Raw genomic sequence first — 144,179 nt, 5'->3', positions numbered from 1 at the left:
TTTGCCCGCGATATTTATTACGGCTTCTACTTTTAACATTATGTGCTTTGGCACCCTCATTGCCCCAATATGTCTCTGTCAAAAAAGAGAAAGTGGACGCAGAGTGCAGAGTGTTCCAAGAAAAATTGTCATCCTTCTATTTATTCACGGAATTGAATGGGAAAGCTGTATGTTTGGTGTGTTCACAGCATGTTGCAGTGCTGAAAGAATATAACCTTCGTCGCCACTATGTGAGTCTTCATACCGACAAATATGACAACTTTCAAGGACAGCGGAGAAGAGAGAAGGTGAATGAACTGTTGGCGGGTCTGAAGAAACAGCAGTCTGTGTTTACTCACAGCCGAGACATCAGTGACACTGCAGTGAAAGCTAGCTACCTCATTGCTAATGAAATCGCAGTGGCTTCAAAACCATTTAGTGAGGGTGAATTTGTAAAAACATGCATGATGAAGGCAGCGGAGATTGTGTGCCCTGAAAAGCACCAGGCTTTTGCAAATATCAGCCTGACAAGAAACACAGTTGCAGACAGGATTTCCGATCTTTCAGTGGATTTGGACAGCCAGTTGAAGCAAAAAGTAAAGTAATTTATTGCGTTTTCGGTTGCAATTGATGAAAGCACGGACATTACAGATGTTGCACAACTGGCCATTTTCATCCGCAGAGTTGATGACACATTGACCGTCACCGAGGAGTTCGTGGAGTTGGTGCCGGTGACAGATACAACGACAGCAGCTGATATTTTCACTGCACTCGTCAGCCCGCGCTGGACAGGGTCGGAGTGGACTGGTCCCGCGCTGTCAGCCTGGCTACAGATGGTGCGCCCTCAATGATGGGGAAAAAAAGCAGGCGTTGTGACAAAGTTCAGAGAGAAAGTGCAATCTGCAAATGGAGGACGTGATTTTTGGACTTTTCACTGTATTTTGCACCAGGAGGCTTTGTGTTGCAAGTCATTAAAGATGGATAACGTCATGAAGGTGGTTATTATTTTTATTATTATATTATTATATTATTATATTATTATATTATTATTATATTATCCAAACTGTTAATTTCATCCGATCCAGAAGCCTGAATCAACGTCAGTTTGACAGCCTTCTCAGAGAGAAAGACCACATCTATGGCCTGCCATACCACACTGAGGTAAGATGGTTAAGCCGAGGTGCTGTGCTGAGGCGTTTCTTTGATTTACGAGAAGAAATTGAACAGTTCATGGAAGAAAAGGGCAAACCAGTGTTAGAATTTCACTCCGCAGAATGGATGCAGGACCTTGCATTTATGGTGGATGTTACAGAGCACCTGAATAACTTGAACAAACAGCTGCAAGGGTGCAACAAAGTTGCCACGCAGTATTATGACAGCATACGTTCTTTCAAGTTGAAGCTGTCATTGTGGGAGACCCAACTCGCCGGTGGTGATGCAGCTCACTTCCTCTGTCTGAAAAATGTGTGCGCGACCCAACATGTGGCAGACATGAAGCGGTTCAAAGATAAAATAACGGGACTGTTAAGGGAGTTTGAGCAACGCTTTCAGATTTTTGGTGAACTGGAGAAAGACTTCAAAGTTTTTTGTTCGCCATTAACCGTGAATCCCTCTGATCTGCCCGTCAGCATCCAACTTGAAATAATATACTTGCAGTGTGACTCGGATTTGAAGGGCAAATTTGCCGCAGCTGGCTTGGACACATTTGATCAGAATCTCTTGCCAGGTTACCCCAACTTGACAGCCCTCGCTGCAAAACTGTTGTGCATGTTTGGAACCACATATCTTTGTGAGCAAGTTCTCTGTAATGAGCATAAATAAAACAAAGCTGCGCTCAAGGCTCACGCACAAGCACTTGAATCACATCCTGAAGTTGGCTGCCACTCAGGATGTGACGCCTGATATTGATGCGCTGGTGAAAGCTAAAAGATGCCAGGTATCAGGAGTCAAATAAACTATGCAACCCCACTTAAAGTGCTGCATGAGACACCCTGATATAGTTCTGTGATCTGTGATATACTTATGTGAATCACTGAGGCATTGTGTGTTTGTGTGTTGTTTGTCCTCAGAATTTCAAATAGCTTGAGGTGTTTTATGATTAATAGTGATGTTGTGCTTTTGGACACACTGTCCTCAGGCTCCAGCTTTATGTTTATATGTTTTTATGTTGATGTGCTATTGTTTTTAATTGATTTTATTGTATTTGTATATTTAACCTATTCTTGACTCTGTGGTTCTTGCACTTGTTTGGGGAACAGGATTTCATTATTTGTATCTACATTTCTGCCTGAGAAATGACACCCTGATATAGTTCTGTGATCTGTGAAACAGTTCTGTGAATCACTGAGGCATTGTGTGTTTGTGTGTTCTTTTTCTTTAGAATTTTCAAATAAACTTGAGGTGTTTTATGATTAATAGTGATGTTGTGCTTGTACTATTTTGGACACACTGTCCTCAGGCTCCAGCTTTATGTTTTATGTTGATAGTATTAAAACAAAGAAAACAATCTGAAGTTGTTGTTTTTAAGTTATATATACCATGATTTTACCGTGTAGATTTTCCTCCATGTGGCCCCTGAGCTAAAATGAGTTTGACACCCCTGGTCTAGATGCTTTTTATAGTGGAGATCAAGTGGATAACTTGCCTGGCTGGGCTGGTGAGACAGTGGATTGCGCAGTCAGATGGAACAGAGTAAATAGGCATTTTAACGTCATAGATTTAGCCGGTGGTAACTTGTGGAATAGACACTGGCTGGAATGCGCTTTTAACCAGCATTCAGCATTCAGGATTAGACCCACCCGTTGTACAAATAGACAGATTGCACTTTAGGTTCTGTTGATATTGAAATATGAATAATGATATTTAAGTTAACCCACCTGAAGGACAAATGCTCCGCAGTCGCTGTCATTGTTCTGCCTGCCCACGTTCTGGGAAGCACATGGGACAACAACAACAATCACAAAAACATGGTATCAACTCACAAATAAACATTGCCCACCAAAAATCCAAAAGCCCTCTTACCATTTTGAAGAAACCCTTCCACCCTGTGATAAAATCCTTCTGCTCTTTCTTGATTGCCTCAGCCTGTAAGTATTTTGCAATGTGCTAAAAAAATCAAGAGAAATAGATGGGTGAATATGAATCCACTGTGGGATAAAATATATACAAGTATGTCCACTGAGAGGAGCAGATGTGCTCCCTACAGATCAGTGGCATTCAAAGTCGGGGTCGCGGGGGAACAAAACATTTTATTAACAAAAAAATCAAGAGTACAGATTATTGTATGGGACAGTATACAAACGTTTTTGAGAAAGATCATGTGAGAAACTTTTATTGAGTAAATGTATTTATTGGTTTCTTTTCATTTGTCATTAGTTTTGGGGTGGGGTCGTGAGAAATTATTGGGGAACAAATAGGGTCCTCAGAAATTCTGGCTGAAAAAATGGGGTTCCCGCTGAAAAAGTTTCAATACCACTGCTATAGATCCAAATGAGCAGACTGACTGATGGAGTGTTTGTACTGGCATAAAGGCAGATTTATACTTTCCACATCCGTATGACTGCACAGGTCCGACCGCACAGATAGGCTTTAAGCACAGGGAGGTACACTACACAGACCTTTGGGCAGCGGCGGTTGAGGGTGCGCTGGGAGTCGAAGTATGTGATGGCGCGCTGTGGGACATCCACACACACCAGAGACCAGTGCACCTCCAGATGGATAGGGATCAACAGTAGCCTCTTCTGGAAAATGTTCACCTGGAGAAAAGGGTATGGGTGGAAACTTAATTTGATTTTTTACAAACATTTTCTCTCTTCTTTTATTTTCTCTCCAGGGACTACAGTGATATATTTACAGAAATGCTGATCAGTGTGCATTGTTGATGTAAAAAAAATATAAAATAATCTTCTGACGTGCTGATACAAAACAAAACAAAAAAAATATACAAACAAACACACTTGACAACATGACTAAACTATAGAACACATGCTAAATGAAATTCCGCCAGGGATAACTCACATTTTTTGTCCACCGTTTGACCCCGTCATAGCCCTTTGTCCTCAACTTGTCGTAAAAAAAGCTGTTGAAAAAATGAACCTGAAAGAAAGAGGAGAGGACAGTAGCCACGGTGTGAATGGGAACACATAATACACAAGGTGAGTTTGTGCACACACACAATAGTGGGGCTTTCCTGTGTTGGCGGGAAAAATACTTGCAAATGAGGAATGGGGCATAACATGACCGATGAGGTAAGAGGATGCCAGCACCTAAATGTCATCAAAATTTCTCTCTCCAAAACATATAACAAGGCATGTTATTTTTCTCACCTCTTCTGGGACTGTGTCCATAACCAAATCCCCATACATGTTCATGATCTGTGGTTCGAAGACAAGATATCATTAAAGACAAAACTTTAACATAATTTTTGAAAAACACAAATATTTATATTATTTAGTCACAATGTTTACATAAATCTCACACTGAAAAAGAAATGAAAATCGCACACTCTATTCTATACTGAATCATAACTCAGTATCTATGAAATATTTCATAAACTGCTAAAGTAAAACCATTTTTTCTCACAAAATGTCCAAAACGTGAGGTGATTTGGCAAGACAAACCAACTGAAATGTGCTACTACTGTGGCTCAGAAAATACACAGTGTTCTTTTCAAATGTTAAAGAGTAGAAGTACCTGGTCATTGAGCCAGTTCTGTCCATACAACGTGCTGAGGTCATCCATTGTGAGGGCATGTCGCTTGTAGTTGACACAGAACCCCCTCACCATGGCAGTCCCAGACAGACGCTGGTAAGACTGGATGAGGTGCTGCACAACCACTTTCCTTTGGAAGGGACACAACAACAATGAATGAGACACTTTTCAACATGAAAATACAACACACGTTCATTAGGCACCAAATATTCCGAACCGCAGATGGGGAGGGACTACTTGGACTTGTACAATAAGAAACGCTCGTTTTCATTTCCCATTGCAAAACGTTTAAAAGTATATCCCATTGTGTGCCTAACGAAAATGACCCAGGATGCTGATATGCAATGAGCATGATGAGGTTAAAGGCCAATTATCGTGACAAACCTGTGTGGATCGGAGAAGCTCTTGCTGGGGAAGATGTCCTGTAGCTTGTCCACCACCTCATCCACATGGATAGGGATCATGCTCCCGTACTGCTGCAGGAATTCATTCAACATACCTGGGAGAGAGCGGGGACAGTCACAAAGCCACACAAATTAAATAGAACACCTTTTATTATAGAATCACCAAATTAATGTTTTTATCACATTGTGTTATATTAGATCTCTATGGTCAAAGCTTCAGTCTGGAGATAGAGCTCAATCAATGCATAAATTCTGGTATAAATAGTAATTTTCGCCCAGTCAACGTTGACCCTAACCCATTAATGGACCATTTAGGCATCTTTCTTCATTAGCCTACCACATCTGGAGTGAATTAATAATTCTATATCTATAGTAGGCAATGAGGGCTGTCCCCGACTAAAATAAATCTTGGTCGACCGAGAGTCGTCCTGTTCTTTCGACCAATCGAAATGTTTAAACTTATTTTTCCATATATAGACACACACACCCTATGTGTTTGAATAAAATCATCTGCATAAGCACTGAGCTTGTCTGATGCTTTAAGCACACTGTTTGATGAAATAATTAAGACACACAAATGACTCGCACTGTGTTTTAAAAAATGACAGCGAGTGCCTGTGTGATTGGCGCACGTTGTCTCACTCTCCTCCCTACTGCAGCCAAAAGGCACCACAGCACAGCAAGTGTTTATTGCGCTGTCCGTGCTGAAGCTGCAACATCATTTCAGCCATTTAGTTTCTTACTTGTTTCAGACTGAAAAGTTCTGTTACCGAAATCCCAAATTTGTTTAGGAAAAACAATCCCTATTCCCTCAACCCTTGCGCTCTTTGCGTGAAACATGTAAGCATCGCATGCATGTGACCAATAGGGCCTGACCTATAACCTATCATAATCACATCAATAAATTGGTAATAAGAAAACTACAAACGCAGTAACACGTGACAACAAAATGGATCGGAGGACGTGAAAAATAAACTTGAAATGGCCGAATGTTTACTGGTTGCTCAGGAGGGAAAGGGGAAGTCAGATCTATGGAAGACATTTGACTTAGTTGTGGAAACTACTTGAGAACAAGAAAAAGGAGGGTATAGGAGCAAGCGTTGCGTGAGTATTGTGTGTGCCAAACAATCTGTTAGATTACAATATTATATTTTTTTCTGACCATTTGGAACAGTGTAAACACTAAATAAGTGTACCAGACTCTGTTTAAAAAATTTGTTTAAAGTATATATATATATATATATATAAAGCCTTTATTACAGCAGACTAAAATCAGTTGCATGCATTTGTGAATTGCGGTTTATTTATTGTTTAGGCTAATTATTCAAAGCTCCCTTTATTTAATTTTAAAACTAAAATGTTTGATTGCATTTCAAAGCACGAATGTCTCGTACGCTGTGTGATGGCATGAACAAATTAATGATTGATTGATACAGTAGCCTATATATTGAAATATAGGCCTAAGTAAGTTACGGTATTAAGACTAAACAGGACGCGCCCTTAGGCCTACAGCTCAATGGTGGTTATACAAGGCTACTATACAAAGCCTACTAATGATAACGACATTCCTTATTATTATAATGATGATCATAATAATAATTTGAATAATAAAAATAAGGAGATGAAGAAAAAGGAGGGTATTGGAGCGAGAGCTGTGTGCATATTATGTGTGACAAGCAGGTGCAGTTAAATTACAATTATATTTTTCTGCCTGTTTGGAACAGTGTAAATAAGTAGTAATACCAGTCTGTTCTAACGCGAAAAAATTGTAAAGCCTTTATTACAGCATAGCAAAGATTAAAAACAGAAACATCTGTGAAATTGCTTTATTCAACATTTTGCCGTTGCATGAGGCTTGGTGCTCACAGAATCAGTAGGCTATTAAACAAACACTCAAACAGGCAACAGAAGCAGGATCGGTCTTATTTCTGTAGATATATTTGGATGATTTATAAAGCCAGGCACATTTAACAGTTAGGCTGTTGATTATAGACCTAATTAAATTGGGGTTTCCTCTCTCCTCAATTTTCTTAGACAATTAGGCTAAAGCAAGGGCTGTTTCCTCGTCTCTACTGCTGCTGCCTCCGCCGCATTGTTCTCAATCCTAATATGCTGGTTCATTTTGCTATTATGCACATAACAACATAGGGAAAGGCGCCAATTCTACGGCGCACTGAAGATTATGTTTCATAACCGCGGACAGCGACTGTATTCAACGCGGCAGAAAGCCCATGTTATAAAATAATATTTGATTTATTAGTGTTGCACCATTATTTGTACATAATATAACCATATACAATTTCAGTATCACATGTCTTAGAGTGATGGACTGTGCAATCCCAGTGGCCTCCGCAATGGATTAGTCCACTGAGACAGGAGCGAATCAGACGGGTGTCTTGTGCACCATGAAACAAAAAATTATAATTGCGACTGCTCAACTAAAGAAATCTCGGTCGACCAACAGCCTATCGACCAAACAATCGACCAGTCGGCTAAATGGGTTCAGCCCTACCTAGTGTGGTTTTCCATAGGTTTTTATCAGAAAAGTAGACTAGTACTCAAAGCTGTTTTACCTTGTACACAGGAGATGTGTTCACTGCTGAGTTGCTGCTGAGGAGGAGGTTTATCCTTGTGGATGGTTGGCAGGCCTATAGGTGATTCATGGAAGCCCAGCCCGTCCCTGTCCCCAACCTTGGCTGCATTGCTCGCCACCTCATTCCCTATGAGTCCATTAGTCCCACATGCCCAAGAGTCTGAGGAAAAACAGGAGATGGGTGCAGGTCGTGTAAAAGATATTAACCTTTATTAACCATTTCAGCTCTACAGAACAGTCTGTGATCATTCTTTCTTTCATGAAATGCTACTGCTCATTTTTGAAGACAAATTAAGGAAAGGGGGTGGAGGGAAACAAGTAATTCTGATACAACTTCCAGTTTACATATATTAATGTTCCATATTTCATGACACATCCAACATTAAATTTGGTCCAAAAACAACAACATTATACATACCATCTCCCGCCTCTATATCTTCCCTTTCCTGAAAGCAGCCTTGAGATCCCCCATTCAGACGGGATCTTCCTGGCTTCAGTCTGCTGTGGAGATGTCTGTTCCTGCGGTGCCACATCCTAGTCCTAGCTCGCCTGTACCCCAGGCCCAAAGTCCCAGCCCATTTAGCCCGCTGGCACCATGTCCTCCAATGCAGGGCCAAGCGAGTGCGGCGGTTCACAGTCCTGCTGAGTCCATGCCAGCGCAGCAGCCTCCGCATCCTGAACCCATTGGGCTGTGTTTTTATTTGTGAGGGGCTAGCAGAGTTACTGGCTGTGGGTCTACTCTGATGATGTGATGGTGATAGAAGTGGTGCAGTCCAATCATCCTCTCCTGGTTCTTCCCAACTGAAACCCTCCTCCTCTTCCTTATCCTCTTTATCGTGGTCCATATCCATACGTTATTCCATGCCCCACATGCTAGCTTCCTCCTCAGGCTACCCTAGATTGAAATGCATGGAACTACTATGGGCATGGTGAGGCGTTCTGGAGTCCACTAGATGTCCTGGTCCGGTGGCCTCCTGTCTGCCTGTCTCAGGGCTCCCTGCCAGTGTCAGCTCATTGGTCCAGTGGTTCTGTGCCAAGCTGTCTCCACTGTCTCATCTCTCTCTCCACGGGCACCCCACCTACACCACCTGCTTATAGCCTCTGCCTGGAAAACACAACAAGTGAAGTGGACATAGTAGTTAAGGAACAGGTGATAGTAACTACTGTAACAATAGTAATGGTAGTAGTAAACCAGGTAATACTCATAAACCATTCACTCCCACATTTTTGCCAGACATGCCACTATGCAAATCTTATGCGATTAGTAACCCTAACGTGTAATCCGTAATGCTTTTTAGAGAGAGAGAGAGAGAGAGCGAGCAAGAGCGAGAGAAAAAGAGAGCGAGCGAGCGAGAGAAAAATACAATGCTCTGCCTATATTAAAATTAACCAACATTTACCCCTAATCCTTAGCCCCAATACAGTGCATTCGTAGAGACTCCTGAGTGGCGCAGTGGTCTAAGGCACTGCATCGCAGTGCTAACTGTGCCACTAGAGATCCTGGTTCGAATCCAGGCTCTGTCGCAGCCGGCCAGTATAAAAAAATATGTATTCACTAACTGTAAGTCGCTCTGGATAAGAGCGTCTGCTAAATTACTAAAATGTCAAATTCAGTTTATGGGTCTATATATGGCCAATTCCCGTGAAATAACAAAATATGAAGTTTTAGTCAGAATCACTGATTTAAACATATGTAAAGGCTAATGGATAATGGTAAAATCATTTGTAAGATCATATTGGTCAAGTATATGTATAAAAATGTATATCCATAACCCAACTCAACTTAAATCCACGGAAAAGATAAATACACCTGCTATGATTAAATATTTACAATAAATTGCAGCAAATGTGACCGCTAAGATATTTTCATATACACTATATATAGAAAAATATGTGGACGCCCCTTCAAATCAGTAGATTCGGCTATTTCAGCCACACCCGTTGCTGAGAGGTGTATAAAATCGAGCACACAGCCATGCAATCTCCATAGACAAACATTGGCAGTAGAATGGCCCGTACTGAAGAACTCAGTGACTTTCAACGTGGCACCATCATAGGGTGCCACCTTTCCAACAAGTCATTTCGTAAAATTTCTGCCCTGGTCAACTGTAAGTGCTGTTGTTGTGAAGTGGAAACATCTAGGAGCAACAACGGCTCAGCCACAAAGTGGTAGGCCACACAAGCTCACAGAACGGTACCGGCGAGTTCCAAACTGCCTCTGGAAGCAACATCAGCACAATAACTGTTTTGGTCGGGAGGTACATGAAATGGGTGTCCATGGCCGAGCTGCCACACACAAGTCTAAGATCACCATGCACAATGTCAAGCATCGGTTGGAGTGGTGTAAAGCTCGCCGCTATTGGACTCAGTGGAAACGTGTTCTCTAGAGTGATGAATCATCTTCACCATCTGGCAGTCCGACGGATGAATCTGGGTTTGGCGGATGCCAGGACAAAGCTACCTGCCCCAATGCATAGTGCCAACTGTAAAGTTTGGTGGAGGAGGAATAATGGTCTGGGCTGTTTTTCATGGTTCGAGCTAGGCCCCTTAGTTCCAGTGAAGGGAAATCTTAATGCTACATCATACAATGACATTCTAGACAATTCTGACCATCCAACTTTGTGGCAACAGTTTGGAAGGCCCTTTCCTGTTTCAGCATGACAATGCCCCCGTGCACAAAGTAAGGTCCATACTGAAATGGTTTGTCGAGATCGGTGTGGAAGAACTTGACTGGCCTGCACAAAGCCCTAAACTCAATGAATTGGAACGCCTACTGCGAGCCAGGCCTAATCGCCCAATATCAGTGCCCGACCTCACTAATGCTCTTGTGGCTGAATGGAAGCAAGTGCCCGCAGCAATGTTCCAACATCTAGTGGAAAGCCTTCCCAGAAGAGTGGATGCTGTTATAGCAGCAAAGGGGGGACCAACTATTAATGGCCATGATTTTTGAATGAGATGTTCGACATGCAGGCGTCCACATACTCTTGGTCATGGATTCAATGTATTGAAAATGAAGGCACATATGTAAACTAGACCCTTTAAACATTATATTTACAAAGAAAATATGTAAAAATGTCAATAATGTATTTGTTTTTTAAGCAGTTGAATACAGACTTCTGGTGCAAAATTCGTCTATAAAAGTACACATTGGAGATTTATACTTACGGGTCTTTTGACCATTTTGAGAAATCATATGAAACTTCTCTGAATCATACTAGACACCTTAATAATGAATAATATATTACTTATTTGTTGATAAGCACAACTTAAACTTCTCTAGAGTCTGTAAAGTACAAATGTTTATTTTAACACTATTGTGACCGATGACATTAAATTGGTTAAGTGTTTACTTATCACGGGAGGCCATGGCATGGATTACTGAAATATTAGTGTTTAGTTTCGGCAAATGTATCTAACAAACTGGGATTCGCTAAATGTATGTCGTGAATAAGAACCTTCGTTGTGATAAGTGAAAATAAAATGAAACACACGATCCTTTATCCAACCGGATAGGAGATCAGAGCAGAATTATCTTGCTGGCCAAGTTGTTTTTCATATGAAGCGCGCGCAGAGCACATGAAATCGGATTCTCAACACGGCGAGGTGTTGGTAGGATGGGGATGGTGAGTGGGGGAGAAAACAACTACTTACCGTTTAGATATAGCGTTTCTCCGAAAGAGATACCTGTCAATGGTCCGTTTGGTTTGTATTTTCCATTATTTGAATTGAATACACCGAATAAACGATAAATGCTTTCCCATTCAATGAAAACTGGCGCTTGTTTACGCCACTGTGAAACAGACAACAATAACTAAGTACTTCCGGGTCACAGATTTTTTAAATCCTTCAGATTAAGTGTCCCATGCTGTATACTGTAAATTAATAATTAGAACAGAAATGTAGGTACATGTGAACAATTATCGATACATTTTATACTAGTTCTCAAACAAAGAATAATTTCAAGTATTTCTATAAGATATGTGAATTTATTTATTTATTTTCAAGCCTAAATGGTCAATGTTTTTTTTTTTTGTGTACTCCTATCATTTATTGCGCCATACACATTTTTCTGTACGTGTTGCTGTAAGGGGGGGATTCTACTCAGGAGCACTTCTAGTTTCAAATCTACAGAGTTTACACCCAGAGGAGCTTCACTCAAGTAAGTGAAAGTCACCCAATAAAATACTACTTGAGTAAAGGTCTAAAAGTATTTGGTTTTAAATATACTTAAGAATGTAATTGCTAAAATATACTTAAGTTTCAAAAGTAAAAGTACAAGTATAAATAGTTTAAAATTCCTTATATTAAGCAAACCAAATGGGACATTTTTTTACAGCTAGCTAGGGGCACACTCCAACATCATTTACAAATGAAGCATTTGTGTTTAGTGCGTCTGCCAAATAAGAGGCAGTAGGGATGAACAGGGATGTTCTCTTGAGTGTGTGAATTGGACAATTTTCCTGGCCTGCTAAGCATTCAAAATGTAACAAGTACTTTTGGGTGTCAGGGGAAATGTATGGAGTAAAAAGTATATAATTTTCTTTAGGAATGTAGTGAAGTAAAAGTTGTCAAAAATATTAAATAGTAAAGTACAGACACCAACATAAAAACTATCAACATACAGATAACATCTGAGCCCTTGACAAAAACACCTGATTCAACTTGTCAAGGGCTTGATGATTAGTTGACAAGTAGAATCAGATGTGCTTGTCCGGGGCGAATAAAAAACGAATAAAAATCAAATCTGAATGTACATTTTTGGAATTACAGTAACACTGCAATGCTATCTAACTATGTGTTGGGGGTACTCAAGGACTGGAGTTTGGAAACACTGGGCACAGATTTTTTTCCCACATCGATTTGTTCATCAAAGTAATTTGCGTCCCAGAAAAAGGCCAGTTATTTGAAAATGTATTCAGTGCCTTGAGAAAGTATTCAGACCCCAGGTGGACTCCAATCACATTGTAGTGCGGCATTTCCCAAACTCAGTCCTGGGACCCCAAGGGGTGCACGTTTTGGTTTTGGCCCTAGCACTACACAGTTGATTGAAGTAATCAAAGCTTGATGATGAGTTCATTATTTGAATCAGCTGTGTAGTGCTAGGGCAAAAACCAAAACGTGCACCCCTTGGGGTCCCCAGGACCAAGTTTGGGAAACTCTGTGTAGTTACATCTCAAGGATGATCAAAGGAAATTGGATGCACCTGAGCTCAATATGGAGTGTCATAGCAAAGGGGTGTGAATACTTACAGTAAGTACACTGAACAAAAATATAAACGCAACATGTAAAGTGTTGGTCCCATGTTTCATGAGCTGAAATAAAAGATCCCAGAAATGTTCCATATGCACAAAAAGCTTATTTCTCTCAAATGTTGTGCCCTGTTAGTGAGCATTTCTCCTTTGTCAAGATAATGCATCCACCTGTAGGCGACATATTGAACTTCAATTGTCTCAGGCCAGAGGCACAACATATTAATTTATGGTTAGATCAGAATCGGCGTCATAATCATTGGCCTGTACAGAGAATTAAGTCAAAACCACAAGTCCAAATTCCCATCTCCATCCATGGCTTAGGAAAGGGCCGATTTAGCAAGCTAGCTACTGCCGGACTTCAACACAAGCAGACCAAAAACAGACAGATTTTTCTGAAAATTATATTTTGCAAAGGAAGTGATTTGATTGTTCTGAAGTCAAATCCAAACTGGCCTCACTTGGGGGGGTTGCTGCACTGGGTCAACCCACAGTTGAACTTAGCTCAACACTAACTGGTTAATTCTTTAAAAAATATATATATATCAAGGGAGTTCAAATGCTTGCTGGCATCAATCAATCAAATGCTATGGCTGTATCATGTTATACTCTTTTTGTCCCGACAGCTTCAGGTACATGGGTTACACATACTGAGACGGAGGGGCACTGTTTCCCTCGCTCTGATGATTTCTCCGGTGAGATTCAGCTACTTGTGAATTGACGGAAAATTATGAAAACACAGAAAGAGACGAAAGATACATTATTTTATATATTTATTTATTTTTCTTGGTCAAATATTTGGGGAAGCCTGGCTTCCCTTGGCATCCATGAATACACGGCACTGTGGTATGGGCAGGCATAAGCTACGGACAACAAACACAATTGCATTTTATCGATGTCCATTTGAATGCACAGAGATACCGTGACGAGATCCTGAGGCCCATTCCTGTGCCATTCATCCGCCGCCATCACCTCATGTTTCAGAATGATAATACACAGCCCCATGTCGCAAGGATCTGTACACAATTCCTGGAAGCTGAAAATCTCCCAGTTCTTCCATGGCCTGCATACTCACCAGACATGTTACCCATTGAGCATGTTTGGGATGCTCTGGATTGACGCGTACGACAGCGTGTTCCAGTTCCCGACAATATCCAGCAACTTTGCACAGCCATTGAAGAGGAGTGGGACAACATTCCACAGGCCACAATCAACAGCCTGATCAACTCTATGCAAAGGAGATGTGTTGTACTGCTGCTGCGTGAGGCAAATGGTGGTCACACCATATACTGAATGGTTTTCTGATCCACGCCACTACCTAAAAAATATATATATATATCTGACCAACAGATGCATATCTGTCTTCCCAGTCATGTGAAATCCATAGATTAGGGCCTCATGAATTTATTTCAATTGACTGATTTCCTTATCTGAACTGTAACTCTTTGAAATTGTTGCATGTGTTTATATTTTTGTTCAGTATAAATGAACTATTTCAGTATTTAATTTTCTTTTAATCAAACATTTCTAACAACATGTTTTCACTTTGTCATTATGGGGTCTTGTGTGTAGATGGGAGAGAACAAAATATATTGAATCCATTTTGAATTCAGGCTGTAATACAACAAAATGTGGAATAAGTCAAGGGGTATGAATCCTTTCTAAAGGCACTGTAGGTCCATTATAATTTCTACATATTTTATATCTAGTTTTAGATGTTCAAGAGTGACCTGAAGTGTTTGTTTTTTACCCACAAAACCTCCCGCAGCTGTTTATTGCAATATGAATGTCCAATACATACAATAGACAATAGAAGGTGATTTCCCAAAGTTAAAGTCCCGCAATAAGTCCTACGAGGCTAATATTTGTGTAAACTCTTCAAAGTTGTGTTCTGTGGGTGTCACTGAGTAGGCTGATACCCCATGTCATGGACCTAAGATCCATAGGTAAGGCTGTACCTTGAAATATGAATCCAATACACGCAATAGACTTACTGGGAAGGTGATTTGACACAGTTAAAGTTCCACAATAAGAGTAATGAAGCTAATAGTTGTGTAAACTCTTCACAGTTGTGTTCTGTTGGTGTCACGGAGTAGGCTGATACCCCGAGAGCCATAGGTAAGGCTGTACAGCACATATAAGTATGTCCCCAGGGCTATTCTGAAGTCTACTCCATTCACAGCGCGATTTCAACTAATGTAACTTTTTTTAAATTAACTAATTATTGTCTTTTGTATTTATATAACAACATTCCAATATATAACAACATTCCAAACTTGTTTAGCATTATCTAGTCCCAATTGACCATTTGCTAAGCCCCCCTTGGTTACTGTTGCAACCTCAGTCAACATTTTCCCAGGAAGCCCATTTCCCCATACGAACCCATAACGAAATCCCCTCACAATGATCTCAAACTGTGTTTTTAATACACAATGAAATTAAACACAGACTACACCTTGCTAATCAGGAGACTCTTGGGTATGTTGTGGTGGACTGTCATTCCAATTGCTTCATGGGAACCTAGTAAAATGAAGGTTGTAGTGTGGCTAGCCACTGGATGGCACTGGCTAGCCACTGGATAGCTCTGAATGCACTCTCACAGCATGCAGCCAAAGATGAAAGTTATATTCATAACATGGCAAACTTAGCTAGATAACATGTTTTTCGAAAAAAAACTAGTTATATTATTAACTGTCTAGCTAGCGTTAGCAATGTTGGGTGGTCAATAAGACTGAGAGCTAGCTAACTAGCTGAGCTAGCAAACAATAACAAAAGTATAATTTCGGTTTCGAAAAACACTATTAACAGCTCTGCATTTCACGAATCACAGTAGCAAGTAACTGTCATGCTCTGTTCATTTATCTAGTCATTTAAACAATTTGGTTTTGGATGAAAACTCTCAGTTATTTGCAATGCCCTCAATTGCTTCCATGTGTTTCAAATGTGAGCTTGTACGAGGTCTCGGACCCAACAAAAGTTGAAATCCATTGGAGCGCTGCGATTGGTTGCCCCAAATTCTGGTGTGGGGCTTAGTCAATTGGGTCATGAATAGTGGAGCAGGTCGAGAGCTTCAAGTACCTCAGTGTCCACATCACTAAGGACCTATCATGGTCCACACACACCAACACAGTTGTGAAGAGGGCATGACAATGCCTCTTCCCCCTCAGAAGGCTGAAAAGATTTGGCATGGGCCCTCAGATCCTCAAAAAGTTATACAGCTGCATCATTGAGATAATCTTGACTGGCTGATTGTCAAAGACTCCAGCCACCCAAGTTATATACTTTTCTCTCTGCTACCGCATGGCAAGCGGTACCGGAGCGCCAATTCTGGGACCAAAAGACTCCTGAACAGCTTCTACCACCAAGCCATAAGACTGCTGAACAGTTCATCAAATGGCTACACAGACTATTTGCATTGACCCCTTTTTTTTACACTGACTCTCTTGCACTGGCTCTATGCACACACTCACACAAACTACACTGACACTCCAACTCATACACACTCACATACTACATAAGCTCACTCACACAAAACACACACACACACACACACACAAAACACACACACACACACACACATGCATATTGACACTACACACATACACACTTTCACACGCTTTCACACAGTTCACATATGCTGCTGCTACTCTGTTTATTATCTATCCTGATTGCCTAGTCACTTTTAGCCCTACCTACATGTACATATTAAGTAAATTACTTCAACTACCGCGTACCCCTGCACATTGACTCAATACTGGTGCTGTATATCGCCTCGTTATTGTTATTTTACTGTGTTACTATTTCCTTTTTTTATTAGCACATTTTTCATACTTTTTAACGCTGCATTGTTGCGAAAGTGTTCGTAAGTAAGCATTTCACGGTAAAGTCTACACCTGTTGTATTTGGCGCATGTGACAAAATATATTTGATTTGATTTGATTCCACCATTTTTAACCATTTGCATCAGTTTCCAAGGGGAACTTTTATTTTGAAGGTGAACCCCCGATTCCACTATTGCTGCTCATGCCAATGTTGTTCATCAGTCATGACACATGGATACTCTGATCTGGGTTATGCCACTTTCAAGTGCTAGTTGGAACTAGGAAACTCTGACATTTCAGACTTGCTAACTGCTTGTACACTTAACAAAAATATAAACACAACATGAAACAATTTCAAAGATTTTACTGAGTTACACTTCATATAAGGAAATCAGTCAATTAAAATAAATTAATTAGGCCCTAATCTTTGGATTGCACATGACTGGGAAGACAGATATGCATCCATTGGTCACAGATATTTATTTATTTTTAGGTAGGGGCGTGGATCAGAAAACCATTCAGTATCTGGTGTGACCACCATTTGCCTCATGCAGCGCAACACATCTCCTTCGCATAGAGTTGATCAGGCTGTTGATTTTGGCCTGTGGAATGTTGTCCCACTCCTCTTCAATGGCTGTGCAAAGTTGCTGGATATTGTCGGGAACTGGAACAAACTGTCGTACATGTCGATCCAGAGCATCCCAAACATGCTCAATGGGTGACATATCTGGTGAGTATGCAGGCCATGGAAGAACTGGGACAATTTCAACTTCCAGGAATTGTGTACAGATACTTGCGACCTTGCATTATCATGCTAATAGGTAAGGGTAGGTAACAACACATCTGCCACGCTGATCCTCAACACGGGGCCCCTCAAGGGTGCGTGCTCAGTCCCCTCCTGTACTCCCTGTTCACCCATGACTGCATGGCCAGGCACAATTCCAACACCATCATTGTTTGCCGACGACACAACAGTGGTAGGCCTGATCACCGACAACGATGAGACAGCCTATAGGGAGGAGGTCAGAGATCTGGCCGTGTGGTGCCAGGATAACAACCTTTCCCTCAACGTGATCAAGACAAAGGAGATGATTGTGGACTACAGGGGAAAAAAAGAGGACTGAGCACGCCCCCATTCTCATCGACGGGGCTGTAGTGGAACAGGTTGAGAGCTTCAAGTTCCTTGATGTCCACATCACCAACAAACTATCATGGTCCAAACACACCATGGCAGTCGTGAAGAGGGCATGACAAAACCCCCCTCAGGAGACTGAAAAGATTTGGTATGGGTCCTCAGATCCTCAAAAAGTTCTACAGCTGCACCATCGAAAGCATCCTGACTGGTTGCATCACTGCCTGGTATGGTAACTGCTGAGCCTCCGACTGCAAGGCACTACAGAGGGTAGTGCGTACGGCCCAGTACATTGCTGGGGCCAAGCTTCCTGCCATCCAGGACCTCTATACCAGGCAGTGTCAGAGGAAGGCCATAAAAATAGTCAAAGACTCCAGCCACCTGGATAGGTTTTCTCTGCTACCACATGGCAAGCGGTACCGGAGCGCCAAGTTTAGGTACAAAAAGCTTCTTAACAGCTTCTACCCCCAAGCCATAAGACTCCTGAACAGCTAATCATGGCTACCCAGACTATTTGCGCTGATCTATTAACTAAAATACCTTTGAGTAGCAGCCAGGTACACAATGAGTCTCACTTTTTATTAATAGAGCACTTTCTGCCTGAGGGGTGCATTACTTACCTGGTTTCGCCTTGTTGGATTAGTTAGTGACCACTGCTTTGATTGGTGTAACGTTATCTAGAAAGCACAGGTGTCTGTCCAGATAATGAAAAGGCACCCGCAAAAGAAAATTCAAGGAACTTATTTACATTTTCGGCCTGCATGATCATGAGTCATTTATGGAAGATACCAAAACTTTGGAGATAACAATAGATGGTGAAGTCAAAGATAGGCCAGTGGTTTCCATCTGTGGCGAAGTTTTCCCTAAATCAATGCTTATGACAAATCCAGAACCAGCCATAGAGCCATCTGGCTAATCTTTTGAATATGGTGTAGTAAAAAAAAAGCAACAGCAGATAACATTAGCTAGCTAGATACAGTGCCTTCAGAAAGTATTCACACCCCTTGACCTTTTCCACATTTTGTTGTTACAAAGTGGGATTAAAATAGTTTTAATTGTCATTTTTTGTCAAAGCTCTACACAAAATAATCTTTAATGTCAAAGTGGGAGAAAAATTCTAACATTTGTAAAAAATATATATGGAAAATAAAACACTATATCTTCATTAGATAAGTATTCAACCCCCTGAGTCAATACATGTTAGAATCACCTTTGGCAGGGATTACAGCTGTGAGTCTTTCTGGGTAAGTCTCTAAAAGCTTTCCACACCTGGATTGTGCAACATTTGCCCATTATTATTTAAAAAATTCTTCAAGCTCTGTCAAATTGGTTGTTGATAATCTTAACCTGCTATGTAAACATTAAGCTAACCTGTGTGCACCTGGCTATGGCCGGTCTAATCAATAACGGAGCGCTGATACACCCATCGCTGTTGATCCACCCACTTCTTTTGCAATGCCCACTTTCAGACACGCTCCCAGTATGCAGTTACCAATACTTGGCAATGAGTCCTACGGCAGGATTAATACATGTTTCTCCGGCTCAGCGGCTCCAGAGACCAGCTCCGACCACCAACTGTGTGTCATTATGCGCGCAGAACAAAGTATGCAATTGAGATTATCCCACTGTGTACCGGTGTCCCCTAGCTACAGTGAGGGAAAAAAGTATTTGATCCCCTGCTGATTTTGTACGTTTGCTCACTGACAAAGACATGATCAGTCTATCATTTTTATGGTAGGTTTATTTGAACAGTGAGAGACAGAATAAAAACAAAAAAATCCAGAAAAACGCATGTCAAAAATGTTATAAATTGATTTGCATTTTATTGAGGGAAATAAGTATTTGACCCCTCTGCAAAACATGACTTAGTACTTGGTGGAAAACCCTTGTTGGCAATCACAGAGGTCATACGTTTCTTGTAGTTGGCCACCAGGTTTGCACACATCTCAGGAGGGATTTTGTCCCACTCCTCTTTGCAGATCTTCTCCAAGTCATTAAGGTTTCGAGGCTGACGTTTGGCAACTCGAACCTTCAGCTCCCTCCACAGATTTTCTATGGGATTAAGGTCTGGAGACTGGCTAGGTGTCACGCCCTGATCTAGAGAACTCTTGTTGGTTGTGTCAGGGTGTGAGTTTCAGTTGAGATCTATGTATTGTATATCTATGTTTAGATCTAGTTTTGTATTTCTATGTTTGGCCGGGTGTGATTCCCAACCAGAGGCAGCTGTCGCTCATTGTCTCTGATTGGGGATCATACTTAGGTAGCCTGGTTGCCTACCTTAGTTGTGGGATCTTGTTTGTGTTTCCTGTTAGGCTTGTTGTGTGTATAGCCCATAGGACTTCACGTTTTTGTTGTTGTGTTATTTTGTCAAGAGTTTATTCGTATTAATAAATATGTACGCATATCACGCTGCACCTTGGTCTGACCGGTCTCTCAACGATCGTGACACTAGGCCACTCCAGGACCTTAATGTGCTTCTTCTTGAGCCACTCCATTGTTGCCTTGGCCGTGTGTTTTGGGTCATTGTCATGCTGGAATACCCATCCACGACCCATTTTCAATGCCCTGGCTGAGGGAAGGAGGTTCTCACCCAAGATTTGACGGTACATGGCCCCGTCCATCATCCCTTTGATGTGGTGAAGTTGTCCTGTCCGCTTAGCAGAAAAACACCCCCAAAGCATAATGTTTCCACCTCCATGTTTGACGGTGGGGATGGTGTTCTGAGTTGATGGCAAAGAGATCGGTTTTGGTCTCATCTGACCACAACACTTTCACCCAGTTCTCCTCTGAATCATTCAGATGTTCATTGGCAAACTTCAGACGGGAATGTATATGTGCTTTCTTGAATAGGGGGACATTGCGGGCGCTGCAGGATTTCAGTCCTTCACGGCGTAGTGTGTTACCAATTGTTTTCTTGGTGACTATGGTCCCAGCTGCCTTGAGATCATTGACAAGATCCTCCCGTGTAGTTCTGGGCTGATTCCTCACCGTTCTCATGATCATTGCAACTCCATGAGGTGAGAACTTGCATGGAGCCCCAGGCCGAGGGAGAGTGACAGTTCTTTTCTGTTTCTTCCATTTGCGAATAATTGCACCAACTGTTGTCACCTTCTCACCAAGCTGCTTGGCGATGGTCTTGTAGCCCATTCCAGCCTTGTGTAGGTCTACAATCTTGTCCCTGACATCATTGGAGAGCTCTTTGGTCTTGGCCATGGTGGAGAGTTTGGAATCTGATTGATTGATTGCTTCTGTGGACAGGTGTCTTTTATACAGGTAACAAGCTGAGATTAGGAGCACTCCCTTTAAGAGTGTGCTCCTAATCTCAGCCCGTCACCTGGATAAAAGACACCTGGGAGCCAGACATCTTTCTGATTGAGAGGGGATCAAATACTTATTTCCCTCATTAAAATGCAAATCAATTTATAACATTTTTGACATGCGTTTTTCTGGATTTTGTTGTTGTTATTCTGTCTCTCACTGTTAAAATAAACCTACCATTAAAATTATAGACTGATCATTTCGTTGTCAGTGGGCAAACGTACAAAATCAGCAGGGGATCAAATACTTTTTTCCCTCACTGTAGCTACAGTTGAAGTCGGAAGTTTACATACACCTTAGCCAAATACATTTAAACTCAGTTTTTCACAATTCCTGACATTTAATCCTAGTAAAAATGCTCTGTCTTTGGTCAGTTAGGATCACCAGTTTATTTTAAGAATGTGAAATGTCAGAATAATAGTAACGAGAATGATTTATTTCAGCTTTTATTTCTTTCATCACATTCCCAGTGGGTCAGAAGTTTACATAAACTCAATTAGTATTTGGTAGCATTGCCTTTAAATTGTTTAACTTGGGTCAAACGTTTCAGGTAGCCTTCCACAAACTTCCCACAATAAGTTGCGTGAATTTTGGCCCATTCCTCCTGACAGAGCTGGTGTAACTGAGTCAGGTTTGTAGGCCTCCTTGCTCGCACACGCTTTTTCAGTTCACATTTTCTATAGGATTGAGGTCAGGGCTTTGTGATGGCCACTACAATACCTTGACTTTGTTGTCCTTAAGCCATTTTGCCACAACTTTGGAAGTATGCTTGGGGTCATTGTCCATTTGGAAGACCCATTTGAGACCAAGCTTTAACTTCCTGACTGATGTCTTGAGATGTTGCTTCAATATATCCACATAATTTTCCTTCCTCATGATGCCATCTATTTTGTGAAGTGCACCAGTCCCTCCTGCAGCAAAGCACACCCACAGCATGATGCTGCCACCCCCGTGCTTCACGGTTGGGATGGTGTTCTTCGGCTTGCAAGCCCCTCCTTATTATCCTTAACGATGGTCATTATGGTCAAACAGTTCTATTTTAGTTTCATCAGACCCCATGTGCAGTTGCAAACCGTAGTCTGGCTTTTTTATGGCGCTTTTGGAGCAGTGGCTTCTTCCTTGCTGAGCGGCCTTTCAGGTTATGTCGATATAGGTCTCGTTTTACTGTGGATATAGATACTTTTGTACCTGTTTTCTCCAGCATCTTGACAAGGTCCTTTGCTGTTGTTCTGGGATTAATTTGTACTTTTCGCACCAAAGTACGTTCATCTCTAGGAGACAGAACGCGTCTCCTTCCTGAGCGGTATGACGGCTGCGTGGTCCCATGCTGTTTATACTTGCGTACTATTGTTTGTACAGATGAACGTGGTACCTTTTTTTCTGAGGTCTTGGCTGATTTCTTTTGATTTTCCCATGATGTCAAGCAAAGAGGCACTGAGTTTGAATGTAGGCCTTGAAATACATCCACGGGTACACCTCCAATTGACTCAAATGATGTCAATTAGCCTATCAGAAGCTTCTAAAGCCATGACATCATTTTCTGGATTTTTCCAAGCTGTTTAAAGGCACAGTCAACTTAGTGTATGTAAACGTTGACCCACTGGAATTGTGATACAGTGAATTATAAGTGAAATAATCTGTCTGTAAACAATTGTTGGAAAAATTACTTGTGTCATGCACAAAGTAGATGTCCTAACCGACTTGCCAAAACTATAGTATGTTAACAAGACATGTTTGGAGTGGTTGAAAAACAAGTTTTAATGACTCCAACCTAAGTGTATGTAAACATCCAACTTCAACTGTAGCTAGCAGCATCCTTCTTCTTAGGTGGGGTTTTTCGGATATTGGCATCCAACGTTATTGGCGCAATACCGCTCTGCTGGATTGCTCATTATACTAATAAAGTCCGATTTAATCAACAAATATGATAGTCAGTTTCAAAAGGTTAAGGGGTACAAGAGTGTGTGCATATCTCACTGCCCGTTGTCACTGTTCCAAGACCAGTCAGACACGTCCAGTTAACCCTACACCAATGACGCCGGTGGATCTCAAAACTGAACTTGAATCCGTGTTAAGTAGCAATGATATCCTTCGCCACCATTGTCTTACGCAAGAACAGATAGCTCGAACCAGTCATGACTATTCAACAAAACAATAAATACTTTTCAAGTTACTTTCCAGCGAATGTATTAGTTACACGATTGAATAAATAGCAAAGGAGTTTTGAAGTTGAAGGTTAGCAGTATTTAAGAAGTTTGACCACAGATAGACCAATGAGCTATTTATTACTAATTGCGCTGTTTAGAAGGAGGGCAAGGGCGAATTGAGTTATTGCACACTCGCACTTCACAGAGTGGACTTTCCCTAATGGAAATATGCAAATGCATGCTAGAACGCGCTAATAGGATCTCTCTAGCTCGTGCTTGGCTCTGCCCACCTCCTTGCTTGTTCTGCCCACTATGATTAATTTGCTCCCATTGGAAGCAAAAGGCTGTGGTCTATCTTGGGTTAGTTATAAAAATCGTTGGTTTGGCAATGAGGATGAAAACTAACATAGTTCAGCTAGCCAGCTAGTTCAGCCAGGGAAAACCAGCGAAAACTTGGGACAGGATATAGCTGGGCGCACATGCGCACTAGGCTAATTCAGGACACAGATTGTAGTTTTTATGCCCTGATATCAGGAGCTGGTGGAGAAAAGTTTGACTAAACAATTCAGAGACTGAAATGAATTCATCAGATGACAAATATTTAAGGACAGCGAAATGATATACAATCCCGAAATCAGCTGTAACTGTAAATAATAAAACAACGTTTAAAACAATGTTTGAGTTAACCTGAATCCAGAAAATGTATGGTGAAGTCACTTCCAGACACGGTTGACTTCTCTATGGTAGTGTGCGTGGCAGGTAGTCCAGTCAGTCCAATAATGTAGTAACCGGAGAGTAGCTCGCGTTTTGCGAGCATGGAGAGGCCAGAGATAGCCAGACTAGTAACTTGGGCTAAGGAACAGAAGTTGGGTATTGGAGAAAGGCCATCAGTGCGTGTTCTGTAAACAATATAGTGGATGAAAGCGTGGCATGAGCGTGGTGGATATACCTGGATATGGACAGCGAGGAAAAAAGTAGAAGAGCTGAGTGCATCGGAAAGATGTTTGTTGAGGAAGAATGGCGCCAAGTACAAACTGTACTCTGCTGTCTCTGATGGCTCAGAAATGGAACCTGATGAGTGTGAGGATGAATTACCTGCGGGGCAGGTGTGGTGAAGTCCTTCGAGTGGATCCCTGCCTTTTGACTGACCCATATGTAGTCTCAGGCTGGGTAAAACATTATTTGGGTACTGTTAAATCGGTGAAGGTAGCTCGAAGTGGACTTGTGAGGATTTTCTGTGTTTCTTCCGCCCAGAGGGAGTGGGAGCTCTACTGTACACGCGCCTTGGGACAAGACCTGTGACTTGCTTTGGTCTCTGGAGCAGGGCACCTTTGAAAGGAGTGGTTACTGGAGTGGCGTTAAGTGTTGAGGTGGAGCAACTGAAATTGAAGATTCCCTGTGTCTGTGATGCCCGCTGTTTGGTGCTACGCAGACCCGGTGGCGAGCGTGGTCAAACTGAGAAGACACTGTCTGTCCTTTTGAGTTTTGAAGTAGAGTCTTTACCTGACAAAGTCATGTTAGGACATGTCAGTTATCCCGTGAGAGCTTTTGTGCCAAACCCACTAAGGCGTTTCAGATGCCAAGCTTATGGTCATGTTGCAGCAGTGTGTAGGAAGGAGGTTCCGAGATGTGAGAAGTGTGCAGGAGTGCATGGGACAAAGGAATGTGTAGTATCGGTGTAAAAACTGTCAATCGAATGTATTTATAAAGCCCTTATTACATCAGCAGATGTCACAAAGTGCTTATACAGAAACCCAGCCTAAAACCCCAAAGAGCAAGCAATGCAGATGTAGAAGCACGGTGGCTAGGAAAAACTCCATAGAAAGGCAGGAACCTAGGAAGAAACCTATAGAAGAACCAGGCTCTGAGGGGTGGCCAGTCCTCTTCTGGCTGTGCCCGGTGGAGATTATAAGAGTACATGTCCATTAAGGCCAGATCGTTCTTCAAGATGTTCAAATGTTCATAGATGACCAGCAGGGTCAAACAATAATCACAGTGTTTATAGCGGGAGCAACAGGTCAGCACCTCAGGAGTAAATATCAGTTGGCTGTCAATTGTGGGGGTGCCGATGTTGCTGGGGATCAGAAGTGCCCGGTGCGAGAGTGACAGGTTGCCAGGTTCAGGCAGTGAAGAGAGTAGAGGATGATGGGTCAAGGGTGAGTAGTAGGCCTAGGCCAATACAGAGTGATACAAATTTGTGCTTCAGTAAGTTTGGCTTCTTAACATTCATTGCCATGGTTATCAACTGTACCGCAGAAATGGAATGAAAGAACAGAAAATATATGTTGCGGTGGCAGCTGCAGAGAAGTACTTAGGTGTACAAGGTTTTACTGCAGAAGAGTTACAAGGTGTGTTGAACGAAAGATTCCCGTCCTCCCAGGCCGTTGGCCTAGTGTAGGATCAGTAAGGGTCAAAAACTGGAATGGGGTGGTGTTTTTTAAATGGATTTATTAGTGTATTTTTTTAATGAAATAGTGATCTATCGGTGTAGGGTTATTTGGCGGTGCAATCTTTTCCTTTCCCCCTTCCTTTTTATTTTTGTATCTTAAAATGTAACGTGATCGACTACACACTCCCACATATTAGGTGACGGCAAGCACAAAGAAAATGTGTGAACGCCATGATACCAAAGATGAAGTTATTGTAGTTCAAATGTTCTGTTGGTTTATTTTGTAGGTTGGACTACTTTGAATATCATCGCTGCCAGTTTTAAAGTTTAAAAAAAGCTAACATAAGTGCATGTGACAGATGGGAGCAATAATAAATATTCTGTTGCAATCTTCAGTTGGCTCCTCTTTCCTATATTATTGTGGTATAATGCTTACTTTATTGAGAATGAATGTGAAGTTGAAATTTGTCCATAAAATCAACGTCCATAAAATACGTATTTTCAAAGTCTATATAAGATGTATTTTCAACGTCCGTATAAGATGTCTCTTCGACATCTGGAAAATTAATTATTTTATACTTTCAGTCGCAAAGAGGAGGGGACAAAATCCCTCCTGAGATGTGTGCAAACCTGGTGGCCAACTACAAGAAACGTCTGACCTCTGTGATTGCCAACAAGGGTTTTGCCACCAAGTACTAAGGCATGTTTTGCAGAGGGGTCAAATACTTATTTCTCTCATTAAAATGCAAATCATTTTATAACATTTTTGACATGCGTTTTTCTGGATTTTTTTGTTGTTATTCTGTCCCTCACTGTTCAAATAAACCTACCATTAAAATTATAGACTGATCATGTCTTTGTCAGTGGGCAAACGTACAAAATCAGCAGGGGATCAAATACTTTTTTCCCTCATGTGACGTCACGAGAGGCTACACGGCTTTCAGCGGGATTGCTCAAGTAGTGCAAGGAGACAAGGTTCAAACAAAACAAGGATTTTATTAAAGGTCTTGGGAAATTAACGAAAATATAACAAAATTATGTTCTCTTGTGGCTCTTTAAGGGTTAACAGTTCAGGGATGTCTCTTCCACATCCAAAATCATAATTCTCACTCGCTCAGATAACTTTTCCCCAGCCTTACTGTAGTCCACGTTGCAGCTAGTGGCCAACCCAGCAAAAAGTCCTTCCAAATGTCTCTCACGTATTTCCACAGGTGCATATATCCAAAGGTGAGTATTTCCCAAAGGTAAGTATCTCCAAATCCTTATATTCCTCATGGAAGTGGACGTGCAGCACTCTTGTCCTCCAGAGAGCCCAGGTTGGAGACTGTGTGTCTTCCCTTCCCAAACCTTCAGCTCATCAGCTCCTCATTTGTCTCAGCTGCGTGGGAAGATTGGCCATAGAGGGGTGGAGTTCCCGACCATACCAGCAGATGGAGCCATAGCTGTCTGGGTTTGCAGCCATCTCAGGGGGATGTAACGTCCCTCCAGGACACAGCCTCTCGTGACATCACACATCCCCCTCCTCGGGACCGACGTCCTCGTCGGGGTAAAGGCAGCGAAGAAGGCATCACGCCGGGAGAGGGTGTCCGCATTGCCGTGGTGCTTGCCAGACTGCTCTCTCTTCAACTCCTCCAACTCTAGGACCAGGGACTCAGCCTCCTGTTGTCGCTCCTTGAGTTTCTTACTGAACGCATCAGCCTTGGTTTTAGCAGAGTTTAGCTTCTGTTGAGCAGCTTTCAGTTCCTTCTCTCTCTCTGCCTCCGCATTCTTCATCTTGTTCTCCAACACCTTGTACTTCTCCTCTGCCTTCTTCTGGACCTCCTTACTACTGCGCAGGGTCTCCTCACACTCCTCGATGGTCCTGCGCAGCCTCTCCAGCTCCTCCTGTTGCTTAGGAAGGAGCTCTGTTGGAGTTTAGCCTGGAGGATATCTAACTCTTCTGTCTTCATGTCTAACTGTTGCTTTAACAAACGATACCTCTCAGCGGTCCCCTTCAGACCAGACAGTTCTTTGTCCAGATTCTGTAGCTCCGTCTCTGTGTCGGTCTGGGCACCTGCCATCCCTATCAGAGCCCGGGCGGGAGTGAGTAATTCGGAGGATTGCACCGGAGCCTTCCCAGGATGAGTTTTGCCTCTCCGTTTCCGAGGTACTCGGGTTATCCTCTCCTGAGACTCTCTCCAGAGTGGGTAAAAGGCTGGGCAGTCTCGTCCAATTAGGACAGGGACGGGGAGGGAATCAACCACCCCGCCGTCGTGTATGGTTCCCCGTGTGCTGGTCATTGTAAGTTCAGTAATGGGGTATTCTCTGGTGTCCCCATGGACACAGGAAACTGGGAGGACCTTCCCCGGGGTCAGACACGTTGGGCCCACCAAATCCTTACGCACCAGGGTGGCCCGGCTACCAGAATCCAGTAAGGCCTCCACATCATGGTGATTCACAGTTACCGGGCAGGTGGGGGGTCGATCTGGGCCGCCATCTACGACTCCCAAGAGCGAGGCAAAACGGTGTGTGGGTGCTGAGCTGGAGGACTCCGCAGTGGGCATAGGTTCATCGGCTGGTTTCCCACACTGCCAGGAGATATGTCCCATCTCCCCACACCGGTAACACTGTCGAGTTTCCCCCCTCCTGGTGTACTCTTCTTGGACCCGCCTGGTTTCTGGCTCCCCCTGGAGCCGGGATAAGTCCTGACGTGGCTGGGTTCGAGACCTTGGGGGTCCTTTGGACGGGTTCTTCCCATTTGTGGTGGGGCCGCACTCCTGGGGTCTTTTCGGGAAGCATTCAGCATCTCCGCTGTGGCCTGGTACTTTTCCACAGCTTCCACGGTCAGATCAGCCGTGGTCAAGGCCTGTTGACTGATGAACCGTTTTGCCTCATAAGGCAGGGCGCGTAGGTAACGATCCACCACAACGGCCTCCACCACCGCCGCTGCTGTATTCCTCTGCGGATCCAGCCATTTCCTTGCGATTCGGACAAGTTCATGCATCTGCGCCCGAGGAGGTTGGTCTGGTTGGAAGGTCCAGCTGTGAAAGCGCTGGGCCATACCAAACTTTGTGAGTCCATATCTGCTGAGGATCTCAGACTTCAGGGCATCATAGTCAGTAACCTGGTCAGGGCCCAGGTCCCGGACAGCATTCAGCGATTCCCCGGTTAGAAAGGGGGGCTAACAGACCAACCCACTGTTGCTTGGGCCAGGCTTCCCTAGTGGCCGTGGCCTCAAATGCATGCAGGTATGCCTCAATGTCATCGGTAGCTCCCATCTTAGATATAAAGTCACTTGCCTTTATTGGACGGGTATTTTGGACAACCCTCTGTCTCTGCAACTGCAATTCCTCTGCCTTCAGAAGGTTGGCTTTCTTTTGCTCCTCCAAGAGAGCCACGTTTGCTTGCATCTGGGCTTGCTGGCCAGCAACAAGGGCTTTCAATATGTCCTCCATTTCCGTCGGCGGGGAGCCTACGGCCAACTTGGAAAACTGGGTGATCAAACCTTCGGTATCCTCCTCTGACATGCACTATTAACGCTTGAGCTTGCCCGTATTCTCCACCATCTGTGACGTCACGAGAGGCTACACGGCTTTCAGCGGGATTGCTCAAGTAGTGCAAGGAGACAAGGTTCAAACAAAACAAGGATTTTATTAAAGGTCTTGGGAAATTAACGAAAATATAACAAAATTATGTTCTCTTGTGGCTCTTTAAGGGTTAACAGTTCAGGGATGTCTCTTCCACATCCAAAATCATAATTCTCACTCGCTCAGATAACTTTTCCCCAGCCTTACTGTAGTCCACGTTGCAGCTAGTGGCCAACCCAGCAAAAAGTCCTTCCAAATGTCTCTCACGTATTTCCACAGGTGCATATATCCAAAGGTGAGTATTTCCCAAAGGTAAGTATCTCCAAATCCTTATATTCCTCATGGAAGTGGACGTGCAGCACTCTTGTCCTCCAGAGAGCCCAGGTTGGAGACTGTGTGTCTTCCCTTCCCAAACCTTCAGCTCATCAGCTCCTCATTTGTCTCAGCTGCGTGGGAAGATTGGCCATAGAGGGGTGGAGTTCCCGACCATACCAGCAGATGGAGCCATAGCTGTCTGGGTTTGCAGCCATCTCAGGGGGATGTAACGTCCCTCCAGGACACAGCCTCTCGTGACATCACACTCACTATATATGTTTTTATTTTTATTTTCCCAAAAAATTGTTGTTGCCTGTTTTGCATGTTATTTTGTTATGAATACGTGTCACATATCCGTTTTGCAAACAATGTAAAAAAATAAACAATTGAGTTAATAAAGCCGCATACAAATATGGTCTGCCCCACCTGTCCTGAATGACTGGTCGTCACTGCATCCACCTGACAGGTGTGACATATCAAGAAGCTGATTAAACAGCATGATCATTACACAGGTGCACCTTGTGCTGGCAGCAAAAAAATGTTTTGTCCAACAACACAGTTTTGTCCAACAACACAATGCCACAGATGTCTCAAGTGCAATTGGCATGCTGACTGCATGAATGTCCACCAGAGCTGTTGCCAGAGAATGTAATGTTCATTTCTCTACCACGTTGTTTTATAGAATTTGGCAGTATGTCCAACCTGCCTCACAATCGCAGACTACGTGTAACCACGCCAGCCCAGGACCTCCACATCCGGCCTATGCCCTCCCAAGCCCACCCACGGCTGCGCCCCTGCCTAGTCATGTGAAATCCATAGATTAGGGCCTGATGAATTTATTTAAATTGACTGGTTTCCTTATATCAACTGTAACTCAGTAAAATTGTTGAAATTGTTGCATGTTTATACAGGCTTTATATAAATGTTCTGTATAAATAGCCTCTCAAATATATTTAAACAGACCATAAATGTCTCAGATTGTGTTTTCTTGGAAAGCTGTGAGTGCTATTATATGATAATATATGAGTACTTGTTACATTTACAATTTGTAAGCCAGTAGACATTCAGGTATTATACAACGGGTGGGTCTAATCCTGAATGCTGATTGGTTAAAACTGCATTCCAGCTGGTGTCTATTCCACAAGTTACCACCGGCTAAATCTATGACGTTAAAATGCCTATTTACTCTGTTCCATCTGACGGCGCAATCCACTGTCTCATCAGCCCAGCTAGGAAATGCTTAAACTTGAACTCCACTATAAAAAGCATCTAGACATTATCTCCCATTTCTTTTAGACTAGCATTTGGTTTTCAACAGAAGAGATTTGTAAACCTTGCTGTCTGTCTCTCCGACCTATGTTTGAATATTGAATTGCAATCTCCACCGTACCATTTAAAGTGAATGTGTCCGAATGATACAGACAGCAAAATGAGCTGGTTGTCATAGCAACATACAAAATGTTTTTTTTCTTCAGTTGACTGGCTAAATCTATACTTTGTTGCAAAAACTAAACTGGATGAGTGGAACATTTATTTATGATCTTTTCGGCGGCATGACTATGGATGAATGGGAAAAAGAGATGGCAATAATAACCAGGCATGCCCGATTTGGGGGATACTGCATTGAATGACCTAGAGAAAAGCCGCAACGAAAGAAACACAGTTAAAAATACAAACTGGGCTGCTTCGAGGGCTGGCTAGCAGAAGAAAAAAGTTGTTGACTTCAAAACTGTCACTAAGGAAGAGTTTAACATCCTTCTCCGACAGTTTTATGGAAATGTACGAAATGGGAAGGGGGAGCAGTACATCATATGTAGCTACCTGGCAGTCCAGAGTGGGCTCAACCGATTTCTAAATGACCCACCCATCGGTCGCAGCTGGTGCCTTATGAAGGACACTGAATTTACCACCTCGAATCATGTATTTCTGGTCAACATCAAACAGCTAAGGCAAGGAAAATATATCACAAACAGCCACCCTCCCATCACCGATAAGGACATGGCCCAGTTCCAAAACTCCCAGGCTCTGAATCCCGGTACACCAACGGGTCTGGTCCAGAAAGTGTGGTTCCACCTCCAGTTACATCTGGGTCGAAGAGGAAAAGAGGGGAACAGACAACTAAAGCCCAACTCATTCCTCGTAAAAACAGACGAGAACGGTCTAAGGTATGTTGTTCATAGCCTGTTTGTGTTATTTCTAAGTTGCACTCATAATTAGGCTTCTGGAAAACAATATTATAGCAACGCATTCTCTCTCTCAGATACGCCACTCTTGCATATAACGAGGCCACAAAGAATAATCTGGACCCAAGGGAGAGAGGCAGGGTCCAAGAAGGGATTAATGTTCGAGCAGCCAGGGAACCCACTATGCCCGGTGGCATCACTGGAGATAAATATCTATCGAAATGCCCGGAGAACGACCTTGCATTTAATCTCCACCCAAGGAGAGGAGAGTGTATCGGGGACTCGACCTGGTACACGTTAGAGCCGATGGGCGTGAATTATCTGGCAGCACTTCTACCCAAGATCTGCAGGGCAGCGGGAACAACTACAGTCGTGGTCAAAAGTTTTGAGAATGACACAAATACTAATTTTCACAAAGTCTGCTGCCTCAGTTTTGATGATGGCAATTTGCATATACTCCAGAATGAAATTGCAATTAATTGCAAAGTCCCTCTTTGCCATGAAAATGAACTTAATCCCCAAAAAAACTTTTCCACTGCATTTCAGCCCTGCCACAAAAGGACCAGCTGACATCATGTCAGTGATTCTCTCGTTAACACAGGTGAGAGTATTGACGAGGACAAGGCTGGAGATCATGCTGTCATGCTGATTGAGTTAGAATAACAGACTGGAAGCTTTAAAAGGCTTTACATCATTGTTCTTCCTCTGTTAATCATGGTTACCTGCAAGGAAACACATGCCGTCATCATTGCTTTGCACAAAAAGGGCTTCATAGGCAAGGATATTGCTGCTAGTAAGATTGCACCTAAATCAACCATTTATGGGATCATCAAGAATTTCAAGGAGAGAGGTTCAATTGTTGTGAAGAAGGCGTCAGGGCGCCCAAGAAAGTCCAGCAAGCGCCGGGACCGTCTCCTAAAGTTGATTCAGCTGCGGGATCGGGGCACCACCAGTGCAGAGCTTGCTCAGGAATGGCAGCAGGCAGGTGTGAGTGCATCTGCACGCACAGTTAAGCGAATACTTTTGGAGGATGGCCTGGTGTCAAGAAGGGCAGCAAAGAAGCCACTTCTCTCCAGGAAAAACATCAGGGACAGACTGATATTCTGCAAAAGGTACAGGGATTGGACTGCTGAGGACTGGGGTAAAGTCATTTTCTCTGCTGAATCCCCTTTCCGATTGTTTGGGGCATCCGGAATACACTTTGTCCGGAGAAGACAAGGTGAGCGCTACCATCAGTCCTGTGTCACGCCAACAGTAAAGCATCCTGAGACCATTCATGTGTGGGGTTGCTTCTCAGCCAAGGGAGTGGGCTCACTCACAATTTTGCCTAAGAACACAGCCATGAATAAAGAATGGTACCAACACATCCTCCGAGAGCAACTTCTCCCAACCATCCAAGAACAATTTGGTGACGACCAATGCCTTTTTCCAGCATGATGGAGCACCTTGCCATAAGGCAAAAGTGATAACTAAGTGGCTCGGAAAACAAAACATCGAAATTTTGGGTCCATTGCCAGGAAACTCCCCAGACCTTAATCCCATTGAGAACTTGTGGTCGATCCTCAAGAGGCGGGTGGACAAACAAAAACCCACAAATTCTGACAAACTCCAAGCATTGATTATGCAAGAATGGGCTGCATAATCAGTCAGGATGTGGCCCAGAAGTTAATTGACAGTATGCCAGGGCGGATTGCAGAGGTCTTGAAAAAGAAGGGTCAACACTGCAAATATTGACTCTTTGCATAAACTTAATGTAATTGTCAATAAAAGCCTTTGACACTTATGGAATGCTTGAAATTATACTTCAGTATACCATAGTAACATCTGACAAAAATATCTCATAACACTGAAGCAGCGAACTTTGTGAAGACCAATACCTGTGTCATTCTCAAAACGTTTGACCACGACTGTACATACACAAATCACAGCATCAGGACCACGACAGTCCAGAAACTGGCCAATGCTGGTTTAGAAGCGAGGGAGATTATATCAGTGAGTGGGCATTGGTGCAAAGGTTCGCTCCATAGCTACTGGCTTCCCTCACTGACAGACAGAAAACGCTGGAGCAACATCCTGGTCAAAAACAAAGAGAACACCGCAGCACCATCGACACCCAAAAGGCTGAAGCAAGGCTGCAGAAGTAGTAGCACAGACTCCGACAGATATTTCAACCAATGCATCATCCAGGGGAATGTACAGATAAATGTGACATACAATAAGTAGCTATAGCTATGTCAGCTGTGGTGGATAACAAAGAGAATGTATGGTTTCATTTATTAAAATCAGCTCAAATGAATGTCATGGGTTGTCTTTCTATTGTCTCAACAGTATCCTGACAAGAGAGCACATTTTCTCTGCCAGGCAAAGTCGCGCATCATAAGCTGATTGTTATGGATGCATCCAAATAAATGTCAATAGAAAACAGCTTAAACAAATGCAAATGCAGCTACTTTGCTGGCTGTTATTCTGTCTGTTATTCTGTCTGAACTGTTTGACATAACTGTAAATTAGCCGTAGTTGGCTAGCTAGCAAGCAAGGGATAAGAACGTTGCCAGCCAGTATGGCAATGGAACATTTAGAACGAACGACTGGGTCGCGTCCATAGATACAGAACAAAAAGATCGAACGACTGGGTCGTGTCTCTAGCAACCCTAGATTTGTGTCGGGACTATATCTTGTGGAAGGATGAAATAGTACGAATACATTTATCAAAATAAAGTTTTTAATGAAAATATGTCAATCATTATTTGAATATGTTGGTAACCCGTTGTATAAAAGTGATAATGCCCTCGAAGCCGGTGTTTGTTGGATATATTGGCACGGTTTGTCGACCCTCGACGAGCAACACCCATGGCAATATATCCAACAAACACTGGCTTCTCTTGCATTATCACTTAAATAATAAGGAATTTCCCTCGACCACGCCCCCAAATTGGGGGAAACAAAAAGTATTTCTCCTTCACCCCCATTGTAAAAGAGACAAGTTTGTTGTCGATTTTTTTTGTTATACAGCAAAAACAAAACATGCCTAAAATGTGCTGTGTTGTTCAATGTACATGTAAACAGGTCCAAAACCCCGACCTACGGTTCACAGTGCTTCCAAATAGGGAAATGGAGCCATGTGGCTTCAGGCTATTCGGCGTAGGAAATGTTGGGACCCGGAGGAGATACATAGCTATGTGTGTGGAAAACATTTAATCACAGGTAAGACCAACTCCCTGACCAACATGGCTGACATTTGGATCATCTTAAGACGGTTCAGGACATTCTAGTATTCTAATTCCTAATTGTATGGTCCCAACTAACTCAGCAGATGTTTGACTGGACTGGAGCCGTTTTAAAACAGCACTGCAGCCTAGCAGTTGTCTGGACTGGGTGTAACAAGATAGTACTGTCTGGCATTATTTTGTCCACCAAGGTAATGTATACATCATTGATTGCGCTTCATAAATAGATTACAGTATATTACAATGCAGTAGTGTATTTCTAATGACCTGCCTGTTGGTCAATGCTGGTCTTGACCTTATTGAGGTCAATGCCTGTTTCTTGGATGTGACTATTTCGTGGAAGGGAACTATTTGAAAAGAGCGCATGTTTTCCTCTACGGAAGTGACTGCGAGACACTTATGGCGGCGCGCTGTCCTGTTCCTGTTTTGCTTGAAAGCTGTGTTGACGGCGTCTAGTTGGGACTTTTGCATATTTCGTCAACGAAACTAAGCAAGGTTAGAAGTGCATTGTTTGCATTTCATAAAGACGTATTTTTACACTTTAATCAAAGTATAACGTGCCAGGGCTAGCTAGTGACCTAGAACGCTGGATTCCTCGCTTTCGTTTTTAATGACGGTTTTGCTTGGTAGGCTACTTTTTAAATTATATATTTGTTATTCATTTTCAGTGGAGTGTGGCGAAAGTGGGATTTGAACTGAGCACACGATTGCCATTGGCCAGTGTCTACTCGACCTGCAGGTTCGGGAGGGAAGAGACTGTACCATGCTGAAAACCAGTCACAGCTTACTTGGCATTCGCACTTTCGTCGGAGTGACATCTAGAATATGGGGGTTTATTCTGTACATACTCAGGAAGCATTTACGGACGGTGAGTATTCTAGAACTAAAGGTGTAATAATTATTGGCCCTAATTAATATCACTTGGATAAGTGATATTGGTAGTTGGATAAACTAACACACACGGCCCATTTGGACTAGCCAATGCTCTTGACAGACAGTCAATCGGAAGCTCACACACACGCCAAATCTATCTATTAAAAGGTCTGAATGGTACTTCTTCACTGTGCTATATGATACCAACTGAAATCTTGGTAACGTTTCAGAGACGTCTAGGAAAACTGTCAAACAGGTGTAATCAATACGGTTTGTCTTAACATGCGTTACTACACTTAGTAAAAATATAAACGCAACATGTTAAGTGTTAGTCCCATGTTTCATGAGCTGAAATAAAATATCCCTGAAATTTCCCATAACGCACAAAAAGCTTATTTCTCTCAAATGTTGTGCACATTATTTTATATACCTGTTAGTGAGCATTTCTCCCTTGACAAGATAATCCATCCACCTGACAAGTGTGGCATATTAAGTAGCTGATTAAACAGCATGATCATTACACAGGTGCACCTTGTACTGGGGACAATAAAAGGCCACTCCAAAATGTGCAGTTTCTTCACACAACACAATTCCACAGACAGTTGGCATAATGACTGCAGGAATGTCCACCAGAGCTGTTGCCAGATAATTTAATGTTAATTTCTCTACCATAAGCTGCATCCAACATCTTTTTTGAGAATTTGTCAGTACATCCAACTGGCATCACAACCGCAGACCACCTGTATGGCGTTGTTTGGGCTAGCGGTTTGCTGATAACGTTGTGAACAGAGTGCCCCGTGGTGGTGGGGTTATGGTATGGGCAGGCATAAGCTACGGACAACAAAAACACAATTGCATTTAATGCATTTATGCAGAGATACCGCAATGACATCCTGAGGCCCATTGTTGTGCCATTCATCTGCCGCCATCACCTCGTTTCAGCATGATCATGCACTTCCCCATGTCGCCAGAAAACCAGTCAGGATCTGGTGTGAAAACCATTTGCCTCATGCCGCGCGACACATCTCTTTTGCATAGAGTTGATCAGGCTGTTGATTGCGGCCTGTGAAATGGTTTCCCACTCGTCTTCAATAGCTGTGCGAAGTTGCTGGATATTGGCGGGAACTGGAACACGCTGTCTTACGCGTTGATCAGGACTAAGATTGAGTCGTACTACACTGGCTCTGACGCTCGTCGGATGTGGCAGGGCTTGAAAACTATTACAGACTACAAAGGGAAGCACAGCCGCGAGCTGCCCAGTGACACAAGCCTACCAGACGAGCTAAACCACTTCTATGCTCGCTTCGAGGCAAGCAACACTGAAGCATGCATGAGAGCACCAGCTGTTCCGGATGACTATGTGATCACGCTCTCCGTAGCCGATGTGAGTAAGACTTTTAAGCAGGTCAACATTCACATCTCCGAGCATGTGCTGACCAACTTGCAAGTGTCTTCACTGACATTTTCAACATGTCCCTGACTGAGTCTGTAATACCAACATGTTTCAAGCAGACCACCATAGTCCCCGTGCCCAAGGACTCTAAGATAACCTGCCTAAATGACTACCGACCCGTAGCACTGACGTCTGTAGCCATGAAGTGCTTTGAAAGGCTGGTCATGGCTCACATCAACAGCATTATCCCAGAAACCCTAGACCCACTCCAATTTGCATACCGCCCCAACAGATCCACAGATGATGCAATCTCTATTGCACTCCACACTGCCCTTTCCCACCTGGACAAGAGGAACACCTACGTGAGAATGCTATTCATTGACTAAAGCTCAGCATTCAACACCATAGTGCCCTCTAAGCTCATCACTAAGCTAAGGATCCTGGGACTAAACACCTCCCTCTGCAACTGGATCCTGGACTTCCTGACGGGCCGCCCCCAGGTGGTAAGGGTAGGTAACAACACATCTGCCACACTGATCCTCAACACGGGGGCCCCTCAGGGGTTGCGTGCTCAGTCCCATCCTGTACTCTCTGTTCACCCATGACTGCATGGCCAGGCACGACTCCAACACCATTATTAAGTTTGCCGACGACACAACAGTGGTAGGCCTGATCACAGACAACGATGAGACAGCCTATAGGGAGGAGGTCAGAGACCTGGCCGTGTGGTGCCAGGACAACAACCTCTCCCTCAACGTGACCAAGACAAAGGAGATGATTGTGGACTACAGGAAAAAAAAAGAGGACTGAGCACGCCCCCATTCTCATCGACGGGGCTGTTGTGGAACAGGTTGAGAGCTTCAAGTTCCTTGGTGTCCACATCACCAACGAACTATCATGGTCCAAACACACCAAGACAGTCGTGAAGAGGGCACGACAAAGCCTATTCCCCTCAGGAGACTGAAAAGATTTGGCATGGGTCCTCAGATCCTCAAAAAAATTCTACAGCTGCACCATCGAGAGCATCCTGACTGGTTGCATCACTGCCTGGTATGGCAACTGCTTGGCCTCCGACCGCAAGGCACTACAGAGGGTGAAGTGCGTACGGCCCAGTACATCACTGGGGCCAAGCTTCCTGCCATCCAGGACCTCTATACCAGGCGGTGTCAGAGGAAGGCCCTCAAAATTGTCAAAGACTCCAGCCACCCTAGTCATAGACTGTTCTCTCTGCTACCGCACGGCAAGCGGTACCAGAGTGCCAAGTCTAGGTCCAAAAGACTTCTCAACAGCTTCTACCCCCAAGCCATAAGACTCCTGAACAGCTAATCATGGCTGCCCGGACTATTTGCACTGCCCCCACCCCATCCTTTTTACGCTGCTGCTACTCTGTTAATTATTTATGCATAGTCACTTTAACTCTACCCACATGTACATATTACCTCAACTACCTCAACTAGCCGGTGCCCCCGCACATTGACTCTGCAACGGTACCCCCCTGTATATATAGCCTCCCTACTGTTATTTTATTTTACTTCTGCTCTATTTTTTCTCAACACTTTTTTTTGTTGTTGGTTTATTTTTTTACTTTTTTTGTTAAAAATAAATGCACTGTTGGTTAAGGGCTGTAAGTAAGCATTTCACTGTAATGTCTGCACCTGTTGTATTCGGTGCATGTGACCAATAACATTTGATTTGATCCAGAGCATTCCAAACATGCTCAATGGGTGGTGACATGTCTGGTGAGTATGCAGGCCATGGAAGAACTGGGACATTTTCAGCTTCCAGGAATTGTGTACAGATCCTTGTGACATGGCCGTGCATAGAGGCGGATGAATGGCATGACAATGGGCCTCAGGATCTCGTCACGGTATCTCTGCATTCAAATTGCCATTGATAAAATGCAATGGTGTTTGTTGTCCGTAGCTTACGCCTGCCCATACCGTAACCCCACCTACACCATGGGACACTCTGTTCACAACGTTGACAACAGTAAACCGCTCGCCCACACGATGCCGTCTGCCATCTGCCCAGTACAGTTGAAACCAAGATTTATCCATGAAGAGCACACTTCTCCAGCATGCCTGTGGCCATCGAACGTGATCATTTGCCCACTGAAGTCGGTCACGACGCCAAACTGCAATCAGGTCAAGACCCTGGTAAGGACGACGAGCACACAGATGAGCTTCCCTGAGAGTTTGTGCAGAAATTATTCGGTTGTGCAAACCCACAGTTTCGTCAGCTGTCCGGGTGGCTGGTCTCACAGGTGAAGAAGCCGGATGTGGAGGTCTTGGGCTGGTGTGGTCACACGTGGTCCGTGGTTGTGAGGCCAGTTGGACGTACTGCCAAATTCTCTAAAACGATGTTGGAGGCCGCTTATCGTAGAGAAATTAACCTTTAAATTATCTGGCAACAGCTCTGGTGGACATTCCTGCAGTCAGCATGCCAATTGCACGCTCCTTCAAAACTTGAGACATCTGTGGCATTGTGTTATGTGACAAATCTGCACGTTTTAGTGGCTTTTTATTGTCCCCAGCACAAGGGTGCACCTGTAATGATCATGCTGTTTAATCAGTTTCTTGATATGCCACACCTGTCAGGTGGATGGATTATCTTGGCAAAGGAGAAATGCTCACTAACAGGGATGTAAAGATATTTGTGCACATAATTTGAGAGAAATAAGCCTTTTGTGTTTATGGAAGATTTCTGGGATCTTTATCTTAGCTCTTGAAACATGGGAACAACACTTTACATGCGTTTTATATTTTTGTTAAGCATAGTTGACGTTGGTTTTGTCTTTCCTCTTTCATCTCTGCTTCTCCCGTTCAGTAAATATGTTTTATAGACCGGGGAGAAATGCAATAACTCTAAATAAACGGGAAAGATTTCTCATGCAAAATGTCAGTTTGACTGGTTTTAAGGAAACTAAAAGCTGTTAAAACGACCAAACATGTTTTTGATAAGATTTCAGTTCAGCTTGGATGCATATTTTATGTGGTTGAAATACTATCAGCATTTATGATGCTGATAAAGATAGCACCTTTACAGATGATCCCTAACCGTGCATTCATTCTCTCAAGATGCTGAAAGAATAAACTTTTTTCCCCTCCTGTTCCCCAGTCAACTTATATTTGGTGTATCATTTTACTGCAAGAAAGCCTTAATTCTGCACAAGTTCATATTATATTAGGCTATGTGAGAGGTTATAAACCTACAGTCCGTGTCCATTTTTCAGTTAGGCTACTATTCCATTTAACCCATCTGAACAGTCAACCTGGACTCAGAGGTAGATGTAAATCCGGGACACTCCAATTGGTATGATATGTTACATTTCGTATGGTATTTATTAATTTGTGGATGTCCATCATCCATTTCGTATTATACACTACATAACCAAAAGTATGTGGACACCTACTCGTCGAACAGCTCATTCCAAAATCATGGGCATTAATATGGAGTTAGTCACCCCTTTGCTGCTATAACAGCCTCCACTCTTCTGGGAAGGCTTTCCACTAGATATTGGAACATTGCTGCGGGGACTTGCTTCCATTCAGCCACGAGCATTAGTGAGGTCGGGCACTGATGTTGGGCAATTAGGCCTGGCTCGCAGTCTGCGTTCCAATTCATTCAAAAGGTGTTCGATGGGGTTGAGGTCAGGGCTCTGTGCAGGCCAATCAAGTTCTTCCACACCCATCTCGACAAACCATTTCTGTATGGACCTTGCTTTGTGCACGGGGGCATTGTCATGCTGAGACAGGAAAGGCCTTCCCCACACTGTTGCCACAAAGTTAGAAGTACAGAATCGTCTAGAATGTCATTGTATGCAGTAGCATTAAGATTTCCCTTCACTGGAACTAAGGGGCCTAGCCCGAACCATGAAAAACAGCCCCAGACCATTATTCCTCCACCAAACTTTACAGTTGGCACTATGCATTGGGGCAGGTAGCGTTCTCCTGGCATCAGCCAAACCCAGATTCGTCCGTCGGACTGCCAGATGGTGAAGCGTGATTCATCACTCCAGAGAATGCATTTCCACTGCTCCAGAGTCCAATGGCGGTGAGCTTTACACCACTCCAGCTGACGCTTGGCATTGTGCATGGTGAGTTTAGGCTTGTGTGCAGCTGCTTGGCCATGGAAACCCATTTCATGAAGTTCCTGACGAACAGTTATTGTGCTGACGTTGCTTTCAGAGGTGGTTTGGAACTCGATAGTGAGTGTTACAACCGAGGACAGACAACTTTTACGCTCTACACCAGGGGTGTCAAACGTACGGCCCGCGGGCCGGATCAGGCCCGCAAACGGGTTTAATCCGGGCCGCGAGATGATTTTGAAAAAAAATATTTTTATTTATTTTTTAGTTTTTTTAGTATAAAAATGCGCTGCAATTTTTAAATAAAATAAACTGCTGTTCCAATTGCGTCCACTGGATGGCGCAATAGCAATTGTGTTAAGCAAGCAAACTGTTTATATCGGGGCAGAGCAAGTAGGTCAAGCACGTGCAGCCAATGAGCTACTTTGTTTTGCCCGCGATATTTATTACGGCTTCTACTTTTAACATTATGTGCTTTGGCACCCTCATTGCCCCAATATGTCTCTGTCAAAAAAGAGAAAAGTGGACGCAGAGTGCAGAGTGTTCCAAGAAAAATGGTCATCCTATTTAATCACGGAATTGAATGGGAAAGCTGTATGTTTGGTGTGTTCAGAGCATGTTGCAGTGCTGAAAGAATATAACTTTCGTCGCCACTATGTGAGTCTTCATGCCGACAAATATGACAACTTTCAAGGACAGCGGAGATGAGAGAAGGTGAATGAACTGTTGGCGGGTCTGAAGAAACAGCAGTCTGTGTTTACTCACAGCCGAGACATCAGTGACGCTGCAGTGAAAGCTAGCTACCTCATTGCTAATGAAATCGCAGTGGCTTCAAAACCATTTAGTGAGGGTGAATTTGTAAAAACATGCATGATGAAGGCAGCGGAGATTGTGTGCCCTGAAAAGCGGCAGGCTTTTGCAAATATCAGCCTGACAAGAAACACAGTTGCAGACAGGATTTCCGATCTTTCAGTGGATTTGGACAGCCAGTTGAAGCAAAAAGTAAAGTCATTTATTGCGTTTTCGGTTGCAATTGATGAAAGCACGGACATTACAGATGTTGCACAACTGGCCATTTTTTCATCCGCGGAGTTGATGACACATTGACCGTCACGAGGAGTTCGTGGAGTTGGTGCCGATGACAGATACAACGACAGCAGCTGATATTTTCACTGCACTCGTCAGCGCGCTGGACAGGGTCGGAGTGGACTGGTCCCGCGCTGTCAGCCTGGCTACAGATGGTGTGCCCTCAATGATGGGGAAAAAAAGCAGGCGTTGTGACAAAGTTCAGAGAGAAAGTGCAATCTGCAAATGGAGGACGTGATTTTTTGACTTTTCACTGTATTTTGCACCAGGAGGCTTTGTGTTGCAAGTCATTAAAGATGGATAACGTCATGAAGGTGGTCATCCAAACTGTTAATTTCATCCGATCCAGAAGCCTGAATCACCGTCAGTTTGACAGCCTTCTCAGAGAGAAAGACCACATCTATGGCCTGCCATACCACACTGAGGTAAGATGGTTAAGCCGAGGTGCTGTGCTGAGGCGTTTCTTTGATTTACGAGAAGAAATTGAACAGTTCATGGAAGAAAAGGGCAAACCAGTGTTAGAATTTCATTCCGCAGAATGGATGCCGGACCTTGCATTTATGGTGGATGTTACAGAGCACCTGAATAACTTGAACAAACAGCTGCAAGGGCGCAACAAAGTTGTCACGCAGTATTATGACAGCATACGTTCTTTCAAGTTGAAGCTGTCATTGTGGGAGACGCAACTTGCCGGTGGTGATGCAGCTCACTTCCCCTGTCTGAAAAATGTGTGCGCGACCCAACATGTGGCAGACATGAAGCGGTTCAAAGATGAAAATAACTGGACTGTTACGGGAGTTTGAGCAACGCTTTCAGATGTATGTTTATATGTTTTTATGTTGATGTGCTATTGTTTTTAATTGATTTTATTTTATTTGTATATTTAACCTATTCTTGACTCTGTGGTTCTTGCACTTGTTTGGGGAACAGGATTTCATTATTTTTATCTACATTTCTGCCTGAGAAATGACACCCTGATATAGTTCTGTGATCTGTGAAACAGTTCTGTTAATCACTGAGGCATTGTGTGTTCTTTTTCTTTAGAATTTTCAAATAAACTTGACGTGTTTTATTATTAATAGTGATGTTGTGCTTGTACTATTTTGGACACACTGTCCTCAGGCTCCAGCTTTATGTTGTATGTTGATCGTATTAAAACAAAGAAAACAATCTGAAGTTGTTGTTTTTAAGTTATATATACCATGATTTTTCCGGTCCGGCCCACTTGGGAATAGATTTTCCTCCATGTGGCCCCTGAGCTAAAATGAGTTTGACACCCCTGCTCTACACGATTCAGCACTCGGCGGTCCCGTTCTGTGAGCTTGTGTGGCCTACCACTTCGCGGTTGAGCCGTTGTTGCTCCTAGACGTTTCCACTTCACAATAACAGCACAACAGTTGACCCGGACAGATATTTGACAAACGGACTTGTTGGAAAGGTGGCGTCCTATGACGGTGCCACGTTGAAAGTTACTGAGCTCTTCAGTAAGGCTATTCTACTGCCAATGGTTGTCTATGGAGATTGCATGGCTGTGTGCTCAATTTTATACACCTAATTTGAAGGGGTGTCCACATACTTTTGTGTATATATAGTGTATGTTATGAATTACAATTCGTACGATATGTTACGAATTGTAATTTGTACATTGTTACGAATTCCAATTTGTTTTGGCTAACGTTAGCTAGGTGGCTAATGCTAACGTTAGTGACGTAGCTAACGTTAGCTAGGCTAGGGCTTAAGGTTAGGAGTTAGGTTAAAGGTTTAGGTGAAGGTTTAGCTAACATGCTAAGTAAATATAATTATTGTAGAATTTGACTGTGTCCATAAAATGTATATAGTATGTATGGGCTGGAAGAAGAGGCCTAAGCGTTGTTGTTCACTAGCTTACTCCAATTGGGGAAGGGGTGGTGGGGTTGGAAAGTAATGAAGGGAAAATATAATTTAAAAAAGGATATGTGTGTGTATGGATATATGTATGTACAGTGAGGGGAAAAAAGTATTTGATCCCCTGCTAATTTTGTACGTTTGCCCACTAACGAAGACATGATCAGTCTATAATTTTAATGGTAGGTTTATTTGAACAGTGAGAGACAGAATAAAAACAAAAAAATCCAGAAAAACACATCATAAATGTTATAAATTTATTTGCATTTTAATGAGGGAAATAAGTATTTGACCCCTCTGCAAAACATGACTTAGTACTTGGTGGCAAAACCCTTGTTGGCAATCACAGAGGTCATACGTTTCTTGTAGTTGGCCACCAGGTTTGCACACATCTCAGGAGGGATTTTGTCCCACTACTCTTTGCAGATCTTCTCCAAGTCATTAAGGTTTCGAGGCTGACGTTTGGCAACTCGAACCTTCAGCTCCCTCCACAGATTTTCTATGGGATTAAGGTCTGGAGACTGGCTAGGCCACTCCAGGACCTTAATGTGCTTCTTTTTTAGCCACTCCTTTGTTGCCTTGGCCGTGTGTTTTGGGTCATTGTCATGCTGGAATACCCATCCACGACCCATTTTCAATGCCCTGGCTGAGGGAAGGAGGTTCTCACACAAGATTTAACGGTACATGGCCCCGTCCATCGTCCCTTTGATGCGGTGAAGTTGTCCTGTCCCCTTAGCAGAAAAACACCCCCAAAGCATAATGTTTCCACCTCCGTGTTTGACGGTGGGGATGGTGTTCTTGGGGTCATAGGCAGCATTCCTCCTCCTCCAAACACGGCGAGTTGAGTTGATGCCAAAGAGCTCGATTTTGGTCTCATCTGACCACAACACTTTCACCCAGTTCTCCTCTGAATCATTCAGATGTTCATTGGCAAACTTCAGACGGGCATGTATATGTGCTTTCTTGAGCAGGGGGACCTTGCGGGCGCTGCAGGATTTCAGTCCTTCACGGCGTAGTGTGTTACCAATTGCTTTCTTGGTGACTATGGTCCCAGCTGCCTTGAGATCATTGACAAGATCCTCCTGTGTAGTTCTGGGCTGATTCCTCACCGTTCTCATGATCATTGCAACTCCACGAGGTGAGATCTTGCATGGAGCCCTAAGCCGAGGGAGATTGACAGTCTTTTGTGTTTCTTCCACTTGCGAATAATCGCACCAACTGTTGTCACCTTCTCACCACGCTGCTTGGCGATGGTCTTGTAGCCCATTCCAGCCTTGTGTAGGTCTACAATCTTGTCCCTGACATCTTTGGTCTTGGCCATGGTGGAGAGTTTTGAATCTGATTGATTGCTTCTGTGGACAGGTGCCTTTTTATAAAGGTAACAAACTGAGATTAGGAGCACTCCCTTTAAGAGTGTGCTCCTAATCTCAGCTCGTTACCTGTATAAAAGACACATGGGAGCCAGAAATCTTTCTGATTGAGAGGGGGTCAAATACTTATTTCCCTCATTAAAATGCAAATCAATTTATAACATTTTTGACATGCGTTTTTCTGGGTTTCTTTGTTGTTATTCTGTCTCTTACTGTTCAAATAAACCTACCATTAAAATTATAGACTGATCATTTCTTTGTCAGTGGGCAAATGTACAAAATCAGCAGGGGAGCAAATACTTTTTTTCCCTCACTGTGTGTATGTGTGTATATATATGTATATGTATATGTATGTATGTATGTATGTATGTATGTATGTATGTATGTATATATATATGTATGTATGTATGTATGTATGTATGTATATATGTATGTGTGTATATGTATGTATGTGTGTGTGTGTATATATATGTATATATATGTATGTATGTGTATATATATGTATGTGTATATATATATATATATATGTATGTATATGTGTGTGTGTGTGTGTGTGTATGTGTATATATATGTATGTGTGTATGTGTGTATATATATATATATATATATATGTATATGTATATATGTGTGTGTGTGTGTGTGTGTGTGTGTGTGTGTGTGTGTGTGTGTGTGTGTATGTATGTATGCATGCGAGGGAAAAAAACATGGGGAATTGGAAGTGATGCAGACAATTACATTGATGGAAGTTACAATCTATCTGAAATATTAAAGCTGATCTACCCCCTAAAAAAAAAAAAAGTAGTTGCTAAGTAGCTAAAAGGTAGTAAGTAGTTGCAAAGTTCTTAATCAGCTAATATGCTAAAGTTGTCCACGATGAGATTTGAACACGCAACCTTTGGGTTGCTAGACGTTCGTGTTATAGGTCCACCCATCCACCTCGACCAACCAACCTACTTTTGTGTTTACCTTAAGTAAACCTGTCTTATGTTACATTTGGTATGGTTACATAACTTACTAATTTGAGTGTCCTGGATTTACATTTACTATGATACGTCTAGTTTATGAGACCAGGCTGGAACAGTTCAGTCCCCCCTTGTGGTCCTCTGTAGCTCAATTGGTAGAGCATGGCGCTTGTAACGCCAGGGTAGTGGGTTCGATCCCCGGGACCACCCATACGTAAAAATGTATGCACACATGACTGTAAGTCGCTTTGGATAAAAGCGTCTGCTAAATGGCATATTATATGCCATTTTGAAGTCCCCGTCTTGTGACTGTCAAATTTGTCTAGCATCACACATTACATCCTCTTTTACCACTTCACCAAGTCTTTCCCAAACAGACTACTGTTCTGGGGCTCACTTCTATTTATTTTATACTTCTCTTATTGAATTAAACTCTGACTTTGTTGTTTTTGCCTCAATGGATCGAGGTTAACGTTTTCTGCCCAAGTTCCCAAAAGCTTTTGGCAATTGGCATGTATTTGGCACGCTACAGTTCCCTAAAGCTTAGGCTAAGGCTATGCACTAACGGCAGATAAAAAAGAATGAAAGAAAAACGTCCATGTCGCCTATAGATATGAATTGCACAAGAATTATAAAGTGGCTTGTGAAAGTATTCACCCCCTTGGCATTTTTCCTATTTTGTTGCCTTACAACCTGGAATTAAAATAGATTTTTTGGAGGTTTGTATTATTTGATTTACACAACATGCCTACCACTTTGAAGATGTAAAATATGTTTTCTTGTGAAACAAACAAGAAATAAGACAAGAAAACTGAACTTGAGCGTACATAACTATTAACCCTCCCAATGTCCATTACATGAAATCCAAATAAAAATCCATTTAAATTACAGGTTGTAATGCAACAAAATAGGAAAAGCGCCAAGGGGGATGAATACTTTTGCAAGGCACTGTACATGTATGCATTTTTTATGCATTGTTTTCTCTGTATTCAACCCACCTGCCACCCTTCATCCACACAATATTTCGTGACCCTAAAACCTGCCGCCCACACGGATATAACTGCGGGTTATGAGTCAACCTGCGCATCACTAGTACCCACAACTATTTGACTGTCAGTATACACTGACACCTATAGAAATAACTTCTTTACTTATTGGTTTTGCTTATGCTAGGAAACCAAAAGGTGCAAAAGCACAGAGTTGTTCTCTCAGACATCTGTCATGGACAGTGTTTGACAGTGTATAGCTATGGTGATTGGACTTTAGATGTGGATTTAGGTGTTTCAGGTGTAACTAAGCAGAGCTGGTGACTGTATACACACTGAAATATTAGTTATTTCATATTTGAGTTGCAAGAGGACCAGGAAGAGCAGTGCGTAAACCAGAACATCTGAATCTGACCACGTTTTACACAAGTGCAAATTCTGTCATTTTACAATACCGAAACAAAGTCCTCTCATAGGATGGTAATCATTTTTCTTCAAATATTTTATTACCAGTTTAGTTGAAAATTGTTTATAGCCTAGTAGAAATGCTTGCTGGAGAGATTGTCGTATATTATTCCCTCTGTTGACTTACTATAGTGTAACCTAAAGCTTCCCATTTGTTCAGATTTAATTATGGCTCTTCAGACAAACAACCCATTATGATAACCTTTCCCTGTTTTATGTAACCACTTGAGTAAGAGCGTTATTTATGTATGTTTAACGAGCCAACTATAATCAGTGTGGTAAGCCCTATTAGGTACTCAATCCATTGTTCAGCTGATCCTATTGCAACCTTTTGCAGAAGAACCAAACCAATATAGGTAGAAAAAGAGAAAGCAATAGCTTTTATAATACAGACCTTACACAGTGTTCACCCAGCAAGGCACCCTGAACATTCTGTCAATAAAGCATGGTAACTGTGAGCAGGAGTATTGATCAGCTCTACAGTACAAGCTAAAGTATCCTACTATATCTGTCTGCGCACAAAGGCCTCACAAGGCCACCTTGAAACAAACTACCCCTTTGCCTTTGCTATGGCTGTGTGCCTGTATGACAGTCCTTGACAGCTGAGGATGTTTACGTGTGCTCGCGTATGTGTGTTAAATATAGCCCAGGTGCAGAGGGCAAATTGAAGTGAGTCCTGGAGGAGGACTACTATAGCTGTCTAATCTAATCTGTCTGGAACCCATCAGAGAGGGTTGTTCAGGTCACACAACTGATGTAGGCCTAGTTCCAGATGCATAGAGAGAAAACCCTCAATATAAAACATATATAAAGACACTCCAGCACACTGGTATTGCTCCACAATGTATTTAACAAATGGCCTATTGTGTTTATCCCCAAAATATTTTTGACAAGTTAAATGTTTGGAATTTTGTCATTTTTCAGTTTCTCAATTGTGACAGTTCCTCATCTCTACCTTTTGCAGGTAATCCAGTACCAAACAGTGCGTTATGACACATTACCTCTGTCGCCTGTGTCCAGAAACAGACTCAGTAAGTATCCTTTCACGTTCAGTGTCTAAAAGAAGGTCAAAGGGTCTTAGCCTGGTCCCAGATCTGTTTGTAATGTTTTGACAGGTTTTAATGTACAAAACAGACATAAAGACAACATACAGATACACACGAACATCACACCTGCCCAGACCCACTTGTTCTCACCCCTATCTCCAGTGCCTGCACAACTCTCTGCCACGTCCTCTTATTGCACCATTTTGTTCCTCCGTCGCCCACACTCTTACAATATTTAGATAATGAAGCATATGATTTTTCCATTGTCTTAATGATTCAGGATTGGTTGTTTTCCACTTAAGTATTTTTTTTTTAACCAGGATAATTGACGAGAAGAGTATCTTCAATATGTACCCATTGTTCCTCTTTAGTGCATTTTGTTACCCCTTTTTCTCCCAATTTCGTGATATCAAATTGGTAGTTACAGTCTTGTCCCATCGCTGCAACTCCCCTACGGACTCGGGAGAGGCTAAGGTCGAGAGCCATGTGTCCTCTGAAACATGACCCTGCCAAGCCGCACTGCTCGCTTAACCCGGAAGCCAGCCGCACCAATGTGTCGGAGGAAACACAGTACAACTGGCAACCGAAGTCAGCTTGCAGGCGTCCGGCCCGCCACAAGGAGTCGCTAGGGTGTGATAGGATAAGGAAATCCCGGCCAGCCAAACCCTCCCCTAACCCAGACGACGCTGGGCCAATTGTGTGCCGCCTCATGGGTCTCCCGGTCACGGCCGGCTGTGACACAGCCTGGGATCGAACCCGGGGCTGTAGTGAAGCCTCAAGCACTGCCTTAGACCGCTGCGCCACTCAGGAGGCCTCTTTAGTGCATTTAACAATATGTCTCAAGTAAAAGCCTTGGGTGGTGAGTTGATACAATTCCAAGTCTGAGAGGTTAAGACCACCCTCAGACTTAGGGAGATGTGAACTTTTATTCTGAGTTTTATTTGCCCATATAAAGACTTATGGCAGAGTATACTTTTTAAAGTATGTCTTCAGTGGGGTAATTGGTATTACCGAGAATAAATATAAAAACTTTGGGAGCCATGCCATTCTGAAGAGGTTTATTCTACCTGTAAGATTTATGGGAAGATTGTTCCATTTTAAATAGATCTGCTTTCATATTGTTGAGTAATGGGATAAATGTGTCTTTTTATATTTGTTTGTTTCTTATTAAGCATCCTAAGTATTTAATATGTGTTTGTGGTCCACTTAACGGATTGCTGTAGATCATGAGTTATTCTTTTTATTTTACCTATTGCCATTATTTCTGTTTTTTTACATGTTAGTTTTATATCCTGAGATTTTAGTGTAATGAAAATGTTTTTAATAAAGGCGGCATTGAATTTTCAATATTGGTCAGGTATATCAGGAGATCATCGGCAAATAAGTTTAGTTTATATTCATGTTTACCAATACTGATAGCTGTTAGGTTTGGGTCCTGTCTAATTCTTTCTGCAATTGCCAGTGCAAACAGGAGAGGAGAGAGAAGACATCTCTGTCTTGCGCCCCTTTCTAAAGCAATTTCAGATGATAATGTATTATTTGTGTATATTTTTGCTTTAGGATTTTTATAATATTTTTATTACATTTATTATTTCAGCTGGAAGGCTTGCAAAGTTTTGAAGAGAAAATACCATTCAAGACTGTCGAAAGCCTTTGACATCAACAGCCATTATTGATAAAACAAATAGATGTTGGACCAGGCTAGAGACCAGAGATCTATGGCTTTGAAATGTTACTTATTTAGTTTTTCTCTCTGTGATATTGACTGTAATTTGACTTGGGCTCTTGCTCATCAGATGCAGTCAAGAGGAAGATTCTGGTGCTGGACCTTGACGAGACCCTAATCCACTCCCACCATGATGGGGTGGTTAGACCCAAAGTGAGACCAGGCACTCCACCGGACTTCATCCTAAAGGTATTGGCCTGGATGTTCACTGTCTGACTGATTTAATTAGCGTTGTGCTGTCACCTTGTCAACACACACACACCAGACTGACTCACACTCATTGTTCACTCATTCAGTCCTAACCTTACCAGTTCTCTTTTATTCATATTCTCTCCTTTCTCTCCCATGAAGGTGGTAATCGACAAACATCCTGTCAGGTTTTCTGTACATAAAAGACCACATGTGGACTTCTTCTTAGAAGTGGTAAGTGATTGGCCTGTTGTCAACATCCAAATAAGTACAATATAGTAGCAAGTATGAACATTATGGAGGATTAATTGTCTATTCAAATAAGCTTTGGTTGTAGGATTTCAAGCAGCTAAATACTTTTTTGTTAGCATCTTGTTTATTCTCTCTGCAGTGTTTCTTGGTGCCAAAAACTGGTTAGAGTTGTGGTTTGAATAAAGGACTGTATCTTGATGTTTGAGGCTATCGTGGTGGTGTCCATTAAAACACAGAGAGGAGGATGGCACTTAAATGGGCTGGTGCCCGTTTTATTATTGCAGTTTAAATCATGAAATTATATTGCAGGATGGGTGGATATTAGGACGATTACGGTAAAAGGATGGTTAACTGGGAAAACAAGGAAAGAAAAAAATACATGAGTGATTTTGATATAAGGTAAAACAAATGCAAATGGACATCATGAAAATGATCGGAGAGGTTGAGGTTAGAGGAAGTTCAGGAGTAAGAACAAACTAAATAGAATTATTGTAAAATTGACTGTGTCCATAAAATGTATATAGTATGTATAAGTTGGAAGTAGAGGCCTAAGCATTGTTGTTCACTAGTTTACTCAAATTAGGGAAGGGGTGGTGGGGTTGGAAAGTAATAAAGGGAAATATATATATTTTTAAAGGATATGTGTATATAAACTCAGCAAAAAAAGAAACGTCCTCTCACTGTCAACTGCGTTTATTTTCAGCAAACTTAACATGTGTAAATATTTGTATGAACATAACAAGATTCAACAACTGAGACATAAACTGATCAAGTTCCACAGACGTGACTAACAGAAATGGAATAATGTGTCCCTGAACAAAGGGGGGGGTCAAAATCAAAAGTAACAGTCAGTATCTGGTGTGGCCACCATCTGCATTAAGTACTACAGTGCATCTCCTCCTCATGGACTGCACCAGATTTGCCAGTTCTTGCTGTGAGATGTTACCCCACTCTTCCACCAAGGCACCTGCAAGTTCCCTGACATTTCTGGGGGGAATGGCCCTAGCCCTCCGATCCAACAGGTCCCAGACATGCTCAATGGGATTGAGATCCGGGCTCTTCGCTGGCCATGGCAGAACACTAATAATAATAATAATATGCCATTTAGCAGACGCTTTTATCCAAAGCGACTTACAGTCATGCATGCATACATTTTTGTGTATGGGTGGTCCCGGGGATCGAACCCACTACCTTGGCGTTACAAGCGCCGTGCTCTACCAGTTGAGCTAACATTCCTGTCTTGCAGGAAATCACGCACAGAACGAGCAGTATGGCTGGTGGCATTATCATGCTGGAGGGTCATGTCAGGATGAGCCTGCAGGAAGGGTACCACATGAGGGAGGAGGATGTCTTCCCTGTAACGCACAACGTTGAGATTACCTGCAATGACAACATGCTCAGTCCGATGATGCTGTGACACACCGCCCCAGACCATGACGGATCCCCCACCTCCAAATCGATCCCGCTCCAGAGTACAGGCCTCGGTGTAACGCTCATTCCTTCGACGATAAACGCGAATCCGACCATCACCCCTGGTGAGACAAAACCGTGACTCGTCAGTGAAGAGCACTTTTTGCCAGTCCTGTCTGGTCCAGCGACGGTGGGTTTGTGCCCATAGGCGACGTTGTTGCCTGTGATGTCTGGTGAGGACCTGCCTTACAACAGGCCTACAAGCCCTCAGTCCAGCCTCTCTCAGCCTATTGCGGACAGTCTGAGCACTGATGGAGGGATTGTGCGTTCCTGGTGTAACTCTGGCAGTTGTTGTTGCCATCCGGTACCTGTCCCGCAGGTGCGATGTTTGGATGTACCGATCCTGTGCAGGTGTTGTTACACATGGTCTCCCTGTAGCGCTGTCTTAGGCGTCTCACAGTACGGACATTGCAATTTATTGCCCTGGCCACATCTGCATTCCTCATGCCTCCTTGCAGCATGCCTAAGGCACGTTCACGCAGATGAGCAGGGACCCTGGGCATCTTTCTTTTGGAGTTTTTTCAGAGTCAGTAGAAGGGCCTCTTTAGTGTCCTAAGTTTTCGTAACTGTGACCTTAATTGCATACCGTCTGTAAGCTGTTAGTGTCTTAACGACTGTTCCACAGGTGCATGTTCATTAATTGTTTATGGTTCATTGAACAAGCATGGGAAACCGTGTTTAAACCCTTTACAATGAAGATCTGTGAAGTTATTTGGAATTGTACTAATTATCTTTGGAAGACAGGGTCCTGAAAAAGGGACCCTTCTTTTTTTGCTGAGTGTATGTATGTATGTATGTATGTATGTATGTATGTATGTATGTATGTATGTATGTATGTATGTATGTATGTATGTATGTATGTATGTATGTATGTATGTATGTATGTATGTATGTATGTACAGTTTACATACACTTAGGTTGGAGTCATTAAAACTCGTTTTTCAACCACTCCACAAATTTCTTGTTAACAAACTATAGTTTTGGCAAGTCGGTTAGGACATCTACTTTGTGCATGACACAAGTAATTTTTCCAACAATTGTTTACAGACAGATTATTTCACTTACAATTCACTGTTTCACAATTCCAGTGGGTCAGAAGTTTACTTACACTAAGTTGACTGTGCCTTTAAACAGCTTGGAAAGTTCCAGAAAATTATGTCATGGCCTTAGAAGCTTCTGATTGACTCAAATGATGTCAATTAGCCTATTGGAGTTGTACCTGTGGATGTATTTCAAGGCCTACCTTCAAACTCAGTGCCTCTTTGCTTGACATCATGGGAAAATCAAAAGAAATCAGCCAAGACCTCAGAAAAAAATGGTAGACCTCCACAAGTCTGGTTCATCCTTGGGAGCAATTTACAAACGCCTGAAGGTACCATGTTCATCTGTACAAACAATAGTACGCAAGTATAAACACCATGGGACCACGCGGCCGTCATGCCGCTCAGGAAGGAGACGCGTTCTGGATCCTAGAGATGAATGTACTTTGGTGCGAAAAGTGCAAATCAATCCCAGAACAACAGCAAAGGACCTTGTGAAGATGCTGGAGGAAACAGGTACAAAAGTATCTATATCCACAGTAAAACGAGTCCTATATCGACATAACCTGAAAGGCCGCTCAGCAAGGAAGAAGCCACTGCTCCAAAACCGCCATTAAAAAAGCCAGACTACGGTTTGCAACTGCACATGGGGACAAAGATTGTACTTTTTGGAGAAATGTTCTCTGGTCTGATGAAACAAAAATAGAACTGTTTGGCCATAATGACCATCATTATGTTTGGAGGGGGAGGGGGGGCTTGCAAGCCGAAGAACACCATCCCAACCGTGAAGCACGGGGGTGGCAGCATCATGCTGCGGGGGTGCTTTGCTGCAGGAGGGTCTGGTGCACTTCACAAAATAGATGGCATCATGGGGAAGGAAAATTATGTGGATATATTGAAGCAACATCTCAAGACATCAGGGAGGAAGTTTTAAAGCTTGGTCGCAAATGGATCTTCCAAATGGACAATGACCCCAAGCATACTTCCAAAGTTGTGGCAAAATGGTAATATGGCAATAAAGTGGTGATCCTAACTGACCTAAGACAGGGGATTTTTACTAGGATTAAATGTGAGGAATTGTGAAAAACTGAGTTTAAATGTATTTGGCTAAGGTGTATGTAAACTTCTGACTTAAACTGTATATGTGTGTGTATATATATATTTGCGAGAAAATAAAACATGTGGGATTGGAAGTGATGCAGACAATTACATTGATGTAAGTTACAATCTATCTGCAATATTAAAGCTGATCTACCCCTAGAAAATAAAAAAATAAAAAATAAAAATGCATATAAATGTACTCATAAATCTCAACATTTCAAAGGAATATCACAGGAGTGAAACTTAAGCAATGGGTTAAAACGTGAGTAAAATAAATATAAATGGTAAACAAATATAAATTAGTAACAGTAAATGTTCTCAATCACATTATAATACAAATCAAGAAATAAGAACTTACGAGGTCAATAAATGCATCCAAAACACAAAGGAAAGGTTACAAGAGAAAAGGTGTCTTGTAACAAACACTTGCAAACTGAAAAGGTAAGGTCTGCCACGCTGATGCTTCTTCTTTTTCTTTGGTATCATGGCGTTCGCACATTTTGTTTGTTCATGCCGCTACCTACTGTGTGGGAGTGTGTAGTCGATCACATTACATTTTGTGATACAAAAATAAAAAGGACCACCAACTAACCCTACTCTGAGTGTACTAAACATTACGAACACCTTCATAATATTGAGTTGCAACCCCTGTTGCCCTCAGAACAGCCTCAATTCGTCGGGGTATGGACTCTACAAGGTGTCAAAAGTGTGGTCCTCTGTAGCGCAATTGGTAGAGCATGGCGCTTGTAACACCAGGGTAGTGGGTTCGATCCCCGGGACCACCCATACGTAAAAATGTATGCACACATGACTGTAAGTCGCTTTGGATAAAAGCGTCTGCTAAATGGCTTATTATTTATTATTTAAAAGCATTCCACAGGGATGCTGGCCCATGTTGATGTCCAATGCTTCCTTCCCACAGCTTTCAAATTGGCTGGATGTCCTTTGGGTGGTGGACCATTCGTGATACACATGGGAAACTGTTGAGTGTGAAAAGCCCAGCAACGTTGCAGTTCTTGAAACATTCAAACTGGTGTGCCTGGCATCTACTACCATACCCCGCACTTAAATATTCTGTCTTGCCCATTCACCCTCTGAATGGTACACAAACAATCAATGTCTCAATGGTCTCAAGACTTAAAAATCCTTCTTTAACCTGTCTTCTCCCCTTCATCTACACTGAGTGAAGTGGATTTAACAAGTGACATTAATAAGGGATCATATCTTTCACCTGGTCAGTCTATGTCATGGAAAGAGCAGGTGTTTTGTACACTGTCTATACCACTATTTCCTAAAAATGATAAAAACACCACCCCATTACACTACTAATGACCGTAACTGATCTTATACCAGGCCAACGGCCTGGGAGGACAGGACTCTTTCGTTCCACACACCTTGTAATTATTTTGCAGTAAACCCTCGTACACCCAAATACTTCTCTGCGGCTGCCACCACATCTATTTTCTGTGATTTCCGTTCTATTTTTGCGGTACAGTTGATAACCATGGCAAGAAGAAGCAAACCTTACCGAAGCAGAAATTCGTATCACTTTGTATTGCCCAAGGCCTAGTACTCACCTTTGACCTATCCTCTACTCCAGCGTTTCCCAAACTCGGTCCTCGGGACCCCAAGGGGTGCACGATTTGGTATTTGCCCTAACACCTACACAGCTGATTTGAAATTCTAAAGGCTTGACGATTAGTTGATTGTTTGAATCAGCTGTGTAGTGCTAGGGAAAAACCAACAAAACCCTGCTCTACTCTTCACAGCCTCAGCATATGACACCTTCTGTTCTACTCTGACCCTGGCAGCCTCAACCTGTCTCTCTCACACTGGGCACTTCTGATCCCCAGCAACATGGGCACCCCGACAATTTACAGTTTTTTCCACTGATACTACACATTTTTTGTCCCATGCTCTCCTGCACACTTCTCACATCTCGGAACCTCCTTCCTACACACTGCTGCAACATGACCATAAGCTTGGCATCTGAAACACTTTAATGGGTTCGGCACAAAAGCTCTCACAGGATAACTGACATATCCTAACATGACTTTGTCAGGTAGGCTGCTTCAAAACTCAATGACAGACAGTGTCTTCTCAGTTTTACCACACTCGCCACACTGATTAGGGACAGGTGTGTGTATTTAAAGCTGGAGGGGAATTGGACAGGGAATGGTGCTTGGTGATAGGAAGAGGGGGACTGTCAGTCAGGGTAGGGGAAATTTGACAACCGTTATGAGGACAAATTTATTTGTAAAAAGTGTATTGAGCTAGCAATCAATACATTTTCATTTTGGGGTTGTGGACTATACAGTTAATCTATTTTGTTTATTATTTCTAATTATTTTGTGCACATTTGTTTGGAGCTCTCTTGGCTGTTTGTGTGAGATGTAACTCCTCTGTTGTTTTAGGTGAGTCAGTGGTATGAGCTGGTGGTTTTCACGGCCAGTATGGAAATATATGGCTCAGCCGTGTCTGACAAGCTAGACAGGGACATCCTGAAACGAAGATACTACAGACAGGTAAACAAACCCACTCACTGGTTCACTTCAGCTCTGTGCAGTTATGCACCCTGCTCAGTCTTACACTCTGAGGGCTGGTTTCCCGGATACAGATTATGCCTCATCCTACCCTAAAAAGCACTTTCAATGAAAATTCTGAATGTCTCTGTCATTATTTAGAGGTTCTCTCTATGTACAGTTAGACTTATCACTCTTTTGCAACATATAAAACTCAAGTTTATTACTCTTTTTTTTTCTCTATCTAGCACTGTACATTGGATCTGGGTAGTTATATTAAAGATCTTTCTGTGGTGCACAACGATCTATCTAGCGTAGTCATCCTGGACAACTCGCCTGGAGCCTACCGCAGCCACCCTGGTAAGGAGCTGTTACCATGTTATAATGACTACATGTTAGGCTTGGGCAATAAACTGTTTATACCGTATACCAGGGTATTTCCAAATACCAATGGTATGATTTTCAATAAAATTAAGAAAAAAAGTAACTCGGGGGGCTACACCACTGCCTATAACGATACGTTAAGTGTAACTGTAAGAAATCGAAGATGTGTCAAATAAATTATATCCAGCTCAGGGCTCCAGCTTTGCATTTCGTTTGCAATGTGGCTAGTTGTCAAGATCAAGCTTTTTGGTTACAGCAGTCATTCTAGCCTGAGTACCAGTCTCTTTAGCTAACATTCCACTCCTGCCACTCCTTGTCATTGCTAAAGAGACTGGCCTTTCTGCCATCTTCATATATGAACATTCCATAATTAATGAGCTCGAGGAGAACAGAGGAGTTCATCCTGACTCGATAACCCTCACAGCTATCCTCTAATCACAACAATTATCAAAATATTGGAACTCTATCACTTTTTTCTCTCCACAGAACACATTGGTATCCGGTTGTTAAGCAACCATTTTTTGTTTGTCCAGACGAAACCAGACCATCAAAATAAACGCCAGTCTCTTTGGCAATGACATGGAGTGGCAAGGAGTTGAACGTTAGCTAAAAAGACTGGTACCCAGACTAGAGACATTAAATCCCTTCCTGGATCAAGATCCCTGTTGCCTAAATTGTTTTGTGCGTCCCCCCAATTTTCTATTAATTTTCTATAGCGCCCCTTGTGTGCACTTCCGGTAACACTGTATACCCCGGTATGGTACAGAAACGGTATGATAATCTGGATACCGCCCAACCCTACTACATGTACAGGTAACTGTCAAAATGAAGGAAACACTTGAGTAAATGAGGGATACAAAGTATATTGAAAGAAGGTGCTTCCACACAGGTGTGGTTCCTGAGTTAAAGGAACGATTTACCCATTTTGAATGTTATACTGTTTTTGTGCATCTCTGAGCGATGTTCCATTGATTCCCGGGGTTATTTCATGTTTTAATGTGTATCTGAGCTATTGCTGTTCAAGCAGGCAGAAATTCAGCCGGTATGACGTAGCATTGCGTTTAATCCGCTCTCACTACACTGGAAGTTAATAGGAAGACTTTTAGGTCGCGAAAATGTCAGATTTTCTGGCCGATACTGGCCGATGTCATAACGCGGGAAGTTGTCTTCTCTCGAATGAGCCATTGATCATATTTTTGCAATATTCCTACCTCGAAATGTGTAATTTAAGAGAGTCCACCACATTTCTCCTATTTGTCTGCCTCTTCAATCCAGAGTGCATTGCATGGTGCCGTTGCGAATGTCAGACTCCACTCTGCGAGGCACATCTATCTGCAGGTTCAACATGGTGAGATTGTAGACTCTGATAGTGCAGTTTGTTTAGGTGATTTTACAGCTAATTAGCTACTTCACAGGCTGATATTGACTTTGGTATTATTGTGTGTGTAGCTGCGTTTGCTTGCTGCCCAGCCAGTCCATAGAGAGCATTGCATTGTGGGTTTTGTAGTCGACTTGAACTGCAACAAATTTCCACAACAATTTTCACGTTGCTGTCAACCTTATTATAACGACAAAATGTGTTCACAAAAAATATTCTTCTAACAAATAAAAAAAAAAACTGTAAATTATAGGAATGATTGGTTTTGGGTGGATTTTTCCATTAATTAAGCTTAGGGTAAAGTCCTGCATCGGATCGGATACCTACAGTTCCCCGCGGATGACCTGCGGGTGGAACGAAAACATTTCAACCCGCGGGTCGGCTTGCGGTTCAGAACAAATATATTGCGGGTCGGAACGTTTTAAATCAAGATAAAACGTTTTACAAATCCAGGAGCTTGTATTGCATAGTAGCCTACGCCTAGATACAGACATAGTAGCCTACGCCTAGATACACAGCCTGCAAAAAGCAGGTATTTGTTTACGATAATTCAGTTAATTATTACAGTAATTCAGGCTTTCGTTCAGACCATTTGCAGGCAAAAAGTTTTAACCTGTGCGGCTGGTAAAACTTTGAGGATAAATGTAGGCTATTTTTGCAGCCCATAGCCTATTCGATTCTCTAAATTATCTATTTAAGTTTCAATTAAAATATTTATTTGATGATCTAAGCAATATTGAATGTAAAGGTTTTCTTATGTTGGCTATAGGCTTTCATTAGGTAAGAAGGATCATTAGAAAGCTCTTTTTTTTTTCAAAGCGATTTGAGTTGATAATTTGCCGCATCGTATTAATTCATGGCAGGGTTTCCTTTTGTCCAAATGTTGGATAGACATGCAGACAAATTAATTCAGGCAGGGAAGGGGAATAGCCTAATAGCCTGGAGTCATAAAAACAATTAAATAAATTGATGTTATTTGGCGGGTCACGGATCGGCTCTCGGAACAATTCTATGCGGGTGGGTCAGGTTGGAGAGAAATTTTCCCTGATGTCGGGTATTGGGTGGGGCTCGGAATTGATGTGGCCGGCGCGGGGCGGGTGCAGCTCAAAAAAACTGACCCATGCAGGACTCTAGCATAAGGTCATGTATGACAATGCCCAGTTACCCATCATTTTGGATACCATAGCTAGAAGAAGAGATCTCAGTGACTTTGAAAGAGTGGTGTCAAAGGAGCATAGGGGGTTTAAATGGTGTGTGCCTCAGTCACCAGATCTCAACCCAACTGAACATGTGTGGGAGATTCTGGAGCAGCTATGGAGCGATGTCAGTGCCAACAGAAATTGCATTTGAATTCCATCATTTTGAATATGTATTAGGATATTGAATTTGAATTCAATATTTTAGAATTTGTAATGCACATTGAATCATTGAATTCATAAATTGAACTTGTATTTCATGATTTGAAACTGAATTGAATGAATATTGCATTGTTTTAAAATTTATTTCAATTTAATTTAATATTCAAACAGATATTTGTTTCGTTTCAATATGGTATATATTGCATTCATTGTCTGTATCAAGATTACAAACTATCATTTAAGGTTTATCAAAGTTTCATACAGTGGGGAGAACAAGTATTTGATACACTGCCGATTTTGCAGGTTTTCCTACTTACATAGCATGTAGAGGTCTGTAATTTTTTATCATATGTACACTTCAACTGTGAGAGACGGAATCTAAAACAAAAATCCAGAAAATCACATTGTATGATTTTAAAGTAATTAATTTGCATTTGATTGCATGACATAAGTATTTGATACATCAGAAAAGCAGAACTTAATATTTGGTACAGAAACCTTTGTTTGCAATTACAGAGATCATACGTTTCCTGTAGGTCTTGACCAGGTTTGCACACACTGCATTAGGGATTTTGGCCCACTCCTCCATACAGACCTTCTCCAGATCCTTCAGGTTTCGGGGCTGTCACTGGGCAATACGGACTTTCAGCTCCCTCCAAAGATTTTCTATTGGGTTCAGGTCTGGAGACTGGCTAGGCCACTCCAGGACCTTGAGATGCTTCTTACGGAGCCACTCCTTAGTTGCCCTGGCTGTGTGTTTCGGGTCGTTGTCATGCTGGAAGACCCAGCCACGACCCATCTTCAATGCACTTACTGAGGGAAGGAGGTTGTTGGCCAAGATCTCGCGATACATGGCCCCATCCATCCTCCCCTCAATACGGTGCAGTCGTCCTCTCCCCTTTGCAGAAAAGCATCCCCAAAGAATGATGTTTCCACCTCCATGCTTCCCGGTTGGGATGGTGTTCTTGGGGTTGTACTCATCCTTCTTCTTCCTCCAAACACAGCGAGTGGAGTTTAGACCAAAAAGCTCTATTTTTGTCTCATCAGACCACATTACCTTCTCCCATTCCTCCTCTGGATCATCCAGATGGTCATTGGCAAACTTCAGACGGGCCTGGACATGCGCTGGCTTGAGCAGGGGGACCTTGTGTGCGCTGCAGGATTTTAATCCATGACGGCGTAGTGTGTTACTAATGGTTTTCTTTGAGACTGTGGTCCCAGCTCTCTTCAGCTCTCTTCAGGTCATTGACCAGGTCCTGCCGTGTAGTTCTGGGCTGATCCCTCACCTTCCTCATGATCATTGATGCCCCACGAGGTGAGATCTTGCATGGAGCCCCAGACCGAGGGTGATTGACCGTCATCTTGAACTTCTTCCATTTTCTAATAATTGCACCAACAGTTGTTGCCTTCTCACCAAGCTGCTTGCCTATTGTCCTGTAGCCCATCCCAGCTTTGTGCAGGTATACAATTTTATCCCTGTCCTTACACAGCTCTCTGGTCTTGGCCATTGTGGAGAGGTTGGAGTCTGTTTGATTGAGTGTGTGGACAGGTGTCTTTTATACAGGTAACGAGTTCAAACAGGTGCAGTTAATACAGGTAATGAGTGGAGAACAGGAGGGCTTCTTAAAGAAAAACTAATAGGTCTGTGAGAGCCGGAATTCTTACTGGTTGGTAGGTGATCAAATACTTATGTCATGCAATAAAATGCAAATTAATTACTTAAAAATCATACAATGTGATTTTCTGGATTTTTGTTTTAGATTACGTCTCTCACTGTTGAAGTGTACCTATGATAAAAATTACAGACCTCTACATGCTTTGTAAGTAGGAAAACCTGCAAAATCGGCAGTGTATCAAATACTTGTTCTCCCCACTGTATGTTCAACCTCTCAGATGCATTCAGATTCAGTTCTCTAAATTCAGATTTAAAACCAGAGACAACATCCTGGTACTTTGGCAGCCAGGAAAGGTAGAGGAGAACGGATCAAATCAAACGCTCTCTGTGGTAAACAGAAGCTTCTGGCGGTTTCTGAAGCCAATATGGCATGTTGAATTTATTTTCTTCCTATGAATTTGGATCTAGCGTTTGAACAGTTTTGGCTATAAGCTATTATTTGACTTAGAGATCACGGCATCAATATAACTGCCTGGGTTCGAAATCAGGCCTAATGCACAACACTTTCAGTGGCAAGCAGAAGGATCTGTGCACCCCATTTAATGAGTGCAACAGAGGTGGTTTGGTGATCCATGCATGTGATGAGCAACCTTGCCTGAGACCTGAAGAGATGTGTTAGTTTGACTAATGAGGTTCTTACCCAGGTCTCCTGTGTGCCAGACAATGCAACTTTTCAGGTCTCAGACAAGTTACTCATCACGCGAGCGTGGTCACCGAACCACCTGTGGTTACACTTCACCCCCCTTTGACCACCTCCTTGAAGAGACCCATCCAAGTCACAGGACCAATGCCTAGGCTTTATATCAGCCATCTAACAGTCACAGTACCCTTATAATGACTACCCTTACCAGAGACTTGAAACTAACACATCTAACATGTCAAACTAATACGTCTTCAGGTTGCTCATCACAAGCATGTATCACCAAACCACAGTGTTTTGATGAGTAACCTTGCTGGATCTTGAAGTCTTGTATTAGTGTAGCAGATGGGGATCTGTGGAACTCACTCCTCAGAATGAAGGGTCGCCCCTTGCGCAATTGAAAAAAGTCTTTTTTAAGAGCACGATGGGTTGGAATGCTTCAGGAGGGCGATCATGTGTGTGTGTGAGGCAGAAGTCCTGAGTTTGATCTTGGTACTGTATGAGCTGAGTCAGGGGGAAGTGGTACTCGTTAAGCAAGAAGCAGGTTGTCCTTTGCATGAACTTCCTGAACTTATCCCTATAGGCTTTAGCTAAGTGGGCTAACATAGTCTTGTGACATGTAGGAGACCTGGTTCAAACCCAGTCAGTCACAAGAGCAAGATTAAATAGGGAGTGGAAAGGCTATCCTTAGAAGGGCTATGACAGGGCTATTCAACTATATTCTTATGGGGGCAAATTGTGACACTCTTCTAATGTGTTCTGCGCAGCCTGTGATCATAATAAAGAGTAACATCCATGTTCCAGAGAGTCTTAGCTTTCAGGAATGGGGTCATAATAGTTTATAGCCAAAACGGTTCAAACGCTAGAGCCAAATTCATAGGAAGAAAATAAATTCAACATACCACATTGGCTTCAGAAACTGCCAGAAGCTTCAGTTTTACCACAGAGAGCGTTTGATCTGTTCATCTCTACCCTTCCTGGCTGGCAAAGTACCAGGATGTTATCTCTGGTTGAATCTGAATTTAGAGAACTGAATTTGAAAACTGAATCTGAGTGCATCTGAGAAGTTGAATAGGCTATATGAAACTAAAACTTGAAATTATAGTTTAAACTTGATACAGAGACAATGAATGCAATATCTACCATATTGAAACTGAATATGTAAATACTGGATTAGAATATTCAAATAATTGAATTTTAAGACTTAATGCAATATTCATTCAATTCGGTTTCAAATCATGAAATACAAGTTCAATTTATAAATTCAATGATTCAAAATCAAATGTTATGTCACATGCTTCGTAAACAACAGGTGTGGACTAACAGTGAAATGCATATTTATGCAGAGAGAAAGAAAATAGAGAAATAATAGAAAAGTAGAACACGTAATAATTAAAGTAATTGATTCACAATGAGTAACGATAACTTGGCTATATACAAGGGGTACCAGTACCGAGTCGATGTGCAGGGGTACAAGGTAATTGAGGTAGATATTCAATATCCAAAATGGGATTCAAATATAATTTCTGTTGGCACTGAAATCGCTCCATAAGCGGCGCCTGAGACGGCGTTTTCCACCACCATAAACAAAACACCAAATGATGGAATTTCTCGTGGAAGAATGGTGTCACATCCATCCAATAGAGTTCCAGACACTTGTAGAATCTATGCCAAGGTACATTGAAGCTGTTCTGGTGGCTCGTGGTGGCCCAACGCCCTATTAAGACACTTCATGTTGGTGTTGCCTTTATTTTGTCAGTTACCTGTACAACTCACACAGGATTATATGTAAAGTGTATTTGGCTATTTATTATTTCAAACTATGTTTAGGTAGATGCCAAGTGCCATTTTCATTGGATTGATCTTACACAAAAGGGGCTATTGGGTTCTAACAGTTCTGTCATCATGGATCTGCCCTGTATCTGTACCCTCTTGTCAAACATTTGTGTGTTCACCTCACAGACAATGCAATACCCATCAAATCGTGGTTCAGCGACCCAAGCGACACAGCTCTACTTAACCTGCTACCCATGCTAGACGCACTTAGGTATGTCTCAAAGATGTTACACCTGTGATGAGCTGCCAAGATGAGTGATACCTCTCATCATAACTCATGAGTATGTTGATTTTCCATAGTAATGTTTGTTTCTCTTTCTATTCCCCTCTGTTTGTCTTCCTCTCAATCTCAGGTTCACCTCAGATGTCCGATCTGTCCTCAGTCGAAACCTCCATCAGCATCGGCTATGGGGATTCATCCATCGGAGCTAGCATCAGCAGCTCCACTGCCTCTCTTTTTAGAACGCCTTATCTCCTGGTTGTTGCACGACCCCTTCCTCTGCTCTGCCCACATCTCCATGGTGTGACCCTTTTTAAGAAGAGGGAGGACCAAGACTGGGGGCCACAAATACAGAGGTGGGCGCTACGTATAAGGAAAAGTGGAGAGGGCCAGCTTTCTTTTTCCTGAATGGAAACTCTTGCCTTAGTCCTTGGATTCTGGGAATTCAAGTATGCTTGCATTAGTTACATTTTCTTTTTTTTAGATGAAATATTAAGTATTTTTAACTATTGACTAAGGAAATACTGATGAAATGAGACTAAAGAAACCAGTCCTTCCTTATTTCCCATCCCATCTTATTATCGTTTATGCCCCTTGAACGCAACTCTCTCCACTACTATACCCAGTCTATCATTCTTTCTCAACATTTCTGTAAATATTTTGCTTTTATCATCTACCTTCTCAGGTAACTGTCATTTTAATAGTTTGGTTCTGGAGTTAAGTTAAGATTAAGGAACAACTAATAGATAACTGATCAACAAGCCTAAATAGAACTGAAGATTTACTCAGTGGTTAGGGATGGACTGGGTCGGGCCAGGTTGGCAATATCTTTCAATTATTGGGATGTGTGGATTTTTACAAAAGGGTTGAACAGGGTGATATGAAGTAATTTTTGAGTTATTTCTCCCTTGTTGAGAAAATATGTTTTACTCTAAAATAATTTGTTCTATTCAGAGATTTACAAAAATAACTGAAAATTACTTGAATGTTGTTTAGTTGAAAGAGATGTAAGATTGTTAACGTACTTCTCCATCCACAGAGCAAAGATGGGTTTTCTTTTTGATTATTCAACAAGCTTTCTATTCATGAGTGTGTGTTCTTCCTTGGACTTTTTAAAGCCTGATTTATACCCATTCACTTTCAACCATGTACACATTATCACATGTACTTTAATGTAACCCCAACATGCCTGCCCATTGAACAATGTGTTGGTCAAAATCACGTCTATCAGTGTTTCCAATAAAATGCTAGGCATCATACTCCTCTTTTACTGACTTTTAAATCATGATCGTCTCATGTAGATTATTCTATAACTACTTCTATTTTGTGAGCTTAACTCACTTCATTCCATGGTGAATCTCTGAAACTAAATTCAGAGCAATGTTTTGAAAAACATTGGCAGACATGGATCACACACAGGTGTGTTTGACACAATTGATTATTGTACATTTATTCATTCTTTAATGGACAGTATTTTCCTGTAAGTGACTACCTGTACAATAATACAGGTCACTGGACCAAAGGTTCTCTGGTCCAACAGGGGCGGTCGTCACTAGTTAACCCAAACACAAAGTCAAAATTATGGCTAAACCCTGCAATTTATCTTAACATTTTATGTTAAACCAAACCACACTGCTAACCTTATACCTAACCTTAAATTAACACCAAAAAGCTAATTTGTTAGCCAATTTTGACTTTGCTTGTGGAATCTGACTTATCTAGTGGAAACCCTGGAGCATGAGGTTTACATTGCAGCGTAACCTTCCGTGGTTGGTTTCGGGTTTATGTCTAGGTTGAAGATTGGAATCGGAAATGTGTTGTTCTGACTATGCTCTTCAAGAGGTGATGATATTAAAACAAAATACTTAACATTTCTTGAACAATCCCTTAAACGGCACGTAGTTGTCAATGGTTTTAGTGGAGCTGGGGTTCTTCTTGCCCCCCAGCAGTCAAATCGAATGCTCTGCACCGTATTGTGACGTTTTATTGATAACAACCTAGCTATAGAGCCCCACAGTGGAGGTGTCATAATACCCATTAAACCTAGCGGTCAAACGGAAATGGTTGCAATCGTTTTCCCACCATTTTTCCCATAGGGAATTTTAGAAACACTTAAAATAAAGGCTGTGTTTCGTGTAGGCTTACCCTGGCGTGACGTTTTGATAACCATGTAAATCTCTCTCGGACAAGGTGATTTATCAATATATTCGGCTCTATTTACTCATATTCGAAAATGCTAGGTAGCATCAAAGTAGATATCATGCAAGACTACAAATCTCTGAAAGCTCCTGCACGTCATCTAGCTGCCACCTTTGCTAACAGGTATTGAGTAAATGTAATACTTGCACAAGACAGTTCACAGAATTGTCCATTTTAAATACATTTAGCCAATTTATTCATTACTAAATTTAGCTAACACATAGTTAATCCAGAGATTCTTACCTTTGCCGTGATTTGGCAGTCTCGTTCAGATCATGGCATTTGTAGTTCTTTATGATAGCCACATCAGCAGCTAATTAGCATTTCATTTTTGGGGAGTAAATACAGTCGAATATATTGATATGTCACCTTGTCCTAGAGAGATTTGCATGGTTATCAAAACGTCACGCCAGGGTAAGCCTACATGAGAAACAGACCTTATTTTAAGTGTTTCTAAATCCCCTATGGGAAAAATGTATGGTGGAAAAACGATTGGAACCATTTCCTTGTTTGACCGCAAGGTTTTATGGGTATTATGACTCATACTGTGGACAATTGCAGAACTTAATTACAATACACGTAGGTGTTTTGTAACTGATGTCTCTTTCCATTCATCAAATTGCGGGTGCACAGTACACTCTTGGGGTTTGGATGCTGAAATTATTTTGTGAGTGAACGAATGTGCGAGGCTAGCCTACAGGAGCTCATTTGTTAAGTGATTTGTTTGACAATCAGATGAAAACATGACTGGTTGTGTTTATGCCACGCTAAAAGGCAAAGGTGGCGTGTCCATAAGGCTAGGAAAACTACGCTTTCCCTAAAGTAAATTTAATTAAATTGCCAAAATTACATAGGCCTAGCATAATTACCTTACTCTTGTCTATACAGAAAAACAAACAAAAAAACATTCAAAATAGGCTACTACAGCAGAAAGCATGATTTGGCCACAGACAATCGTTAGCTTCTTAAATATTATAGCCTACAGTGGGAAGGGCAACTGTCAGTGAAAAGCAGAGACCCAAACAGGCAAATTGCAATATTCAAAAATACATTCGCGGAAAAACTGTTTGGAAAGCAAATGGCTATTGCTGTAAATAGATGACAATGAAAAGACTCCAATCTGTCTTTTACACAAAAGTATTAACTTAATTGAGCGGACAGTAGCCTATCTTATTGGGGCCACCAGAGAACAAATGCCATATCCCCGGTGAGTGTGCATATTCACTGTCTTTATCATTGTCAGTGCCACTTTTGTTTGTTTTTGGACAATCATTTCCTCCTCCAGATTAGATGGAAGTCATTGTATTTGTGTCTCCCCTTTTCGTAGGCCGACTATATGGATCAGACAACATAGTTTTTATTGATCTGTTTGTCAGTGTCAGCAGAGTAGGCTACCCTGTAATTTTTGTTGTATATTTAAAAAAAATGCGTGGGCGCACTTGGGTGTCCCGTGCCGGTAAGTAATTACATCTACTGGCACCCCTGGATAACGCTGAGTTTTAATTGCATGTATCTATCGTTTTGAGCCACGGATTTGCAGATTGACCGACAGGTTAACACTTTTTGGCTTGGCTAGTTAGCGTTTGTTTGAAAAATGTATCTGGACACAGTGCCATCTTTTTTGGTTTACCTGGCTGCCAATTCCTGATCTTTTGAGAACATAATTTGAGGAGTCGCCTGAAGCATGAGAGGAATGGGAGATAGAGGAATAGTGCTGAAGCAGAGGGCTCATAGAGAGGACGACGCTAATATTCTGCATTTTGTGTGGGGAGCTTTCTGGCGCCCAGAGCTGCTGATGCATCACCCAAGTGGGTGCTACACAGAGTGGAAGAGAAGGCCAGTGGCTATAAGACTCAGGCTGGTTCCCAGACTTGCCCTCTACAAGATCACCTGCAGACTCCATCACCATAATCTACCACCCTGAGAGGATACATTTTTCAAAGACTTTGCCTTTTGCTGCTTTCGCGTGCTAGTCGGAACTAGGAAACTAGTACATTTCCGACATGCTAACTGGTTGTAGTTATATACGTGGCGCATTCAACGAATCAGCATGTCGGAAATGTCCAAGTTTCCTAGTTCCGACTAGCATGTGAACTCGGCATCTATTGGTTGACCTGTCATGATATATTGCTTGTTTGTTTAGCTTTTGAAGCGCTTTTAGATTTATTAAAAACGCTATATAAATGTAATACATTATTATTTACGAGTTCCCCGTTTTTTGAACGCGGCATCAATCCCATCTTTAATTTAGGGTATAGATACGTCATTGTTCTATCTCTCCGCGTCAAAACATGAAACGTCACCAAATTAGCATTAGCAACAAGGTTATCAGTTTTTATAGAATTACATCATTTTGCAGTCATACAGAGGGCAGGCATAGGCTAGCTTGAACTATCATCAAAACTTAGGGTTTGGAGGAATCTTAAACCGTGACAATGAAATTCATGTATAAAGAGGAGCACCCATTTGAGAAGAGAAGATCGGAGGGGGAAAAAATCAGGAAGAAGTACCCAGATAGAGTGCCAGTGAGTTGCCGCTAACTAGCTAGCCAATGCTTGCGAAATGCTTACCGGTTAGCTTGTCGGCTGTAACCCACACAAAACACAATAATAAAGAGAGGATCTTAAGGACATTGACAGTAATAGTACTAGCTACAACCTTAACATCTATGGTTACATCTTTGGAAATAGTTTTCCAATTAATTGGTCACAGATTGTTTTGGATGAACGTTTTACACTGTCATTCTAGCCAGCTAGCTAACTAGTTGTTAGCTATTTTGCTAAATTGACACATCTTTTGACACTATATATATATTTCAACGTATTGCTTTGAGAATTGGTAAGCATTTCATCAATGCATTTTTGGTCATCTTACTAGCTGGGACATTTATTATATTTGCAGGTGATAGTGGAGAAAGCCCCCAAAGCCAGAATAGGTGATTTGGACAAGAAGAAATATCTTGTACCCTCTGATCTTACAGGTGAGATACAGGACATGTATCGAATTGTGTTGCGTCTATTTCCACATTTTGATCTGAATTTAAAATGACTTATTTTCTTATTTCTTAAGTGGGACAGTTCTACTTCCTGATCCGGAAGAGGATTCACCTGCGGGCAGAGGATGCCCTTTTCTTCTTTGTCAACAATGTCATTCCTCCCACCTCAGCCACCATGGGACTCCTTTACCAGGTACTGAGTCTATTTATCCAGGCAGGGCATCATTTTTTATTCCCTCCTATACATTATGCATGGTGTTGTGGTATTTCCTCCTGATTAATCAGGAATTCCTGCTTTTCTGACATCATCCTAGATCTTGTATATCCTACTTATCCTGAAATGTTCCTTGATTCAAACACTTCTGTTTGGCTGTCTCAAACACATTCCTGGTTAACTGAATGTTGAATCTCTGTGTAATAGGAACACCACGAAGAGGACTTCTTTCTGTACATAGCCTACAGTGATGAGAGTGTCTACGGAGACAGCCAAACAGAAGTCTAGCTAACCACCTTTCAGCACATCTGCAGCCTGATTGACTCTGCATCGTCACAAAGACAAACAAATAAAAGCAATTTAGTTGCCACCAGATGAATATTTAATGCACTTTCAAACCCTCTTGCCCCATTAAAGCTAAAATCCTTAATTGAAACAATAACAAAGTGGAAATTAAGAAATGTAACCACTCTCAAATTCATCGACCAAGCTATGGATGGAAGGACTGACCATCCATGATATCAAAATGATAGTTAACCATGTTTTGAGGCTATACAGTGTTTGTTTACATTTACATTGTTTACAAACATTGGAGTAAAACAAGCTTCTATTTTGGGTTTTGATGGGGTACAACAGTTGAACTAAGCTCATGGGGCAAAGTTATATTTTTCAAGAATCAATGGGTGTATATATAATTAATTTATAAGTCCAAAAATGGATGTAGCAACTAAGGATTCTAGCTTTAACATTCAGACTACCAAATCTCCCTCATGTAATCAAGGCTCCATCTGTCATAGTCATGTCCTGTCATAGTTGTTATCCACAGCACATTTCTATGTTTGATCGCTTCACCTTCCAAATGGCTTAGGGATAGTTTCCTGGACACAGTTTAATTCTTGTCCAGGACTAAAAAGTACTTTTCCATAGATATTCTCCATTGAACATGTGTTTTAGTCTAGGAATAGGCTTAGTCTATGTCTGAGAAACAGACCCTTAATCAACCCGATTACTCTGTCGCTAGCAATCATCTTTTTTTGTTTACTTGAAAGATTAGATTTTAGACCTATGTATTTATGTATACAGTATGCATTGATATTGCACCCAAACATTTTAGTGGACAGTTTTGGTGATTCATCTTACTGTAGTTGCATAGACCAAATGAAGGATATTTCGGTGATATGAAGGATATGTTAGCCTGAAAGCCAGACCTGTTTCTTTCTCTCCCTGCTTGACCACCACCCTGAGATGACCACCACTCAAGCCATGAACTTTCTAAAGATTGTCCATTTCATGATGTTCTAAATTGTATGCATTTTTGTTTTGCTTTAAAGCGCATTGAGATTCTTTATGTAATGAATAGCACTATAGAAGTTGAATAAATTATTATTAATCTGTGTCCAGGAAACCGGCCCTATATGTTTCTGTTTGCTCAATCTTTGGTCTAGTTCTGCTGTAATCATTTTTACTATGCAGCTGTGAATAATAAAAAATGGAGCAAATTACATGTTCACGTGCAAATAGTTCTTGATTGCCATGATATATCTGTAGTTTTTTTTTAAATGATAAGCTAAGACAGTTGTAGCCTATCAAATGGTAGAAGCCAATGATGTATATAAACTCCCCAGTAGGAGCAGTAAAATGTATGAATTAAGTTAAGAACGTTTTCAAACTCATGGGTACACTCGCAATGGCTGCCTGGTAGTCTGACGCAATAATTTCCATGGTATTTTGGAATGTTCCATCAACTGATGCTGGATTGACATGGTAATGTAGAATTGTCATTAAAATGATGCTAACTGATGTGGCTCATGCAATGGAATGTATTTTTTGTAATGTCAGTTGAGTTGACTCAACAAATCACAGCACAGATTGAAGAGTACACTTCTTGGTTATACTCTAGGTTGTCATCTTCAACCTAGCTTTTACTACCTGGCATGGGTACACTCAAAATGGCTGCCAGTCCACCCCTTATGCCATCATTGACTTGAATGGAGATGCCCATTCAATTCATTCTATTTATATGGAGTAGAATGTAATAGCTAAACAAACAGCAACCAGGCTAGGAGCAGTCCTCCATTGGAATGAATGGAATTCTACACATTTCATTTAAATTAAAGGACAAAATTAATTGTATTTAAGTAGTATTATGTTGTTGTGGGAACAGTAACATTAGTAATCTCTAAAAATTCTACTTTAAGGAACTTTTAAAATATATTCTTAATTGTTTTTATGTTTAGCTCACTGTTTATATAATACAAGTAGTTAAAAGTATGTATTAATGTGTCTGTAATAGAATTAACGTGGCAAAAACGAACGTAAACATTAATAAATGCATTCCTATATCCGGGTTAGCTGACAATGTCACGAAAACGATGTGCGCTTAAATGGTGACAGAAAAAAAAAACAGGCTTTCGTGAACTAACACTCCTTTTCCCCATTTCTAGCTCTGACATTGCTGATAGCTACTTTATTGAGGAAACATGTAGCTACTTACTATGACTTTGATATGTGGTTGGCCCACCTAGCTATCTTAAAATGAATGCTCCAACTGTACGTCACTCTGGGTAAGAGCGTCTGCTAAATCAGTGGTTCTCAACTGGTTTTACTGGGGACCCAAATTTGACAATGACAATTGAGTCGCGACCCAGTATTATGGACTGTTGATGATTACATTTTGTAATGTTGTATTGCAGCTGCCTTCTTGGGCAGGCTTCACTTACAAAATAGACTCTGTCTCAATGGGCTACTATTATGGTATTAAAGAAAGTCATTACACAGCCATATTAACTGAGAAAGCATGTATTATCAGTTCAAGAGAATACGCCATTTAATTAGGCGACAAGTTCAGGAATGGGGTGTAATAAATTATCAGACTCAGAACATGACATCAAAACCAGTCCAATAATGTTAATGAACAGTAACACATACTAGTGTTTAAAATAGAAAAAACAACAATCATTAGGAATCCTTAATCATCAATTACCATGTGATATGATTTGAATGATGCAGCAACACCTGATCAACAGCATCAGGTTTTTGGCCCCCTGCCCCAGTTCCTAGAGAGAAGTGGACTGCGGTGTGAGGGGATGCAGAGGGTCACTTCGTAAGAGACTTTTCCGAACCACTGCTGAGGTGTGGTGGTCTTGCTGGCGCTTTTACAGTTACCAAAGCATCACACAGGTGGGTGCTACATTTCATACTGGACGATCCGGTTACGGAGGAGGAGTTATGACAATCAAAAACGACGAGGAGCTCCGTGGCCTGTCTGTCAGATGTCTGACTCTACCACAGGAGGTTGGTGGCACCTTAATTGGGGAGGATGGGCTCGTGGTAATGGCTGAAGCGGGATAGGTGGAATGGTGTCAAATACATCAAACCATGTGTTTGATGCCATTACATTTGCGCAGTTCCAACTATTATTGTGAGCCTTCCTCCCCTTATTTTTATTTTATACATTTGCAAAATGTTTTAAAAACCTATTTTTGCTTTGTCATTATGGGGTATTGTGTGTAGATTACTGAGGATTTAAAAATAATCAATTTTAGAATAAGGCTGTAACATAACAAAATGTGGAAAAAGTCAAGGGGTCTGAATACTTTACGAAGGCACTGTATGTTTCAGTAAGGTTGGCTTCTTAGCGTTCATAGCAATGGTTATCAACTGTACTGCAGAGATGGAACATAAGTCACAGAAAATTGATGTTGTGGTGGCATCTGCAGAGAAGTACTTGGGGGTATGAAATTTGACTTCAAAAGAGTTACAAAGTGAGTTGAGTGGTAGTGTCCCGTCCTCTCAGGTCATTGGCCTTGGGAAGGATCAGATAGGGTTAAAGTAGTGGAATAACCTGGTGGGTTTTAATGAGTGTAGGGTTAGTTGGTAGGATAATGAAAAAACGATTTTTATTGAATTTTTCCCGTTTCCCGTTTTCGCATTTTGTATCATAACGTGTAATGGATTTATACTATAGCTCAATTGGGGGCGGTAATGCAACATATTGGATGCCAACCGCCGTTAAACTCCACAGAAGAAGAAGTGGAAGTATTATTATTATTATTATTATTTCTGGCTGTCGTAAATACAGTAAGTGTCAAATTTCCTCTGCTTTTTTGTTGTTGTTGATTTTGGCAACATTCATAAACTCGCTAACGTCACACCCAACACTATCAGCTGTAGTGTCAACGTTGGGCTTTTATAATATTTTAACTGCAAACCAGACTAACAAAGACATATTTTCTGGCACGGATAAAAGTGCGTTTTGAGAGGATTCCACACAATTCTATTGCAAGACTGTTAGCTAACTAGATATGAGAGGATGTGTAGTTTAGCTAGCCAACGTTAGCTGGCTAAACTGTAAATTCTTGATGCTAAATCGGGATTTGTTCTGCATATGGGTTTAGCTAGCTAGCTCGCAACAGAGTCAGGCTTCCCGTGTGTGATTTCAAAGTTGACAGATCACTTGGTGACTTTTTGAAATCAATCTAATGTTAGCTAGTTGATGCTAAACTGCTAGTGTGAGATTACCATCGTACAATTAGTCAGCTAGCAAGTCATAGCGTTACACGCTAGCTAGCTAACTTGGCTAGCTATATTAACGGGTTGTTAGCCAGTTAGTAATACAATTAAGCCTTTAGTTTATTCTTGATTATAACGTTAGTTTGACTTTATTATACCCAAATATGGTACCTTATGCCGAGGATGTGATCATTATTTTGTAATATTACGTATTTTTATTGTATAATGTTGCCACAAAACTGTCGAATCATGATCACATCTTCGACATAGGCTACCATATTTAAGTAGCTAGAATCTGCTGCTGACATTTGAGCTAGTCAGTCATATTTTACTGGCTTCAGACATAGCTAGTTAGCTAATTTAATAGATTGTTATAATTTAGATTTACGTTTATGCTGTTGTGATCTACTTATTAGGGACTTTATTACAGTCTGATTGAGTCATGTATTGTTGTTTGATGAATGAAGGACTGTGGTAGGTGATTCTTGGGCTCACTTTCTCTCTGTGTCAATCTGTCTGTTCTTAGCTGGCCCCACCAATCCCTACCATTATGCCTGCTCTACTAGAGAGGCCCAAACTGTCCAATGCCATGGCACGCGCCCTGCACAAGCACATCATGCGCGAGCGAGACCGCAAGAGACAAGGTAAGAAAGAACACTCTCTACCCAATGACACAGGTAACACACTGACCACGTTTACATGAGCACAGTATTCCGGATAGTAGCTCATATCCCACTTAAGGTCTTATTCGGGATACGCTGTTTACATGCACCTTTTGATATCCCTCTCATGAGTTTCCCTGTAATCATGAATAAACAGAATATTCTTAATTTAAGGATATGGGTTAAATGGAATAGTAACTGAAATATGGACACTGACTGTAGGCCTATAACCTTTCACATGTAGCGTAATATAATATGAACTCCTGCAGAATTATGCATTTATTTTAGTGAAATTATAGATTTCTTTCTTTCAGCATCTCTTGATAAAATGTATTGCGTTATCTTTGACACTGTTATGCAAGCAGACAGTATTTCAACCACATAAAATATGCACCCAAGACGAACTGAAGTCTTATCAGAAAAGTGTTAAGTCATTTTCTCAGCTTTTCATTTCCTTAAAACCGGGCAAACTGATGACACTAGACATTTAACACAGGACCAATCTTTCTACTGTTTTGGAGTTATTGCGTTTTCTCTCTGGTCCCTAAACGAAACAGACAACTTTATTGGTGTTAACTAGATTACTAATGCATTCATTCTATCGATGTAATACATTATTCTGGTGATCACTACTTTATTTAGTCTTCTGGGGCAACAAGTTATGACAAACAAATGACCCACCAAATGTTGGAAATTATAATATGGCCTGCCATATTTCGGAAATTATAAGCAGAATTAGAATTGTCTAAATTAGGGGTGAAAGTAGCCAGTAGTAAATTATAGTAAATTAATTATAGTAGGCTAAATTATAATGGAATTATTATGGTGGATTGAACTGCGCAGGTATGCTACTTTTTGAAGTGAATTGTTTGGCAATCAGATGAAAACATCATCACACAACACCCATGATATGCAAAACTCCATATAAAAAACAACAGTAAACGGGGTAAGATGTTTACATGCCACAGTATCCCGTCTTAGATCAGCATAACCCAGGCATCTTATTAGGGCTTCTCATAACCGGGATACAAGCCTTTTCAGGTTATTGTAAACAGGATATGATGTTTATATGCGTCAACTCAAAAACAGAATGCTTGAGTATCCCGAATAATAACAGGATATTGGTGTGCATGTAAACGTGGTCATTGATACCAACTCCTGTCCTGTAACCCCCTCATCCAACCTTGTGTCGCAGAGGAAGAAGAAGTAGACAAAATGATGGAGCAGAAGCAGAAGGAGGAGGAGGAAAGGAAGAGGAAGAAAGAGGTGGAGGAGAGAATGTCTTTAGATGAGACGAAAGAGCAGGTGCGTTATTGAGATTTTTTGAAATTGCCCAGGGCCTGCCTCGCTTTCTATTCCCCTCACTCAACTCCTCTCTCGTTGTCCTCTCTCTGCCTTAGATCATGAAGATGGGGGAGAAGCTACAGGGGCTACAAGAGGAGAAACACCAGCTCTTCCTCCAGTTGAAGAAAGTGCTCCATGAGGAGGAGAAGCGACGGAGGAAAGAACAGAGGTAAAGGCTCTACCGGCTCTTGAATGAACTTTCTGGGGGTCTTACAAAAATCACTTATCCCTAGCCTGGTGGTCCCAGATCTATATGTGCTGTCTTGACAACATCTATGGTTGTTGTTGTTGACATCATACATACAGCGTATACATTTCTGGAACCACCAGGCTAACACATCCCCACATTCCCCAGCAACCTTATTGGCTTTTGATGTGAGATTCAGTCCTAGTTGCTGGTAGATTAGCATTAACGTTGTTACCATCCGCACACATTGTTAATACTGACTGCTAGTGTGTGACTATGGACATGATCTTACTTTCTTTCCCCATTGGTTTCTTGTAGTGACATGACAACCCTGACATCTGCTACTTACCAGCCCAGCATGGCTATCCACTCCCACTCAGGACAACACCTGCTCAGCATGCAAGGTAATTCACACTGATTTTATGTAGCACAAGCTTGATTGTTAATACACACAAACTGTGTATTATCATTCTCTCCATGTCTCCTTCCTCTATATCAATGATCAGCGAGTCAAGTGAGTCACGGCCGGTCTGCTGCTCTTCTTGGAGAACGCAGTAAACAGCTCTTCCAGTCCCCTGTCCTTCCGGTGAGTTTGCAGACTTCTTATACTGAACCAAAATATTAACGCAACGTGTGTTGGTCCCATGTTTCATGAGCTGAAATAAAAGATCCCAGAAATGTTTTGTGCACAAATTAGTTTACATCCCTGTTAGTGAGCGTTTCTCCTTTGCCAAGATAATCCATCCACCTGATAGGTGTGGCATATCAAGAAGCTGATTGAAAAGGATGATCATTACACAGGTGCACCTTGTGCTGGGGACAATAAAGGCCACTCTAAGATGTGCAGCTTTGTTACACAACACAATGCCACAGATGTCTCACGTTTTGAGGGAGTGTGCAATTGGCCTGCTGACTGCAGGAATGTCCACCAGAGCTGTTGCCAGTGAATTGAATGTTAATTTCTCTACCATAAACCGCCTCCAACGCTTTAGAGAATTTGGCAGACCATGTGGAACCCTGCCAGCCCAGGACCTCCACATCCGGCTTCTTCACCTGCGGTATCATCTGAGACCAGCCACCCGGACAGCTGATGAAACTGTTGGTTTGCACAACCAAAGAAGTTCTGCACAAACTGTCATAATCCGTCTCAGGGAAGTTCATCTGCGTGCTCGTCATCCTTACCAGGGTCTTGACCTGACTGCAGGCAGGTTTCGTAACTGACTTCAGTGGGCAAATGCTCACGTTCGCTGGCATGCTGGAGAAGTGTGCTCTTCATGGATGAATCCCGGATTCAACTGTACCGGGCAGATCACAACGTGTATGGCGTCGTGTGGGCGAGCAGGTTCATGATGTCAACGTTGTAAACAGAGTGCCCCATGGAGGCGGTGGGTTTATGATATGGGCAGGGATAAGCTACGGACAACGAACACAATTGCATTTTATCGATGGCAATTTGAATGCACAGAGATACAGTGAGGGAAAAAAGTAGTTGATCCCCTGCTGATTTTGTAAGTTTGCACACTGACAAAGACATGATCAGTCTATACTTTTAATGGTAGGTTTATTTGAACAGTGAGAGACAGAATAACAACAAATAAATCCAGAAAAATGCATGTAAAAAATGTTATAAATTGATTTGCATTTTAATGAGGGAAATAAGGATTTGCCCCTCTGTAAAACATTACTTAGTACTTGGTGGCAAAACCCTTGTTGGCAATCACAGAGGTCAGACATTTCTTGTAGTTGTCCACCAGGTTTGCACACATTTCAGGAGGGATTTTGTTCCACTCCTCTTTGCAGATCTTCTCCAAGTCATTAAGGTTTCGAGGCTGACGTTTGGCAACTCGAACCTTCAGCTCCCTCCACAGATTCTCTATGGGATTAAGGTCTGGAGACTGGCTAGGCCACTCCAGGACCTTAATGTGCTTTTTCTTGAGCCACTCCTTTGTTGCCTTGGCCGTGTGTTTTGGGTCATTGTCATGCTGGAATACCCATCCACGACCCATTTTCAATGCCCTGGCTGAGGGAAGGAGGTTCTCACCCAAGATTTGATGGTACATGACCCCGTCCATCGTCCCTTTGATGCGGTGAAGTTGTCCTGTCCCCTTAGCAGAAAAACACCCCCAAAGCATAATGTTTCCACCTCCATGTTTGATGGTGGGGATGGTGTTCTTGGGGTCATAGGCAGCATTCCTCCTCCTCCAAACACAAACACGGCGAGTTGAGTTGATGCCAAAGAGCTCGATTTTGGTCTCATCTGACCACAACACTTTCACCCAGTTCTCCTCTGAATCATTCAGATGTTCATTGGCAAACTTCAGTCGGCCCTGTATATGTGCTTTCTTGAGCAGGGGGACCTTGCGGGCGCTGCAGGATTTCAGTCCTTCACGGTGTAGTGTGTTACCAATTGTTTTCTTGGTGACTATGGTCCCAGCTGCCTTGAGATCATTGACAAGATCCTCCCGTGTAGTTCTGGGCTTATTCCTCACCGTTCTCATGATCATTGCAACTCCACGAGGTGAGATCTTGCATGGCGCCCCAGGCCGAGGGAGATTGACAGTTCTTTTGTGTTTCTTCCATTTGCGAATAATCGCACCAACTGTTGTCACCTTCTCACCAAGCTGCTTGGCGATGGGCTTGTAGCCCATTCCAGCCTTGTGTAGGTCTACAATCTTGTCCCTGACATCCTTGGAGAGCTCTTTGGTCTTGGCCATGGTGGAGAGTTTGGAATCTGATTGATTGATTGCTTCTGTGGACAGGTGTCTTTTATACAGGTAACAAGCTGAGATTAGGAGCACTCCCTTTAAGAGTGTGCTCCTAATCTCAGCTCGTTACCTGTATAAAAGACACCTGGGAGCCAGAAATCTTTCTGATTGAGAGGGGGTCAAATACTTATTTCCCTCATTAAAATTCAAATCAATTTATAACATTTTTGACATGCGTTTTTCTGGATTTTTTTGTTGTTATTCTGTCTCTCACTGTTCAAATAAACCTACCATTAAAATTATAGACTGATCATTTCTTTGTCAGGTGGGCAAACGTACAAAATCAGCAGGGGATCAAATACTTTTTTCCCTCACTGTACATTTTACATTTACATTTTAGTCATTTAGCAGACGCTCTTATCCAGAGCGATTTACAGTTAGTGAGTGCATACATTTTTCATACTGGCCCCCCATGGGAATCGAACCCACAACCCTGGCGTTGCAAACGCCATGCTCTACCAACTGAGCTACACGGGGCCCAGATACCATGACGAGATCCTGAGGCCAATTGTCGTGCCATTCATGCGCCGCCATCACCTCAAGTTTCATTATGAAAATGCACAGCCCGATGTCGCAAGGATCTGTACACAATTCCTGGAGGCTGAAGCTGAAAATGTCCCAGTTCTTCCATGGCCTGCATACTCACCAGACATGTCAGACATTGAGCGTGTTTGGGATGCTCTGGATCAACGTGTACGACAGCTGGTTCAAGTTCCCGCCAATATCCAGCAACTTCGCACAGCCATTGAAGAGAAGTGGGACAACATTCCACAAGCCACAATCAACAGCCTGATCAACTCTATGTGAACGAGATGTGTTGCTCTGCATGAGGCAAATAGTGGTCACACCAAATACAGACTGGTTTTCTGGTCCAACCCCCTACTTTATTTTAAAGGTATCTGTGACCAACAGATGCAAATCTGTATTCCCAGTCATGTGAAATCTATAGATTAGGGCCTAATGAGTTTATTTCAGTTCACTGATTTCCTTATATGAACTGTAACTCAGTAAAATCTTTGAAATTGTTGAATGTTGCATTTTTATATTTTTATTCAGTGTAGAAATAGAGTTCTTAGGGTTCCCATTTGGCCTCAAGCACCTCAGTCAGTGTATACAGCAGGCAGCTGTTCCTGTTGATTATAATTAGGACTTCAGGGACTTGAGGAATGACCATTGGGGACACAAGATGCTGTAGTTGTTATACTTAATTGTTCTATAATTAATTTTGTTCTGGCCTGAATGTAATATAATAAACTCAGCAAAAAAAGAAACGTCCTCTCACTGTCAACTGCGGGTTTTTTTCAGCAAACTTAACGTGTAAATATTTGTATGAACATAACAAGGTTCAACAACTGAGACATAAAATGAACAAGTTCCACAGACATGTGACTAACAGAGATTGAATAATGTGTCCCTGAGTCAAAGTCAAAAGTAACAGTCAGTATCTGGTGTGGCCACCAGCTGCATTAAGTACTGCAGTGCATCTCCTCCTCATGGACTGCACCAGATTTGCCAGTTCTTGCTGTGAGATGTTACCTCACTCTTCCACCAAGGCACCTGCAAGTTCCCTGACATTTCTGGGGGGAATGGCCCTTGCCCTCACCCTCCGATCCAACAGGTCCCAGATGTGCTCAATGGGATTGAGATCCAGGCTCTTCGCTGGCCATGGCAGAACACTGACATTCCTATCTTGCAGGAAATCACGCACAGAACAAGCAGCATGGCTGGTGGCATTGTCATGCTGGAGGGTCATGTCAGGATGAGCCTGCAGGAAGGGTACCACATGAGGGAGGAGGATGTCTTCCCTGTAACGCACATCGTTGAGATTGCCTGCAATGACATCTAGCTCAGTCCGATGATGCTGTGACACACCGCCCCAGACCATGACAGACCCTCCACCTTCAAATCGAGTACAGAGTACAGGCCTCGGTGTAACGCTCATTCCTTCGACGATAAACACGAATCCGACCATCACCCCTGGTGAAACAAAACCGCGACTCGTCAGTGAAGAGCACTTTTTGCCAGTCCTGTCTGGTCCTGCGACGGTGTTGCCGGTGATGTCTGGTGAGGACCTGCTTTACAACAGGCCTACAAGCCCTCAGTCCAGCCTCTCTCAGCCTATTGCGGACAGTCTGAGCACTGATGGAGGGATTGTGTGTTCCTGGTGTAACTCGGGCAGTTGTTGTTGCCATCCTGTACCTGTCCCGCAGGTGTGATTTTCGGATGTACCGATCCTGTGCAGGTGTTGTTACATGTAGTCTGCCACTGCGAGGAAGATCAGCTGTCCGTCCTGTCTCCCGGTAACGCTGTTTTAGGCGTCTCACAGTACGGACATTGCAATTTATTGCCCTGGCCACATCTGCAGTCCTCATGCCTCTTTGCAGGATGCCTAAGGCATGTTCACGCAGGGACCCTGGGCATCTTTCTTTTGGTGTTTTTCATAGTCAGTAGAAAGGCCTCTTTAGTGTCCTAAGTTTTCATAACTGTGACCTTAATTGCCTACCGTCTGTAAGCTGTTAGTGTCTTAACGACCGTTCCACAGGTGCATGTTCATACATAGTTTATGGTTAATTGAACAAGCATGGGAAACAGTGTTTAAACCCTTTACAATGAAGTTATTTGGATTTTTACAAATTATCTTTGAAAAACAGGGTCCTGAAAAAGGGACGTTTCTTTTTTTGCTGAGTTTATATGCAATTACAGTACATTGAATTTGTCTGAAAACGTGTCCTGTATGTTGTTTGACAGGGGCGTCACTACCAGAGCCAACCAGGGATGAGCTCCGGGGGCTTGGAGCATGGGCAGTATACAGCCAGCCAGGCAGCCCACGGCCCCTACGGCCAGCTCACCCAGGCACAGCACGCCTCTCCCTTCGCCCCCAGCCAGACTGTTCCTGTCAGCTACGCCAGCAGCTCACAGCTCAGAGGTAAGGTTTTGAATTTTGAATGTAATTGTTATTTCAGAGACGTGTTGTCTATGTGAGATTTTAAAGTAAATAATGTCTGGTAGCCTGCTCACAGATCTGTTGTCTTGTTACGCCAAACATGTTTGACAATGATCTAAGGAGTTGTCACGACCGCACAAACGGATCTAGGGAACAGGCTTTGAATCTTTAGGTATTATGTGTTTCAAGGTGACTATGTTGAGGTTATTATGAGAGTGAGAACCCTAATGTGTATGCTGTTTGTGCGTGTTTCATTCATAAACCCCTCATTATGTCCCCTCCTCTGTGTCCAGGTGCCTCAGCCTTCCAAGCCATGCAGTACCTGCCTCACCAACAGCAGGGCTACGCTGTACACAGCCACTTTACCTCCCAGCCAGGTACCGTACACCTGTGTGTCTGTGTCTACTAAAATCTATATGTTGTTGTAGGCCCTGTTGTGATTGTGGCACAGTATGTATAAGAAGGTTTAGGCTATATGTAAAGGCGCTGGGATGACTTGGTGTACTGACTGTAACGGTAATTTAATAACCATGTAACTGCTGGTTATGGATGAAGACCGTCATGAAAATAAAACAACCTCCAAAACCGTTTAAATACGCTTACATTCATATATATATACTCTACCGTTCAAAAGTTTGGGGTCACTTAGAAATGTCCTTGTGTTCGAAAGAAAAGCATTTTTTTTGTCCATTAACATAACATCAAATTGATCAGGAATACAGTGTAGACATTGTTAATGTTGTAAATGGCTATTGTAGCTGGAAACGGCTGATTTTTTTTATGGAATATCTACATAGGCGTACAGAGGCCCATTATCAGCAACCATCAGTCCTGTGTTCCAATGGCACGTTGTGTTTGCTAATCCAAGTTTATCATTTTAAAAGGCTAATTGATCATTAGAAAACCATTTTGTAATTATGTTAGCACAGCTGAAAACTGTTGTGCTGATTAAAGAAGCAACACAACTGACCTTCTTGAGAGTAGTTGAGTATCTGGAGCATCAGCAATTGTGGGTTCGATTACAGGCTCAAAATGGCCAGAATCAAATAACTTTCTTCTGAAACTCGTCAGTCTAATCTTGTTCTGAGAAATGAAGGCTATTCCAAGAAACTGAAGATCTCGTACAACGCTGTGTACTACTGCCTTCGCAGAACAGCGCAAACTGGCTCTAATGTAGAATGTAGAAAATCTAATGTAGACTATTTTTGTTTTATATCCTACAGAAAGGATTAAAAGAAATTACCCCCTTCTCCCCAATTTCGTGATATCCAATTGCGATCCAATTACGGTCTTGTCTCATCGCTGCAACTCCCCAATGGGCTCCGGAGAGGCGAAGGTCGAGTCATGCGTCCTCCGAAACATGACCCGCCAAACCGTGCTTCTTAACACCCGCCTGCTTAACCCGGAAGCCAGCCGCCCAATGTGTCGGAGGAGACACCGCTCAACTGACGACCGAAGTCAGCCCTCAGGCGCCTGGCCCGCCACAAGGAGTCGCTAGAGCGCGAAGAGCCAAGTAAAGCCTTCCCTAACCCGGACGACGCTGGGCCATTTGTGCACCGCCCTATGGGACTCCCGGTCACGGCCGGTTGCGACACAGCCTGGGATCGAACCCGGGTCTGTAGTGCCTTAGACCGCTGCGCCACTCGGGAGGCCCTAAGGCAAGGTTTTTAATGGTCCGATTTTGGCTGTAGGCTATTAAAAGCAAGGTAAGATGGGCTATGTAAAATGTCCAGATTTCAAACAATGATATGGCATCGCAAATGTCATTATTTAGGTTATGGAAATGTATTTATTTAAGTATTTCACCTTTATTTAACTAGGTAGGCCAGTTGAGAACAAGTTCTCATTTACAACTGCGACCTGGCCAAGATAAAGCAAAGCAGTGCGATTTAAAAACAACAACAACACAGAGTTACATATGGAATAAACAAAACGTACAGTCAATAACACAATAGAAAATCTATATACAGTGTGTGCAAATGAGGTAAGGCAATAAATAGGCCATAGTCAAAATAATTACAATTTAGTATTAACACTGGAGTGATAGATGTGCAGAAGATGATGTGCAAATAGAGATACTGGGGTGCAAATGAGCATAATAAATAACAATGTAAATAACAATATGGGGATGAGGTAGTAGGGTCGGCTAATTACAGATGGGCTGTCTACAGGTGCAGTGATCGGTAAGCTGCTCTGACAACTGATGCTTAAAGTTAGTGAGGGAGATGAGTGTCTCCAGCTTCAGAGATTTTTGCAGTTCGTTCCAGTCATTTGCAGCAGAGAACTGGAAGGAATGGCGGCCAAAGGAGGTGTTGGCTTTGGGGATGACCAGTGAGATATACCTGCTGGAACGCATACTACGGGTGGGTGTTGCTATGGTGACCAATGATCTAAGATAAGGTGGGGATTTGCCTAGAAGGGATTTATAGATGACCTGGAGCCAGTGGGTTTGTCGACGAATATGTAGTGAGGGCCAGCCAACGAGAGCGTACAGGTCACCATGGTGGGTAGTATATGGGGCTTTGGTGACAAAACGGATGGCACTGTGATAGACTTCATCCAATTTGCTGAGTAGAGTGTTGGAAGCTATTTTGTAAATGACATTGCTGAAGTCAAGTATCGGTAGGATAGTCAGTTTTACGAGGGCATGTTTAGCAGCATGAGTGAAGGAGGCTTTGTTGTGAAATAGGAAGCCGATTCTAGATTTAACTTTGGATTGGAGATGCTTAATGTGAGTCTAGAAGGAGAGTTTACAGTCTAACCAGACACCTAGGTATTTGTAGTTGTCCACATATTCTAAGTCAGACCCGCCTAGAGTAGTGATTCTAGTCGGGCGGGCGGGTGCAAGCAGTGATCGATTGAAGAGCATGCATTTAGTTTTACTAGCGTTTAAGAGCAGTTGGAGGCCACGGAAGGAGTGTTGTATGGCATTGAAGCTTGTTTGGAGATTTGTTAACACAGTGTCCAGTGAAGGGCCAGATGTATACAAAATGGTGTCGTCTGCATAGAGGTGGATCTGAGAGTCACCAGCAGCAAGAGCGACATCATTGATATACACAGAGAATAGAGTCGGCCAGAGAATTGAACCCTGTGGCACCCCCATAGAGACTGCCAGAGGTCCAGACAACAGGCCCTCCAATTTGACACATTGAACTCTATCTGAGAAATAGTTGGTGAACCAGGCGAGGCAGTCATTTGAGAAACCAAGGCTATTTAGTCTGCCAATAAGAATGCAGTGATTGACAGAGTCAAAAGCCTTGGCCAGGTCGATGAAGACGGCTGCACAGTACTGTCTATTATCGATCGCGGTTATTATATAATTTAGGACCTTGAGCGTAGCTGAGGTGCACCCATGATCAGCTCGGAAACCAGATTGCATAGCGGAGAAGGTACGGTGGGATTCTAAATGGTCGGTGATCTGTTTGTTAACTTTCAAATACTTTCGAAAGGCAGGGCAGGATGGATATAGGTCTGTAACAGTTTGGATCTAGAGTGTCACCCCCTTTGAAGAGGGGGATGACCGCGGCAGCTTTCCAATCTCAGAAGATACGAAAGAGAGGTTGAACAGGCTAGTAATAGGGGTTGCGACAATTTCGGCGGCTAATTTTAGAAAGAAAGGGTCCAGATTGTCTAGCCCAGCTGATTTGTAGGGGTCCAGATTTAGCAGCTCTTTCAGAACATCAGCTATCTGAATTTGGGTGAAGGAGAAGCGGGGCGGGCATGGGCAAGTTGCAGCGGAGGGTGCAGAGCTGGTGGCCGGGGTAGGGTTATTCAGGTGGAATGCATGGCCAGCCGTAGCAAAATGCTTAGTGAAATTCTCGATTATCGTAGATTTATCGGGGGTGACAATGTTTCCTAGCCTCAGTGCAGTGGGCAGCTGGGAGGAGGTGCTCTTATTCTCCATGGACTTTACAGTGTCCCAAAACATTTTGGCGTTAGTGCTACAGGATGCAAATTTCTCTTTGAAAAAGCTAGCCTTTCCTTTCCTAACTGATTATGTATATTGGTTCCTGTATATTAGAATATCATTCCAATGTTGGGCAAATAGGCCTATTAGAATGCACATTTTACTCTCTCAGCCTGTCTGCGTGCCCGCCGGCCCAGAGCTGAGGTTTCGTGTGCCTGGAGTTGCTGTAGCATTTGCATTGTCTATAGGCTATGGCTAGGTACTATGGTATTCTAGAGAATATGGTTGTATCTCCCTGACCTGAACTGAATGCACACTGTAAAATGTGCAAAGTATTTCAGCCTCGCGCTGCAACACTGCCTGACTGGGGACTGTGCATGCACACGCGAAGAGCTGAGTGACAGTTTCATTTTTAGAAGCTCAGTGCACAGGCATAAAAGTTTGTTTAATTTACTTGAAACGAAAGTCTACTGAAGTTAGACTTTGTCCTTGTATTCCTTGGCTAATTACATAGTTTTGTTCACAAGCTAGGTTGTTTTTCAATGTTTGAGTTTCAACTGCTAGGGAGAAGCAACACGGATACTAGTCAAACTCTCAATCTCACAGGCATAAACATGCATTTTTGTCTCTGTTTAAAAGACTCTGGTCACAAAACATTAAATGAAATTAAACAATATAACATTACTTCTTACTAGTAATACATTTATTATTTTAGAAACATTACAAAGCATGCTCATCTGTTTTTTTTGTGTGTTTTGTTGGTGTAATTGTAGAGGAAAAAAATTAGTTTGGCTGGTAAAAAATCTGAGTGGCTGGTAGATTTAAAAGAAATACCTGCCACAGTGGCAGGTGTACCAATAAGTACCTTTTAGGCCCTGGCCGTTAGCAAGTGGTGGCGCTCAAAAAGTTCAAGGTGACCATACTTCAGTGACTGAAGAGGGAGGGTGAAGGAGAGAAAGTGAAGGCTGGTCAACACACACACATTCTTTATTGTATATTGTTGTTTAATGGGGCAGCTGGTGGTGGAATGTAATGTCTCTAACTTAAGTTGATTCAGTAACCAGTTCACAATAACATTGTTTGTTCTCTATTAGATATATTGTATACATGTGGTTAGCATGTTCAATTAATACATTATAATTACTAATAATGTAATGGATGTTTGTCTGTTTTCATTTAAGATGCAAAAATGTTTGTTTCTTAACAAATGAAGTTTATGTAGTATAGACTGTATCTGTCTCAGAAATACACCAATTAATTTAAAAGAACTGCAAATGACCTAGACCCATTTTGGCATATCAAAACATTAAAAAAACAAGTATTTTAATTTCGGGATGGTTCAAGTTCAGTTTGGGACAGTTGAAATTGCACTTCCGGACGGTACCAGGAAGGTGAGGAATAAAGTTAGTCGCGAGCCTAGACTACTACTCACTATTCTCTTGCTTCACTCCATTTTGCTCTTTTAAACATATTCTCTATTTTGTCGCCAGGATTTATCCCTAGTGCTGGGATCCCTCTGCAGAAGCAGCTGGAACATGCCAATCAACAATCTGGCTTCACTGACTCTGTAAGATCGTTGGGCCCCTTATAGAGTGGCAAAGTAGCATTGCACACAATTAAATAATATGGTGTTAAGTGTTGTAAACCATGCAGTGTTCAAACAATCCGTTTTAAGAGGTTGATCACAAGCAGTGTACTGTATCTCAGTTTGTGGGTGGGTCATCGGTGGTTAACTCACACGTAACTGGCCCTTAATCTTTGTATGCTGTGTTTTTGTGGTGGTTTCAGAGTGCTCTACGGACCATGCACCCTCAGGCGCTTCATGCCAGTGCTGCAGGCCTGCTGCCTACCCCCTCCCTCGCAGTGCAGATCACTCCTGCCAAGGTAAGGACAACCCTCCATACCCACCTACCCTGGGTCGTGTTCATTAGGACAAATGTAGCAAAATGTTTTGCAATGAAAAATGAAGCAAGTGTTTCTTATTGGACAGGTTCAGTTAGTACCTCTCCATTTCACTCTGTTTTCTTCAGTATTGTGCCTAATGAACACAACCCTGCTGTATGTACTGTTCTCTTCCTTCTGGCATTACACACATCACAGAGTCAGTTGTCCTTATCAATTCATAACGTCATGTCTTCCTTTCCTGCTTCTCCTGTTCTGTGTGATTAGTCTGGCTTGCCATACACCAATCCCCCCCGCCCGGCCTCTCCAGGAAGCTTCACCCATGGAACTCCTCCACAGCAGGCTCACCCAGTGAGTATCCTATCACTAGGGCCTGGAGTTTTGGTTGATGAAATGGGGCACTGTGCTTTTACCGGTATTTACAGCCTTATTCCGCTGCTGTCAGAAAATTATAGGAAATTGTATTTAATTGACACATGCTGTTTCAGTCAATGGCTGGTTGTTGCGTGTGTTTTGCGGTGGCTCACCTGATCCAGGGGAGGCGTAGTTCTGCGAATACATTTTTTGGCAAGGAACTCTGTTTGTAGATTAGTGATTGTGCACCTCACTTTGCTCAAACTGATCCTCTCAAACTGAATCAATTTCTGGTAATCGGAGGTTATAAAAATTTGGCAATTAGGGGAGTTAAAAGGGAGAGTCAATGAAACCAACCATGGAAGGAGAAAGAAAAGATCCAAAATCAGAATATAGCTTAAAAAAAAGAGTGCGCCAATACCCCACTGGGACGCTCTTTGCAGATGACAATATTCTGCAAAACCTGCAACTTAGCATTAGCTCATAAACAGAAAGACAGGATAGACAGACATCTGAAATAAATAAATAAAAACATTACGTTGTCTCATAAGAATGCTAGGCCTACTGCCCAAAATCGTTTAGACAGTTGGGAGGTCCTGGAGGATATGGTGGAGGGTTTTGCAAGCGCCAACATCCCTCTAGAAAAAGTTGATAACCCCAAAATGCATGCATTCATTAATAATGATAATAACGGACAAATCAACTGACACACAAGATCAATATGTTCTTCATATTTTGTTTGTCTTGCAAGGAGAGCTGGGTGAAGACGCAAAAGTTGTTCTGGTTGATACAGTGTATAGGGAGTGAACTATTCAACCGTGTCTGAAACTATTAAAACATGTCTACAATACTTTGAGGTTGATTTTAAAAAGGTCACTGGATTTGTGTCAGACAATTCAAGATGCATGGTGAAAGCATGCAATGACATTCTGCGGGGGTTGTTACCAAATTGTTGCATTTGACTGGCAATGCCCACGTTGTGGCTCTTGCCAGCAAGATCTGGCAAACTAATTTCCCAGAGGTTGACAAACTTGTTGCAACCATCAATAAAATCTTCAAACATTGCCCAGGCAGAAAGCTTAGATACAAAGAGCATCTCAGAGACACATTACCGAAACAAGTTCCCCTCTGCTGACACAGTTTCCTCTCAAGCAATGTAAAACCCGATGGGGTACGTGGTACAAATCTTTTGGATATCACCTGCGCTTTTACTCACGCTTTGTAGAGGCAGAGAAGCATATCTCTCCAAATACCGCAGTCTTAAGAGTTTTAGAAGTTGTTAACTCTGTTTGCAGAAGCAACTTTCTCTAATTACTAAACATGCAAAGTGCCTAATAGACCTCATCCAGTGGTTTGAGAGACGCAAATCCAGAATTCACCTCGCCTACAATAAAATCAAAACAGGTGATACAGGAATAGCAGTCATTGGCACATGAAATACACAGCACAGACCAGACAGTTAACCGTAAATGTGTGGATACATTTAATCAGGTTAAAGATAAACTCAACTTATATTACAACCCGGATCACTCCGAAAATAAAGTTTATTTCAATCAACCAGCTCACAAATTTCTCAAGGCAATACAGATTTGTGGTCATTTTGAAAGTTATCTTTTATTCCTAATTTAACCAAAGATATGTTATGCAGAACTGGACCAATACACACACACCATGCAAAAGAAAACAGCAGCAAAATGTATCCATTCTGGAAATGCTCTGCAAATCTACAATTATTTCCCAACATGTCAACAATGGCTCACATATCTCTCTATTTTAAACAATTCCGTTGATGTTGAAAGAAGCGTGTCATCATATGGTCAAGTATTTCCTCACCAACGCCAATCATCACTTGTTATCACAATATTAGACGATTACCGTAACCATAGTAAAATTCAATTCGCATGTGCTAACCTAGTTAACGTTATCTTTTTTTATTGTTTATTTTAATTTTGTTATTGGGGGTTGATCAGCTTTAATATTGCAGATAGATTGTAACTTCCATCAATGTAATTGTCTGCATCACTTCCAATCCCCCATATGTTTATTTTCCTCGCATATAATATATATATATATATATATACTACTGTTCAAAAGTTTGGGGTTACTTAGAAATGTCCTTGTTTTCGAAAGAAAAGCAATTTTTTGGTCCATTAAAATAACATAAAATTGATCAGAAATACAGTGTAGACATTGTTAATGTTGTTAATGGCTATTGTAGCTGGAAACAGCTGATTTATTTATGGGATATCTACATAGGCATACAGAGGCCCATTATCAGCAACCATCAGTCCTGTGTTCCAATGGCACGTTGTGTTTGCTAATCCAAATGTATCATTTTAAAAGGCTAATTGATCATTAGAAAACCCTTTTGCAATTATGTTAGCAAATCTGAAAACTGTTCTGATTAAAGAAGCAGTAAAACTGGCCTTCTTGAGACTAGTTCTGCAATTGTGGGTTTGATTACAGGCTCAAAATGGCCAGAAACAAATCACTTGCTTCTGAAACTCGTCAGTCTACTTGTTCTGAGAAATGAAGGCTATTCTATGCGAGAAATTGCCAAGAAACTGAAGATCTCGTACAACGCTGTGTACTACTCCCTTCACAGAACAGCGCAAACTGGCTCTAACCAGAATAGAAAGAGGAGTGGGAGGCCCCGGTGCACAACTGAGCAAGAGGACAAATACATTACAGTGTTTAGTTTGAGAAACAGACGCCTCACAGGTCCTCAACTGGCAGCTTCATTAAATAGTACCCGCAAAACTCTCAACGTCAACAGTGAAAAGGAGACTCCGGGATGCTGACCTTCTAGGCAGAGTTGCAAAGAAAAAGCCATATCTCAGACTGCCCATCTTAATCTTTTCTTTTTATTGGCCAGTCTGAGAAATTGCTTTTTCTTTTTCTTATACACATATATATACACACACACATACATTTGAAGTCGGAAGTTTACATACACTTAGGTTGGAGTCATTAAAACTCGTTTTTCAACCACTCCACAAATGTCTTATTAACAAACTATAGTTTTGGCAAGTCGGTTAGGACATCTACTTTGTGCATAACACAAGTAATTTTTCCAACAATTGTTTACAGACCGATTGGTCACTTCTAATTCACTGTATCACAATTCCAGTGGGTCAGAAGTTTACATACACAAAGTTGACTGTGCCTTTAAACAGCTTGGAAAATTCCAGAAGCTTTAGAAGCTTCTGATAGGCTAATTGACATCATTTGAGGCAAATGGAGGTGTACCTGTGGATGTATTTCAAGGCCTACCTTTAACCTCAGTGCCTCTTTGCTTGACATCATGGGAAAATCAAAATAAATCAGCCAAGACCTCAGAAAAAAAATTGTAGACCTCCACAAGTCTGGTTCATCCTTGGGAGCAAATTCCAAGCGCCTGAAGGTACCACGTTCATCTGTACAAATATTGGTACGCAAGTATAAACACCATGGGACCACGCAGCCGTCATACCGCTCAGGAAGGAGACGCGTTCTGTCTCCTAGAGATGAACGTACTTTGGTGTGAAAAGTGCAAATCAATCCCAGAACAACAGCAAAGGACCTTGTGAAGATGCTGGAGGAAACCGGTACAAAAGTATCTATATCCACAGTAAAACTAGTCCTATATCGACATAACCTGAAAGGCCGCTCAGCAAGGAAGAAGCCACTGCTCCAAAACCGCCATAAAAAAGCCACACTACGGTTTGCAACTGCAAATGGTTACAAAGATCGTACTTTTTGGAGAGATGTCCTCTGGTCTGATGAAACAAAAATAGAACTGTTTGGCCATAATGACCATCGTTATGTTTGGAGGAAAAAGGTGGTGGCTTGCAAGTCAAAGAACACCATCCCACTGTGAAGCACGGGGGTGGCAGCATCATGCTGTGGGGGTGCTTTGCTGCAGGAGGGACTGGTGCACTTCACAAAATAGATGGCATCATGAGGAAGGAAAATGATGTGGATATATTGAAGCAACATCTCAAGACATCAGTCAGGAAGTTAGAGCTTGGTCGCAAATAGGTCTTCCAAATGGACAATGACCCCAAGCATACTTCCAAAGTTGTGGCAAAATGGCTTAAGGACAACAAAGTCAAGGTATTGGAGTGGCCATCACAAAGCCCTGACCTCAATTCTATAGAACATTTGTGTGCAGAACTGAAAAAGCGTGTGCGAGCAAGGAGGCCTACAAACCTGACTCAGTTACACCAGCTCTGTCAGGAGGAATGGGCCAAAATTCACCCAACTTATTGTGGGAAGCTTGTGGAAGGCTACCCGAAACGTTTGACCCAAGTTAAACAATTTAAAGGCAATGCTACCAAATGCTAATTGAGTGTATGTAAACTTCTGACCCACTGGGAATGTGATTAAAGAAATAAAAGCTGAAATAAATCATTCTCTCTACTATTATTCTGACATTTCACATTCTTAAAATAAAGTGGTGATCCTAACTGACCTAAGACAGGGAACTTTTACTAGGATTAAATGTCAGGAATTGTGTAAAACTGAGTTTAAATGTATTTGGCTAAGGTGTATGTAAACGTCCGACTTCAACTTTATGTTATGTCAGAAAAAATCTGTCATAAATTCCTCTGTCCTAGTTAAAAACAAGTTATCACCCAATAGGCTTTGATAAAATTTCCAATATCCTCGCCCACGTGGAAATTCAGTAAGAGTAAAGTATATGCCAATTATATGATGGTCCGACCACATTCTGTCCTCCATCAACACTTTTTAAACTTTTGGTGCCAACGATAATTACATAAGAAAGAAGTCAAGACGACTAGCTTGATTGAGTTTCCGATATGTATATCTCACTAGGTCAGGATATTTAAGCCTCCATATATCTACTAGTTGTATTGTATCCATGACATTCATGATTTCCTTAAGAGCATGAGGGTGATAATTTGTAGTGTGATTTCCTTTACAGTCCATTGAGCTATTTAAAACAGTATTATAATCTCCCACCATAATAATAGAGTATTGTATTGCTTGCAGGGTTGATCATTTATTATATATATTGTCAAAGAAGTGTGGATCATCATTATTTGGTCCGTAAAGTTTAATGAGCCATATCTGTTTATGGTCCACCATCTACCTTCCGGATCTGTTTGGACAATTTGCACATTCAGATCGAAATTACTGTTAATTCATATCATCACCCCTTTTGAGTTTCTTTGCCCATAGGATAAGTATATTTCGCCCCCACCCCAGTCCTTTTTCCACACAACTTCATCTAGAATTGTTGAATGAGTTTCCTGTAAACAATAGATATTATATTCCTTCTCTTGGAGCCATGTAAATATTGTTCTTCTTTTGTTATTATCTGCTAAGCCATTACAATTATAACTGGCTATACTTATTTCACCAATAAAAAATACCATAGTGATTGAGTGTCCATATACAGTGAGGGAAAAAAGTATTTGATCCCCTGCTGATTTGTACGTTTGCCCACTGACAAAGAAATGATCAGTCTATAATTTTAATGGTAGGTTTATTTGAACAGTGAGAGACAGAATAACAACAATAAAATCCAGAAAAACACATGTCAAAAATTTTATAAATTGATTTGCATTTTAATGAGGGAAATAAGTATTTGACCCCCTCTCAATCAGAAAGATTTCTGGCTCCCAGGTGTCTTTTATACAGGTAACGAGCTGAGATTAGGAGCACACTCTTAAAGGGAGTGTACCTGTATAAAAGACACCTGTCCACATCAATCAATCAGATTCCAAACTCTCCACCATGGCCAAGACCAAAGAGCTCTCCAAGGATGTCAGGGAAAAGATTGTAGACCTACAAAAGGCTGGAATGGGCTACAAGACCATTGCCAAGCAGCTTGGTGAGAAGGTGACAACAGTTGGTGCGATTATTCGCAAATGGAAGAAACACAAAATAACTGTCAATCTCCCTCGGCCTGGGGCTCCATGCAAGATCTCACTTCGTGGAGTTGCAATGATCATGAGAACAGTGAGGAATCAGCCCAGAACTACACGGGAGGATCTTGTCAATGATCTCAAGGCATTTGGGACCATAGTCACCAAGAAAACAATTGGTAACACACTACGCCGTGAAGGACTGAAATCCTGCAGCGCCCGCAAGGTCCCCCTGCTCAAGAAAGCACATATACAGGGCCGTCTGAAGTTTGCCAATGAACATCTGAATGATTCAGAGGAGAACTGGGTGAAAGTGTTGTGGTCAGATGAGACCAAAATCGAGCTCTTTGGCATCACCTCAACTCGCCGTGTTTGGAGGAGGAATGCTGCCTATAATCCCAAGAACACCATCCCCACCGTCAAACATGGAGGTGGAAACATTATGCTTTGGGGGTGTTTTTCTGCTAAGGGGACAGGACAACTTCACCGCATCAAAGGGACGATGGACGGGGCCATGTACCGTCAAATCTTGGGTGAGGGCATTGAAAATGGGTCGTGGATGGGTATTCCAGTATGACAATGACCCAAAACACACGGCCAAGGCAACAAAGGAGTGGCTCAAGAAGAAGCACATTAAGGTCCTGGAGTGGCCTAGCCAGTCTCCAGACCTTAATCCCATAGAAAATCTGTGGAGGGAGCTGAAGGTTCGAGTTGCCAAACGTCAGCCTCGAAACCTTAATGACTTGGAGAAGATCTGCAAAGAGGAGTGGGACAAAATCCCTCCTGAGATGTGTGCAAACCTGGTGGCCAACTACAAGAAACGTCTGACCTCTGTGATTGCCAACAAGGGTTTTACCACCAAGTACTAAATCATGTTTTGCAGAGGGGTCAAATATTTATTTCCCTCATTAAAATGCAAATCAATTTATAACATTTTTGACATGTGTTTTTCTGAATTTTGTTGTTGTTATTCTGTCTCTCACTGTTCAAATAAAAATACCATTAAAATTATAGACTGATCATGTCTTTGTCAGTGGGCAAATGTACAAAATCAGCAGGGGATCAAATACTTTTTTCCCTCACTGTATTAATGTTTTCGTCATGTCCCCAAAAACGTTCCACCGACACTCGCGAATAAAGCCATACAAAGTTTTTTACGATTCATATGATTCATTTAAATGATTATTTTTGACGAAACAAACAATTCACTTAACCATTGTATTAGTTGGGATTCGGTTCAATCACGGTGAATCAAATCATGTGAATCAAAATAATAATTTGTGAGTCGCAAACAGTAATTTTTGGAATAAATATTAGATGTAGCCTTTTGGATTATGTGGCTTCAAAACTTGTTTTGTAGATACACTTCCAGTTGATTTGGGCATCCAATGTATGGGAAATTGCAACTCAATAGATGCTAGTCAGCCTACAAAGTAAACACTTCTAAGATGAATATGACTGAACTAGAAAAGGTCAATTTCCTGAAAGAAATTGTGGACTTGCTTCAGCTGAATAAAAATATTTTGTAGCCTACCATAGCCATTTGATCTTTCATATATTGAATGAGCAAATTATTTCAAAAGGCATAAAACTTATTTGGTTGTAATGTTGCAATGTTTTACATCAAGGGTGGTCAACCCTACTTCAGGGGAGCTAACGTGTGTGCAGGCTTTTATTCCATTTAAAAAAAGTTAGCTGCTCACCTGGACCTTGATAAACTGGCTCTGATGTGTTTGAGCAGGGCTTGATCAAAAGCCCGCACACCCAGTAGCTCTCCAGAAAGAGGGTTGACCACGTGTTATACACAGTTGCCTTACAGGTATTCTTTGTGGGGGATTAAGTGCGTTGCACAACGACAGGAGATGGTTCATGGGATCAGCGAGCAGCTTCTCAGTGTCTATACCACATTATGCTTACTTTTGTATACGTACATAGAGACGTCGCCAATTGTTGGTCATGGAAATTTGGTTAATAGTCATGGAGAAGTCCATAATTCCATCTGTCAAAATGTGTATGAATCCTGTTTTTAAAGGTGCAATATGCAGAAATCGCCCCGCCATTTCCTGGTTGCGAAAATTCTAATAGTTGGCCTAATTTCAGTTTGTGACATAAAAAGCAGTCGGTGTGTAGAGAATCATTGTACCATCTAAACCGCTGTGAAATATATTTCCATAACCAAAAATATTGTATTTTCAGCTGTTTGAAGTTTGTGTACAAAACCGAAAGTAAAAGACGCAGAAACGAAACTTAAAAACGGGAAGCATAGATATAGTGCACATAGAACAGATCTACCGCTTCTTAGACTTGCTTTCAATGAGAATGACAGATCTATAACTCACAGTTCTATGTGGATTTGGTCGGGTTGCCCAAAGATTTACATATTGCAGCTTTAATAAAACCTTTCGCGGCATCCCATAGAATCTGGGGGTCATCGACTGAATTTTTATTGATCATTATTAATTAATTTAGTTTGATTTCAAATTGAAACGCCATCTTGAAACTCCATCTTGTGGCTCTTTTAGGAGATTCTGAAATGTCTATTTTCTAAATTGTAGAAAATAGAGGTGTAGATAATATCAAATTGATTCGGGAGAATGTTTTATGCCTGTTTGAGTAGAAAGTGTACTTGTTTGCTTTTGGATTATGTGCTCGCCAGGCATCAGAGGTTGTAATCAAAGAGTATATGTTGGAGAGTTTTGGTTGCGTGTGGATTATAGTTGGTGGATTGTAGCATGTCAAAAATGGCATTCATGTCTGTCCCAGTAACCAGATGGAATTCAGTTAATTCTAACAATATGCTGTTCAGAGAATCAAAAAACCTAGGATCATATGAATTTGGAGCATACACATTAATAAAGGCAATTTTCTCTCCATTATGGATACATTTAAGGAAAGTGATTCTGCCTTCTTGGTCTTCTCATCTATCTTTGTGATTACACCTTTAGTTTTGTTTTGGGCTGATGAAAAAGCAGCCAGTTTGTACAAATGGGTCTGCATTCTATTTGCGTCCAGCGTCCTTATCATGACTTGAAATTCAGGTATATTTGCCAGTGGCACTCCGGGCCAGTACCAAGTGAAAACTACTGGCCCAAATGAGAAAATGACTGGCCCAAGATCACAGGAAAGCAAGTTATGCACGCAGAAATTCAATCGTGGCTGATTTCATGTTTCATTTGCAGTCTGGGCAACGACCTTATATTATAGCCAACCATAAAATCTGATATTTAAATCAAATCATTTTATTGGCCACATGCGCCGAATACAACAGGTGCAGACATTACAGTGAAATGCTTACTTACAGCCCTTAACCAACAGTGCATTTATTTTAAATAAAAAAGTAAAATAAAACCACAACAAAAAAGTGTTGAGAGAAAAAAAGAGCAGAAGTCAAATAAAATAACAGTAGGGAGGCTATATATACAGGGGGGTACCGGTGCAGAGTCAATGTGCGGGGGCACCGGCTAGTTGAGGTAGTTGAAGTAATATGTACATGTGGGTAGAGTTAAAGTGACTATGCATAAATGATTAACAGAGTAGTAGCAGCGTAAAAAGATGGGGTGGGGGGGCAGTGCAAACACTGATTGTTTGGAGAAAAGACTATAAAACCATCCCCCCTCTGAATGATGACACATAGCCTTCACATATTAAACAGTTTAAAATGTAATATTCCCCTCCAGAAATTAGCCCAATAACGTATTGATGAAAAGCAATATCTTTTAGGGCCTGTACATGGTCCATATTATCAGGCAAGTGTACTATTTTAGCAATACGCATTAGGCCTATCACCTGTATCCTGATGCAGCCTGGTGGCTACGATCTGCATTGTTTTCCTCAATGGGCTAACCATTAGCTAGATCAGACTCTAAATATTATGTTGCTTGTTTAATGTCAACAACAAAAACTTCCACTGGCACTAATAAAATCAAGTGATTTTTAAATGCATTGTAATTGTGTGAATTCTACAGTGAATATAGGGCTACCGTTTATGCATTCGAATGGCCGACGCACTTCCTGCAGTTACTTTTTTAATTGTCATGCCAGACTCTCAGATTGTAAAACTGGCAATTGCACAAAAATTGTTGAGAAATAAATAATACAACACTGAAAAGCTGGGATCCCGCTCTTTTCAATAATTGTCATCAAAACTGTTGTCTTTTCCCGAGATTGCATTTAGGAATGTTGCGTAGTGACTGGGCTTTCTTTCCATACAGCAATCAGCTGTGTGAGGAGTTGCATGCTCTTGCCACCCCACAGTTGATATTCAGCTGATAAATAAATTACATAGGTAATTAACAGCTGGTTTTTAAACAATTATATAGACTGCAGGATACCATTATTACAATATTCATTTTTTTTTTTCTGTATTTAACCAAAAAGTGATTTGTGTAAATATTGTTAATGACATGACAAGCAAGCGGAAAGGCAGGCGGAGGACTTTTGAATGCACGTGCCGGTGTTCAACTCTGAATTGATGGGCTTCCCACCTCCGCTGAGATGGGTCTGGCGCGAGTATCCAGGACGTAGCCTACTGGCGGGGCTTGCTCGAGACGGAGAGGGAATTCTCTGACATTCTTGCTTGGAAACGGAATGCTGGTTGATAACAAGTGTGAAGCATTAGACATCAGGGAGATTGTGAATAATAAATCAATACAAATCTGTTTTGGAGTTTGAAAGTGTACTGGCCCAAGTGGGCGATATGAAAGCTTGATTAACTGGCCCGGCAAGCTTCGGCAGATGTTGCAGGGCCAGTGGGCTGCCCTGAATGTCGAGCGCTGCTTATGAAGCAGGTGTGTTTCTTGGAGCATTGCTATATCAACATGGTCTCTTGGTAGGATATGAAGACAGCTGGAATGTTTAATAGGACAATTAAGACCTTTCAAATTCCAAGAGAGAATAGCTAGTGTTGCCATTGTTTTTCAGAAAGGAATGGTATATTAATTATATAATTGTTATCTTTAGTGTTGATAAGTCCATGGATGTGTAACAAAAAGCAGGAACCACAGGGATATTCACCCATTGGTTGTTCCCCACCCAGAAAACCGTCCCTGTAAACCATTCCCCCCTTCCCTGAACCCCCTTGCCTAACAGATTTAGCTTGAGTAGCTGCAGATCTCACCTCATTTAGGTCGCCCTCTGTTTTAGCAGTTTGGCACTCAGGTCTGGGTAGATGCTGATCCTCTTCTCCGCATAGCTCAGAGCCCCCGATTCTGCTGCAAGGTGAGCACCCAGCTTCTCCTGCTGTAACAGTTCATAGAAAACATTGCTCATGAACGAAGTTTGGTTGCCCCAGTTCCAAGTCCAATGACCCGCACATTGAATTTACAGGAATATTTTTCAAGTGATTCCGTTTTCTCTTTTAGGATATTGATTGCCCCTTCTAACAAACTTAGCTTGTGCTGTTTCCAGGTTATTCTCCAGACTTTCCACTTTAGTTGAATAGGCATCCACTTTAGAAGTGAGCAATGCGAGTGATTCATTTACCGGTTTTAATTGCAAGTTGAGGGCAGAGGTCATCTCCTCACAAACAATCTCTAGGATAGTAGCGGCCAGCTCTTTCTGTTGGATGGTGTTGAGCCACCATGTTGCCACAGGTCAATTGTGGACGGACAGATTATGCTATCTACTGGAGCGAAATAGACCTGCTAATTTTTGGTCATACAATGAACATACACCTTCATATGGTGTTTACAATTAACAATTTTAGTAAACAAGTCCGTTAATTCATAATACATTTGCAAAAGAAAGCCCTGATAAGGCCACGCGTTTCAATGCATGCCACCAGAAAATAGGCTTCTTTATGTTCTGAAATAGCCAAGGCTACAATCAGGTGCGCTAGATTAGGGTTGGAGCGAATCCTACAGGACGGTATCTCTCCTGGAACGGGGCTCAAACAATGTAAATACATGTCCACAAAGGCGAAAGGCAGGCGGAAGGAGGCGAGATCAGGTGGGAAAATTCTTGCTAGCCAATGATCTTTTGTAGAAAACATTTTAATACACTCGTAACAACCTAAGCATTATGAAACTTCTATAAGATCCAATAAGCCTCACCTACTCTATCAAAATAGCAATTCACTTTTATCTTGACCAAATTGAACACGCATTGCCCCCCATACAAAAACTCCACACTTGGTCTGCTTAACGTGGACAGATTTTGGGTGGAGACCCTCCCGCTTTGCCTCTTCCTCTCTGGAATAAGTGTCGGCAGTAATTTCCTTTTGAAGTCGATCCACATGGTTGGGAATTTATTTTGGACTAATTGAATAATTACGTTATACAATTATTGTATGCACGGGTGACAATTAATTCACACGTGGTGTGAGAAGATGCTATATCGGCCTCTTGAGGTCGGATGACTGAAATGCGGGGTAGAAAAAACTCCCTAAATGCAGAGCCCTACCTATCACACAGCACCCTAACCTGGGCAGCACAACCCATTACAGACAGCCTTGGTGCAGCCAGTTAGAACAAATGGCCAATGGTAATAGCCTCAACGAAATACTAGGAATACATCATGAAAATCAACATTAGTCATAATATGGATTAGAGTATTCATCACTGTTTTTAGGGTAGATGCACCCTAGCTTTGATTTGACTGACTCAGTCATTCTCATGTTTAGTTAGACGTGAGGTGATGCTTACAAATAGAATAACTACATTATACTTCTATAGTATGATGTTTCTAAATGATCTATTCATGCTCTTTTGTTTGTCGTTTTACAGGCAACGTTTCAGAGCTCTCCTCAACCCGCTCCTCGGCATGCCTACCTCTCCCACAGCCAATCAGGACAGAGGTTCTACCACCACACCAAGTAAACTGGCTCAACCACCACCAGCAATTAGGGATTGGCATCGCTCTCCTCACAGATTTATTCTTCAACTGCTTAAATAGTACATCTATTTCTTCTGCCAAAATGTTGCATTGCATCCGATAATGTGTATGTTGACTACTTTCACTATGCATTAGCATGTTTTTTTTCTATATCAGTATTTCAATAGTTAAGCGTTCTGTTTCATGCAGGGTGTGTCTCAATCATGACATACAGTGGGGGGAAAAAGTATTTAGTCAGCCACCAATTGTGCAAGTTCTCCCACTTAAAAAGATGAGAGAGGCCTGTAATTTTCATCATAGGTACACGTCAACTATGACAGACAAAATGAGAAAAGAAAATCCAGAAAATCACATTGTAGGATTTTTAATGAATTTAATTGCAAATTATGGTGGAAAATAAGTATTTGGTCAATAACAAAAGTTTCTCAATACTTTGTTATATACCCTTTGTTGGCAATGACACAGGTCAAACGTTTTCTGTAAGTCTTCACAAGGTTTTCACACACTGTTGCTGGTATTTTTGCCCATTCCTCCATGCAGATCTCCTCTAGAGCAGTGATGTTTTGGGGCTGTCGCTGGGCAACACGGACTTTCAACTCCCTCCAAAGATTTTCTATGGGGTTGAGATCTGGAGACTGGCTAGGCCACTCCAGGACCTTGAAATGCTTCTTACGAAGCCACTCCTTCGTTGCCCGGGCGGTGTGTTTGGGATCATTGTCATGCTGAAAGACCCAGCCACGTTTCATCTTCAATGCCCTTGCTGATGGAAGGAGGTTTTCACTCAAAATCTCACGATACATGGCCTCATTCATTCTTTCCTTTACACGGATCAGTCGTCCTGGTCCCTTTGCAGAAAAACAGCCCCAAAGCATGATGTTTCCACCCCCATGCTTCACAGTAGGTATGGTGTTCATTGGATGCAACTCAGCATTCTTTGTCCTCCAAACACGACGAGTTGAGTTTTTACCAAAAAGTTCTATTTTGGTTTCATCTGACCATATGACATTCTCCCAATCCTCTTCTGGATCATCCAAATGCACTCTAGCAAACTTCAGACGGGCCTGGACATGTACTGTCTTAAGCAGGGGGACACGTCTCGCACTGCAGGATTTGAGTCCCTGGCGGCGTAGTGTGTTGCTGATGGTAGGCTTTGTTACTTGTTTCCCAGCTCTCTGCAGGTCATTCACTAGGTCCCCCCGTGTGGTTCTGGGATTTTTGCTCACCGTTCTTGTGATCATTTTGACCCCACGGGATGAGATCTTGCGTGGAGCCCCAGATCGAGGGAGATTATCAGTGGTCTTGTATGTCTTCCATTTCCTAATAATTGCTCCCACAGTTGATTTCTTCAAACCAAGCTGCTTACCTATTGCAGATTCAGTCTTCCCAGCTTGGTGCAGGTCTACAATTTTGTTTCTGGTGTCCTTTGACAGCTCTTTGGTCTTGGCCATAGTGGAGTTTGGAGTGTGACTGTTTGAGGTTGTGGACAGGTGTCTTTTATACTGATAACAAGTTCAAACAGGTGCCATTAATACAGGTAACGAGTGGAGGACAGAGGAGCCTCTTAAAGAACAAGTTACAGGTCTGTGAGAGCCAGAAATCTTGCTTGTTTGTAGGTGACCAAATACTTATTTCCACCATAATTTGCAAATAAATTCATTAGAAATCCTACAATGTGATTTTCTGGAGAAAAAAAATCTCAATTTGTCTGTCATAGTTGACGTGTACCTATGATGAAAATTACAGGCCTCTCTCATCTTTTTAAGTGGGAGAACTTGCACAATTGGTGGCTGACTAAATACTTTTTTTCCCCACTGTACTATGAGGGAGAATTGGTAGATTCACAATGATAATATTTGCATTCCAAACAATGGTGCTGTTTTCATTGTTGATGTGTTACCAAATTAACCCAAGCGTAAGTTCTCTGTGCTATTAACTTTTTACTGATAATGAAAGCCTCTTAAAATACTCTTATTTTATTCTTAATCTTAAAATCTTAGTTAATACATTTTAAATGATTAAATGTAAACCCTTCTCAGGGCCCATGGAGGAAATGATCATTCGCAAGGAAGAACACTCTTCCATTCACATAAACATACTGCATTTGTGGAAGCCATATTTTCCTAAACTTTTTAAATGAAAATATACACATTTTATTAAAATTGCACTTGAAAACGAAACATGCAATGGCTTTAATTTTTTCATGCGGAGGCGTATGGTGATGTGTAAGAAGAGAACATGTGACAAGATATGTGGGAGGGAAGTGTTCATCTTTGTAAAAACGAAAGAAAGAACTGAGATGATGGCTTGGAATAGAAACATGTTTTTATACATCGATGAATCTAAGGAGAGGTCATTCACAAGAAGTAAAGCATAAACAAATAGTTACAGGAACACATGCAGAAGAGTCTTGAATATATGCCAGTCTGTGGGAGAGAAGAGGGGCGGAAGTTGATGATGCACTTTTTAGTCGTTAGGAGGAGAGGTAGAGCGCGAAAAAATGAAGAAAAAATGGCCTGCTCTCCAGTGACTCATCATGTTTCGTGATTTTCACTTAACAGAAAATAAGAGTTGTCGAGATAGATATCAAAATATAGCCTGCTGTTTTTGGATTCGACCCTCGTTCCCTACTGGATTTTACTCTTCACATTGCTATGGGACTAATGAAACTGAGACCAGTGTATTATTTGAATGAATCAGTGAGTCTGTGTTCTTGTAGTTGAAAGCACTGGGATGACTTGACTTTTTCTGTGGGTGATGTATCTATTTGTGAATTTTGTACAGCTGCTTTTGGAGTGAGTGTAATATTCGCCTTTTTTCCTTTTTGTCTTTTCATTTTCTATTTCACGTCAACTACTCAATTTGTAGTTTCCTATATTTGTCATTCTATCATGGTGGCTATTGGCTATGTTTATACATTTTCCTCACAGATAACAGGGTCTTCAGGAGGGTGTTCCTTTACTTTAAAAAAAAAAACGGTTGATTTCTACTTCCGAAATTGTTCAAGCAATACAATTGGTTACCAATGATGCTCTTTTCCTGATGTTTTGACCTTCTATTTGACTATCCTCCATTTACGGCTTTTGTCAGTTAGAATTATAGGAGCAATTTTCCGCCATTTGTTCACTATTGTTTATCATGGATCTCTATGCAACCCCTCAATCTTTCCATCTCCCCAGAGTTTCAAACCCACTCATGGAGACCTCTTTCCCTACTTATTTTCCAGACATCACCAATAACAGGTGGGTGATTCAATTGCAGGAGTAAGTTGCCATTGATATTAGATAAACATGCTATGCAGTCAAGGAATTTAATTGTTGTTAATTTATGTATATTTCAATTAACGTATGGTTTCGGGGAGGTTTTTGATGCAATTAGTCACATTTTCTATCAGATAAATAGATTTTACACTGATACATTAGTGCTTAGGCTTTTAAAGTATTTTATGAATTATTTGAATTGGCTCTGATGAAAGTCGACTGACCGAAAGCTCAGCTACCATTTAAAATGAATTTGCATCTGTCTGGATAGTTTTTCCTGTTTCTCCAGTTTAGCATTTTGCCTCTACTACCTTCACTAATCTGATTTGGGTGTGCGGTAGATTCTGCCAATTATCTACAATAATTATTTGAATTAATTATATATGTATTGTTTACTTGCATTTATTGGTTTTGTTACAGTTATGTATTTTTTGTCAGTCTTGTTCACCATGTCCGGCATGTGCCTGTGACAGAGAGCCATTGTATGTGCCCATGTGGTAGAGAAGCAGAAAGAATGTGCAGAGAATCTCTCTTCGTTTTCCCTGTAAAGTATGTCTACATATTTATCTGATTATTATATCAAAAGGTTTGTTTGAAAAGTTGGATTTTAGAACTATGTAGCCTATATTGACTTTTAGATGGTCAAGAAAATTATGAAACATCCACTTGAAACATGAAACTTCTATATTTTCAGTAAAATAATGAAATGGAGGCTCTGATATCCTCACATCACCACTCTTTCTGGTGGTTTTTGTTTTGTAATCTAGCATGTACTCACCTCTGTGTTTTGAAAGTGAAGCTAAAATGTCTCTACTCCAGCATTTTGAGATCAAATGTTTAATATGAGACGACAGTACGGAATGTCACCTTTTATTTGAGGGTATTTTCATACATATCTGTTTTACCGTTTAGAAAAGAAAGTACTCAATGCTGGGACTAGATACATAAAGCGCTAAAACCAATATTGATTAAAATCCAAAATGTTGGAGTATAGAGCCAAATTAAATGTTGCTTCACTGTCCAAATACATATGGAGGTGAGTGTATGATATCGGTAAATTGGACAGGTAAATTGTTTGTATTCTGTTAATTTGAATCTATAAAAGCATCTTCTCTTAATTTTATGTCACTTTTGTAATAATTTGCTCAGGCCTGTGGGTTGTGGGCCATTTGGGTGCGTTCCAGATTATGCATGCCTTTGCAGGTTTCATTGTAGATGGAGAGAGAGCGAACAGCTGACAGATTGTTCAATCTTACGATCCTGTGGTGCAACAGTGAGGATCTGCTCCTTGTACAATAAAAGTCCGGGCCTTAGGTAGACACCAGCCTGTGTTACAGTATTCCTTGGGCGCAAAGCCCCCAATACTAGCGAGACACTTCTCCAATGTATCTGGAATGCCAGCCTTGGGAGACTATATCTGGAACGCACCCAACAACACTTGATCATACAACATGAAAATATTCCTTTGACATTTTATTTGTAGTTTACTATCATTGACATCGCTAAAGTTCTATTATATATATATATATATATATTTCGAGCCCCTCGGTGCAGTTTTGATTTTAATGAATTTACTTTTCGTTGGTTGGATTTGATTGGCTGACCCATTTGACTCCGCCCATATTTCAGGTCAAATTTAGGGGATTCCCCAACGCGTGGACGAAAAGTATAGAAATATTGTGCTGGCAAAATAGATACTTAACACCCCCGGCAGAAATACATGTGAATTTTTAACTGTGCAATCAGGAGTTTCGGGGTAATAAGATCGGAGAAGGTAAGTTAGTCCACCAGATAGACTCAAATGATCAGAGCTAGTTAGCTGCTAGCGAACATTACTTGGTTTGTCGCTTATGGGGTTTGTTATACATCATTCAGGTAGCCAATGACAGTGTACTGCTTTCATCTATGAGACTGACTTGAATGGGAGTTATCTAGCAAGGGAGATTGTATGTCTGCATTGTTTTATACCTAGTTAACGTTAGATTGTATTGAAATGATGTACGTTTGTTAGCTATTGCATGGTCATCGTGGCAATAACACGGAAGTGAGCATGTTAGGTATGGAAAGACAACAAACGTCCCTGAAACGTCGTTTGGAACCACACTTAGCATTTTGAGCCCTCCCATTCTTCTTACTACGAGCTAATCATTTTGATATGTCTTGGCAATTTGTATTGTATCCTGTTTAACGTTACATAGTAAATACTGTAACGCTTATTTCATCTCATTCTTATCATATTGCATGTTTCTCATCTCTTGTCTCTCCTTTCAGCTCCGGTTGGCTTTGCTTCCCTCTGTGCTGCTTTGAGGTGCTAGAGAAAGCCATCATGGCTGATCTTGTGGAGAACGTGTCTCTTCCCCTCAGCCAGGAGTCTTTCGAGGACCTGTGGAAAATGAATTTGAACCTGATGTAAGAAACTGTGCAGTATGACAATGGAATTAATCAGATACTGAAATGTTATGTTTCCTCCTCCTAGTGTTTCTGCCTCTTAAGTTTTGTCTCCATCCTCAGGGTTATGACCATCTGTGATGTGTAGACATAAGCTAGGCAGCGGTTGCTATCACCATCAGCTCCAAAGTTTTGACATTCTCAACGTTTGTAATATGGCATGATCAATGCCTGCATTTGGTTGTTTTCTAAGTTTAAACTCTCTCTCTCTCTCTCTCTCTCTCTCTCATATATATCAGGGAAGTTCAACCACCTGTAACCGAGGCTTGGGTGGAATATGATAATGTACGTTTCACTGCAGCAAGTAATTTTTCCTCATGTGCATGTTATTTCTGTGTAATATTTAGTGAGTTATTTTTATGTTGTCAAATGTTTAATGTTGTCTCAAGTTACAATTGGGTTGTTGCCGGAAACAAATGTTGGTCTCCCCATTGCAGTGCACTATTTACCTAACCTTTGTAGGAAACGCTTGCTCTGATACCATTCGTTGTATTAAGAAAAACATATTTCTCTTACATGCAGTTCATGATGGAGGCCCCTCTCCAGGGGGAGTTTGATCAGAGTCTGTTTGAGGTGTCTGCACCCCAGCCCTCCATCTCTACCCTGGACACTGGCTCTCCACCTACCTCCACCGTACCAACCACCTCTGACTACCCCGGGGCCCTGGGGTTCCAGCTACGTTTCCTCCAGTCCAGCACAGCCAAGTCCGTCACTTGCACAGTGAGTCTAAGGGATTTGACACACTCATGCACAAGCAAACACACACCTATGTAATTGGGGACTTTTCCGATTTCCCAGTTTTTTGTTTTTTTCAGGTAAAACAAAAAAACAAAAAATGGTATATGCCATTTAGCAGACGCTTTTATCCAAAGCGACTTACAGTCATGCGTGCATACATTTTTGTGTATGGGTGGTCCCGTGGATCGAACCCACTACCTTGGCGTTACAAGCGCCGTGCTCTACCAGCTGAGCTACAGAGGACCACTCACAATCACACTTTTTCATAGAAAACAACATTGGTCCACAACAATGCTTAAACCACATCAGGAGACCACTTTTGATGTCTGGGAAAAAGATTCTGTACTGCATGTATGTGGCAAAACAAACGCCCACCTGATTGATAGGCAATTCATCATGATGTCATTCTGCCAAGTAGGCCTACTTTGCAGTCAATATTTAATTGGAAAGTTTTTTTGGGAAAGCCTTTAGTTTCGGCATTCTAACTGGTTACACAACACAAACAAGCGCATTCCCTAGCCATTACTTCTTCAGAAAGTTACAGGAAATGAGAATCACTGATGCATTATTTTCATGAGTTATGAGAAACTAGTGCAGTTTAACTACTTTTCTAGTTCAATACATCTAACAAACTTTCTGCTAAGTTCAATAAAATTTTTATATTGTTTAATTCCGTTTTAATATCAGATTCCGTGATTCCGTCCGCGTTTTCCGCATCGCAGATTTTATAGGGCCCTATGTATCCCACCCATGATGGCTGCTCAATTAAACTCTTATTCATCATTTAAAGTAGCCTATGTGTAAATAAAGTTTTTAATCTAAATTGCCATAATATTTTCTATAGCATATCAATCACATTAACTATAGTTTTAATGAAATATGATTTTATTTAATGTATGATTTCTTAACTCTTAGTGGTGGGCAATTCCACAGTAACAGAATGATGCTGTGACTCTGATTTTTCACAAAGTATGCCAATGAAAAACCATTGATTGCAAAGTGAAACTATGCACAATCACTACTTTTAACAAAGTCCACTGAAATTTACAAAAATCACATTTACTCGAAGAAACGGTGCAGATGTAAAGTTTGGTAACAGAATGGTGGCAAAATCTCCCTCAGTTTGTGACCACGTTTTCCAAAAACTCAGTTATGGGATAGTGCGGGATTTGAGCAATTAAGCCCTTTATCTACTTCCCCAGAGTCTGATGAACTCATGGATGCCATTTGTATATCTCTGCGTATTGTATGAAGGAAGTATGAGGTAGTTTCACGAGTCAATACTAACTAGCGTTATCGCAGACATAAAATCTGACTCTGGGGAAGTTGCCAAAATCCCAAACTATCCCTTTTAAGATTCAAAGATGTCTGCAGAAAGAATAGTGTGGGCTATGATATAACACCTTGAGTTTGAAAAAATCAATTTTGGTTATTGAATTACAGTAAGTGAACTGGATTAATAACTGGTAACAAAATGATGGTAACAGAATAACATTATGGGTCCATGATCTGTACTATACAGAAATGCATAATTATGAATGTCGTTCTCTTCATGGTGATGTATCCTGAATATGTACACAAAGGTAGAAAAATGTAATATCCACCTTTGCATGTTTGGGTATTATTCTACTACACACTGGATATTATTCTAATGAGCTCCGCCCCCAAACAAGACCAAATTTGGTTGGACCAGACCAAATCTGTACCAATCGTAGACGTCTATGTTTCACAAGGTTGGACATCAGAGTACAGCAGAGTAGAGTATAGCACAGCAAAGTAGAGTTCAGTACAGAGTATAGTTCAGTAAAGTACTCTAGTGTGCTCTACTGTACTAAACTGTACTGTATTGTACTGACCTATAATCTACTTTTCTTTACTGTGCTGTCCAAACGTCTATGATTGGTTCAGATTTGGACTGATAAAAATGTTAACTTATTTTCAACGTCCATGGACGTCAGTGCTCAGTGGGTGAGGTGAGAGGGCTGGTTACAGTAAATGGAAAGAGAGGGGGCTCATGGGTAGGTGTCAGTATGAGCTGGGAGAGGTGACATTAACTGGAGATGGAGCGAGGGAGGGGTTGTCCAGAATGCTTTTGGACCATTTGACCACCACATGACAGAAAGAGAAAGAAAACTGTTATGAGTTGAACATAACAGTCTGACAGTGGAAGGCAGGACAGTAGCAGGTGACCCAACTGTGGTTTGTGACTACTATGAATTCCCAATTTTTCGGAGGGGTCATTCGTTACCCATTTGGTAACAGAATGACGCATTTTCTATTCACTTAATAAATCATAAACCAAATTATCAGTAGAAACAATAAATAATTGGTAGGTCTACCTTTGTATGTGTTACTTCTGTGAACTTCCATTATCCTCCCTCATGAGGGAGAGATTTGAAAATATCTTGAATATATGTGGGTTTTTGGTAACAGAATGACAAGACACTAGGCAATATTTCTTAAACTTACAGAAGGCAAATCATTTATATTAGTTGGTACGGGTCTTTACTTCAACATTGTGTTCTGATGTATTTCTAAAACTCATTTTCCATCTGTTTGACCAGAAATCTTTTTTTAATTGTCCTAGATTCTATTAATATGTTCGCAGACGAGTATATAGTCAAACGCATCCAATTAAGCATCCTTTGAATGGACAATTACCTGGGCCACTGCAGAAAGTTAAATAAGATCCCGTCCAGTCCTCCTTTGTCTGTGCGGTGTAGCAGAAGGTTGCAAAGAGAGAGGGAACCTTGCCACACAAGAACATGGCAGGGGAGGATCAACCTATTCTGTTGTCATTGCAAAATCAATTGCTAGATTTCACCCGAATCTTTGAACAACTTGGCCCATCAACATGTTAGACAAGTCTCATGGTGGCCCTTCTATAGCTTGTCGATTTTTAAGACAACTGATTCACAAAGCATTGTCCTAAGACATGACGGGACATGTCGTTGGTTTGTTTGTGATTTCAACAAATCTCTTCCAGTAAGGATGGTGTTAACTAACATGGCATCTCCCCGCCCTGCGTCCTCTGCTTAGTTCGACTGCCGGTCAGTCGAACTTTCTCTTTTTACGCTCTTATTCTTAATAATCATCACCTTGATAGCGCCTGTTTATCACCTATGTTTCATTCATGTTTTTGGGGATGTGATTGTGGTTTTCACACTTGTTAATGTAGTGGTATACACTGTCATGACGTGCCCTCATGGGTTGAGGATCAAACATGCCGGCTAGGCAAAGGTTTGAACACCCCCTTTCCTGGGGACCAGTTTTATGACCGGTCGTAAATACCGTGCAGACTTTCTCTTCCTTGCCATGAAGTATTGGGAGAAAGGACCCCTTTGTTAACAAAGGAAGTCTTCCTGCCAAGACTCCAACATCCAAAAGTGTATTATGAAACAATATTCCTATTTAAAAGAATGTGGGAAATGGTTGGTGGGGACTTAATTTCGACCAGACCAGGAAGCCCACGGCTTAAAATGGTTGACACTCTACAAGACCAGCAGACGTGAAGCGTGAGCTAAATGTTACAAAATGGTTTAAAACTACGACTGTGTGTTTGTATTGTGTTATTATTTAGTTAGTTAGTAAATAAATAATTAAGCCAATTTTGTGTATTGCTGATTCATCAATAAGGGTAGGGTTCTTGCAGGTTCAAGGATTATGCAACGTTCAGAATGAGACTGATAAGAGGTAATTATTTGATAAGCGACTTATCTATATATATATATATATATATATATATATATATATATATATATATATATATATATATATATATATACACATACAGTGGGGAGAACAAGTATTTGATACACTGCCGATTTTGCAGGTTTTCCTACTTACAAAGCATGTAGAGGTCTGTAATTTTTTATCATAGGTACACTTCAACTGTGAGAGACGGATTCTAAAACAAAAATCCAGAAAATCACATTGTATGATTTTTAAGTAATTAATTTGCATTTTATTGCATGACATAAGTATTTGATACATCAGAAAAGCAGAACTTAATATTTGGTACAGAAACCTTTGTTTGCAATTACAGAGATCATACGTTTCCTGTAGGTCTTGACCAGGTTTGCACACACTGCAGCAGGGATTTTGGCCTTCTCCAGATCCTTCAGGTTTCGTGGCTGTTGCTGGGCAATATGGACTTTCAGCTCCCTCCAAAGATTTTCTATTGGGTTCAGGTCTGGAGACTGGCTAGGCCACTCCAGGACCTTGAGATGCTTCTTACGGAGCCACTCCTTAGTTGCCCTGGCTGTGTGTTTCGGGTCGTTGTCATGCTGGAAGACCCAGCCACGACCCATCTTCAATGCTCTTACTGAGGGAAGGAGGTTGTTGGCCAAGATCTCGCGATACATGGCCCCATCCATCCTCCCCTCAATACGGTGCAGTCGTCCTGTCCCCTTTGCAGAAAAGCATCCCCAAAGAATGATGTTTCCACCTCCATGCTTCACGGTTAGGATGGTGTTCTTGGGGTTTTACTCATCCTGCTTCTTCCTCCAAACACGGCGAGTGGAGTTTAGACCAAAAAGCTCTATTTTTGTCTCATCAGACCACATGACCTTCTCCCATTCCTCCTCTGGATCATCCAGATGGTCATTGGCAAACTTCAGACGGGCCTGGACATGCGCTGGCTTGAGCAGGGGGACCTTGCGTGCGCTGCAGTATTTTAATCCATGACGGCATAGTGTGTTACTAATGGTTTTCTTTGAGACTGTGGTCCCAGCTCTCTTCAGGTCATTGACCAGGTCCTGCCGTGTAGTTCTGGGCTGATCCCTCACCTTCCTCATGATCATTGATGCCCCACGAGGTGAGATCTTGCATGGAGCCCCAGACCGAGGGTGATTGACCGTCATCTTGAACTTCTTCCATTTTCTAATAATTGCGCCAACAGTTGTTGCCTTCTCACCAACCTGCATGCCTATTGGCCTGTAGCCCATCCCAGCCTTGTGCAGGTCTACAATTTTATCCCTGATGTCCTTACACAGCTCTCTGGTCTTGGCCATTGTGGAGAGGTTGGAGTCTGTTTGAGTGTGTGGACAGGTGTCTTTTATACAGGTAACGAGGTCAAACAGGTGCAGTTAATAAAGGTAATGAGTGGAGAACAGGAAAAACTAACAGGTCTCTGAGAGCCGGAATTCTTACTGGTTGGTAGGTGATCAAATACTTATGTCATGCAATAAAATGCAAATTAATTACTTAAATCATACAATGTGATTTTCTGGATTTTTGTTTTAGATTCCGTCTCTCACAGTTGAAGTGTACCTATGATAAAAATTACAGACCTCTACATGCTTTGTAAGTAGGAAAACCTGCAAAATCGGCAGTGTATCAAATACTTGTTCTCCCCACTGTACGTACGTACATACATACAGTGGGGAAAAAAAGTATTTAGTCAGCCACCAATTGTGCAAGTTCTCCCACTTAAAAAGATGAGAGATGCCTGTAATTTTCATCATAGGTACACGTCAACTATGACAGACAAATTGAGAAAAAAAAATCCAGAAAATCACATTGTAGGATTTTTAATGAATTTATTTGCAAATTATGGTGGAAAATAAGTATTTGGTCACCTACAAACAAGCAAGATTTCTGGCTCTCATAGACCTGTAACTTCTTCTTTAAGAGGCTCCTCTGTCCTCCCCTCGTTACCTGTATTAATGGCACCTGTTTGAACTTGTTATCAGTATAAAATACACCTGTCCACAACCTCAAACAGTCACACTCCAAACTCCACTATGGCCAAGACCAAAGAGCTGTCAAAGGACACCAGAAACAAAATTGTAGACCTGCACCAGGCTGGGAAGACTGAATCTGCAATAGGTAAGCAGCTTGGTTTGAAGAAATCAACTGTGGGAGCAATTATTAGGAAATGGAAGACATACAACACCACTGATAATCTCCCTCGATCTGGGGCTCCACGCAAGATCTCACCCCGTGGGGTCAAAATGATCACAAGAACGGTGAGCAAAAATCCCAGAACCACACGGGGGGACCTAGTGAATGACCTGCAGAGAGCTGGGACCAAAGTAACAAAGCCTACCATCAGTAACACACTACGCCGCCAGGGACTCAAATCCTGCTGTGTCCCCCTGCTTAAGCCAGTACATGCCCAGGCCCGTCTGAAGTTTGCTAGAGTGCATTTGGATGATCCAGAAGAGGATTGGGAGAATGTCATATGGTCAGATGAAACCAAAATAGAACTTTTTGGTAAAAACTCAACTCGTCGTGTTTGGAGTACAAAGAATGCTGAGTTGCATCCAAAGAACACCATACATACTGTGAAGCATGGGTGTGGAAACATCATGCTTTGGGGCTGTTTTTCTGCAAAGGGACCAGGACGACTGATCCGTGTAAAGGAAAGAATGAATGGGGCCATGTATCGTGAGATTTTGAGTGAAAACCTCCTTCCATCAGCAAGGGCATTGAAGATGAAACGTGGCTGGGTCTTTCAGCATGACAATGATCCCAAACACACCGCCCCGGGCAACGAAGGAGTGGCTTCGTAAGAAGCATTTCAAGGTCCTGGAGTGGCCTAGCCAGTCTCCAGATCTCAACCCCATAGAAAATCTTTGGAGGGAGTTGAAAATCCGTGTTGCCCAGCGACAGCCCCAAAAGATCACTGCTCTAGAGGAGATCTGCATGGAGGAATGGGCCAAAATACCAGCAACAGTGTGTGAAAACCTTGTGAAGACTTACAGAAAACGTTTGACCTGTGTCATTGCCAACAAAGGGTATATAACAAAGTATTGAGAAACTTTTGTTATTGACCAAATACTTATTTTCCACCATAATTTGCAAATAAATTCATAAAAAATCCTACAATGTGATTTTCTGGAATTTCTTTTCTCATTTTGTCTGTCATAGTTGACGTGTACCTATGATGAAAATTACAGGCCTCTCTCATCTTTTTAAGTGGGAGAACTTGCACAATTGGTGGCTGACTAAATACTTTTTTCCCCCACTGTACATACATGCATGCATACAGCTCTGGAAAAAATTAAGAGACCACTGCAAATTTTTCTTAAATTAGCATCTCTACATGTATGACAGCCATTCCATTCCAGTGTCTGTTGAATTCCAACACAGGCACACCTCATTCTACTGAATTAGGTACTGATTAGGTGATCACATGAACCAAATCTTATTTAACGAGAAAGTATAAAAAACCACTGCTGTGGTCATCACTATCCTCTTGCAATAGGACCAGCTGGATCGCAAAAACTGTGCTAATAGTACCTAAAAAGTAATATTAATCAAAAAATAACTATTGACCATGTCAAAAGAGTTCAAAGGGAAAGTTTTGAGTGAGGAAAAGAAGGGTTCAATTCTGGCTTTACTGGCAGAGGGATACAGTGAGCGTCGGGTTGCTTCCATCCTTAAAATTTCAAAGACGGCGGTTCACAAGAACAAGGTCAAGCAGCAGACATTGGGGACAACAAAGCTACAGACCGGCAGAGGGCGAAAACGACTCTACTGACCGGGATGACCGCCAACTCATTCGAATGTCACTCAACAACCGTAGGATGACATCAAGTGACCTACAAAAAGAATGGCAAACGGCAGCTGGGGTGAAGTGCACGGCGAGGACGGTTCGAAACAGGCTCCTAGGGGCAGGGCTGAAGTTGTGCAAAGCTAGAAAAAAGCCCTTCATCAATGAGAAGCAAAGAAGAGCCAGGCTGAGGTTTGCAAAAGACCATAAGGATTGGACCATAGAGGACTGGAGTAAGGTCATCTTCTCTGATGAGTCCAATTTTCAGCTTTGCCCAACACCTGGTCATCTAATGGTTAGACGGGGACCTAGAGAGGCCTACAAGCCACAGTGTCTCGCATCCACTGTGAAATTTGGTGGAGGATCGGTGATGATCTGGGGGTGCTGGATGGATGGTCACAAGCCATCAAACAAAACCGATCTGCTTGAATTTTTGCGCCAGGAGTGGCATAAAGTCACCCAACATCAATGTGAAAGACTGGTGGAGAGCATGCCAAGACGCATGAAAGCTGTGATTGAAAATTAGGGTTATTCCACCAAATATTGATTTCTAAACTCTTCCTAAGTTAAAACATTACTATTGTGTTGTTTAAAAATGAACATGAACTTATTTTCTTTGCATTATTCGAGGTCTGAAAACACTGCATCTTTTTTGTTATTTTGACTAGTTGTCATTTTCTGCAAATAAATGCTCTAAATTACAATATTTTTATTTGGGAGAAATGTTGTCAGTAGTTTATAGAATAAAACAAAAATGTTATTTTTACCCAAACACATACCTATAAATGGGGCAGCAGGTAGCTTAGTGGTTAAGAGCGTTGTGCCAGTAATCGAAAGGTCGCTGGTTCTAATCCCTGAGCCGACTAGGTGAAAAATCTGTTGATGTGCCCTTGAGTAAGGCACTTAACCCTAATTGCTCATGTAAGTCGCTCTGGATAAGAGCGTCAGCTAAATGACTAAAATGTAAATGTAAATAAATAGTAAAACTAGAGAAACTGATCATTTTGCAGTGGTCTCTTACTTTTTTCTGCAGCTGTGTGTATATATATATATGTATGTGTGTGTGTGTGTGTGTGTGTGTGTGTGTGTGTGTATATGTATATATATATAGATAGATAGATTAGATTAGTTTAATTCGGGAGATGGTAACTCCTTAAACAACTTATTCCGTGGTGCCCCAAATTCCTAATGAGTTAATTGTTACATGATTAATTTAATCGAGTGACAATTAAACACAGTTAGCTGATTCAATAAATAACAGTCATACGTTAAAGTACGTCACGACAACACATGAGAGGTGTGGGCTTGATATGACAATGGAGCTAATATCTCATATTGATCTTAATGTGTCTTTTATAATAGTAACTTACCTACTGGTGTTGGAAGTAACACATACTTAGCATATAGATTATATACTGAACAAAAATCTAAACACAACAGTTTAAAAGATTTTCTTGAGTTACAAGGAAATCAGTCAATTGAAATAAGTTCATTAGGCCCTAATCTATGGATTTCACATGACTGGGAATACAGATATGCATCTGTTGGTCACAGATGCCTTCAAAAAAATAAGTAGCGTCATGGATCAGAAAACCAGTCAGTATCTGGTGTGACCACCATTCGCCTCATGCAGCGCGACACATCTCCTTCGAAAGGAAAGGGGGATACCTAGTTAGTTGTTACAACTGAATGCATTCAACTGAAATGTGTCTTCCGCATTTAATCCAACCCTTCTGAATCAGAGAGGTGTGAAGGGTTTCCTTAATCGACAGCCACGTCTTCGGCGCGAGTTGCTCAGGTTGTTGATTGTGGCCTGTGGAATGTTGTCCCACTCCTCGTCAATGGCTGTGCGAAGTTGCTGGATATTGGCGGGAACTGGAACACGCTGCCGTACACGTCAATCCAGAGCATCCCAAACATACTCAATGGGTGACATGTCTGGTGAGTATGCAGACCATGGGAGTATGCAGAACATTTTCAGCTTCCAGGAATTGTGTGCAAATCCTTGCAACATGGGGCTGTGCATCATCATGCTGAAACATGAGGAGATGGCAGCGTATGAATGGCACGACAATGGGCCTCAGTATCCCGTCACGGTATCTCTGTGCATTCAAATTGCCATCGATAAAATGCAATTGTGTTCGTTGTCCGTAGCTTCTGCCTGCCCATATCATAACCCACTGCCACCATGGGGCAATCTATTCACAACATTGACATCAGCATACCGCTTGCCCACACAACGCCATAAACATGGTCTGCGTTTGTGAGCCCGGTTGGACGTACTGACAAATTCTCAAACAACATTGGTAGAGAAATGGTAGAGAAATTAATATTCAATTCTCTGGCAACAGCTCTGGTGGATTTTCCTGCCGCCAGCATGCCAATTGCACACTTCCTCAACTTGGGACATCTGTAGCGTTGTGTGACACAACTGCACATTTTAGAGTGGCCTTCTTTTGTCCCCAGCACAAGGTGCACCTGTGTAATGATCATGCTGTTTAATCAGCTTCTTAATATGCCACACCTGCCAGGTGGATGGATTATATTGGCAAAGGAGTAATTACTAATTTGTGCACAACATTTAGAGAGAAATAAGCTTTTTGTGCATATGGAAAACGTCTGGGATCTTTTATTTCAGCTCATAAAACATGGGACCAACACTTTACATGTTCCATTTACATTTGAAATGGGCACAATAGCATAAACATCTTCCACTTGCAACAATGTTACTTGGAGCAAATGCAACAATGTCTCTGATGTTGGTATCAAACTTGTACAATGTAGCTCATTGTAGGCAGGCATTGTAAATGTGATGGGCGCTATATCATTTACTTTATAATGGTACATTTGCAATAATGTCGCTGCTATACACCTTTAATATTAATAACACCTAACATAGTATTATATTTACTACAGCACATTCACTGGAATGTTTAATAAAGCATAATAAGCATAAGTCTTTTTATAAAGGTTTAAATGGCAATGGTACATTTAGCCTGTGAGGACATGTCATGACTTGCCTCAGAGCAGGGTTGGGGGAGGGGTTTCAGTCCTGGCCATATGAACTGGGGGAGCAGCATAATCTCTGTACAGAATATTTAAACCTGGACTCATTCATAATCTGGAGAGTATATCAGGAGAGGAGTGACGTTAAAATGTGTTTATTTGGAGGACGCTGGGCTGTCACAGCAGCCTTGAGTTTCAGTACAGTTGATAAGAATCAAGAGGACTCTGCTTTATACAGAAGGTAAGAGATCCCTCTTTTGTCCAAACTTCATGTAATGGTCAAATTTCCTTCTCATGTCACTAATTAGATCTGAACTAAGCATGTGCTTTGAAATAACTACATTTTCTACTGTCCAATGCTTCAAAGGGGACTTGGAAAGGTTCAGGGCAGAGTCAAACAAGAACAATGGGGATCAGATTTACTTAATTTAATTTTGGACATGTATACATCCTAATTTTGACTCATTTTGTGAGTTAAATCAAACTATCAAAAAATAGAAGTGATAGGTTCGGATACAGTGACCAAATTAATATGGTGAAGTTTGTATTTCGTTGCCATAATATCTATCACACCGGGACTAGAACAATGCTGACAGTCTTTGTTTAATCTAAGTATGGTTTTTGATTTTAACAAACCCCTTCTCCCTCTTCTTCTCCAGTATTCTCCAGACCTGAACAAGTTGTTCTGCCAGTTGGCAAAGACTTGTCCAGTTCAGATTGTGGTGGACCACCCCCCTCCTCCGGGGGCAGTGGTACGAGCCCTGGCCGTCTATAAGAAGTTGAGCGACGTGGCTGACGTGGTGAGACGCTGTCCTCACCACCAGAGCACCAGCGAGAACAATGAAGGTAACACAGTGGGAAGGCTACTCTTACCCAAACTACAACGTGTTAGAAAGATCTAGAATGTTATACTGTGTGCTCTTAGATGCAGTATAGAGGATCCACACTATAAAAGGAGTTTGAGTTATTTTATACTCATTCATTCAAGAGGCAACAAGTGTAACGCAAATGTTTCGGCTGGTAGGCTATCCTCAGTGACACTTAATACTCATAAGTGTTTTCTGTGCCTTAGGTCCTGCCCCACGAGGTCACCTGGTCAGAGTTGAGGGGAACCAGCGAGCAGAGTATATGGAGGATGGTAACACTCTGAGACAGAGCGTGCTCGTCCCCTATGAGCCGCCTCAGGTAGGTCCCATACTCTACTGTTGTGTGTGTTAGGGCTGACCCCATTTAGTCTACTGGACGATTGTTTGGGCTATAGGCTGTTGGTCAGAGATTTCTTTAGTCGAGCAGTTGCAAATGTGATTTCTTTTTTCATGGTGCACAAGACACCCGTCTGATTTGCACCTGTCTCTGTGGACTAATCCATTGCGGAGGCCACAGGGATGGCACAGTCCATCACGCAGACAGGGGTGTCACTCATTCAATGGAGGGCCTAGTGTCTGCAGGTTTTTGGATTTTCCTTTCAATTAAGCCCTAGGCAACCAGGTGTGGGTAGTTCCTTACTAATTAGTGACCCTAATTCATGAATCAAGGGAGGAGTGAAAACCTGCAGACACTCGGCCCTCTGTGGAATGAGTTTGACACCTGTGCTCTAAGACATGTGCTACTGAAATTGTAAATGATTCTATTATTTAAGAATAATGGTGGTTCACTAATAAATATAATATTATTTTATGACAAATGCGCTTTCTACCGTGATGGATAGTGGTCGTTGTCTGCGGTTCTGGAACTTAATCTTCAGTGCGCCGTTGAATTAGTAGCCTACTGTTTCCATGAGCACCAAGCCTCACGCAACCACAAAATGTTGGATAAACCAATTTCACAAATTCGGCTGTTTTGGATCTTTGCTATGCTATAATAAAGCCTTTACAAATGTTTCGTTAGAACAGACTTTCTGGTACATTTGGTGTTTACACTTTTCCAAACGGGTAGAAAAATAATATTGTTATCTAACAGCACCTGTTTGTCACACATAATATGCACGCAGCTCTCGCTCTTATAATAATAATCATCATCATCATCATCATCATCATCATCATCATCATGAGGTAGTCACCTGGAATGCATTTCAATTAACAGGTGTTACTTCTTAAGTTAATTTGTGGAATTTCTTTCCTTAATGCGTTTGAGCCAATCAGTTGTGTTGTGACCAGGTAGGGGGGATATACAGAAGATGTCTGTCTTTGTCTTTGTGAGACGCGATGTGGGTGTACGGATGATCTCCGCACATGTAGTTCCCACCGTAAAGCATTGAGGAGGAGGTGTTATGGTGACACTGTCTGATTTTAATTAAAATTTAAGGTACACTTAACCTGCATGGCTACCACAGCATTCTGCAGCGAAACGCCATCCCGATACTCAACTAGTCTCAAGAAGGCCAGTTTTATTGCTTCTTTAATCAGCACAACAGTTTTCAGCTGTGCCAACATAATTGCAAAAGGGTTTTCTAGTGATCAATTTGCCTTTTAAAATGATAAACTTAGATTAGCAAACACAACGTGCCATTGGAACAAAGGACTGATGGTTGCTGATAATGGGCCTCTGTACGCCTATGTAGATATTCCATAAAAAATCAGCCATTTCCAGCTACAATAGCCATTTACAACATTAACAATATCTACACTGTATTTCTGATCAATTTGATGTTATTTTAATGGACAAGAAATTAGCTTTTCTTTCGAAAACAAGGACATTTCTAAGTGACCCCAAACTTTTGAACGGTAGTGTCTAATTCGGGAGATGGTAACTCGTTAAACAACTTCTTCCGTGGTGCCCCAAATTCCTAATGAGTTAATTGTTACATGATTAATTTCATAGAGTGACAATTAACACAGTTGATTCGATAAATAACAGTCGCCGTATGAATAAAATTCAGGTTACGACAGCATGATGATGCTGCCACCACCATGCTTCACTGTAGTGCCAGGTTTCCTTCAGATGTGACGCTTGGCATTCAGGCCAAAGACTTAAATCTGGGTTTCATCAGACCAGACAATCTTGTTTCTCATGGTCTGAGAGTCCTTTAGGTGCCTTTTGGCAAACTCCAAGCAGGCTGTCATGTGCCTTTTTACTTAGGAGTGGCTTCCGTCTGGCCACTTTACCATAAAAGCCTGATTGGTGGAGTGCTGCAGAGATGGTTGTCATTCTGGAAGGTTTCTCCCATCTCCACAGAGGAACTCTGGAGCTCTGTCAGAGTGACCATTGTCATTATGTGGTGTTGTGTGTAGATTGACGAGGAAAAATATTTATGTAATCCATTTTAGAATAAGGCTGTAACGTAACAAAATGTGGAAAAAGTAAAGGGGTCTGAATACACTATGTACAAAAGTATGTGGACACCCCTTCAAATTAGTGGATTCTGCTATTTCAGCCACACCCGTTGCTGACAGGTGTATAACCTTCGAGCACACAGTCTAGTAGCATAGTCAAAGTCCAGACCAAATCACAATTCAGATGTTGTGGCAGGACTTGAAACGAGCAGTTCATGCTTGCAAACCCACATGTCGCTGAGTTAAAGCAGTTCTGCATGGAAGAGTGCGCCAAAATTCCACCATAGCGACGTGAGAGACTGATTAACAACTTTTAACCAAGTGTATGGTTGGAGTCATTGCAGCTAAAGGTGGCACAATCAGTTGAGTGTAAGGGGGCAATTACTTTTTCACACAGGGGCATTGGGTGTTGCGTAACTTTGTTTATGAAATAAGTATTTAATTGTTGTTATTTGTTCACTCAGGTTCCCTTTATCTAATATTAGGTTTTGGTTGAAGATCTGATAACATTCAGTATCAAAAATATGCAAAAGTAGAGAATCAGAAAGGGGGTAAATACTTTTTCACAGCACTGTATATGTGTGTATGAGAGCGAGTGTATCCATCTGTCACAGATGTCTATCTCTATCTGGTTTCCCAGGTGGGATCAGAGTGTACCACTGTGCTATACAACTTCATGTGCAACAGCTCCTGTATGGGTGGGATGAACCGCAGACCCATCCTCACCATCATCACCCTGGAGACACAGGAGTGAGTATCATCTAATAATCCATTTTCGACTGTTGCTCCATTGACTGATTTGTGATCTCTGGCTCCCTCTACCTGCCTGTGTCTCTCCTCTGCAGGGTTTTGTCTCAGTTCCATTTAAATTCAGAGTCATTGTTGCTTTTCTAAGAATGACTATTTTAATTTCACTGAATTAAAATGGAATTGACCCCAACCCTGGTCCTGGGTTGACCCCAACCAATGTCATGTCATGGTATGACAGTGATGGGAACTTCCTCTCCCGTCCTGCAGGGGGCAGCTCCTGGGCCGGCGCTCCTTTGAGGTGCGTGTGTGTGCCTGTCCTGGTCGAGACAGGAAGACAGAGGAGATCAACCTGAAGAAGCAGCAGGAGACAACCCTGGAGACCAAGACCAAGCCTGCCCAGGGAACCAAACGCTGTAATAGATCCTGGCAATCTTAAAGCGGTGTCCATGGGGTTGGGAGGTTGGGAATAACATAAGATGGCAAAAAGAAAGATGTCAGATTCACATTGGACAATAAAGTTGAATTCCTCTATTCTGTGGCTGATAAAGGTTGACATTGACCTATGACCCTGAGTGTGAGCAGTTCCTCATCATGTGTGTCATGTTTGTGTTCTTCTCAGCTGTGAAGGAGGCCTCCCTGCCTGCCCCTCGGCCTGAAGTCAGTAAGAAGACCAAGTCCTCCTCCCCTGCTGTGAGTGACGATGAGATCTACACTCTTCAGGTAACTACTCAGAGGACAGACCAACAGCAATTTATTATCATGTCTCGTCCCCTTCAGAGATGCCTAGTCACTAGTCTGCTGTTGGCTGTTTGTGTGTAACTGGGCTCATCTGCCCCTCCAGATCCGAGGGAAGGAGAAATATGAGATGCTGAAGAAGCTCAATGACTGTCTTGAACTGAGTGAGTTGGTGCCTGCTGCCGACGCTGACAAATACCGTCAGAAACGGTGAGTTCACTTACCTCTCTGATACACACGCGCACACACACACACATCCTCTCTTCCTTCCGCTCTCGCTTTCCCTTATGCAACATTTGGCTCTCTCGTGAGTGTGTGTTTTTCCTTCTTTCCGAATCTTAATCAAATTAAACATGAAATCCCCTACAGCCTCACCAAGAGAGTTGCCAAACGGGAACTCGGAGTGGGGCCAAAGAAAGGGAAGAAACTACTGGTGAAGGAGGAGAGGAGCGACTCTGACTGAGAAGGAGAGCGAGTCGTCCCATGTCATTTCAGCAAGCCATGACACCCACCATCCGATTGTTCTGAAATTGTTTATTTAATTAGAAACAGGTAAGATTGGCATTCCTAAAACATTATTTTGTTGAAATGTCATTTTATCTTGGCGAAATTAAGCTAATTGATTGCACCCAAATTGGCCGTTTTTAATTGATAGGATTCAGATCATATTTAAGAAATATAGTACCCAACATCCGATTTGGATCAAACTTCTTCCTACCAATGAGTAAGACATGAATATCAAAAGCCACCCATGGACCCCCCACACCCCATGCCAATCCCACCCCAACATCCAGTATACAGTATCAGTTCTCTGTGTTTGACAAGTAGTATGGAGCTGTATATTGTATTATCTGAATCCTATTCAAATTGCCAGTTTGGGTGCAATCAATTAGCTTAATTTCTCAGAGATTAAATTATATTTCAACAAAATAATGTTTAAGGAACGCTAATCATATCTGTTACCAACTACAGAAACTATTTCCGAACAATCTGATATGGTGGGTGTCAATACTTTTCTTGTGCTTTTTGAGGTGGAACGACCCGAGAGAGAGGATTTACCCATCCTGCTTTGTTTCTGTTCTGCCAAATTACCTTTTCTATTAATTGAGGGAATGCAATTACGGTAAACTGTTGATGCTTGCAGCTTACTAGCCTTATGTTAGCATGCTGTTTTAGTGCAGGTTAAGCTTGTTATTCTGTCATGCTTATGGGCAACTTTGGTGCGCTCATCAGTTGGTTGGTGGCCCATGCAGGTCCTGAATCCCTGTTCTAGTGTTACTCACTCTGAGGACAATGAACTCTCTGTCCTGTTAGACTATATGTATTGCTTTTTGTAGGATTGTGATATGATCTACTTTCTTTTCTATATAGTACATGCATTCCCCTGGGTTCTCTGTACTGTACATTTAGCTAACGTCAACCTAGCATGGCCATCACGCAGTCCTTTTTGCATATGAAAGATAAGTATGTATTAGAGTACAGGGGCCTTACTGTGGTTCATAAGTGATGATGTTTAGTTAGTGAGGCCTATTGATAAGATCCTTACTTGAATAATGGGTGAGAGCTTCAACTGAACATCTACCTCCCTAGTCATTATATTGTTAACTGTAAAGTTCTGTCAACAGTATCCTGCCACTGCCATACGTGTCTAGCTGTTTAGCGCAACATGTCTCTTCTACAACACCCCTTTTATCATGATGTTGAAATGTATGCTTTGGTAGTGTCTTAAGACAGCCTTACCAGAAGAGTAGCTGATTTGGTTCTGGGTGCCGAGAATACGTTTTGGGTAAAAAACCTTTTAATGTTCTGCCAAATAGACTCCCCTCACAGGTAGACACTTGCTGTTTTCAGAACAGGAATTTGTAAGACACTGCAGAAATATTGCAAAAAAGTGTTAATTTAAATTGCAGTCCTAGTTGGATATTTTTAAGGTCCAATTTATTTTTTTATCTTTATTCTCTTTCGTAATTTTGTATCGGTAACATGTTTTTGTACCCTTTTTTATTTTTGTTAAGAGGAAGAGTACACACACACACACACACACGCCAGAATATCTACCAAACACACTTTTTATTAAACTGCCACGGAAATACATTGACATTTTCATAAAACTATTAAAGAAAACATTACATTTTCATTAAGTTTGGGTTTGTGTGATTTATTGTATAAATATATATGTATTAGTAAGTGTGACAGCATGCATGCAATGTAAAGCTTAGACAATTTGAAGTTACATTATTATGAAAATATTTAATACAAAAGTGATTGGTCCAAGCTTGATCAATTTCTTCTATTCTTATATATATATACAGTACCAGTGAAAAGTTTGGACACCTACTTATTCAAGGGTTTTTCTTTATTCTTACTATTTTCTACATTGTTGAATAATTGTGAAGACATCAAAACTATGAAATAACACATGGAATCATGTAGTAACCAAAAAAGTGTTAAACAAATCAAAATATATTTTTATATTTGAGATTCTTCAAATAGCCACCCTTTGCCTTGATGACAGCTTTGCACACTCTTGGCATTCTCTCAACCAGCTTCACCTGGAATGCTTTTCCAACAGTCTTGAAGGAGTTCCCACATATGCTGAGCACTTGTTGGTTGCTTTTCCTTCACTCTGCGGTCCAACTCATCCCAAACCATCTCAATTGGGTTGAAGCTGGGTGATTGTGGAGGCCAGGTAATCTGATGCAGCACTCCATCACTCTCCTTCTTGGTCAAATAGCCCTTACACAGCCTGGAGGTGTGTTGGGTCATTGTCCTGTTGAAAAACAAATTATAGTCCCACTAAGCGCAAACCAGATGGGATGGCGTAACGCTGCAGAATGCTGTGGTAGCCATGCTGGTTAAGTGTGCCTTGAATTCTAAATAAATCACTGACAGTGTCACCAGCAAAGCACCATCACACCACCACCTCCATGCTTCACGGTGGGAACCACACATGCAGAGATCATCCGTTCTCCTACTCTGCGTCTCACAAAGACACAGCAGTTGGAACCAAAAAACTCACATTTGGACTCATCAAACCAAAGGACAGATTTCCACCGGTCTAATGTCCATTGCTCGTGTTTCTTGGTCCAAGCAAGTCTTCTTCTTATTGGTGTCCTTTAGTAGTGGTTTCTTTGCAGCAATTTGACCATGAAGACCTGATTCACGTAGTCTCCTCTGAACAATTGATGTTGAGATGTGTCTGTTACTTGAACTCTGTGAAGCATTTATTTGGGCTGCAATTTCTGAGGCTGGTAACTCTAATGAACTTATCCTCTGCAGCAGAGGTGACTCTGGGTCTTCCTTTCCTGTGCCGGTCTTTATGAGAGCCAGTTTCATCATAGCGTTTGATGGTTTTTGCGACTGCACTTGAAGAAACTTTCAAAGTTCTTGAAATGTTCCGTATTGACTGACCTTCATGTCTTAAAGTAATGATGGACTGTTGTTTCTCTCTGCTTATTTGAGCTGTTCTTGCCATAATATGGACTTGGTCTTTTACCAAATAGGGGGATCTTCTGTATACCACCCCTACCTTGTCACAACACAACTGATTGGCTCAAATGCATTAAGAAGGAAAGAAATTCCACAAATTAACTTTTTTTTTTTACGAATTCTGATTGGGTGGGCCTATGCCCTCCCAGGCCCACCCATGGCTGCGCTCCTGCCCAGTCATTTGAAATCCCTAGATTAGGGCTTAATTGATTTATTTACATTTACTGATTTCCTTATATGAACTGTAACTCAGCAAAATCTTTGAAATAGTTGCATGTTGCGTTTATTTTTGTTCAGTATAGATACTAAATATATACTTCAGAGATACTACATAGATACTAAATAGATAATTCATAGATACTAGATACATCATCCATGGAGGCAATAGGAGGGCTCTTAACAGATATTTTGAGGTCACGGTTCCAGGATCAAGGTTATCTGTTGTTGCTGTAAACCATAGGGTGGTTTCACTCACACTGATTAAGGCTAATCCTGAGAATCTCCATTGAGTTAGTTTTTTAGTCCAGGACTAGCAGGAACCGCCCCTATGATGGGTAGAGGCTCTTCTGACAGACACACGAGTTTGGGGTTCTGAGATTAGGTAGGGGGTGCCTAGTCTACATCTCTGACATACTTCGGCGATGAGATGGTGATGAGGGTGCGTCCATCCAGCGGAGCAAACAGTGGATACAGCTTCTCCTTGAAGTTATCGGTGAATGTATAGATGTGCGCCCGGGTCTCCACGTTGTAGAAGGAGATCTGACCCTCCTCGAAGTCCAGATAGATGCCCACATTGCGGGGCAGCATCTCCAGGGGCAGGGAGGTCTCTGGCTTGGTGCAGGCATATAACTGCCTCGTGCTGCGCCACAGGGCCCAGTAGCCTTCGGCGGGGGTCATAGGGAAGCGACCGTGGCGTTTGGACGTGGCGGTGGTCAGACCGACTCTCCAGTATCCGTTGTTGGCCAGGGTGACCTCCCAGTAGTGACGTCCAGAGGACATGCCCTCCCAGCCCAGGACGCAGGGCCAGCCATCATAGCGCTGCGTGCTGAAGTCCACCTCTGTCGTGCAGTGAGCCTCCTGGACCTTCTTATGGTCGTCTGAGAGCAGCAGCCACGGGTGGTTGGTCATAGGGTCCAAGTTAACGTCAACTATGTAGGAGGACAACGTGAGAGGAGAGGTTTTAGTGCATGTATATTGTGTTTCTGGGCAATAGAGGACCACAATTGAAATTATTTAAGTAAACCTTTTTTTCTGTTATTCTCGGTTATTTTGAAAGCACTGTATCCACTTGTATGGTTGGAATTGTATTATTTTAAAATCAAATCAAATCTGTCCATCTAAATACACTCTGCAGTGTTTCCCAACTCCGGTCCTCGAGTACCCCCAACAGCACACATTTTTGTCGTAGCCACAGACAAAAATACCTGATTCAACTTGTCAAGGGCTTGATGATTAGTTGACAAGTAGAATCAGGTGTGCGTGTCTGGGGCCACAGCAAAAAGATGTACTGTTGGCAGTACTTGAGGACCAAAGTTGGTAAACACTGTACTGAATTATGAAATGCAGCAAATGAAGCATAATTACCTGAAGCACTGCAGATCCAGTTCCACACTGAGTTTGGGATGTACTTAGGCGTTTCTGTCAATTCAGGAGAAGACGATAACATACCTCTATAACATTCAAATGTTAAAATAATGACACTTTTCAAACATTCACAGCCAGAAAGCAAAAAGATTTGGATGTTAGGAGGGGGCGAACATACCTGTTTTCCAGGTGCGTTGTTTCATAGCCAGCCATAGCTGGGGAACGATACCCTATAGGAGGAGCAAAGAGAAGGGTTGCGTCAGAATTGGGGCAATGCCAGTGGTTGATAGAGAAAGAGAGCAGGGGCCAGAGGGCATGACCAGGAGTAATAAAGGAGGCACTGTGTTACCAATGGGCAGTTCTAGAGGGTAGTATTCCATTCCAAAACAGTTGACTCAACTGTAGGTAATAGAAAGGTCAGCATGAAGTATTGCTGATGGTTTGTCTCTGATCTGATAACGATTTATATTGGCTAGTCTATAGCCCCTTTGATTAGGCGGCTGCCTTATCACTGCTTGCATAAGAGCTTTATCTGGAGCCGTCCTCCTCTTTTGGTTGACACAATGTCATCCGAGGACAATATTCTAGGTGAATCGAAACCTAACTCAAATTCTGTGTGTTGCATTTGAAAAAGGTAGATGGTACCAATCATAGCTTGAAATTGTAAAGACATTTAATAAGACTGGATCCTACAAAGATTGAGAGAAATGTGTGGGTGGCAGGGTTATGGTTAGGGTTGAACCAGTATGTGGACATGAAGCTAGGGTTGTGGTTAGGGTCAGGGTTAGGATTGATCATAGGGTTAGGGCTGTGTGCCTCACTGTGCTGCTGTCCTCTTCCTTCAGTAGAGACCAGGTGATGAACTCCAGGAAGGGGAGGAGGGTCACCAGCTTCTTTTTATTCAGCTCCAGCCGTCTCAGCATCTGGGTGAGCTCATCCCTCATCAGACCACATCTCTGAATGGACACAAACAGTGCAAGGTTCATGAACTGATTTGATCTCACTGAGACTGACTCTGACCTTAGATCAGGCAACCTCTACCTACACCAATGATATGTATAAATCAGCAATGATGGCTATGACTGGCAAGAACACACACACCTCTGTGACACTCTGCAGCTCCTTAGCCCATTCCATGATCCTCTGCTCTGCCTGTGTGGAGGGGTCAAGATCCTCCCTGTTCTTCTCCAGGTCTACGAAGTCACCTCGCTCCTGTATCCAGGAACTCTGTGGGACAGGGAAAAACATATGAAGTATAGCCAATTACTGTGTTTGTATCAGTGTCTCATTATCTCGTGAAATAAATCATTGTTATGAGTAAGATTCATGGATTCTCAATTGATCATCCTGGTTTCATTAATTCACATCATAGTAAAGTATAGGAGATCACTTCCCCCCTCCACTTCATCTGTCTTGTCCTAGTCAACAGCATCCATATTTTACAGTATGAATATGCAAGTTGCTCGAGATGAGAATTGTGAGAATATTGTTAGTAACCCACTCACTGTGTCCACTCTCTTCAACTCCTCTGCCCATTGGAGGATGAGTTTTCGACACTGTTCCAGACTCTGTACGCTCTGCTGGTCCACTCTGGCATTCTTTCTGAGCTGCAGAACAACACACAATAACAAGTTGATGTACACAGCACAAAACTGTCATTTACACTCCATTCAAGACATCAGACCAGGGTTCAAATACTATTTGAGCATTTCCTCTAGCCTGCTAGATAGGTGGGGTTTACAGTTTTGTGACTATTCTATTGGTGCATTAAGTCAGGCAAGCTCAATCAAGCACAGATAAAGTATTTTAAATGATTTCAAATAGTATTTGAACCCAGGTTTGCAAGAAATTCCGTAATTTGCCCCAAAGCTTCTTCCCATTCATATGTCAGCCCACAACAACCACACCCACTCCTGTCCCAATGACCTGATGTAGCATCTCCCCCACCAAATTTAGATCCAGTATCTTATTCCACATTTAGTTTATCTAAGGACTGGTAAATTATGTCATAAGAATTATACAGTTTTTTATCAACCACCGTGATCCATGGATTTATGACATAAGGTCTCCCAGAGCAACGTTTATGAAAGTCCCATAAAACAACAACAGTGAAGGCTCTATTTCCTTGTCAAAGGCCATTCTGGATTACGGCTCAGGATAAAGGTTAACTGATAAACATGCCATACCGACATACATACACTGTAGATAGAATATGATGCATAATATTTTGCTCAAACGATCAAATCCAAAACAAAGCATGATTTCCTTTAGTGATTTAATTTAGTGATTGCATTTAGTTTCTTCAAATGATGTGAAGTAATTTACTGTCCATAAGCAGATCAAACCAGACAAAGAAAGAACTCAACCAGGAAACCATCATGACAAATCTATAACCAGAAAATTCATGTTCTATCAGCATGAAATAAACTCCATTATAATCCATAACAAACTAAGACATCACGCTGAGTAGTCTCATTTTAGTCAGAATGTGACTCAATAGAATTTGACATGTGTTTCAATAGAATCTGCTCAACAACCACAAAGCTTTCAAAAACAGAGATTAATTTATACTCTTCTTGCCTCATTTACTCAGTATATAAGGTGTTATACATACCAGTATACCGTGTGTGTACCTAGGGGTAACTGAGGATTTCAACTGTCAATCTACATTACCCTACAACAGAACGCCACCTCCCATACAGTGTTTCAGTACTCCTACACATATGATAGATCTCTACATCCCAATAAAGACTGATCAAGAAATATACAAATATACAAACAACAAAGGATTTGGGCCCAACGTGGGACCCAGTCCCTAAGTCTCAGGCCTACCTAACCAAACCTTATACAGTAGGGCCCAGCCCAGACAGACCCTCTGTCTCAGGCCTACCTTGCAGACCTTAAATATATTTAGTCTCAGGCCTACCTTGCAGACCTTAAATATTTAGTCACAGGCCTACCTTGCAGACCGTAAATATTTAGTCTCAGGCCTACCTTGCAGACCTTAAATATTTAGTCTCAGGCCTACCTTGCAGACCGTAAATATTTAGTCTCAGGCCTACCTTGCAGACCGTAAATATTTAGTCTCAGGCATACCTTGCAGACCATAAATATTTAGTCACAGGCCTACCTTGCAGACCGTAAATATTTAGTCTCAGGCCTACCTTGCAGACCTTAAATATATTTAGTCACAGGCCTACCTTGCAGACCGTAAATATTTAGTCTCAGGCCTACCTTGCAGACCGTAAATATTTAGTCTCAGGCCTACCTTGCAGACCTTAAATATATTTAGTCACAGGCCTACATTGCAGACCGTAAATATTTAGTCTCAGGCCTACCTTGCAGACCGTAAATATTTAGTCTCAGGCCTACCTTGCAGACCTTAAATATATTTAGTCACAGGCCTACCTTGCAGACCGTAAATATTTAGTCTCAGGCCTACCTTGCAGACCGTAAATATTTAGTCTCAGGCCTACCTTGCAGACCTTAAATATATTTAGTCACAGGCCTACCTTGCAGACCGTAAATATTTAGTCTCAGGCCTACCTTGCAGACCTTAAATATTTAGTCTCAGGCCTACCTTGCAGACCGTAAATATTTAGTCACAGGCCTACCTTGCAGACCGTAAATATATTTAGTCACAGGCCTACCTTGCAGACCTTAAATATATTTAGTCACAGGCCTACATTGCAGACCGTAAATATTTAGTCTCAGGCCTACATTGCAGACCGTAAATATTTAGTCTCAGGCCTACCTTGATTCTTAAATATTTTGTCTCAGGCCTACCTTGCAGACGACCTCCACCTGTTGTTTCCACTGTGTGATGAATCTAACACAGTCATGCAGGCTACGCATGTCCTTTAGGCTCTATAAGGAAAGAGATACAAAAAAGAAAATCAAGCTGTCAATTCAATGTCTCTCACGTTCACTATCCATATAATTTATTCTCAATCTCTCTCTTTCTCTCTCCCTCTTGCTCCGACTCTAATGTCCATCCTGTACCTGTTGTCTGGATGGTTTGCTGCTGAGTGTTTGTTTATTGGAGGTAGGTGCTGAGTTGTGAGTCTGTAGATCTTCTGGCAGTTCCCATCGTACTGCCCCGATCGAGCTGTCCTGCGTTGCACTCTCCTCGACATCGTCGAATTCTGACACACACATACACAAAACCAAACTTTGTCAATTGATTATAGACATTTTACAAGGGTTAAAATTAAATTTTAGTCATTTAGCAGACGCTTTTATCCAGAGCAACTTACAGGAGCAATTAGGGTTAAGTGCCTTGCTCAAGGGCACATCGACAGATTTTTCACCTAGTCGGCTCGGGGATTAGAACCAGCGACCATTTCGTTACTGGCACAACACTCTTAACCACTAATCTGTCTGATAAGGCATTTACTCTACTTGTACTTAGAAGTGATATCAGAGTAGGCCCTATTAGGTGATAGCTAGACGGACCCAAAATACATGTAAAGTACTATCTTACAGTTGAAGTCGAAAGTGGTCATACACTTAGGTTGGAGTCATTAAAACTCGTTTTTCAACCACTCCACAAATTTCTTGTTAACAAACTATAGTTTTGGTAAGTCGGTTAGGACATCTACTTTGTGCATGACACAAGTAATTTTTCCAACAATTGTTTACAGACAGATTATTTCACTTATAATTCACTGTTTCACAATTCCAGTGGGTCAGAAGTTTACATACTGTACACTAAGTTGACTGTGCCTTTAAACAGTTTGGAAATTCCAGAGAATTATGTCATGGCTTTAGAAGCTTCTGATAGGCTAATTGACATAATTTGAGTCAATTGGAGGTGTACCTGTGGATGTATTTTAAGGCCTACCTTCAAACTCAGTGCCTCTTTGCTTGACATCATGGGAAAATCAAAAGAAATCAGCTAAGACCTCAGAAAAAACAATTGTAGACCTCCACAAATCTGGTTGATCCTTGGGAGCAATTTCCAAACGCCTGAAGGTACCACGTTCATCTGTACAAACAATAGTATGCAAGTATAAACACCATGGGACCACGTAGCCGTCATACCGCTCAGGAAGGAGACGCGTTCTGTCTCCTAGAGATGAACGTACTTTGGTGTGAAAAGTGCAAATCAATCCCAGAACAACACAATGGACCTTGTGAAGATGCTGGAGGAAACAGGTACAAAAGTATCTATAGCCACAGTAAAACGAGTCCTATATCGACATAACCTGAAAGGGCGCTCAGCAAGGAAGAAGCCACTGCTCCGAAACCACCGTAGAAAAGCCAGACTATGGTTTTCAACTGCACATGGGGACAAAGATCGTACTTTTTGGAGAATGTCTTCTGGTCTGATGAAACAAAAATAGAACTGTTTGGCCATAATGACCATCGTTATGTTTGAAGGAAAAAGGGTGTTGCTTGCAAGCCGAAGAACACCATCCCAACCGTGAAGCACGGGGGTGGCAGCTTCATGCTGTGGGGGTGCTTTGCTGCAGGAGGGACTGGTGCACTACACAAAATAGATGGCATCATCAGGAAGGAAAATTATGTGGATATATTGAAGCAACATCTCAAGACATCAGTCAGGAAGTTAAAGCTTGGTCGCAAATGGGTCTTCCAAATGGACAATGACCCCAAGCCTACTTCCAAAGTTGTGGCAAAATGGCTTAAGGACAACAAAGTCAAGGTATTGGAGTGGCCATCACAAATCCCTGACCTCAATCCTATAGAACATTTGTGGGCAGAACTGAAAAAGCGTGTGTGAGCAAGGAGGCCTACAAACCTGACTCAGTTACACCAGCTCTGTCAGGAGGAATGGGCCAAAATTCACCCAACCTATTGTGGGAAGCTTGTGGAAGGCTACCAGAAATGTTTGACCCAAGTTAAACAATTTAAAGGCAATGCTACCAAATACTATTTGAGTGTATGTAAACTTCTGACCCACTAGGAATGTGATGAAAGAAATAAAAGCTGAAATAAATCATTCTCTCTACTATTATTCTGACATTTCACGTTCTTAAAATAAAGTGGTGATCCTAACTGACCTAAGACAGGGAATTTTTACTAGGATTAAATGTCAGGAATTGTGAAAAACAGAGTTTAAATGTCTTTGGCTAACGTGTATGTAAACGTCCGACTTCAACTGTATGCAGGGGCGGCCTGTTCAATAGGGCGATATGGGCGACGCACTGCCAAACGGGAAAAGGAAGGGATTTTTTTTCTAATCAATTATATCACGGCAACAGTAGTTATCAGTGTTGTAATCTATACGTCTGATCTGCCACAGTGCCACACTGCCACTAAATGTCGAATCAGGCTAAAGTCGTGCTTCAAATGGCTCCCCCCCTTTTGGGGGCGATTTCAGTCAGGTTGAAAATCGCCCAGAAGTCTGTAATAGACTCCCATGTAAAATCTATTTTTTCAAATTTCAGAGCCTTCAATACAATCTCAATGGGTGTCTGTGGGCTTGCACTTACGCGCTTTCGTCATACGTTACGTAACCATGAACGTAACTGAGAAAAGAGTGGATTGTTTGAAAGAAGTTCCTTTTTGTCGGCGAACAAATGGAGATAAATTGGCAACGAAACAATTAGGACCTCCCAGACCAAATTTAATAATTCAACAGGTTTCTACTAAAGGCGGAAAGTCCTACACCCGATGATTTTCCAAAAATTGGTACGAACGAAAAAAGACATTGCCACTCACTCAACTGGATCACGAGGGATACAGGCTAGCTGTCCGCCGCCACAACGATGAGGTTAGTGTTGATAATCACAAGTTTACTGGATGTGGATATGGTGTAATAAAGGCAGTTTATTCAGAGGTAAATATATCTGGAATCGCGTTCACGGACCCGTTCGTCAAACTCTTAGGGAGCTATAAATTAAGCCCCATTACTTACCATATCAGATAAGAGAAATTGCTGCAGCTACATATATTTTACATCCTGGCCCTACATAGTTCACTATTTGCATCACTTACCAAAATATTACATGTGGTCATATATGCTTGGAAAGTGGAGATGCCATAGAACGTCAAAAAAGTAAACATTGCTGGAGACACATAGCCGTTTTGGAGAAGACATCGCGTTTGCTAGCGAAGAGATTTGTTGTGGCAAATGAACTTGGGCTGGGAATTGCCAGGAACCTCACGATAAGATATATGCATCAGCATTGCGAGTCTCATGATTCTATACGTATTGCGATTCGATACTGTGATTTTATTGCGCACCATATGTCTGTTGCAGAGGGATCAGAAAGCCATGAGAACGAGTTTTGATCAGTCATGGAAATAAAAGTGCTGAAAACAAATTGGCTCCCAATGTGAAAAGATTGAGAACAAGCTATGAAGGAACAATAATGGTGTTTTGGTGCAGGTACAGCCAACTAGCGCTAAAATATTGCGATATTGTCAATACAGTATATCGTAAAGTATCACTATGTAACTCGATTTCTTTCACCCCAATCCCTCAAATTAACGGTAAATAACTGAATTGTTTGCCCCACATTTAGCTAAGATGATTAGCTAGCCAGCTAAAATGTTTTATTTAGTTAGCAGTCGCATCTACAATAGTTTACTGTCAATAACATGTCTCCAAAAATGACGTGGTGTCTCCAATTGTGTTGACATTTTACAATTGCAATGCGCATCCATGAGTATCCACTTTCTGTAGCTCAGCTGGTAGAGCATGGTGCTTGTAACGCCAAGGTAGTGGGTTCGATCCCCGGGACCACCCATACACAAAAATGTATGCACGCATGACTGTAAGTCGCTTTGGATAAAAGCGTCTGCTAAATGGCATATTATTATTATTATTATTATTATTATTATTATTATTATCTGAAGAGAGCCCCGAAACATTGTGTGCAGACATTTTATGCAATAAATGAAGTAGGTTCAATCTAGTAGTTCTGATCTTCTGATTGGTCCTGATGAGTTGGGCGAGGTCCCCTGCAGGCTACTGTCACTGTTGCATTGGCTCTGAGTCGGGTTCTCTGTCTTCAAATGTTCAGCCTAAGAGAGGGGATTTTTGTGTGTGTGTGTGTGTGTGTGTGTGTTTAACAGTGATGATGTGTGTGTGTGTGTGTGTGTTTAACAGTGATGATGTGTGTGTGTGTGTGTTTGTGTGTGTGTGTGTCCTCAGAGCAAGAACTCGTGAGTTGGAAGAACTGAGAGGCCTATGGCGTGGGTGTTGTCCTTGGCCACCTGCTGACAAGGCTGACAAGATAGGACCCTTTTGTCCATTGTTATTGGATAGGAACAGAACTTATAACCAGCTCCTGACCTAAATAGATCTTAGCACAACATTTTACTCAACATATCATATTCCATATTCACTATAACAAATATATTTACTACGACATTAGCAAGAACCGCCACATCCTCAGCCAGCTAATCCAGTGTGTGAAGTTTTGCGGAGTGTTTGAGTTAGCTTTGCGAGGCAAAGATGAAACTGAGGGCTCCACCAACCCTGGTAAGCCAACACTTTTGAGATCAGTCAATAAATGCTTCTGGTATTGACTTATATGCTGCCCCTGTCTTCATGTTGTTGCTGGACATATCTTTTTTTAAATGTGTGTAGGTCACCTAAATCATCAGAAAAATTGCCCCTCCTGAGAATTTTTTCAGGAGCCGCCACTGACTGTATGTGTATATGCAGCTACTGGGGCTTTCAGGTATGGTTACATATCATATAGAGGCATCATAGGAAGTCTGTCATAATGCTGAATCAGCATTGACATACAATAATAAACAACTTACTGATCTTCTTCTCCTTGAGAATACTCTTCTTGAGAATACTCATTTTTGATGTTTATTGAGCCACTTTAGTGCTTTTGTATGCAATTGGTGTAGAATCTGAAACAACATTCACATAGTAGGCCTTAGTACTCTCTTTAATACAAACATAGTTGCCTGCCTGATCATTTTGGCAGTGTGTGTGCGAACTGATCTTTTCTTTTATCACTGAGCTATCAAATAATAGCATAAATCAAATAGGTTTATATGCAAACCTGTGGCAATTAAAGTCAAATCGTCTATTTATCTATCAGTATAACTATCATCCATGCAAAAGAAAAAGGACATGCTATCATTATGAAATAAAGAAAACATCATTTTTACATTTACTATAACTGTATGAAATGGTAACATCACATGGAATCACCTCACAAAGAAGAAAATGTCACACAAGACTGATTAAAAGATAACCAAAAACAAGTCAAACTTCATTGAGCATGTTTTAATTGATAATAATTAAACTGATAGTTCATCCTAATAATTGATAAAAGCAGTGCATATATAACTGATAAACATCTTACCCTGTGAGGGTCCTGGCCTAGGAGTGAGAGAGATAGAGACCAGGTTGTGTTCCGTCTGCTACCCGTCTGCTACGGTGAGAGAGAGCTAAAAGATCAAAAGCCTCTGGTACAGAGAGACTTAAGTCTCCCAGACAGACAGTCATGCTGCTGTCACCTTTGGTCCTTTTTATGGATTCCCAATCCCAGCAGATCTAGCGTTCATCAGATCATAATCACGCACCATACCTTTACTATCTACCTGAATGTAGAGATGCTATTTTACGGCATATGATTTAACATAATTACAGAGAAAGAAAGTCGATTGAACTTTGTTAGACACTTAGCAATAAAATCTACTGAATTAAAATACACCACAGATTTATGTACTCGATTTATATAAATGTATACACAGACTAAGACTTAATTTGATAGGAGGTATCATGCTACAAAACAAAACTCATACTGTATTTCTCCAGAGGTTGTGTTTACTTGTTTGATAAAGTTAAACAAATCTGTATATTATATTAAAACCATTCTTACTTAATAGTATTTTTCCTTTCGGGACATAGAGCTGCCATGAGTAGCCTGTAGAGTTCAACCCAACACCTAGAGTACAGAGACTTCTGCTCTGTTTGTGAGGGAATTAGAATTTTCCTGTAAACAACTTCACAAGAATGGGGATGGTTGGATGGATTTAAGTTATTTAGATTAATATGTAGTTATTGCTATGTAGTAAACAGACAGTCACAATAAAAGGTTACTGCTAAATTTAAGGATATAGTGAATAAGTATTTTATATTTCAGTTTGCTATTGAGGAGCCACTCAAGCCTTGTGAGAGAGAGCGTGCTATAAAATAAAGGATCCTCACGGTTACCATATCTACTCATCAGATGGACTATGGACATAAATTATAATACATTGCATAACAAGAAAAAAATAAACATTTCTAGAAGACAATAGAAGATGATGATATCTTTTTTTATCTTGTTATTGATAGTCAGAGGCCTCCAATGCATCCTCACAATAAAATAAATGCAATGGGAAGATCCTACTAATAGACACGCCATATAACAACAGGGTGGGAGGATATACAATCATCAATTTAATCACATTCTTTTTGCATTATTAACTCAAGTTGCCTAACCCAGTTACAGTATATCAGAATGTTTTTGTTTAGCTTAGTATCAACCAAGGAGTCATCAATAACCTACAGTTGAAGTTGGAAGTTTACATACATTTAGGTTGGAGTCATTAAAAGTAGTTTTTCAACCCCTCCACAAATTTCTTGTTAACAAACTATAGTTTTGGCAAGTCAGTTAGGACATCTACTTTGTGCATGACACAAGTCATTTTTCCAACAATCGTTTACAGACAGATTATTTCACTGTATCACAATTCCAGTGGGTCAGAAGTTTACATACACTAAGTTGACTGTGCCTTTAAACAGTTTGGAATATACCAGAAAATGATGTCATGGCTTTAGAAGCTTCTGATAGGCTAATTGACATCATTTGAGTCAATTGGAGGTGTACCTGTGGATGTATTTCAAGGCCTACCTTCAAACTCAGTGCCTCTTTGCTTGACATCATGGGAAAATCAAAAGAAGTCAGCCAAGACCTCAGAAAAAACAATTGTAGACCTCCACAAGTCTGGTTCATCCTTGGGAGCAATTTCCAAACGCCTGAAGGTACCACGTTCATCTGTACAAACAATAGTACGCAAGTATAAACACCATGGGACCACGCAGCCATCATACCGCTCAGGAAGGAGACGCGTTCTGTCTCCTAGAGATTAACGTACTTTGGTGCGAAAAGTGCAAATCAATCCCAGAACAACACAAAGGACCTTGTGAAGATGCTGGAGGAAACAGGTACAAAAGTATCTATAGCCACAGTAAAACGAGTCCTATATCGACATAACCTGAAAGGCCGCTCAGCAAGGAAGAAGCCACTGCTCCAAAACCGCCATAAAAAAAGCCAGACTACGGTTTGCAACTGCACATGGGGACAAAGATCGTACTTTTTGGAGAAATGTCCTCTGGTCTGATGAAACAAAAATAGAACTGTTTGGCCATAATGACCATCGTTATGTTTGGAGGAAAAGGGGGGTGGCTTGCAAGCCGAAGAACATCATCCCAACCGTGAAGCACAGGGGTGGCAGCATCATGCTGTGGGGGTGCTTTGCTGCAGGAGGGACTGGTGCACTTCACAAAATAGATGACATCATGAGGAAGGAAAGTTATGTGGATATATTGAAGCAACATCTCAAGACATCAGTCAGGAAGTTAAAGCTTGGTTGCAAATGGGTCTTCCAAATGGACAATGACCCCAAGCATACTTCCAAAGTTGTGGCAAAGTGGCTTAAGGACAACAAAGCCAAGGTATTGGAGTGGATGTAAACTTCTGACCCACTGGGAATGTGATAAAATAAATCAAAGCTGAAATAAATCATTCTCTCTAGTATTATTCTGACATTTCACATTCTTAAAATAAAGTGGTGATCCTAGCTGACCTAAGACAATGAATTTTTACTAGGATTAAATGTCAGGAATTGTGAAAAACTGAGTTTAAATGTATTTGGCTAAGGTGTATGTACATTTCCTGTATATGAATTAGCCACCTAGGTTATGGACTTTAACTACTATTTTGCACTCACTATTGCCTTACGAGAATAATAATACTCCCATCAAACTGTTTATTGTAAGGCATGTGTCACTCTTCACCTAAATACCATACTGGGCCCTTGGAGACTTTATTATGGAAGTTGGTTGAAAGCGAAGGTAACTGGACTAAATTACTATCGCCTTCTGTCACACTCCTGAGTGGCGCAGTGGTCTAAGGCACTGCATCGCAGTGCTAACTGTGCCACTAGAGATCCTGGTTCGAATCCAGGCTCTGTCGCAGCCGGCCGCGACCGGGAGACTCATGGGCGGCGCACAATTGGCCTAGCGTCGTCCAGGGTAGGGGAGGGAATGGCCGGCAGGGATGTAGCTCAGTTGATAGAGCATGGCGTTTGCAACGCCAGGGTTGTGGGTTCATTTCCCACGGGGGGCCAGTATAAAAAAATATGTATTCACTAACTGTAAGTCGCTCTGGATAAGAGCGTCTGCTAAATGACTAAAATGTATAAATGTAATGTCATCGGGAAGTGCTTTGAGAGGCTAGTTAAGGACCATATCACCTCCACCTTACCCGACAACCTAAACCCACTACAATTCGCATATAGCCCCAACAGGTCCAGGGACGATGCAATCGCCATTGTGTAACAGAGTTGGTTATGTTTCCACTTGCCTCTAAAGAAATGTGTATTTAATGTTCAAGCACTCTTATTGGTTGGTTCAATTCCGATGACAATAAGGTGTGTTGTTATTGGCCCCGCTTGCAGATAGGGGGAGATCGCGAACGTCAGCAGTGTTGCCAACTTAGCGACTTCGTCGCTATATTTAGCGAGTATTCAGACCCCACTACCGACACATTTTCAAAAAATCGACTAGCGACAAATCTAGCGACTTTTTCTGGTGTTATTGGAGACTTTTGGAGACTCTGACATGAAAGCACGTATCCTTCTTACTCTTCTCAACGAGCAGTGGGTGCTGCCGTGGGCCCCACCCGGGCCCACCCCCGTCCCAAAGAACTCACAGGCGGCCCAGTCCTCGCGCAGCAGTCCCTCCCAGCTGCAGTCAGAGCAGGAAATGTTCACCCCTCCGCATCCAGACTGCAAATGAATCACGCATGCGGGAAGCCCCCCGCTGGCTGATCCCGCCCTGGCTTACATTCAGGGCGGGATGTAAATGTAAAATGTTCTTTGTCTAAAATAAACCACTGCACAAAAATAAATCACTGCATTTGACTCACACAGCCTCAGTCACTTACTCACCTCGTCCACTGTGTGTGTGCCTCTCTGTGACATAAGCTAAACATCTAGCTGGCTAGCTCATCATGTCTCAGTCTAAACTGGACACTCAAAAATACAGAAAGGAGTGGGAATCAAACCCTGAATTCAAAGGCTGGTTGAAGCCGTTTATTGGAGATGATACACGGGCATACTGCCTGTATTGTAAGGCTGATTTCTACGCCAAACTTAGTGATGTAAAAAAACACATGACAACTCAAAAACATACTCAAAAGGCAAAGCCTTATAACAGTTCCACCAAAACAAGCCATTTATGGTTAAAAATTGACTCTGCAAAAAAGGCTGAGGCCACTGTTCCATGCTGGCATGTGATCACATTGGAGAAGCATGTAGAGCTGCTTTCTCAGACTCCAGTGCTGCTACCCACTTCAAAATGCACAGGACAAAGTGCACAGACATGATTAATGGTGTTCTAGCACCATATGTTCTGAAAAAGTTGGTCGCCGATGTGGGTGACCAGCGTTTCAGCCTCCTCCTCGATGAGTCCACGGACGTAAGTGTTTCTAAGTACCTGGGGGTTGTGATAAGGTACTTTAGTGACACCAAGCAGACAATTGTATCAACATTTCTGGGGCTTGTTGAGTTGGAGGGAGGAGATGCCAAATATATAGCCCGTGCAGTTGTGGCTTTCCTCGATAAGTGTTGTCTTAAAAAAGAGAAACTCCTGGGGATATGGACTGACAATGCCTCTGTTATGACGGGGATTAACAATGGAGTCCATAAAGTGCTGAAGGAGTAGTATGGCCTCAAATATCTGGTTCTTATTCGCTGTGTGTGCCACTCTCTGCAGCTTGCTGTAAGTCATGCTTCCAATGACACCATCCCCCGTAGTGTGGAGTACTTGGTACGAGAGACTTATAACTGGTTTTCAGTGTCTCCAAAGCACAGGGAGGCCTACAAGGCCATATATGAGACCATTAACTGTGGGGAGAAACCTTTACAGATAACCAAGGTGTGTGCCACACGTTGGCTCTCCATTGAACCTGCGGTTTCACGCATTTTGGACCAGTGGGAGGAGCTTAGGCTGCATTTCGCAGTCACCAAGTCCAGTGAACACTGCTACATGGCTGAGGTTTTATACTCCATGTACAGTGATCCTCAAAACATATTGTATCTGACTTTTTTGAAGTCAGTGCTGGGTGAGGTACAGTTGGCCATCAAGGCTTTTGAGGGAGAGCAAGTAGATCCTCTTAAGCTACCTGACAGCTTGGTTAGCCTGATCAAGTCTGTGAGCAGCAGGGTGCTGAATCCACTGGCAAATGTTGATGTACTCAAAGGGCCAATAGATGGATACATCAGTCCCAAACCGTACCTTGGTTACCTTTTTGAGTCAAAGGCAGCTGAGCTCCACCTTGCGCCTGAGGATGAAAACAATATCTGAAAGCGGTGTGTAGCCTTCACCATCTCCCTCACTAATGAGTTGAGGGTGAGACTGCCGGACAACATCGAAGCATTGCAGTACATGTCAGTTTTCAATGTGGAGGAAACTCTAAAGCACAATAAGAGCCCTGGAGAAATATAAAAAATAGCCAAGCTCCTTGGCTACTCACCTGCAGAGATAGACAAGATTGTCCAGCAATGGCGTGCCATTCATCTTAGTAAATGGAATGAGACAAAAAACACACTGGGCTTCTGGAGTGAGATTTGGAAGTTCAGGGATGCAGCTGATATCAACCCGTTTCAAAAACTTGCCATGGCTGCTGTGTCTGTGTTGTCCTTGCCACACTCGAATGCTGAGGTCGAGAGAGTATTCAGCCAGATGAGTGTGGTAAAAAGCAAACTTAGAAATCGGATGTCCTTGCAGACCCTTAACTCCATCCTGTACATTCGATATGGACTGAAGCTGTCTGGTGAGGCTTGCTATGAGCACCAGCTGCCTGATAATGTTTTGTAGCTTTTTGGCACATCAGCTGCTTACTCATTTAAGTCAGCTCCCTCAGTTGCTGAACCTGCCATAGAGAGCCTTGACCAAAATGACGATGACCCACTCTTTCTGTGAGCCAGCACAGCCTGTGTTTGTGTGGAGGGGGGTCTGGAGAAAACAAACAATTAACCTGAATTAGGGCCAGACTAGTTACCATCATTTTCTCACATTGCCATTGACAGTTTCTTCTATTGTCTCTTTTTGGTCCATTTAGATTGTTAATGTAGATTGTATACAAAATGTTATGGTTAAAAATGTTCATGTTTTACTGTGACTTGTTGTAGGCTCCTACGTGGACCATAAGGTTAAAAACCAAACCAAACTTAAGAAAAAGAAAAAAAAAGACAAAAAAGACAAAAACAGATTTTAAAAAAGATAAAATAAATATAAATACAAATAAAAAAACTAAGTAACTCCGCCAGTGTCTCTTTTGGGTGACTTTTTGTCCCAAGCCCGGATAAAGGAGGAGGGTTGGAATTGTGACATAAAAAAAAAAGAATCGACAGAAGAAAATTCATTTGTAGTTCTAAACATATTTAGGGTGTTTTTTACTCACTTATTGTCTCCCCCACAACGTTATTCCTCTCGACTTCTAGTGACTTTTAGGACAGCCAATAGCTACTTT

At 41.8% G+C, this 144,179-nt stretch overlaps 6 protein-coding genes across 10 annotated transcripts in view; 4 read left to right on the top strand and 2 right to left on the bottom strand.

Moving 5' to 3' along the window:
- Positions 1–8,571, bottom strand: part of senp3a (SUMO specific peptidase 3a) — a 10,499-nt gene extending 1,928 nt beyond the window's left edge. Inside the window, exons 1-9 of the mRNA XM_041895329.2 lie at positions 8,105–8,571; positions 7,667–7,846; positions 5,074–5,188; positions 4,672–4,819; positions 4,305–4,352; positions 3,997–4,074; positions 3,597–3,734; positions 3,001–3,084; positions 2,856–2,906 (exon numbers count right to left, since the gene is read on the bottom strand). Of these exons, the coding sequence (XP_041751263.1) occupies positions 2,856–2,906; positions 3,001–3,084; positions 3,597–3,734; positions 3,997–4,074; positions 4,305–4,352; positions 4,672–4,819; positions 5,074–5,188; positions 7,667–7,846; positions 8,105–8,537 (1,275 nt within the window). The 5' untranslated portion in view covers positions 8,538–8,571. The remainder of the gene's footprint in view (positions 1–2,855; positions 2,907–3,000; positions 3,085–3,596; positions 3,735–3,996; positions 4,075–4,304; positions 4,353–4,671; positions 4,820–5,073; positions 5,189–7,666; positions 7,847–8,104) is intronic.
- Positions 8,572–35,409: 26,838 nt separating this feature from the next.
- LOC121579685 (CTD nuclear envelope phosphatase 1A) lies at positions 35,410–66,235 on the top strand. Of its 2 annotated transcripts, XM_041894486.2 has the most exons (9): positions 35,416–35,528; positions 35,702–35,901; positions 49,104–49,170; positions 50,982–51,100; positions 51,263–51,334; positions 57,378–57,488; positions 57,734–57,845; positions 64,883–64,967; positions 65,110–65,270. In XM_041894486.2, exons 2-9 carry the CDS (start codon positions 35,797–35,799, stop codon positions 65,186–65,188), a joined length of 750 nt encoding a protein of 249 aa, XP_041750420.1. In that variant the 5' UTR covers positions 35,416–35,528; positions 35,702–35,796; the 3' UTR covers positions 65,189–65,270. The 2 variants fall into 2 exon arrangements, with proteins under 2 accessions (XP_041750419.1, XP_041750420.1); XM_041894485.1 differs by lacking the exon at positions 64,883–64,967 and having other exon boundaries at positions 35,410–35,528; positions 65,110–66,235.
- Positions 66,236–69,303: 3,068 nt separating this feature from the next.
- Positions 69,304–70,754, top strand: gabarapa (GABA(A) receptor-associated protein a). Its single transcript, XM_041895328.2, has 4 exons — positions 69,304–69,700; positions 70,077–70,155; positions 70,245–70,363; positions 70,592–70,754. Exons 1-4 carry the CDS (start codon positions 69,611–69,613, stop codon positions 70,670–70,672), a joined length of 369 nt encoding a protein of 122 aa, XP_041751262.1. The 5' UTR covers positions 69,304–69,610; the 3' UTR covers positions 70,673–70,754.
- Positions 70,755–73,412: 2,658 nt separating this feature from the next.
- gps2 (G protein pathway suppressor 2) lies at positions 73,413–101,901 on the top strand. 4 transcript variants are annotated; one of them, XM_041894481.2, is made up of 12 exons: positions 73,413–73,678; positions 75,423–75,540; positions 76,754–76,863; positions 76,959–77,071; positions 77,408–77,493; positions 77,596–77,675; positions 82,603–82,780; positions 83,092–83,175; positions 88,196–88,272; positions 88,494–88,589; positions 88,875–88,958; positions 101,557–101,901. In XM_041894481.2, the coding sequence occupies exons 1-12, from the start codon at positions 73,613–73,615 to the stop codon at positions 101,647–101,649; spliced, it is 1,185 nt and encodes a 394-aa protein (XP_041750415.1). In that variant the 5' UTR covers positions 73,413–73,612; the 3' UTR covers positions 101,650–101,901. The 4 variants fall into 4 exon arrangements, with proteins under 4 accessions (XP_041750415.1, XP_041750414.1, XP_041750416.1 ...); XM_041894480.2 differs by lacking the exon at positions 73,413–73,678 and adding an exon at positions 74,407–74,464; XM_041894482.2 differs by lacking the exon at positions 73,413–73,678 and adding an exon at positions 74,528–74,632.
- Positions 101,902–106,550: 4,649 nt separating this feature from the next.
- Positions 106,551–124,121, top strand: tp53 (tumor protein p53). The gene is made up of 11 exons (XM_041894479.2): positions 106,551–106,696; positions 107,194–107,331; positions 107,610–107,655; positions 107,893–108,090; positions 119,272–119,458; positions 119,685–119,797; positions 122,525–122,634; positions 122,902–123,047; positions 123,254–123,354; positions 123,476–123,579; positions 123,739–124,121. Exons 2-11 carry the CDS (start codon positions 107,249–107,251, stop codon positions 123,830–123,832), a joined length of 1,182 nt encoding a protein of 393 aa, XP_041750413.1. The 5' UTR covers positions 106,551–106,696; positions 107,194–107,248; the 3' UTR covers positions 123,833–124,121.
- Positions 124,122–127,088: 2,967 nt separating this feature from the next.
- si:ch211-114c12.5 (E3 ubiquitin-protein ligase TRIM39) lies at positions 127,089–137,911 on the bottom strand. The gene is made up of 10 exons (XM_041895327.1): positions 137,739–137,911; positions 137,182–137,277; positions 132,445–132,587; positions 132,229–132,309; positions 129,948–130,049; positions 129,544–129,669; positions 129,264–129,398; positions 128,621–128,672; positions 128,443–128,496; positions 127,089–128,006 (listed from the first exon to the last, which is right to left on the bottom strand). Exons 2-10 carry the CDS (start codon positions 137,222–137,224, stop codon positions 127,471–127,473), a joined length of 1,272 nt encoding a protein of 423 aa, XP_041751261.1. The 5' UTR covers positions 137,225–137,277; positions 137,739–137,911; the 3' UTR covers positions 127,089–127,470.
- Between the last annotated feature and the right edge of the window lie 6,268 nt (positions 137,912–144,179).

The sequence above is a fragment of the Coregonus clupeaformis genome, chromosome 13 (assembly GCF_020615455.1).
Source record: "Coregonus clupeaformis isolate EN_2021a chromosome 13, ASM2061545v1, whole genome shotgun sequence".
NCBI lineage: Eukaryota > Metazoa > Chordata > Actinopteri > Salmoniformes > Salmonidae > Coregonus > Coregonus clupeaformis.
This window is presented reverse-complemented; position numbering and strand designations above follow the sequence as displayed.

Excerpts from the sequence above, each read along its gene's own strand:
- LOC121579685 (XM_041894485.1), top strand. The coding sequence starts at position 35,797 with ATGCTGAAAACCAGTCACAGCTTACTTGGCATTCGCACTTTCGTCGGA. Across the intron at positions 51,335-57,377 it reads TGGACTTCTTCTTAGAAGTG|GTGAGTCAGTGGTATGAGCT; the intron begins GTAAGTGATTGG and ends CTGTTGTTTTAG. Across the intron at positions 57,846-65,109 it reads AGCCTACCGCAGCCACCCTG|GTTCACCTCAGATGTCCGAT; the intron begins GTAAGGAGCTGT and ends TCTCAATCTCAG.
- gabarapa (XM_041895328.2), top strand. The coding sequence starts at position 69,611 with ATGAAATTCATGTATAAAGAGGAGCACCCATTTGAGAAGAGAAGATCG. Across the intron at positions 70,156-70,244 it reads TGTACCCTCTGATCTTACAG|TGGGACAGTTCTACTTCCTG; the intron begins GTGAGATACAGG and ends TTATTTCTTAAG. Across the intron at positions 70,364-70,591 it reads CCATGGGACTCCTTTACCAG|GAACACCACGAAGAGGACTT; the intron begins GTACTGAGTCTA and ends TCTGTGTAATAG.
- gps2 (XM_041894481.2), top strand. The coding sequence starts at position 73,613 with ATGACAATCAAAAACGACGAGGAGCTCCGTGGCCTGTCTGTCAGATGT. Across the intron at positions 82,781-83,091 it reads CAGCAGCTCACAGCTCAGAG|GTGCCTCAGCCTTCCAAGCC; the intron begins GTAAGGTTTTGA and ends CTCTGTGTCCAG. Across the intron at positions 88,959-101,556 it reads CTCCACAGCAGGCTCACCCA|GCAACGTTTCAGAGCTCTCC; the intron begins GTGAGTATCCTA and ends GTCGTTTTACAG.
- tp53 (XM_041894479.2), top strand. The coding sequence starts at position 107,249 with ATGGCTGATCTTGTGGAGAACGTGTCTCTTCCCCTCAGCCAGGAGTCT. Across the intron at positions 122,635-122,901 it reads ATCACCCTGGAGACACAGGA|GGGGCAGCTCCTGGGCCGGC; the intron begins GTGAGTATCATC and ends CCCGTCCTGCAG. Across the intron at positions 123,580-123,738 it reads GACAAATACCGTCAGAAACG|CCTCACCAAGAGAGTTGCCA; the intron begins GTGAGTTCACTT and ends AATCCCCTACAG.
- si:ch211-114c12.5 (XM_041895327.1), bottom strand. The coding sequence starts at position 137,224 with ATGAGTATTCTCAAGAAGAGTATTCTCAAGGAGAAGAAGATCA. Across the intron at positions 132,588-137,181 it reads TCTCAAGGAGAAGAAGATCA|AATTCGACGATGTCGAGGAG; the intron begins GTAAGTTGTTTA and ends TGTGTGTGTCAG. Across the intron at positions 132,310-132,444 it reads GCAAACCATCCAGACAACAG|AGCCTAAAGGACATGCGTAG; the intron begins GTACAGGATGGA and ends CTTTCCTTATAG.